At 45.4% G+C, this 144,179-nt stretch overlaps 1 protein-coding gene across 1 annotated transcript; it reads left to right on the top strand.

Moving 5' to 3' along the window:
• The first annotated feature begins 83,951 nt into the window (after positions 1-83,951).
• On the top strand, positions 83,952-136,462 carry LOC147693282 (vomeronasal type-2 receptor 26-like). The gene is made up of 3 exons (XM_086935890.1): positions 83,952-84,482; positions 124,529-124,649; positions 135,540-136,462. The coding sequence occupies exons 1-3, from the start codon at positions 83,952-83,954 to the stop codon at positions 136,460-136,462; spliced, it is 1,575 nt and encodes a 524-aa protein (XP_086792016.1).
• Positions 136,463-144,179: the final 7,717 nt, after the last annotated feature.

The raw sequence follows: 144,179 nt of genomic DNA, 5'->3' as shown, positions 1-144,179 counted from the left end.
GTGTCTCTATTTACTCACGTTGTAGACTGGTCTGAGAATAACAAACGAAAGAGTGTTCTTGATTCCCACCATTCCGGAGAGTAACCTAAGTCTCATGTTCTGGGTTGTCTAATCATTGGTAACTTTGCTATAGGATGAAGAGCTAATGAGACACTGATGCTAGTCGGTTAGGGGTTCTAGATACTGAGGTGAGTTTTGGTCCACCACAATTCACTGAGGCCCTGGGTCTCTGTGCTTAGTTCTGTGTAAGAGCAGAATCCCTGCAACACCTTCTGTGAAACCAAAATGAGTAAGTGCCTTCTGTGAATACCAAAATGAGTAAGTGCCTAAGGTGAATTACAAAATCGTAGTAAGTTTAGGATGTTGTCTTAAGTTAGTTTTGTGAATCGGGCCCACTGACACTGATCAGGCTGTTTAATTTTATCATGATCATGCAAATTATAACAGTTCCTGGAATACTCTGGTTTAGGACATCCAGTCTTTGTTTTAGTTCTAGCATTTTCTTTATTTTTTTCTCAGTGTTTTTTTGACTACTCAGGTGACTGCTTGGTAGTATCAGCTTTTACCTACCTTTATTTTGTGGCTTATTAGACCTGAATCCCACACTATATTCACCAATAAAAGTGTAGGTTTCATAGATTATTTTATGTAGCTCTCGTAACTGATCCACAGCAGGAACCAATTCAAGCCGTTGGCGTATTGCCAGTGATGCTGCCTCCCCCTGAATATTACTTAAAATGATTCATCACGCAGCAGCTGGTCACCTGCACCCGCGGAGCCCTTGCACCTCGTTGCTGTCGTCACCTTCACCCGCCCAGCTGCCCCAGTGCCCGGTAGTCCTCCCGCCGCCGCAAATCCAACGGAGCGGCCGCCGAGTGGAGGACTGCCATCCCCAGGAGGCAGTGCGGCGCCACGGCATCTTGCGTGCCAGGAGGCGCCATAAATCCATTGGTACACCAGGGAGCGAGTGTGCTCATTGTTTGTAACAGCCGCGGAGCCCTGCATCACGCAGCAGCTGGTCACCTGCACCCGCGGAGCCCTTGCACCTCGTTGCTGTCATCACCTTCACCCGCCCAGCTGCCCCAGTGTCCGGTAGTCCTCCCGCCGCCGCAAATCCAACGGAGCGGCCGCCGAGTGGAGGACTGCCATCCCCAGGAGGCAGTGCGGCACCACGGCATCTTGCGCGCCAGGAGGCGCCATAAATCCATTGGTGCACCGGGGAGCGAGTGTGCTCATTGTTTGTAACAGCCGCGGAGCCCTGCATCACGCAGCAGCTGGTCACCTGCACCCGCGGAGCCCTTGCACCTCGTTGCTGTCGTCACCTTCACCCGCCCAGCTGCCCCAGTGTCCGGTAGTCCTCCCGCCGCCGCAAATCCAACGGAGCGGCGCCACGGCATCTTGCGCGCCAGGAGGCGCCATAAATCCATTGGTACAACCGCGTCGCGTGAGCGCGCGGGAGCGCCCGGGGCAAAGCCCGGGCAAAGGGCGGGTCCTCTGTGGCCCTCAGAGGCCCGAGGAGACTGGACTGGGCCACCCCCCTGGAACTGACAGCAGCCCTCCAGAAGGTAATTACCCCTTCATTCGAATACAGCCAACAGAGACTAGTGTAAATGGAGTCAAAAACTAAAAGCAAGACCCTGGTCATAAAAACGCCCATGCATACACGCTCGACGACCAGGAAAGTTGCTACTGCACAAACCCCACTTCCCTCGTTGATTGCCATTGACAAAATGCTGCAACAGACAATTGGTGTTGTTGCTAACGCAATCGAAAATACCGAGAGGCGTTTATCCTTACCACCCAGTGTGTGCCGTGTATTTCTGTCACCACAAATCGAAGACCCCCCTGTAAACACCATTAATGTGACAACATTGTCAAATGATTCTATACTATTACAATCATACACGGGTCTTCCAGGGGCCGAGTTAAAACAGGGGGCTGAACGATCTTTAGAATCTAATGTGTTTCCAGAAAGGGAAAGTAGGATGTCCCTAACCCCCAATCTAATAATAAGTGACACACATGTAATGACGAATGAGATGGATGAGGTGTCTAACGTTACCATGGGGCCGGATGCTTGTGATATTAATGATCCTACATCTATTGTTGACTCATCTAATCCCAGCTACAAAGATAGCGTGACTTGTCATGGTTCTGTCCGCTCTAGGCCTAGACTGGCACACAGCAGGAAACTACTGATATCAAGTAGGTTGGGCAAGAAATATAAGTGCAGGAGAAAGAAGGCAACTTTGTTGCCATCAGTTCATGAAAATGGTGGAGAGACATTGTCAGATGGCACAAATATACTATCAAGGGAAAATTCGAACATAATTAATGCAGAGGTACTAGTGTCCCACCTTGAAAACATTATAAAATTACACATCGTACCAATTACCAAAAAGTTAGAACTGATCAGTAAAAAAGTGGAAAGCCTGGAAAAACTGGGTATTGCCAAGCTAGACATTTTAGAACATCTGGGTACTCAGGATAAGTCATCTCTAACTTGTGTACCCACTGGGAAAGTGAGTAGCTCAGCACCAAGTAACATAACAAAAATACAAAGCATTCCCACTAGGGTGATGGACTCAGTAGAAACGACAGGTAGGTCAGAAAAATCATATACCCCCAGTCAAGACACAGTAACGAGTGGGAATACTGATGAGAGACGAAGAGATATAGGAGGCCATGTCTCCAACAATAAGAACCAACCAGCACCCAGTCGATATAATAATATCATACCTGCAAAGATCAACGTTCCCCCAGAAAGTAGACCGTTTGTGGCAATACTTGCTAATGTCCCCAAATTGAAGCCTACCCAATTTGAAAACAACGAAACCCTAAAAAACAAAACTTTGTACTGGCTTGTCAATAATTGTGGATTTCCACTAAGAGGGGCAAGCCAGATTATATCTACACAAAGGGTAGGGTGGGTGGGTCCAAGCAATAAGGAAATAAGTGGAGACTGCATAGTCATAAACTACAGGACCACTGAATGGGCAAGAGATTCGATCCTGAATGCACCAATACCATCTAACAACGATTTTAACAGCACCCTGTTTCCCCTTGACTACTTTTATAGGAACCTGGCAGGAACTAAATTTCCTGTGCAGAACTTTAAACATCCCAGAGCTGCTTATATAACACACCCAACTGCCCAACACGTACCAGTACAAACAATGGAATACCCAAGGGCTACTTATGACTCTAATGCTCACTATGCACCATTGCAGTCATTTAATCAATTCAGAACAGTACATTCTAACCATCCTGATACTCCCTATGTATCAGGTCCACTATACAATCCATATGATTACACAATTCGAACTTCCAATAGATTTCAGCTATTTAATTCATTAGATGAAAATGATTGACTGAAGGCAACACCTGCTGCTACGCCAGTAGAAATTGGCGCACCTGGTGGGGCAGATACAAATGTACGGGGGGCCAGTGTGTCAAATTTGAACGGAAGATGAAATTATGTTCAACACTGTCATACCCAAATTTAATGATATAATCTTGCCAGATGTAATCACTTTAATTGACATAAACCAGTCTGTGACCTCAAAAACACCACCATTTGCCACCACCATCGATCCTTCACAAGTAAAACCAGCTGATTATTTAAAGGCCACTACCTGGAATATAGCAGGGATAGCCGCCAAATTAACCACCCCATTTTGGGAAGATTTTATCACACAGGGCTATGACATTATATGTCTGCAGGAAACATGGCATAGGGCCCAAATACAGGTTGAAGGATACACTTCCTACAGTGTGAACGCTGTAGCATCCCAAGCAGGTAGAGCTAAAGGGGGTTTATTGACCTTGGTGTCTACTGCTCTGACGGAATTTAGTGCTGGTGGTTATGTGGAAGTGGGACAGTACGCCTCTGTTCTGCGCCTGGTTCATGGCAGATGTAGGGACTTAGTTGTAGTGAATTTTTACAACAATATAGTGGGGCCCAAACGAGGAGCTATTACTTCAGACATAGAGCGAGCAATTGAGGAGATCCTAGCATTATCAAGCAAATACACCGCAATCCTCTGGGTAGGTGATTTTAATATCAAAGTATGTAGTAATGCACACAAAGGGGCTTGTGGACATCGGGAGGAGTATCCAGGGGGAGATATCAGTATCTTCAACCATTTCCCACACAATAATTATGGTAGCGCCCTGAACAATCTGGCAGCCAAATACGATCTGGAACTGCTAGAGTGTAATAAGAATAAAAATAACGAGAATTGCCCAACATTTAGGGGGAGAGATATTCAATCAAACATCGATCACATCATGTTATCTAGTTGTATAGCCTATACCAATGTCTGGGTAATAGAACAGCCAGTGAGTGACCATAATAATATATCAGTGGAACTAATGGGATGGGGCGCTAAAACAAATGTATACGGAAGACCGATCCAAGGCATCCTGGCTGAGAGACCTAATGGAATGAGGGAGAAATGGATTAAAATTGACCCAACTCAAGGAGCTAAGCTGCGAACCAAGATGGCCGCATAAGCTCCCGGCTCCGTCGACCTCCGCTGGCGGCTCGTCTATCCTGTTGTTTATCCTCTACCCACGCCCTGTGCCTGGATGTTTGAAGGTTGCCTGATGCCAATAGTGCTGTCCCGGACTTCCTACCTTATTCTGCGACGAAGTAATGTTGTGTCCCATTTTCGGCCTACTCCCGGGCTGACGCCGGGACCTCGATTTTTGAACTACCCAAGCTGGAACTGATCAACATCGGCTGTGGGACTGCGACTGTGGCCGGTCTTCCAGGTTTGAATAATTCTTTCCGCTTTCTGCTTTTGACCTCGTCGATGGATGGTGCCGGAGAAGACACATTGTGACGTGCTGCGATCCTCCTGCACCGTGGCTGGGGGCTGTGTGCCCGACCCTCGTTTCCCGGTCCGGGGGCTGACGGGCTGCACCCACGGCCGGTGACTGTGTCGAGTGTGCCAGTTCGGGGCGCCCCTGTTGTTGGGATCGCTAATTGTGTGCTCGGAGCCCGGCGATGTGGGCTGGAGATTGTGTCCCCCTCCATCCCATGGGCCCCGGGATGGAGGGGATGGATAACACATATTCATTGAGTTCCGCAATGGCAGCGATTGGGGCGCTCCGCTCGCAATTCACCGTCGCATGTGTCTCCCTGGCGGCAAAGCTGGATGATGTCTGCTCGCGACCGGCCATTGACGCCGCAACACCTGAACGGCAGTTTGTGGTCCAGTCGAGCGGTTTGACCCGCCATCTTACGGTGCCCGGGCGGCAGCCTGACTTCGCTCCATGGGGAGTCGGCCTCACTTCTCCTTCATCTACTACCGTGCCTGGTCTTCCCTTCAAGTTTCCCATCCGATGGTGTATCGTCGCTGGAGGTCCTGTTCGTCAATGCCGAGTCTCGGGGTCCTGTCGATGGGGACTGCCATTTTTCTTTGTTCCGGCCCGTCTGTTTAACGGAGGCCGCCATTTTGTGTCCGAACTTTGTTCCACCTTCAATGCCTCGGATTGCCATGGACGCTTTGTCTGCCTTTGGATGGATGTGGCTTGGTCGAAATGTGCTCCGGTATGGACTCGCACTGGTCAGGGCTGACTTTGACTTTGAGTTGATCTCGTTCCTCGCCACTGCTTCGGACCACCCGAGACGCTCCCTTTGATTGCATTTGTTCTGACTTTGGCGATAGATCTCCTCGTGAAGCTTGCAGGGTTGCCTTTTACCTTTCTGTGATTGCTTAGTTCACTTTTGCCGGGACAGCACAGAGTATCTCACCGGGCCAGGGGTGCGTGGGGGGGGGGGTTTATTGGTGACTGTCCTCCCCGTGATCATGTCGACTGTTTGCTCTGATTGATGATGAAGGTGTCTTGGGGGGGTCACTGCCGGCGGGGGGTACCGGGTGTCCGGGAGTGTGTCTGTTTCTCTCCTCCTCCACTTCTTGTATCTTTTTCCCTTCTGTGGGGCAGTTCTGGGGCGACAGGCACTCTGTTAGTGGGTTAGGCCGTAGCCATTACAGGGGTGCAGGGTGGCGGGTGCGGGGGGGGTTTGTTATTTTAGTTTGTTTTGTTCTATGGTCCCTATCGCTCTTTTCCGGCTTTGGGAGGGTTCTTTCCTCTTTAGTAGGGTTGGCTGTCTCTTGGTCTTTCACCTTTTTTTCATTTTCCGACATCCCAACATGCCTCTGTTTCTCTGTTCTTGGGGGTGGGCTCTCTGGGGTGATATTTAGGAATGTTGTTTACTGTAATATTGCCTATTGTCCAGTATTACCACCGCGGCTGTCTAGATTATATAGTTGCTGTAGCCATAAACTATCTCCGACTGTACTTGGGGTACGTCCCCCTCGTCTCTTCTGTGTATCTCTCATGTAAGGTGTTATGTCCTTGTTGTTGCAGCCCCTAATCTTCCTTTAAAATTTAAAAATGAAAACCTCACATCCTGTGTTGCGAGCCTCACAACCATGTCTGGTGTACCTTAACATATCCTGATTGCTGATTGGCCTAAATTTCTCGTGTATTGACTGTCTTTGCGGCCGGCCATGATGGTTGTGGGCCTGCGCATGTATCTCCTTACTTTTTTGAATAAAGGTTTAAAAAAAAAAAAAAAAAAATTGACCCAACTCAATTCATGGCCAATGTGATTTTAAAATGCAGTAGCGAGATAGAGTACTGTCTCTCTACCTGTGTATGTCCGCCCACTTTATTATCTAATTTCTTACAGATAACAAATACAATTGAGAATTCCTTGACATGTAGAAATAGGAGACCAAGGAAAGACAAGGCCGTGTGGTTCGATAAGCACTGTGCCCAGTCATTAAAAAAGTTAAAAACAGCGCTCGATGTCAAGCCAAGAGACGCTGGAAAAATCAGGGAAGAGCGGCTTAATTACAAAACTGCACTTTTAGCCAGGAAAACGGAGCTGCAGAATGAGGCATGGGCAAAACTAGACCAGGCTGCAGAAACAAAAGACCACAAACTTTTCTGGGAAACTGTAAACAGCCCTTTTCTAAAGAATGACAATATCCCTGAACTCAGTTCACATGTCAGTTGCCGCGCATGGATAGCGCATTTTACTGGGATTTTTTATTCTGATTTTAACATAGATGTTTTAAATACAAATAATGAGGTGACACCTTGTTTTAAATGGGAGAAAATACTGTTCTCTGTGACTTTGTGCGAGGTAATTGAAGCAATTAATAACAGTAAGGGAGGGAAAGCCCCTGGGCCAGATGGGGTGTCCATGGATTTTTACAAATATGAAGTGACTTTATGGGCCCCCATTCTGACACGCTATTTTAATGCTGCAATAGAAGATAATTTACCAATTACATGGGGTCAGTCAATCATTGAGCCGCTTTTTAAAAAGGGCTCCAGGTCAGAAGCACAAAATTACCGCCCAATCTCACTTTTGGACTCGTCAGTCAAAATCTTGAGTCGAGTTCTTCTGGTGCGATTGGAAGCCTGGGTCGAGGAAAACAACATTTTATCCCCAGTGCAGTACGGGTTCCGCAAGGGACTAGGAACCTTGGAGCAGTGCGTGAACCTGGAACTCATTATCGGCAAGTACACTAAAGCTAAGGAAGGCAATTTATTTATGTGTTTTGCCGATTTGAGTTCAGCGTTTGATCTGGTGGAACACGCACTGCTCTGGCCAACCCTCCTTGCCATGGGTGCTCCAATTGAAATTATTCACCTTCTGGCCAGGCTGTATAACAACCTCTCAAGCAAAGTCAGATTCGGAGCAGATGGTGAGTGCACTCCCTTTTTTAAAGTTAAGCGAGGTATCCGCCAAGGATGCGTACTTGCTCCACTTTTGTTTTTCCTTTTTATAAACCAAGTCGATCAAATCTTAAGAGAAACCAACGCAGATGCACCGACTATTAATGGTAACCGAATACCGATCCTTTTATACGCGGATGACGCGGTCCTGATTTCTAGGACCCAAAACGGATTGCAAGAATTAATCGATAGGTTCCATACTTTTATTGTAGGCAGAAAATTGAAAATCAACAAGGGTAAGACAATGACCATGACATGTGGCAAGAAACCAAAAAAGTGCAGGTCATTTTTCTTAGATGGGGACAAACTGGAAGCTGTTACAAGATTTTGCTACCTAGGCATCACCTTTTCTGGTGATGGGAGATGGGTTAACGAACAAGCAAGTGTTGATTTTAAAATGGTCAGGAATGTAAATTTTATATTTAGATTTGCTGCCAAATTAGGGGGCCGTAGAATTTGTGAGATGCTCTCAATTTTTAACTCAAGATGCATGACATCAGCATTATACGGAGCTGGGATATGGGGTTACAACTCCCAGAGTGCTAAGTCAATCCAGAGTGAGGAGAATTTGTTTTTAAAACGTTTGCTCTGTCTCCCAGCTGCAGCCTCAAATGAGATTGGACACAGAGAGCTTGGAATAAATTATGTTACTGATTTAATAGCCCTACGACCCCTGTCCCTATGGCACTCAATATGGGCAAGTTCACCCAGGATGTGATTGTTGACTGTATAAAGCTTGACCATCATTCAAATATACCATGGTTAAGCCATATACAACTTTGGTATAAGACTTTTTATGGTCAGGATATTTTCAAAGATGTTTTATCTGAGACAGTTTTATCAAAGCGTGAGCTCAAAATCACATACCTTGATTATGCAAATGGGACTAGAACTGATAAATACGCGAGACAAAGTACGTTCAACTTATACATGGAATACAACTCCAATGCAGGTTTTCCAACTTATCTTACTATTGTTAGCATTAACTCCCATCGCTTCGTTTTAACTCGTTTGCGGTTGGGAATAGTGCATCATTTAGTGGCATTCCCCACAATTAAAAAACCCGGGACATGCCTGTGCCCATGCGATGGCAAGTCTAAACAGAGCTGTTGTCATTTTTTACTCTTTTGTAACTTTTATACTTCACTCAGGAAGTTTTATCTTAAACAATTGTTCCTAAAATATAACATGCGCAGTACAAAAACAGCGATGCAACTGATGTTTAACTTAGAGACCCCAGATGTGTGTTTTTATGTGGCTACATATATTTTAAAATGTATTTCTGTAAGGAAATCAATCATTGTATGATCTTCTTTCCCTTTAAGGCACTTTACTGATTGCCCCAACCTCTTTTTAGATGAGCAATATGTCATGTTAGCTAAATGTTTACATACGTGTAGTAACTGTGTACCTACTATTACTATTACTTATATTGCCTTTTTGCACTTTATATTGCGAATTTGCACATGTTACTCACTTATATAGTGAAATAAGCTGCTAACCATATTCTACGGACATGACAGAGTGTCAATTATTTTGCACTTTATATTGTTAATTTGCGAATTTGCACATGGCAATTTTATGATGAATAGCTGCAAAAAAATGTACACTATGGTCATGATCGTCACTTGGCACTTTATTATGCCAATTTTGCACATCTACTGACCTAAGCATGTGACATGTTGTAATGAGTATAGTAAACATTTACTTTTTTTAGCTAATCAAAAGGTACAAAAATGCGTAGTGTATTCGCATTCATGTTGTTGCTATATGGTTGTATTCAAACAAACCGAATAAAGCATTTTGAAATGAAATGAAATACTTAAAAAGATTATAGACACTGTGGTAAAATTGCCAATGAGTTTCATTCCCAAATCTAGGGCAGAGGCTGCTCCATGTGCAATTCAACAATGTTAATTGTTCCTAAAGTTACTCCTATTTCTCACTAACACCCCTACTCTAGTGAGAGCATTGTGGAAGTACCCTTCTGCCACACCCGGTTGGAATATTTTTAACCCCATGACTCGGTATACTGTCTCTGGAAATCGGCCTTAGTACATTAAATCCATCTCAGTGTGCAAACCTGCACACATCTTTGCTTGCGTGGCTATCTTACATCTTAGGATGAATGGTGGGGCCTGTAAAACTGCACTCATTCACAACTCTCTGCATCATTCATAATTCCGATGTGAAGTGCCCCTCCCAGATTTCAAAACAGATGTTTAAATGATAAAACCCCACCCTCATCTTATTCTGCCAGTGAAACAGAAAAACATATTTACTTAGTCTGGAGAAGAAGAGACGTCTCCTATGAGCACATAATAAAGCAAGGGCATAGGGTTCTAGTATGTTTGTCCCTGGAAATAACATTGCACACTACAGAATAACAATGTTTACCAAATGTGTATGTCATTCTCACATGTTAGTGAAAAACATGTGCAAACCGCCTTCCTATGAAGCAGCTAAGTTAATAAGGAAAACTAAAATGGAGACTAAATATAATCTCTGTAACAATGAGACACTGGTGTTTACTGCCCAGGAGAGTGCGGGAGGGAAAATAAATCTAATTCCCTGCCCACACTCTCCCAGACTGGGAACACAACTTTGCTTCTACTCTTCATGAAAACAGAGAAAAGTTGTTCCCGCCTAATTGGGCACCAACAATATTTTTTTTATGTTGTAGAGGTCTGCAGGGAGCACAGCAGGCCACCGGCAACATTAAAGAAACATACAGTAAATGTGTTCTGAAAACATTCCAAACTGGAGTTGTACGTTCTTCAACTGGTGATCAAGGACCCCTTGTGGACAGTTCTATGAATGCACTTTGTGGCCTGAATATGTTTAAAAAAAAAGACGCAAGGACATGTTTAATGTTATTATTTAAAAATGTTTTATTAAAAATATTGTGAGACAATCACTATCATTAAATTCTGCACTATGTGAATCTATAAAATATATATTTGATTATAGTTAGTGGGCACTTTTTGACTAAACCAATAGGTCTGCTTTGTATATGTTGATGTGCTGACCACTTGATAAACCAAGTAGGCCAGCTACTTTTTAATGTTTTGGTGTTTTGCTCCTTGACAATGGCAGCTGGTCCACCTTACCTAAAATGACACCCTATATATTGTTACATGACATAGTCAGAAGTATACGCCTGCGTTGTGTCCTCCAACCAACCCCGCACCACCTGAAGACCGAAAATATCTCATAGTAGCACGGGGATTGACATTTCATTAAAAAAACACAGAACATCACTGAAAAAAACAAAGGTTATAGGGACATTATAGTTAGACATTGTAAGAAATCCTTAGAAATTTGTTGAAAAAGACAAAGATTGAAGGGACGTTATAGTTAGGTCAAAATATCAATTAAAACATGCAGTTTTAAATGAAAAAAACACTGAAATTCACCAGTTAGTTCAAGTAACTATAACTCATGCCCTAAAGTAACTATAACACACACCCGGCTATGCACTGCTAATTATCTCACATATTACATCACTCTTGACATGTTCTATGACATCATTTATCATGTCACTACAACATCTGATGTGCCATCATTGATGAAAACACAGCGCAGGGCTGAGGTGCGAGTTATAGCTACTGTTGGAAACAAGTTGTAATTTTATTGATATAGCACTGACACCTCCTGAAGAGGCATTGAAGCACTTTACGGAGTGTAGTACACTTCTCCGGAATCCACGGTTAGTGGTTAACCCAGTGGTTAAATATTGGTTATTTGAGAAAAATAAGTATGGGCGGAAAATCCGTTCCGCTCGTGGATTTTGCGGATTTTCGGTAAATTTGCAATCCGCGAGATTCGCGAATTTCCCGCAAAATCCGCGAGCGGAACGGATTGGGTCAAAAGTTCAAGCTGACTTTTGTAACTCTTTAAGAATGGGGCCGGCAAGCTGCCAGAGCCATTCTAAAATAGTTACAAAAGTCAGCTTCAACAGGAAGCTCTAATAGATAAAGTAAAGCAGGTGCTGCTCAAATTCAGTTGCACAATCATTAATCACCCCAAACTTGGGGTGATTAATGATTGTGTAACTTAATTTGACCTTCAACTCGAGCACCTGCTTTACTTTATCTTTTAGTGCTTCCTGTTGAAGCTATTTGTAGCTATTTAGAATGGCGCTGGCAGCTTGCCGGCGCCATTCTAAGTGGGGCTGAGGGCAGAAGGGCACAAAAGTGGGACAGAGGGCAGAAGGGGACAACAAATGAGTGGGGCAGAGGGCAGAAGGGCACAGAAACGAGTGGTACAGAGGGCAGATGGGCATAAAAAACAATAGGGTGGCAGTGATTAACCAGGCAAAAAAAAAACCCGCGAAAATGCAAAGCGCCTCGCGAATACGCAAAGCGCCCCGCGAACACCAGCGAACACGCAAAAATAAAAAAATCCGCAAATTCGCAGGAATTCGTGAATTTTGCGGATTGCGAATTCGCAAATCCGCAAATTCGCGGATTGCGAATTCGCAAAATTCGCCCATGCTTAGAGAAAAATATAACCGGTGAAATTCAGTGGTTCGTTTAAAATGGGATGTTCTAACTAAAGTGTTCCTTTACCTTTATTTCGGTGATTATATGTGTGTTGGTGGTCACTCGGTGGTTATATTTTTGAATTGTGTTTCCATAGGGAATGCAGTTGTTGTTTTGCTTATATCTTTAGCGCCATTTGGAAAATCTTCACAAATTAAAAATAAAGTCACCACAGCTCCTTCCTGAAATGTTTTGGGGTAATCCGTCAAGCGAGGACCAAGTCAAAGAGAGTGGTCACAAAATGTGTATTCCACATTGATTTTTCCATGGGAACTTTAGACAAACTACAGCCTTGTCTCACTGAACAAATATACACCACATTTACCATGAAGCTAGATCTTTGTCCAGAAAGAAAGCTTTTTGTGATTCTTTGTAAATCTGTTCAGTAGTTTTTGCAATTAATGCTCACAAACTTTGCGTATTTCATGCCATGGATGATCCGCAGGGCTGGCAAATCCCATGGAGAGATCTGATTGGCCGCTGCCACACCTCCTCCCTGTGCCCTAAAAGCCCCCTGGGATCCAATCCAGCGGGCCGAACACAACTTTAAAGGGAAGAGCCCATCTCCCGAACTCAGCTCACAGATTGTGTCCGGGTGAGCCTGGACCTGGGACACATTAGTTTCACTGCCTGCATCAGCACGGGAGAGAAACATATGTTGTATTCCACATGGTGAGAGCATTTTTAAATCACCCCATGGTTAGGAGCAATTATGCATTCCCTGTCTGCAGGAGTGTGGTTAGGGAAGGCTCCGCTACCAACTGATGGGAGATTTTAAAATGGTCTCAACAGGTGCGCTATATAAAAAATGTAATTAACGTAACATAACAGTGAGGCGGTTAGCCAAAGGCATGTGGGATTGGTTTGGGGTCAGTTTGTCAGCCTGCGTGGGGATGACAGCAGGGCCCGGCCACAGGCCAGGCCCTGTGGAAAACCTCCCACCACACATGACTGGAGACCTATGTTACGCCTAGTTGGATTGACATAGTTTGATAACATATTGCTTTATGTTAAAAAATCTTCAAAATTCACTTAAAAAACAAAAGTTGAAGTGAGACTATAGTTAGGAATTGTAATTATATCCTATATAAAAAAAATTAAATGAGAAATTTATGAAAAAAACAATGGTTAAAGGAATGTGTCATAATGATGACCATGTAGCCGAAGTGTAGTTTTATCCTATTTATTTAGTCTCAGTTGCAGGCATGTAATTCCATATAGAGCAGGCCCACCAGGAGCAGCCTGCCTGCTGCTCAGCCCATAAACCATCTGTCCCACCTCAGCTCACCTCACCTCACAGGCTCCTAAACATTCCATTCATCACCACCACACCAACATTCCACTCAGCACATTCACATTGTCTGAACAGCTGAGGCCAAAACAACAGGGGATAAGCATAAATATATATACAAGATGCTACAGAATGTTAGAGCAAGGTGAAAATGTCAGTTAGAATGTGCTGTTGTAAACAAACACAACTACCGAAGTTCACCAGCTTCAGTTATCTCACTGAACTATAACTGGTGCGCTAAGGTAACTGTACCTTGCACCCTCGCCACATAGTAAAAACAGAAGCATACTGAAAAAAATAGTCAAAGTGATACTAGAATTATATGGGTGTTGAAATGAGATGAGAGCTAACATTTTAAAAAATGAAAACCCTGAAATTTAGTGAACTAACTCTGAATTGGGCCCCCATTGTACACTACATATTACCTTACATATTTAATTACTAATGACGTGATAAATGAATTAACTGACGACATCACCAAAAATTACTACATCCTTGGTACTCTTATTGACATTACTCCATTTGTCCTTAAATCATGTTAAAAATAAAATTGTTAGTAAAGGTCCTAATAGTCAGATACAACATACAGTTACTGTGTGTACTTGTGTGGGTGCATAGAATGGAAATAGTGTAAGCCCGGAAGCAGGTGATGCTCTCAATGTTGAAAGTTATATTGCACACCATTTTGAAATCAGTAAAGTTTTAGGTGCAAGCAGTGCTCAATTTAAACGTAGTAAAGCCGGAACAAACCTGATGTAGTTGCAGAGTCATGTTTTACAGTAGGTTGTGGCTTAAAACCGAAGCATGTGTTGAATAAACGGTGAGATAACACAAAGCATCCGTTCACAATATATTATGCACCAGTTGAAGTATGGGCATGCGCCCATGTTAAATAGTTGTTAGACAGTGCAATAGACAAAATCCATACTAATATAATAAAGAGAGAGCTCAAACCTTTGAGGCGGGTAATGTCAGGAACCACAGCACCAATCACAACACCCAATACAGCGTTGGAAAGGGCAGTTGCTGCAGAAGGACATAGGCTACGCAGACGCCCACCATATACATTTAAAAGGTAAAAGAACCGTGCCAGCAAAGTTGTCCCTTGTGGGCGTGTCTGCGTTGTGCTGTGGGCGTGACAAACGCTGGGGGCGTGTGGTACGTTCCGCCCTTCATGCCATGTCTGATATCGTGTGCTAATCCCACCCTGCTCCCTTTAAATACCCCTGCACCCCATAATCATAACCCACCCTTACTCCTTAAAATACCCCAACACCCATAAACACTAACCCATCTTAACCCTATAAATATACCCTCTACCCCAATACCCAAACCTATTTCTAAACCCTATAAATACCCCTGTACCCCAAAACCCAAACCTAGCCCTGAACCCTAAAAATACCACTGTACCCCAAAACCCAAATCTACCCCTGAACCCTAAAATACCCCTGTACCCCAAAACCCAAACCTAGCCCTGAACCCTTAAAATACCCCTGTACCCCAAAACCCAAACCTACCCCTGAACCCTAAAAATACCCCTGAACCCCAAAACCCAAACCTAGCCCTGAACCCTAAAAATAACCCTCTACCCCAAAACCCAAACCTACCCCTGAACCCTAAAATACCACTGTACCCCAAAACCCAAACCTATCCCTGAACCCTAAAAATACCCCTGTACCCCAAAACCCAAACCTAGCCCTGAACCCTTAAAATACCCCTGTACCCCAAAACCCAAACCTACCCCTGAACCCTAAAACCAACCCTATACCCCAAAACCCAAACCTAGCCCTGAACCCTAAAAATACCCCTGTACCCTAAAACCCATATCTATCCCTAAACCCTAAAACTACCCCTGTACCCCATAACCCAAAACTATATCTGAATCCTTAAAATACCCAAACACCCCAAAACATAAACCTCAGTACACCAAAACATATACCCCTATACCCATACTTTCCTTATCCAAACATTTTTTTAAAAACTTGCTTTTACCATTCATGCAATTTCAACGAATTTTGTTGTAAATGTATGTGTGGTAAAAGCATATGAAATGTAATGCCATGCGTTATAATGGCATTGCGGAGTCATGGTACTTTCGTAATGAAAGTATGTGGAGTGATGGTATGCGGAAAAAAGTTGCGGAATAATGGGTGTTTACCCTCCCCCGGTAAGTACTTTGGTGGTACGGCAGCCCACATCTCCAGCAACATACTCATATTTTTTCACCACCCATTTGAAAAATGCACAGGTCTCTCTCATTGATGGCCAGCACTGACATTCACTTTTAGACACACCTTCCGCCACAAGTTCTAGAATTGCGAACTTTAGAGCTGGGGAAGTACGTTAGAATCTCAGCATCAGCTTCACATCCTGTGATTCCAGGCAAATCGCTTTGTCCCCCCGTGCCTACCACAAATCAATGTGTTCTTCTGTAATGTAAATTGTGCTCATGCCATGTTGTCGAGTTCATGCTATATAATATTGCAAGGAAAAATAAAGTAGGGAAACTTGAGTTCACACACTACTGAACGCGCACTCTTAAGTGCATCAGCAGTGCACTGTGAATCGGAGCGTTTCACAGGCCTGTCACAGATAAGAAATGTTATCTAAACGAAACCCTACAAAACAATATACTACTGGCCGGCAGCAATTCATACCCGGACAACGTCGGGACGGGCTGCTAGTCTATACATAAAATATGTTTATAAGATGTAGATATTTATTTGCATAATTTTGCTTAAGTTTTTGAGGCATTGCAGGTTGTTGAATGTAAGAGTGACCTACTTATAAATAACTTGACTCATACAGTGGCCGTATGCCATTATGCTCTTCTCAGGAATGTTTGTAAAGCACTTTAGAAAACTATGGAGTGTTGCCCATAGTGCTGGCACAAGGTGTCTTATCAGTGGCAAATGCAAACTCTTCACTTAATATTGCAGGTTATGTGAAGTCTTTAAGAGGATGATCTTTTATTAAGGTGAATACAGTATGAACATTTTTTGGAGGGTGTCCAATGTTTAAAAAAGGCTAACATCATAAAAGTGTTTAGAAGCAACTTGTTTGTTAGGTGGGTGGATACCAGTAAAAATAGGGTAACATCCAATAAATGGGGCGAGGGAACAGATAAGCTAAGTGTCCTGCATGTGGCTAAGTATCATGTTCGGGGCATGGCCAAGCCCAAGATGGTCTTGGACGACTAAGCCCAAAACTCTGGCCTCAGTTGTGGCCAAGCTAGTGCTCCACAGGGCTACCTGCTGCAATCCCGTGAATGTGGGTGGAAAATCTTCACCTGAATTCAGCTGTTATATGGGGTTACGCTAAGGAATGCAGGTGCAGTGACAACAAGCGAGAGGGAGAGTTGTTCCATATGGCAACTGAGCAGTGAGTCCTTCAGGGACCCTAAGCAGAGATGACAGGTGAACCCTATGGGGCAGCAGAGGCTCAAGCAGAGATAGTGCACCTCTGTCCCCGCACACTGTGCATGCTGACTCCCTATGTGGCAGCTGTGGAGGCCTGCCAAGGGACGTGGTCAAGAGAGACGAGCTCTAGCACTGACCTTTCTGGATGCCCACCTCAAAAACTGTGAAATAAGTTGCTTCCTGCGAGGACCCCACGGTCACAATAAGGAATATTGTTTACTTAAGGAGGTGTACTACCTCTACCCTGTAACTGGTAAAATGTGTCCTTGTCCAGTATGTGACTTTGCAGGGGATTGGGGAACTTTGTTAAAGGGGTACCTGCTGCTAATTGCTGCTAACTGCATACATACCACACTAAAAGAGGGACGACCACATAACCAAATCGCCCTGCGCACTTATGGAAAATGATACATTGACTGTATCCATATATATTTTTCGTAGTTTTAATAACCCATTTACAAGCTGCTCTATTCTTCATTATTGTGAGACCTATCACCCTTAGGGTGGTCTTCCCATGCCCTTTTTTCCTTCTTACCTCCACTTTTTGTTTTTGTTGGCCATAGGACTTTTAGGATTTTACCACTGCTGACCAGTGTCATGGTACATGTGCTTCTCCACTAAATATGGTGACATTGCTGTAAACCTGATTGGCATTTCCATTCCATTCCAAAAATCTTTATTTCGATCACAAGATCATAAAAGATATACATAGTAAGACAATTTCTGTTAAAAAATACAGAATATTTCATTATATAATAAAAGCGCATTAAACAAGAATAGTGATCAAAATAAGTGGTAGTGTGCTGAAAATTCATGTCTGACGAGAGTCGCCAAGTCTCTTGATGTAGCGATTGGCATTTCTATTTTACCTGTAAGTCCCTTGTAAAGTTGCATACCATATACCGAGTGTATGCAATCTAAATATGGAGCACAACTTTTGCCACCCATACAAGTAGCCTTTCAAACCTGTCTCAGCCCTGCCTTTCAGGGGCTGTGTGTGCAGTTTACTGCCACTTCTACGTGGCATTTAGAACCACTTGCCAAGTCTTAAATTATCCTTTTATTAAACATAAGTCACACCTAAGGTGGCCCTAGGTAGCCTTAAGGGCAGGGTGCTGTGCAAATAAAAGGTAGGGCATGTCCTTTTGAGTTATACATTTCCTGGCATTGACAAACAGCTAAATTCATGTTTTACTATTTATAGTATTGGGAATGCCTTAAAAAACCTTATGCTGTAATTCTTGATTAGGAAGGAGTGGCTGCATCATGACCATATGTTTAGAATGGTAATGATAAAACCTCTTTACTGGTAAAGTTGAATTGAGCATTACTATTTTAGAAATGGCACTTTTAGAAAGTGGACATTCCTCTGCTGTTACTGCTCTGTGTGCCTTGCATCCTGTCTCAAATACATGCCGGGGCTGGGTGACAGCTACACTTTGTGCAGTCACTCTCGATAACCACAAACACAGCAAGGATGAGCATGATTGAGGACTCATCTGCATTCTGATAGCCTTACTGGACAGGGAGTAAGAGTGGGAGCTGATTCTTGGATGTGACTCAGCAGTGTCCTGTGTCCCATACAAAGGGTTGGTAAACCTCCATAGTTAGCCTGGCAGACAGGGCTGGGAGGAAAGGGGACTTGTGAACTTCACACAGCTGTTTTGAAGTCACCCCTACTTAAAAGCCACATTTGGGGATAATTACTGGGGCTCTGACCTTACCGAGACAGTACACTGCTGGACCTGTGAAGAACTGTGCCAAGAGTAAGGACTGCTGTGTTACCAGGACTGCCACTCTGCTTGACTAAGGAATCACTTCACTGCTGTGCTGAGTGGCTCTACTGCTTGCTGATCTCTGCCCTGCTGAGGACAAGTAGTGGTGCCAACTCACTTGAACCCACAGTGACTATAAGGACTTGCTGGCTGTCACCTGTTTTCTAAAGACTCAGGGTCATCAAATACTTCCTACGACTCTCCTGGTGCTGCTGGACTCTGTCATCTATGAATCTGACCTCTTCCTGAGGGGCCCATTTTAGTCCGGGCCTCAGAAGTTGGTTTTTTGCAGCTTTTCTGACATTGACGCCGAGGCAATGGCAACTTTGCACTAATCAAAACAAATGCATCACCTTCATAGCCGACTCAGCAGTCACTGGGCAAGAGCAATTCTACAGCGATCTCGTCTCACCGACAATAGACAACATGGTTCAACGATGATGTAGTGTCTGCATCCTACAGGGTTTGGTTTACGAAGCTTCCATCAACAGCGTTGATTGGCACAGACGTTTGCCTCTACACACTGCAACAACGTAGTACCTAGTAAGGCCCAAGAATGCTCTGACCTCAGTCTGGGTTTTGGAGGCTCTCATAACATGATATTCTCTATCTTGGCCTGGAGAGGCAGCACCTTACCCCTGCCCACCAGATGTCCCAAGTACACCAAATACCCCTGAGCTATCTGGCACTTTCTGGCTTTGACAGTAATCTCTGGCTGTTGTGGAGCCTGAAGTACTACCTGGAGGTAAAAAATGTGGTCCTTCCAACTACTACTGTAGACAGCTATGTCATCCAGATAGGCATCCGAAAAGCCTAAATACCATAAAGTACATGGTTCACCAACCTCTGGAAGATGGTAGGGGCATTTTTGGATCCAAAGGGCATCACATGAGATTGTTAGTGGTGCTCTGGAGTGGATATGGCTGACCTCTCCTTGGCACCTTCGATGATCTGCCAGTACCCTGATGTAAGATTAAAGGTACTTAAGTGCTGGTCAGACCCTAACCTGTAAATTAGCTCATCAGCCCGAGGGATGGAATGAAAATCAGTTTTTGTCACAGAATTTAGCCCTCTATAACCTAAACACAACCTCAGTTCAGGTGTGGTGTCTGGTGGGGCAGCTTTTGGTACCAGGACCACAAAACTGGACCAGGGGCTATTGGAGAGCTCTATCACCCCCAACTCCAACATCTTAGAGACTTCACTCTTGATGCTAGCACTTACCTTAGCCAACAAACTGTATTCTTAAGAGTGAGGTTGTCTCCTGTGCTCATGGCCCCTGACTTCTCCAAAGAGTTTATTGTTCAAACAGAAACCTTAGAACATAGCATAGGGGCAGAGTTATCACAGCTAAATGTGGAAGCCCTGGACCAACCTGCAGCCTTCATCTCCAGAATGTTACTACCCTGGGGAAAGAGGTAAAATGCAATAGAGGGAAAGACTTTTGCTGTGGTCTGGACACTGAAGACGTTTAGGCCATACCTGTTTGGCACACATTTCCTGATTCAGACTGACCACAGGCCCCTCAGGTGGCTCATGCAAACGAGTGGCCAGAATCCAAAATTGCTAAGGTGGTCTATTTCCTTACAACATATGGAGTTCAGGACCGAACACAGACCAAGGGTAGGCCACATCAATGCTGACAGTCTGCTAGGTTTTTCCACCTTAGTGATGAGAAATCTCTAGAGTTTGGGTAGATATCCCCTCTTTCAGCTGTAGCGGAAACATGTTAAACTATTTCACTCAACTTGCAAGCTCCTTATTATCATTTACAAAGCTTTCAATTGCAGCAACTTCAACAAACAATAATATGTTTGACCACTGTGCCTTTCTAAGGAAAGATCAGCATTGGTCTTGTTTCAATAAGGAAAGTCCTGCTCGTGCTACTGGCCCAGGATGACTCTGAAAGGGAGCACAAGCAATACCAAACTGATTTGGCCTACTTAGGTCCCATAGGTGAAGTAAAGCTTGGGTCTTATGGTCCACGCTGCACTTTTGATGTCCACATGTGATCACAACAGGACGCTGAGGCACTGTTAATTTACTGGATAAAGCAAAGCAACCAATTCCACATATGACTTCCAAATCTTGTATTTTGTTTGTGAACAAGGATGAGTTGGTTTAAGACTTTAGTCTATGTTACACATCTTTCTGCATTGAAGTTTCTTTTACTGTTCACCTTTTGTTTGCCTCTCAAACCCCAGGTATTCTATTATGTGAAAAAGAATACATTTCATATTAACAATGGAGAAAGAATATTTTTTGAAGCGAATGGGTATGCACCTGGTGCCTATGACATCCGCACTGCTCGGATGGACACCGTTGAGGACCTGCGATTGGTGAAGGTTGGATACTTCGATCCTCGACAAGGAGAAGAGGTCACTATCAATATGAGCGCTGTCTTGTGGAGCGAAGGCTCCCAGGTGAGAGAGAAATACCTGTCACTTGTCAATAATACATAACCCTTGTGTCTTTACCGGATCAATGCCCAGATGGAATGTATCATTATTGTATACATTAGCTCTTTTTAGTAACCTAGGAGACATATTTACTATACTAAACCTCCAGACATGTTGTAATATGAATGGGGCGGGTGGTGAACCTCTTTAGTTCTACTACTAGATTCACAGCTCTGTGTGGCATATTAGCAAGGGCGATATCGACGCTTTAGCTGGACTTTTTCCCGCTAAAGCGGCAATATTTTTATCGCCCTATTAGCAAGCTGTTGCTAACAGCAGTTAGCGACAGCTTATAGGCGATAACTACAGGTTGGGGCCCGCTTTGCATGTCAGCGATATTTATCGCTAATGACATGCAAAGTGGGCGTGCCCAACCTGTTAGTGACTGAAAGCAGTTGCTAACACAGCTATCGCCTATTAGCAAGGCAGGCGAAGCGATAAAAAAAATTGTGCTAAGCGTGAATATTGCCAGAACCTAATTCCTGCTAAGACCATGACTCAACCTGTATATCCAATGGGAGGTGGATATTCAGGTTAAGTCCCCAATAGCGTTAATGCCTGAATATCGCTGGATTTCCAGCGATATTCACGCATTGAGCCGCTATCGCCGGATATTTTATAGCTTTAGAGATAAACGTTGCAAATAGCACGTTATCTCTGGAATAATATCCGGCGATGGGCGGCGAAAAAAACACAATGCGCGAAGAGCATTTAGCAATAATTATCGCTATTTGTTGCTAATATGCCCCTCTGTTTTTGTAGAAAGATGACATTTTATCACAACTCCAGTTAGCTACATTTGAAAAATGATGAAGCAGGTAAAGGCAAGAGTTGACTTTTAGGTCAACCATTAAAGGAAATCCTAAATCTGGAGGTGAAAATAAGTAAACAGATTTCTCAATTCCTGAAATATTGGTCCTGGCTAAAATATGAGCCAGGGAGAAAAATATTAAGCGAAGATAAAACAAAGAGAAGAAGGAGAATGAGGAAAAATAACAAAGAACAAGTACTCGCACAATTGTTATAGCCTTTTTTGGGGGGTGAAACTGCTTGTTAATAGAGTGTTGAGTTTTTGGGGCATATTTACAAGCCCCTATTGCCACAGGAATGTCGCCTTGTTAATAAGGCTCCAAAGGAGTGTGCAATGGGTGTTGTGGTTGGCGTTTCACCACAACACCCATTGATTTTGCAGTCACCCCTATTTACAGAGGTCGCTTAAATAGGAGGCCCTGCCAAAATTAAGACCTGGGAAAACCTGATCTTATTCCATAAACAATCATTCCCTCTATGGTGCAAGGGTGCCTGCATTGAGTTCAGCGCCAGCGCTAGGGAAAATGCAGGGATGCACAGTATTGTTGTAAAAAAGGCAGAGTGCGGTGTTAGCCATTTTGGCTTAGCACTGTGCTCCACCATTCTTTTGTAAATATGCCCCTCTGTGTCGTTGTGGAGGGTTGTAAGAAAAAAGCAACGGAGGGATTGTTAGACGTGGCATCTTTTGGCTTGTTTCCCCTATCTTTTTGCTTTCTGGCCTCCTGTATTCAATGGTACGTTGGACTTCATTTTGCTGGGTTAGGGCCTCTAGACACTTTCTCACTGCTGTTTAGTGTTAAAGTGCAGGTGCTCCTACTGATCAAAAATCAAAAATGTATTATTTGCACAGTTACTTACAACCATTTGCAATATAGCAAGATAAGAAAGGAGGGGATTTAATGACAAGTATGACTCTTTTCTTTCCATAGAAGAACATAAAACAATATAGACATAGTATAAAAGTTAAAAAGTTAATTAGGTTTAAAAAGACATTATCACCATATTGTCACTTCGTTTGGGTACATCGAGACTATTTTTGTTTAATTGTCTGATTCATTGTCTTTGTCGAGATTGGATTGAACGTCCTGCATGTATCTCCCATTTCCGGCCAGATCAGTTGTTAATGTGCAAGAGAATATGGCTGTAACTGCTTATTTTCTTGTTCGAACACCTTTGCGTAGCCATATTGGCTTTAGTAGCTTCCAACGAGAGCCCCGTGCAGCAGCACATCAGGTGTAGCAAATATTCTGCAGCAGATTTTATTTTCCAAGGTTTTCCAGCCCGGATTTACTTCTTTTAATTTGGAGAAATTCAAGTCTAGCCCACTGAATGTTTTTAGGGCCTTTCTCCCCAGTGCTTGATCAAGATAACCCTGGGATTTGTGGTCCTTGTAAGTTGCTATCACCCCAGATTGACCTCTTCCTTTTTAAAGAGATGTTAAATCGAATTCGCTTGACAATCAACAGCATTGTTTGTTTATTGCCTTTTTAATAATCGGGTAGGTTATGCCTTCCTGGCTCCAGTTTTGTGTTACCAAGTGCAAAACTTCTACTGCTTCCTGCGGATAAGCCTGCCATGGGTTGGGTAAGCCATCATAAATGGGTTTCAACCTCCTCTTCAAGCTCCCGGCCAGCGCATTGAGTACTGAATAGTAGTATTTTGCATGCACACCTAGGCATTCTCTGCTCTGGGGCACCAAGTCGAACTCCACGCGAATCCCACTGTTGCGGGTGTATTTCGGTAGTTTGAAAATACGTTTGTACGCCCGACACTGTGCTTTGTCCATCATTGTGCTCATTTTGCCGGACAAAACCTGCTGGTCGTATCCCACGACTGCCCTTATTCTTGATTGTAGCACCTTTCTGATTGGGATGGTGGTGGGGCACTGCAATTTCTCTTGTAGCTTGCACAAAGCATTTATTGTGGACGTCACCTTAGATTTCATTTTATGTAAATGCATAGTAGATTTTTCTGTGTCGCTCAGCCAGCACCCAAGGTAGTTGTAAAACTTTAAGACGGTTATTGTCTATTTTCCCACATGCCATTGTAGGAGTTTTTTTTTAAAGTTCCCAGAGATCAATACTTTGGTCTTTTCCGGATTCATCATTAATTCATTATTCAGGTTGTAATCATTTAGAGCATTGAGGCCCCTTTGTAAACCTGTTTTTGTGTGATCCATCCGCATATTGTAAAATTTGAATTTTGATGACACCAATTTTTGGAACTGCTAGGTTAGCATTTTGGATCGTCTTACCCAGGTCCGCTGTATATAAGTTAAAAGGTTTTGGGGCAAGTACGCATCCCTGTTTTAAGCCCCGGTTTGTAAAACACTTTTTTGTTGTAATGTTGTTCACCAGTTTGACTCTGATCCAGGTATTGCTATATAGTGAGATAATGGCATTGAGGAGGCCCGATGGAATTTGCCATTTGCGCAATTTGGACCAAAGCTTGCAACGTGGCACTCCGTCAAACACTACTGAATAATCTATCAAGCAGGCATAGACTGGTTTCTTATCCTTGCAATTGCTTGCTGACCTAGATATGATACTGCTGTGATGTTGTCGATTGTCGAGCAGCCTTTGCGGAACCCTGTTTGATAGAAGGGAAGAATTTTGTTTTCTTCGACCCATCTGGTTAATTCTGTCAGCAGGTTTTCCATTCGATGTCCAGTAGTGCTATTAATCTGTAGTTCCGGGTTCTGTGTTATCGCCCTTCTTGGATATGGGTTGTAGGATTGACCCGCGCCACGAGTCTGGCACCTTGCCCTGTAATCGGCATTTGGTGAATAAGCCGGATAGGACTCTCCTCCAATAAGTTGGATCTTCCCTGAACATCGCAGCCTGCAGTCGGTTAGGTCCTGGTGCCCTATCTTTCCTTATCTTTTTGATCACTTTTTCAACGACTCTTTGTCCTGGTCTTTAAACATATCTAGGTTTGTGGGGTTTGTGGGTTCCGCATCATTGTTTGTGCTCTCTATGTACACCATGGAACTTCCACATTTAATGAACTCTTCCTTATCCATGTATATTGCGTCCACATATCTCACCTATGCGTCGGCGTGTACGGCATTACTCCGGACTACTTTATTATTATCCAATTCCGCTATATAGTGCCAGAGTTGTCTTTGTTTGTGAGGGTTTGTTAATTCGTGGATTTTAATCCACTCTTCTTCAAGCCTATTTTGCTTGATTGTCCAGAGCAGTGGTTTCTGTTCTTTGTGCAATTCATTGTACTTGTTCTGTGTATTTTTCCAGCCTGTGTTCTTATATGCTCTTTTTGCCCTTTTTAAGTTGCGAGTTATATCAATCAATTTTTTATAATTGTCTGTGGATTGTGTTATGGTCATCTCCTTAGAATTGGGCCCAGCTGTCTTCAGGCATGTTTTCAGGTCATTTGTCCACTCTGACCAATTTTCCCTATTGGGCGCAACACCAGGTTTGTTCCCTGTGTGTTCTTGTTTTTCTTTCCAATGTTGTAGAGCCGTCACCTGGTTAATGTTCCATTTTATTCTTCTCACCAGGGCGTGTTCTTTGTTGCCTGTTGATTGGGAGGCCGTTACAATTCTTTTTCTTTCTTTGGTAGTGACATTGAGTTCTACCTGGAGTAATGAATGATCACTTGTGTCGTCTGTTTTGATTTAAAAATGTTCAACTTTGCAAGCAAGCTGATTGCATAAACAAATATAATCAATTGTGGAGCAGTTCTATAAATGTGGTTCTCCCTTGATTGATTGGGTCTGAGCTTTTTTGTAAGTACTCAGCTGAATTAGGTTCGTAATCTAGTAGAAAATTATTAAATATTCTTTTGGCGCAAGTCAGGTTATTCCTTTTGCAATTTTTGTTCCTAAATGATGCAAATTGAAATTGCCCACAAGCCTTTTCGCCGGTATGTACATAGGATTTCCGGTATTGTTGTAATCATCGATTTTGTGACCTTTAATATCCATTGGGCTGATGTCTTTAAATATACATTAATTACAAGCAACGAGACAATGTTTTCCTTGGCGCTTTTTCCTTCCATTAGCAGTGCTTGTAACATGTTTGAGTTGGTATTTATATTCCTAATAGTTCCTAATAGTCACTTGTGTAAGGGCTTCTTGTAAGCCAGCCACATTCCAGGAGACGAGTTTGAGACTTTGGTATGGTTTTTGCGTTTGACCTGGTATGCCAGTGTTTTCCTCTATTGACAAATGTGTTCTGGACTTTGCTCGAAGGTCTCCCGAAAAGTCTGCAGTGCACTCTTTTGCGTCAGGTATGGTGAATGCAACTCTGTGTATCACTGTAGTTCCCCTTAAAATTCCCCCTCCATTGGGTTCTTTGGGGTGTGTTAGACGGACCTGGAGGGTCGGCCGAGGACAAGGGGAGAGGTCTCCGGGGAGAGCCGTCTCCAGCGATCGTACAGACGAGTAACTTCCCCCCCACAGATGTACACCACACAAAGATAAGGTTTAACGTTCTTTATAAGCAATCTTTAAGTACGGTAGAATGGTACAAGGAGGTCTGGACTCAGGGGTCCCCTCGGTTCTAGTCTCTTGGATGGGAAAAGGGGGTAGCGGGACAGTCTTGTTACCAATCTGGTAGATGCGATGATAAGATGGATAGCTCACAATCCTCGAGCTCGGCGCTCTAGATGGTCGGGCCGCGGCGGAGCCAGCAGGTCCCGAGATGATCGAAGGTAGCGACGGTCCGCGGCGGCGCCAGCAGGTCCCGGTGAAGGTGGTGGTTACAACGGTCCACGGCAGCGCCAGCAGGTCCCGACGAGGATGAAGGTTTCAGAAGGTTGCGGCAGCGCCAGCAGGCAAGACAATAGTTCACAAGGCAGGACTACGGCAGCGCCAGTAGTCCGTCAAGGATGAGTTCTTCACTGCGTCTCTCGACTCCAGGATACAACTGCCTTCCTGCTCTGGAGCTGCCCCAGTTATAGGTCTGGCGCCCTTTGATGTCCGGACCCTCGCACTTGGAGGTCGGGAGGTCCGGGATGAGGGAGTCCAGACACCCAGCAGGGGGGTGGAGCCAGCGCCCGGGGGAGCTGGGGGGTGATCGGCACCTGGCGGGGGAGAGCCATCAACACTTCTTTCTCCCATTGACCTGCCAAGTGGGCCGTTCACCTCCTGGGTGGATAGTGGTGCCGGGATGTCGGGGCCTGGCCAGGCCCAGGGTTAGGGTCGATCTGAGGCCACGCGGCCTCGTGGTGCAGTGTCCAAGATGGCGGCCGGGCCGGGCGAGGGAGCCGGTAGTGATTCGGCCCCATGATGCAGAGATGTCCGGGGGCAGGAGTCCCGTATGAGACGGGGTGCGGGTTGCTTCTGTGGGTAACACCTGGAGGGCCGGGGCTCGGGCCCTGTCATGCGGGGAGGGAGCAAGCCCTTCACGTGGCCTGTCCAACATGCGTCCCCCCCAGCTGAAGGCGGGGAGAGTCACCCATCCTCTTGGGGACTCTCCTCGTTGAGGCGGAAAAAGCGTGACAGGCCATCTGCGTTGGCGTGGTCTTGCCCAGGTCGATGTTCCACAGTGAAGTCCATCCCCTGTAGGGACATGGACCAACGCAATAGTTTGGGGTTTTCCCCCCGCATCTGCATTAGCCACTGCAGGGGCCGATGATCTGTCTGCACCCGGAAGTGGGTACCGAAGAGATAAGGCCGGAGCTTTTTGAGGGCCCACACCACTGCGAAGGCCTCCCTCTCGATGGTGCTCCAGCGTTGTTCTCGGGCCAGGAGACGTCTGCTGATGAAGGCCACTGGTTGGTCAAGTCCTTTGGGGTTCAACTGGGAAAGGACTGCCCAAATGCCATGGTCGGAGGCATCCGTTTGGACGATGAATTCCCGACTGTAGTCGGGGGCCTGGAGCACAGGGGCCGAGCACATGGCGGCCTTCAGCTTCTCGAAGGCCGCTTGACAGTCTGGGGTCCAGTTGACCTTCTTTGGGTGGTTTTTGGATGTGAGTTCCGTGAGGGGCCCCACAATGCTGCCATAGTCCCTCACGAACCGCCGGTAGTAGCCTGTGAGCCCCAAGAAGGCGCGGACCTCGGTCTGTGTGATGGGGGGCTGCCAGGACTGGATGGCAGCGATCTTGAGTTGAAGAGGGGCCACCAGACCGCTTCCCACCTGGTGCCCGAGATAGGTCACGGACCCCCGACCAATTTGGCATTTGCTGGCCTTGATCGTGAGGCCGACCCGTTGGAGGGCCTGCAGGACCTCTCGGAGGTGGTGGAGGTGGTCGGACCAGTGGCGGCTGTACACCGCGATATCGTCCAGGTAGGCGGTGCTGAATTCCTCGAGTCCCGCCAAGACCTGGTTCACTAGTCGCTGAAAAGTAGCTGGGGCATTCTTCATGCCGAATGGCATGACCTTGAAGTGGTAGTGGCCATCAGGGGTGGAAAAGGCGGATCGTTCTTGGGCCCGGGGTGTGAGACCGATCTGCCAGTAGCCCGCTGTCAGGTCGAAGATGCTGAGGTAGCGGGCAGCTCCCATGCGGTCGACCAGTTCATCCGCTCAGGGGATGGGATGAGCGTCGGTTCTGGTGACAGCGTTCAAGCCCCGGTAGTCGACGCAGAATCGGAGCTCGGGAGTGGTGCCGGGGGCGGCAGCTTTGGGGACCAGTACCACTGGGCTGGCCCAGGGGCTGTCTGAGGGCTCGATGACCCAGAGCGTGAGCATCTTGGACACCTCCTCTTGGAGGCAGGCCCGTACCCGATCTGGTACGCGGTAGGGCCGATGTCGGATAGGGGGACTGTCCCCAGTGTCCACGTCGTGCAAGCACCAGGGGGTGACCCCTGGAGTGAGGGAAAACAGAGTTGCAAACTGCAGCAGGAGGTCCCGGCACCTTGGCGCTGTTCCGGGGTGAAGGACCCCGTCCCCGGAACCATCTTTCTCCCGGGTCCTTAGGAGATCAGGGAGGGGCTCGGAGTCTTCTTCGGCTCCGCTGTCTGTAGCCATGAGGAGGCTGAGCTCCGAGCGCACAAAGTGGGGTTTGAGTCTATTGGCGTGGAGGACCCGGAGGGGGTTCCGTGAAGATTCCATATCGATGAGATAGGTGACGGGGCTCTTGCACTCGACCACTTTGAAGGGCCCCGTCCACTTGTCCTGTAAGGCGCATGGTTCGGTGGGGGACATCACCCACACTTGTTGGCCAGGTTCGAAATCGATGGAGGAGGCATTTTGATCGTACCACTTCTTCATGTCCTCCTGACTGGCCTCAAGGTTCGCTTTTGCCATTTCTCTGAATCGCCTGGTCTGATTGCGTAGGGTCAGGAGGTACTTGAAGACATCTGGAGGGGTCTTTAGGGGGGGCATCTCCCAACCTTCTTTGACTAGGCTGAGGGGCCCTCGCACAGGGTGTCCGTATAAGAGTTCGAACGGGCTGAAGCCGAGGGACTTCTGGGGGACTTCTCGATATGCAAAGAGGAGGCACGGCAGTAGCACATCCCACTGGCGACGGAGGGGCTCTTCCAACCCCCCAATCATCCCTTTGAGCGTGCGGTTGAACCGCTCGACTAGTCCGTTTCCTTGAGGGTGATAGGGGGTCGTGAATCGGTAGGTGACCCCGCACTGTTGCCAGAGGGATTTCATATATTTTGAAATAAAGTTTGTGCCTCAGTCGCTGACGACTTCTCGGGGAAAGCCCACCCGGGAGAAGATCCCCATCAAGGCCCGGCCGACCACCGGGGCTGTCACAGTTCGCAGGGGAACAGCCTCGGGGTAGCAGGTGGCGTGGTCCACCAGTACCAGGATAAACCGATGTCCCTGTGCTGTACGGGGGTCCAGGGGCCCCACAATGTCTATTCCCACCCTCTCGAACAGGGTGGTGACAACTGGGAAAGGTTGCAGAGGTGCTTTAAGTTTGCGGCCGCTCTTCCCGCTGGCCTGGCATGTGTGGCAGGACCGGCAGTTGTTGAGTACGTCGTTTCTCATCTTGGGCCAGAAAAAGTGGGTCACCAGGCGACTGTAGGTTTTGTCTTGACCCAGGTGACCAGCCAGGGGGACATTGTGGGCCAAGTTTAGCAAGAAGTCTCTAAAGCGGAGGGGCACCACTAGCACTCGACTTGCCCCTAACTCCGTGATTCTCTGTTCACTGTACAACAGGTCGTTGTCCCAATAGATCCAATGGGCTCCGGAGGTATCCCCTGCGCTCTGGGCGAGGGCTTGCTGGCGGAGTCCCTCGAGGGAGGGATAGGTCTTCTGCTCTTGACGGAACTGTTCCTGGGTGGGCCCCCTTCCTGACGCCACTGAGCCAGGTCGGGAAGGTCCTGGAGCTGAGCAACCCCTCCGGGGGTTTGCTCTGGGGGGTCGGCACGGTCGATGTCTTCTACTGGAGCGACCGGGGGAGGAGGTGCTGGCCATTCAGGTTCTTCGGGTCGGGGGATGGTACGGGCAGCCATGGACCGGGTGGTTACGCACGCCCAGTCCGGGAGGCCCAACATCCCCAGGTGCTCTCTTCTCTCTACGGCGGCCCACGGGGAACTCTCAAGATCATTCCCCAGGAGACAGTCCACGGGGGCATCATCTTGGACCGTCACCTTCAACATGCCGGAGACTCCTCCCCATTCGAAGGGGACGCAGGCCATCCGACATAGACTCTCCGAATTGTCGGCTGAACGGACAGGGCAGAGAATGTTCGGCGGGATCTGTTCTGGGGTCACCAGGTGACAGCGGACGGCTGTCACACTGGCCCCTGTGTCACGTAGGGCTTCGGCCCTGCGCCCATTAATGTTCACCCACTGACTATATTTTCTGGTGTTGGCGGGTAGGGGAGCCCGCGGGACCAGGTCTCTTCCCCCTAGGCACGCTAGAACCATGGCGGCCGGTTCCCACTCCTGGTGTTCTTGCTCGCATTCCCCTTGTTCTGCGGAGATTTGTTCTTCCCCCAGGGCGGCGGCAGCCATCTGGCGGGGTCTCGGAGTCTGGTTCTGTGGACAGTTCAGGTCATTTGCGTAGTGGCCGACTCGCTGGCATCGGTGACATGTGACATTGGCTCTGTACCCCGGGCGCGCCGGGGGGTTGCCCCGGTTGGCCGGGGGCGGGGTGCTGGCAGCGGGAGCGGCCGGGGCGGTGTCTCTTCCTCGTCCCTGGCCTCCTCCTCCTCCTCGGGGACGGTGCTGACCTTGGTTGTTCCGGTTCTGTTTGTGCGGCCCATTCCGGCCTACTCGGGTAATCTCCCACCGGTCAGCCTCGGCGGCGAGCTGCCGTGGATCAGTCAATTTACTGTCGAGGAGGTGCTGCCTGAGCTCGACGAAGCAGTTGTTAGAGAGGTGCTCCCACACCATGAGATTAAAAAGTTGCTCGTAGGTCGTTACATGGCTTCCCTTGATCCAACCCTCGAAGGCTCGGCTGAAATAGTTTACATACTCCACCCAAGTTGTACCCGGGATCCGGGTGCGGTCTCGGAACCTCTGGCGGTACATTTCGGGTGTGAGCCCATATCGGGTGAGGAGGGCAGCCTTCATGTGGTCATACGAGGTCATCAGGTGGTCTGGGAGCTGTAACAGGGCATCGCGGCCCTCATTGACGAACCTCCCCCATAGACCGGCTCCCCAGTCACATCGATCGATCCGGTGGGAGGTCATGGCGATCTCGTAGGCCTTGAACCACTGTTGTATGTCGTCATCTCGGAAATACTCTCGAACGACATCCTTCGGGATGTGTACTTTCTTTTCTGTCGCTCCTGCGGTGCGCGGTTGCTCGGGCACCCCCAGTTCTTTGTTCTGCTTACGTAAGTCTATTTCTGCTAGCTTGCGTTCGTGTTCATACGGTAGTCTCTTTTCTTCGAGTTCTCTTTGTCTCTGTTTTTCTTCCCGTTCTTCTCGGAGCCGCAGATGTTCTAGGTTCAGTTTTTGTTCGGCTAATTTGAGTTCACCGTCCATTTTGAGCCGGGCCATTTCTGTTTTTTTCTCTCTCTTGGATCTCTTCCTGCGAGAGACCCATTCTTCGCTCCTCGGGAGCCGTGGTGTTCCTCTCTGATGCTGCAACATTTTGGTCCGAGGGTCTGACGGCCCCGGTTTCTGCCCACGACTCAATGGCGTGCTTGAAATCGTCTTTAGTACTCAGACCGGTGGTAGCAATGTCTAGTTCAATGCAGAATTGTTTCAACTCACGATGGCTGTATTCTTCCAATTTCTCCATCTGGAATTTCTCGGTGGATCCGCTTTCTTTGGTTGTCATTGTGTTTTCGTCGTGGGGTGAGCTACTCTCTGTACGATTACGCGTTGATTCGGATCGCGCCGCTGGCCACCAATGTTAGATGGACCTGGAGGGTCGGCCGAGGACAAGGGGAGAGGTCTCCGGGGAGAGCCGTCTCCAGCGATCGTACAGATGAGTAACTTCCCCCCCACAGATGTACACCACACAAAGATAAGGTTTAACGTTCTTTATAAGCAATCTTTAAGTACGGTAGAATGGTACAAGGAGGTCTGGACTCAGGGGTCCCCTCGGTTCTAGTCTCTTGGATGGGAAAAGGGGGTAGCGGGACAGTCTTGTTACCAATCTGGTAGATGCGATGATAAGATGGATAGCTCACAGTCCTCGAGCTCGGCGTTCTAGATGGTCGGGCCGCGGCGGAGCCAGCAGGTCCCGAGATGATCGAAGGTAGCGACGGTCCGCGGCGGCGCCAGCAGGTCCCGGTGAAGGTGGTGGTTACAACGGTCCGCGGCAGCGCCAGCAGGTCCCGATGAGGATGAAGGTTTCAGAAGGTTGCGGCAGCGCCAGCAGGCAAGACAATAGTTCGCAAGGCAGGACTACGGCAGCGCCAGTAGTCCGTCAAGGATGAGTTCTTCACTGCGTCTCTCGACTCCAGGATACAACTGCCTTCCTGCTCTGGAGCTGCCCCAGTTATAGGTCTGGCGCCCTTTGATGTCCGGACCCTCGCACTTGGAGGTCGGGAGGTCCGGGATGAGGGAGTCCAGACACCCAGCAGGGGGGTGGAGCCAGCGCCCGGGGGAGCTGGGGGGCGATCGGCACCTGGCGGGGGAGAGCCATCAACACTTCTTTCTCCCATTGACCTGCCAAGTGGGCCGTTCACCTCCTGGGTGGATAGTGGTGCCGGGATGTCAGGCCTGGCCAGGCCCAGGGTTAGGGTCGATCTAAGGCCACGCGGCCTCGTGGTGCAGTGTCCAAGATGGCGGCCGGGCCGGGCGAGGGAGCCGGTAGTGATTCGGCCCCATGATGCAGAGATGTCCGGGGGCAGGAGTCCCGTATGAGACGGGGTGCGGGTTGCTTCTGTGGGTAACACCTGGAGGGCCGGGGCTCGGGCCCTGTCATGCGGGGAGGGAGCAAGCCCTTCACATGGCCTGTCCAACATGGTGCCTCTGCTTTTATTATTCTATATGCGGTTGCTTCCTCCTGGGTGCTTACAATGATACTTAGAGTATTATAGGTCTGATCTGGTTGTTTATTCGAGGTACCTTTCAATATGCTAAGAGGGTGTTGCTTTACTTTTCTTATATCATTGACAGTGTTTGATAGTTCAAGTAATTTTGTAATTTGTGGATATTTTTCTTGCTTAGGTGTCATGACTGCTATACCCCAATTTTTGAAAGTTTCCGTTTCCAAGAGCACAGCTTCTGCGATGTAATGATTTATCCAGGTCACTACCGTGTTTTCCTGGTTGGGGTATTCATCCCTTGGTTCGAAGTGAACTCTCTCCATGTCTGCACTTTTTATGTTAGACAAAGATGGAATATGTTGGAGGAGCCTTAATAGGTTGCCCCTACTTATGATGTCATGATTGCGGCCTGGCGGGGGCAATTGGCCTGACATCCTCTCCTGAATGCCCCCCCGCCATATTAGTATGGCGGGGGGACTGCCGCGGACGGAAAGACCGTCCGACGCTTTTCCGCTCCGGTCGTATTGTGGCCGGGGCGGAAAAGGTTTAATATGGTGTCGGTGTCTATTAGACACTGCCAGCCATATTGAGATGGGCCAGGATAGGTGCCTTTCTGTGGCGGCGATGCCGCCATGGAAAGGCATGCGATCTTCACTTTGGGGGCCCCCTGCGGGCCCCCAAAGTGAAGTAGGGGTGTGGGGTGCACACGAGGGTACCTGGGGTACCCCCCGTATTTGCATAAACAAAGCGGCAGGCACCGAGCGGTGCCTGCTGCTTTGCTTATGCAAATGCGTCACAAGCATGTTTAGCATTGTGGCGGGTGGGGCAGAGTGCACTGCCCGCCACAATGCTAAACATGAAGGATGCGCCCGCCACAGTGGCGGGGGCATCCTAATGCCCCCCACGGGACCCCCGCCCTCATGGCGGGCAGTCCCATTCACCGATGGGATGGCGGGCGGTCTAAGTCCGCCGCCATCCTAATGACCCCCTTAGTCTTGCCTCTCTTCTATCAGCCAGATAGCAATTGTTGTAAATTGCGTTGTGCTGGGATTAAGTTGTATCGGACATTGGCTCACCTGGAAACTTAGATGTATCCCCATTAGGTTGGGTCTTTCCTTCCCCCATTTTATTTTTGGGGTGTTAATTTAGTATTTTGTCCAAGCAAATGGTTATTGTGTCCATTGAATCCCTATTTGGTACCTTCTCTTGCTCAGATTTCTTCAGAGTTTCTCTGATGGCCAATTGTTCAACTTTCTTCTGCTTTTGTCTGGTAGCTCATTCAAGTGGACTTTTCACTGTCACAGTACCATTTCTTAATTGTTTATTTGCTTTTATCTGTTTGGAAAAAATTGGATATGGTTTTTTATTTGATTGCTGGTCCTGTGTCTGGTTTAATGTTGTTACTGGTTTATTAGAGCTGTGTGTTGGCTGTCCCCAGCTTCTTCTAAGTTGTGTTGTCTTTTTAGCCTTTTTTTGTTTTTGTAATTTTTTCTTCATACCTCTAGTTATGTTCGGTTGTGTTGGTTGGGTTAAAGGTCCTTGCTTTTTCCCCAAATTTGAATTTTCTATGGTAACTATCGATTGATTGGCCAGTGCTGAGTCTGAGTCTAGCCTTGGCTTATTTGGTTCCACTTTTTTATTGGTGTTCTGGGGCCGTGCTAACATAATATTGAGCTTGCTATCGATAATTACCCTGGTCTTTAAGTCCTCAATGAGGGTAGTCAGGACTTCCCGAATTGTTGCCAGTTTATCATTTGTTGGGCAACACGCACAATCCGTATTTAATGTGGTCACGTAGGCCTGTGCTGATTAGAGAGTTGAGGTCAGCCAATTTTTGGTTAATCCCTGTAATTGCATTTGCCATGATGTTTAGCAGGTCTACTTGAAAATCCATCTTGTTTGAATGGTAATTTAGTGCCTCCAGAGTGAGTTGTGATGTTTTGAGAAGATGCCCCATATTGTCCCTGAGTCGGTTGCTGGACCTGTTTGGGTTGTTAGTGCTGGAGTGTGGGTCTCAAAGCTTTGACTCAGATTCTCGCCTTTAGGCAATTTTTTAAATGGTGATGATATTACAGATTGTATGTTTTTTTCTAGTACCTTGATATTCTGATCTGCTTCCTCGTGATATCCTTCCTCTGGTGTTTGATTGAGAATTTTTACCTGGACCTCTATTGGTTGTTGAGCCTCAGTGCTCCTACTGTAAATTGTATTGTATTTATGGATTGGTGTTTTCATGTTTGGTTTATTTAATTTACTGCTAAGTCCTAACAGGTACATGCATCAAAGGATTTTGCGATCGCAAACGGTGCGAACCGCAAAAATCGGCCGTTTGCGATCGCAAAATCCTCTCAATGGAATGCATGAAGGTTCAAGGCCCTCGCAATTTAAGAATTCGCAAATATTTGCGAATTCTCAAATTGCGATTGCGATTGCAAAGGACCCCCCCTGCACCCATGGAATGCATCAACATTTTGCGAATTATAATTTGCGAATTCGCAAATCCCATTGATTCCTATGGGCCTTTTGGCCCATAGGAAACAATGAGAATTGCGAAATCACAAATTGGAATTCGCATAATATTCGCGATTCGGTAAAAATTGCGATTTTTACCGAATCGCAAATTTTATGCACTTTCAATCATGCATCCCGTTTTGGGATTCCTTATTTGCGATTCGGTAAAAATCAAAAATTAGGAATCGCAAAACCGGACTTTGATGCATGTGGCTGTTAGTATAGTGCACTGTGTGTGCCCAGAGCCTGGACATCAAATTCAGCTGTGAGCCTGCAGCACAGATTGTGACTCCCACACAAGCAGCCTTTCAAAGGTGTCTCAGACATGCCACTTCAGTGTCTGCGTGCAGTTCTTACTACCATGTCGACCTGGCAAGTGCCCCCACTTGCCAGGCCCTAACCTTCACTTTTCTTACATGTAAGGCACTCCTCAGGCAGGCCCCAGGTTCCCCCCTGGGCAGGGTGCAGAGTATGTGAAAGGTGGGATATGTCCTGGTGTGTGTTACATTACCTGATAGTAAAATACTACCAATTTAGGTTTTCACTATTGAAAGGCTATCTGTCCAATAGGCTAACATAGGGGTTATTTTGTAACATCTTACACGTATACTTTCCAGTAGATAGAGAAATGGAGTGTAGGCTCTCTGAACTCAGAATATTAATAACACATCATTTTAGGGAGATGGTTTTTACACTGTGTGTTTGAAATTGCCACTTTTAGAAAGTTTAACAAAAATGGGGTGACCCTGTGTCCCTCAGAACCTGGGAATAAATGAGTAAACAGAGTGGTTCTGTCGGTTTTATGTAAATTACTTTTCAGCACACTTAATTTCACATGCATATTCGAATTTTACCTTTCACATCAGTATCTCAACCGCCTGAATAAAGAATCTTTGCAAACAATAAAAGCTATGACTCGATAACAGTGGGTACTGTCTATGTTTTATCAGAATTAAATCATTCATATATATTCACATATGCAGTAGATCAAGGATGTCAACATATGGTGCAATATTTACATACATGGTGATCATGTGACATATGTGGTCAGTGCTCAAAAAGTGTGCAATATATACAGAGTGGTCAGAACTTGTGTAAATGGGTGGGGGGAATAGGACAGACAGGTGTGTCGAACCAATTGCACTGTTAGCTGATAATGCTCCTTTGGGTATGCAGAGCCTTGGTCAATCAATGCCTTGTGTAGTCATTGACGTTTCAACCCATACTGTGCTCCATTGGGTAGTTACGTTGGGTCTTCATCAGGACAAAATGGGGGAAGGACAATGACAGCCCAATGTAGACCAGACAGAGTCCTGGATACGTGAGCAGCAAATTATGCCTGGCGGTGGTATTAGGGTGGACCCGGGCGTTGAATTTCTTCAGAGGTACAGGAGAATTCAGTACTGCGAAGAACAAGCAGGCATCCATCCTGCGTTATCGGTGACTGACCAAATGCAAGTGTATTTGAAAGTATCTTTATTGTCAGCCAACGCATTTTGTTCCACAGCTGAAATTTCATCAGGGCTTAACTATTTGGATCAAGGCATGGTTTGCCTATGTTATCGAACCAAAGAACTCGTAATGCACAAAAATAGAATATATCTTGAGATCTCAAGTAATTATTATGATGAATTGGTAAATTACGCGACTTCGATCAATACCCCACAATGGAACCTAGGTAGTGGCCCAAATCCTCGACATCAATTGTGATGCCGTTGTGTGTTAAACAACATCATTCAACACCCCAGTATCTTTAGTTAGGTACAGAAACAGCAGCAGCACCTCTTCCTCCGCGTTTTGGAAAACGCGGAGGAAGAGGTGCTGTTGCTCTTTCTCTATTTTTTTGCAACTTCGCAGAGTTCCACGTACCAAAACTCTGTGACCTGTTTCTTGAAAAGGGTTTTGAAAGGATTGGCTCGGATCTTGGTCGGAAGAGCGTCCCAAATTCTAGGAGCGAGACCGGAAAAGGGACAATTGTAAGTATTTTTCTTTCTGAATTTGGGAGGTTTCAAAAGTAGGGTGGCAGTACTTCTGAAGTTCCGACGAGAGCCAGAAAGTGCATGCTTGTTCGCCAAATAAACCAAAGTGTTGTGATGTAACGCTTTATGCGTTATGCAAGCTATCTTAAAACTTATCCTAGCTTCAATAGACAGACAATTAAGTTGCATAAGGTCAGGTGCAATGTGATCGTGTTTCTTGAAGCCTGTGATGAGCCTGGCCAATGCGTTGGGAACTGCTCTGAGTGGGGCCATGCTCGCTTTAGGAAGTCCCACTATCGTTGCCAAACCATATTCCAGTCATGAGATAACCAGGAATTGTATTGCAGGCCTTATGTCTTCAGGTGGAAGTAAGGGCTTGATTTTCTTAAGGGTGTTAAGTTGAAGGTTAGCTCCCCTGATAGCAGCAGTGATGCAGGATTGCATATTTAGGTATTTGTCCAAGGTAATGCCTAATGATTTAGCAGAGTCAACGACTTGAGGGGTGCAGTTATTAGATGTGAGTTGTTTATCCCAGTCCAGGGTAGGTGCAGAGTGGTTGTTGGGGGCAATCAGCAGGAATTCAGTTTTGAGAATATTTAGCAAGAGATGGTTCTGGGCTAACCATTGTTGAGTTTGTGAGAGAAGCCTCATTTAGAGTTTTAATGTCATCCGGAGAGGAGATCTTCAAGTATAGTTGCGTGCCATCCGCGTACAGGTGGTAATGAATGTTAGAATGGTTCAGAATAACGGTAAGTGGTCCCATAAAGAGGCTGAAGAGAGTAGGCGAGAGTGCAGATCCTTGAGGCACTCCAATCCTGACAGGGGTACTCGTTTCAAGGGAATGGTTAACTTTGATCATTTGTGTGCGGTTATGTAAGAAAGAGGCAAACCACTTTAGGGCTGGGCCCGATAGACCCATTCTATGTTGAAGAAGAGTAAGCAAGTTTTCATGTTTGATTTTATCAAATGCTGAGGACAGGTCAAGAAGGATCAAGAGACACGGGCATTTTGATCAAGGGATCACAAGGTGTCATCCACAATTTGAGTTACTACTGTTTCAGTACTGTGCCCAGCTCTGAAACCCGACTGGTAGAAATCAAGGAGCTGAAATTTCTCTATATGGTTGCAAAGCTGCTTGTGGATGCATTTCTCGAGCAATTTGGCTAAAGTCATAATGCTGGTGATAGGCCTGAAGTTATTAGGATTAGATAAATCAGAGTTGGCCTTCTTAGGGATGGGAGTGACTTGCCCTATTTTGAGGCAATCACGGTTCCTCCCCTGCATAAGAGATTCATGAATAACTCTGGACCAAAGATGTAGAATGGCCGAATTAGGCTCTTTAAAAATTTAGCAGGAGGTGGATCACTGGAATGATTGGAAGGTTTTAGTGATGCCAAATCGTGGAGTAGCTCCATGAAATTTGGCAGGGTAAAGGAATTCCATGAAGCATTGTTTTTTGGAAGAACAACCAAAGAGTAAGGACATTGACGACTGATCCGCAAGCTCCGCTGATGATGCAGTGTAGTTTTCAGGCCGCCCCATGGGAGTGTCAGGTTGCAGCTCCAGTTCAATTTTCCTAGTTCTTTTCAGGGAAGTGCACTGAAAAGTCCTCACCGCTTGGAAGCAGAGTCATGGGAGTCAGGGTAGGGTTGGAAGAGCAGTTTTCTTGATGTTTGATTATTCCAAAGAGCTTCTTGGGTCTATTTTTAGTGCTGTCCAGCTGAGCCATAATATGGTCAGTTTTAGCAATGCAGATGTGTTTGTTGTAGGTACTTCTCATTTTCCTTAGCTGCGTGAGGCTTTGTGGTGGAAGGGGCATTTCTCCAGAGCCTCTCTGAGAGCCTAAGTTTAAATATTCATCATTTAGGGCATCTTTAAACTAAGGTTTGGAATGTTTGAATGGAATCCTTTTGAGTTGCTTCGGTGCAATAGTGCAAAAAATATTAGCCACCGTGATAATGTAGTGTTCAGAAAGAACATCGAGGTTGGTCATGTTGGGGGGAGGTTGAAGTCTATTCTTGTTGATGGAATTTAGAGCATTGATGTTGATGTCTCTCAAGTTGTGAGACAGTTGTTTAACTTTGAGCGGTTGGCCCTGTCTGCACGTGACCTTTTCCAGGATGTGGAAGGAAATTTGATGATGATAGGACCAGTCACATGGTAGTATGTCACCCAGTTGTATGATATTGTCTTTGGCAATAATGAGGTCGAGGGTGGCCCCTTTGTTGTGGGTAGGTCCCTTACAGACCGGAGAGAAGTTGAGATCAGAAAGGAAAGCTTTAAAGGAGCTGATTACAAGATCATTGGTGTCATTCTAATGGAGGTTAAAGTCTCTGAGGAAGATATGGTATAGTTGATCTGAACACAAACTCATGACCTCAATGATTTGCTCTATGAAGAGCAGATTATCACACAGACAATTGTGCCCTTATTCCAGATTTTCTGAACTATTTTCTCATAAGAAGATAGCATAGCAAATAATAATGCCCCCTGAGCACTCAAATGTTTAGTAATGTCTTATAAATCCGTAAAATCATATAATTCTCAAAATGCAGGAAGACAATAAATTGAAATCCTTGTTGGGATGTAAATAAATGGTCCTTGTTTTTCAGTCAGATTTTATTCATTCACTTGAAATCTTAAAAACGTGTTTCGTCGTGCTCTTAACCTCTTCGCCGCTAATGACAAGGGTAACTCGTCATGCTCTTTTCATTGATTTCAATGGAAATTCAATGAAAAGAAAAATATTGCCTTAGCAGCCAAGTGGTTAATGCACTTATGACTTCCTCAGGGCTACAACCCAAAGAAATAGTGTATAAGTATTATACACTTGCCATGAGGGTACCACATAATATTTCATTGCACCATACAAATACCATAACACACTGTGTTCTTGGAATCCCGTGCTCAGAAAGAACAAAATAAAGGATAGGACCAATTCCCACAGTCACCCAAATGTGTAAGGTAATCATACTGTGTATAATCAAACACCACTAGAAATATTAAAGTGTATGTATTGTAAGGGTAAAACGAGAAGTGTGAAAAAAGAAGTATAGGAGAATTCTAAAATCACATGTTCTACACACTCGTCTCACTACTCCGTATATACATGAGTGTAAACGCTTTATTCCATCTGTAAGTTACAATATACTAATGTTACATCGGTACTCCCAACAGCTCTTGATAAGCTTCATCTAGTAAAGATCAAATCTATACATCCATACCGTAATTCTGGTTCCATCACCATCACTCCTTATCCATGTCTAATCTTAGTCAATATTCACCAATATTCTACTGTCTCCGCCTATCACGACGTTTCTAAAAAAAACATTTTAAATTTCAATTTATATTATAACCAGTACGTGTTTACAACAGTACCTGCTCAAAAAACATAAGGTAACTACTCACCCCTACGAAAACAATCCCGAATCAGAAATTGTTCCAATATCCCACGTCTGTATTAAATCTCTCCGACCGCTATTCATCTAAGGAGTAAATGGATAATATTCTACTCGTTTACTCCACAATTTAAATCCTGATTTAAAAAATTATACATAGGACATCTCCAATACCCATATAACATCATTATTAAATCCGGTACTCGGTCTGTACACCGAAACCCAACCATATCCCATACGAGCAAATTCACAATATCGCATGATATGTTATAATACTCATACTACTCGTACTCAAAAAATCAAATCAGAATCCCCATAGTTACCTAATACGGAACAGGGGAACTCACCATTAATCGAGTACTTCAACAGAAACATCCCATATCTGCAACCGGCGTTCTGCACCAGTGCCATCTTAGTGTAACCTTAAATACCCAGATAAACGCAGGCACCATCTTGGAATAGGTTCAGTTTTGGTAACATTCCCTTTTACTAAAGCAGAGCGCCCTGACATACTGATTACCATTCTAGGAGAAGATAGCATAGCAATATGAGATTGCTTTATAGTTCAGTTGGAATGATAAATGCAAGCAATGCCCCTCTCCCTTTAACAGGACAATTGCATCTGATAATGACATAATCAGGTGAGATTAAGATGTCAAGAACAGGGGAGGAGGCATTGTTGAGCCAGGTTTCAGTGACAATCAGTAAGTCCAAATCTTGTGAAATGATCAGTGCAGAAATGTCAGCTGCATGTTTCACAGCCGATCTGGTAATGAGCAGCATCAATTTGATGTTATGGTGGCTGTTGACCACTTCATGATGGGCTGTAGTTATTTGCAGCAGGTTTTCCTTATTAACCGATCTGAGGATGACCCTTGGTTCCCTGTCAGGGTCGGAGGAAATAGCAGGGATATTGATAGAGTAGTTAGAGGAGGTGAAAACCCCCATGCCACTGTATGAGAGTAAATGAGTGAGGGTGTCCTCAGCCGACAACTGAGGATGAAACCTACAATGCCTGGTGTGGTTAGGGAGAGGCCTAGAACTCCAACTGGACCTAATTAGATTGTGGCTGATAGTGGCTGAGGACAGTTTGTCCCCACCACCAAAGACTCTTGGTGGATTGTTTTGATCATTTGCCGGTGAGGTAGGTGGGAATGTGTTATGGGCCCACGAGCTAGGTCCAGAGCCCTTGATGTGGTAGTTCCTGAACCTAGTTTAAGATTAACAGGGTAGTCATGGGTAGTAGAGCTGGGGGTGAGATGCTCATCTCTCAAATTATTGGAGCTAACAGAATGGCAAGTAGGAAAAGAGGGTGGCACGAAATTAGTTGTTGTAGTGGGAAGAGTTGGGAGTTACTGGGGCAGCCACTAGGTGGCGGACCATCGTATCAGTACTACCAAGGCCCAAGGGAGGAAGAACCGGTAAGTCTGTGAAAGGAGTGTGTGAGAGATATACATTGCCTCAGAGTTGCTGGAGAGAGCAGAGCACTTCATATGTAAATATGTGGACGTGGAATTGGGGGAAGAAGAGTCGTAAGGTACATTGCGGTCAGTTATTTTGGGTAGACACCTAGGTAGGGATTGGGACACAGGATTGGGGGAGGAAGGGGCAAAAGGCATGGGGGTGAAGAAATAGGGTGGAGACTGTTATGGTGGATAGTAGCCGAGATCGAGTCGTTTCAAAACTTTTATTCGATTAGCATTTAGCAAAATCATAAAAAGTACATCATAAAATTACAGTACATGTTTGAATCACAGTGTATGATACAGATAAGAACTGATTGGCTTAAAAACTATGGTTAGAAGGGGGATAATCCAGCGCTTGCGGGGTTGCTCATAGTAACGGCAAAACAAAGTTACATGTAATGTGGACTGAGGTGAAATTCCGTCATATGGACATTTAATCAATTCATGAGACCAGTTATGCACAGTGGGGAAAGTAACAAGACGAAAGAAACAATTAAAACGAAACCTAGTTAGAACAAATTTTTCATAATTAGATAAGAAAAAAGTTATGTATGGCTGGATACAAGGGGAGGTCTGGACCATTAAGATCTGCACATTAGTTGGCTTAATTACTTCTGGAGAAAGTCGCAAATCTCTGAGGTGGTTTAAACAGAGATTTTTCAGGGCACTCCTTGAAGTGTCTGATGTTGAGGTGGGCTCAGAGAAGTAAGATGTGCAGTTCAAGTCCTTTAAAAAATTCGAGACATAAAGGAGCCAAGGGATTTTGCTCCAACAGGCCAAGTATAAACAGTTGGTTATTAATGAACGGGTTAAATGGCATTGCAGTTTATTCCAAATACGGTGCCATAAGAGGATCGGTTGACATCTGATGTTATCGATTAAATGGTCGATGCCGAGCTCGATATGGCAACCGTAATTTGGGGCACTTTGTGGGAGTGCCAAGATGTATTTTAAAAACCCGTTTTGGACCTTTTGTAGGTCGTCTACAGGAGCATAGCCCCAGACACCTGCGCCGTAAGTTGCTACGCTATGACATTTAGCGTGATAAATTTTAAGCAACTCGGCTTGGGCTGGTTTACCCAATTTGCTTGAAAAGGAAACAAGAGCAGAAGTTGCTCTCTGATAGAGTAACTTTTTACTAGACACTGCTTGTTTCCAGGATAATTAGTCATCCATTAGAATACCTAAATAGGGATATTCCCTGGCACCGTCCAATCTTACTTATTCGATAAAAACAGGTTTGGGGTTCCTCGCCTTGGGCCCAATATGCATAACAAATGTTTTGCTTTTGTTTACTTTCAGCCCCAGGGAAAGCATAAACTGGCAATATTTGTCTAGTTGTCTTTGTAACTGTATTAGGGTTCTTGCTAAGATGACTCAATCATCCGCATATAGTAGAGCAGGAATAGGGCGGTGTTTAATAGACGGAGGGTCCTGGCTCCCTACTAACATGGCCAATTCCAGCCCGTTGGTATACAGATTGAATAAAAAGGGGGCCAGGACACAGCCCTGTCTGACTCCTTTAGTTACTGGGAATGAGGGAGATAGTTCGCCACCGATCCCATATCTCACGCAAGCGGTAGCATCAGAATAAAGCTTGCGGAGAACTTTTATAAGTGGGGGGTCTACCCCTAGTTCACTAAGAATGAGCCACAGCCTAGAATGAATCACGCAGTCGAATGCTGCGGTGAGATCGACATAAACTCGGTACAGATTACCTCCTTTTGCCCCGACGTACTTGCCTATTAAGAGGGTGAGATTCAGTGCCTGTTCAACAGTACCAAGTCCCTCCTGGAATCCATACTGGAGATCGGTTAAGATGTTATTCCCCAACGCCCAATCCTGAAGACGTTCCAGGATCAAGCGTCCTGCGACTTTCCCCAAGGAGTCCAGGAGGGAGATAGGCCTGTAACAGGCTGGATTGTTGCGGTCACCTTTTTTAAAGATAGGAAGCAGAATAGAGGAAGACCAGGAATCTATTAGGCCTATCTTTGACACTGCTGCCATTACCTGGGTGACGAGGGGTACCCAGGGTTCTAAGTTACTTACAAAGATATCGAGTGGGACTCCGTCGGGGCCGGGGGCCTTACCTAATTTGGAGGATGTTAGTGCATTAATAACTTCGTTTAGGTCGAAGTAGAGGTCAATGGGAAATGCTGGATCGTTGACACTGTCCTTGCCCATCTGGGCCACAGTTGTAGCGTCGGTGGGTGAACCACCAAATATCTTTGAGAAATGAGCCACCCACTCGTCAGCCGACACAGCCACGTTTAAATGTTGAGAGGCTGTGGTATCAACCAAAAAGGGAGATTTAACTATTCGCCAGAACAGGGAGCTGTCTTTACGTAGACAGCTCTCATGTAATTGGGCCCAAAGATTTTTCTTTATTTCTTTTTTCGGTTGCATTGTGCCAATTTGTAAGCCTTTCTGAGATTGGCAATCGCAACTCGATCTCTATTTCGATTGTGGAGGGCTTTTTTTAGGGCAGTTTGTGCTTTACGGCAGGTAGAATTAAACCATCCTATGGAATCTTGTTCAAGGGGATTATGATGACGGAATAATTCTGCCCGTATGACTTTTAAGATCTCCGAAAAGCTGGATATAATCCACTGAGGGGTGGAATCCTCTGGCAGGCAGTTGTTCAACCATGGGAGGGCTTTGGAAATAACTTTTCCAGTGATTGTTTCAGGGTCGACTTTGGACCATTTTACTGAGAAGCCGTTTACCTTATCCATGGTCAAAGATTGTTGATTTAATAAACTGATCTTGGTGGGTTGAGGTAAAGGGATGTTAATTGATAGGGTGATACTGTTTGGGAAGTGGTCGCTGGAGATATCAGAACCTGTAGTGGATAGTTGCACTTGCCCCTTCAGTATTTGGGAGCATAGAATATAGTCAATGAGACTTGACAGACCCCTGCAGTGAAATGTGGGCTTAAATTCAACAGGTGGGTCCGCAAGGTCATTGGCGTATTCCAGCTCCAGCGAGAAAAGACAGTCATTCAGGGTATTGCCTAAGTGTGAATGTGTGAAATGGGTCAAGGGGCAGCCGTATTCGTCTTGGAGACCACAAATGCCTTTCTTGTATTTGTAACACAAAGGAACATTGAAATCCCCCCCCCAAATCACATAGCAAACACGAGGGGGGTACTTATTTCGTTGCTCCTTTATAAAAGAAGTAATTTCAGTTAAAATCTTAACACAATCAACAGGGTGGAGGTTATTGTAAAAATTTATAACAGATGTGACATGTACTTGTTGAATGAAACCATTATAATTTGGAAACTCACATTGATAAGCAAGACTGTTATGTTCATTGAGGGTAAGTTATTTGAAAAATATGCTACTAGGCCTCCCTTTTATCTACCATGTGTTGCAGTGCTAGCTGGGACGTGATATGTTTTGTAACCCTGAATGTGCATGGGCTCTAAAGAAGGTTGACCCCAGAGAGAATAAAAGCAATTACACAGATGAATGTTCCTAGCACACAGAGAGAAGTACGTGCGTTTTTAGGTATTACTTCATACTGCAGGCAATGGATCCCAAATTTTTCTCTCTTGGCAAAACCATTGGTGGCCTTGACTGGAAAAGATTTTCCGAATCCAGTGCCATGGACTGACGAATGTCAGCAGAGCTTCTCTGAGTTACGAAATGCACTGTGTTCAGCTCCGGTGTTGGGTACACCTGACTACAGTAAGCCATTTACACTCTATGTTCACGAGAGAGAAGGTTGTGCATTGAGTGTTTTGACGCAGCGATTTGGTAATAAACAATGTCCTTGTGCGTATTTTTCATAAACATTAGACCCGGTAGCCAGAGCGTTGCCAAGTTGCTTAAGAGCTACAGCAGCAGCTGCAGTGTCCATTCGACAATCTGCTGGTTTGGTCATGAACAATATGCTAGTAGTCATGGTTCCACATGCTGTGGATACACTCATGAACCGAACGAAGACGCAGCACCTCACCAGTGCTAGATTATCAGGCTACGAGCTAACACTGCTAGCGAGTCATATTCAGATTAAAAGATGCAATGTACTGAATCCAGCAACACTGTTGCCGACTAACCAGGAGTCGAGTGATTCTGAACCCCATGACTGTTGTTTTAGAACCGAGGAAGAGACAAAAGGACGGATTGATCTTAAGGACACTCCGTTACCAGATCCAGATGGCACGTTATATGTTGACGGATCTTGTTTAAAATTGGAGAATGGTGATGTAACAGCTGCCTACGCAGTAACGACTTTGAGTACGAATGTGGAGACTGCAAGAGTGAGTCAGAATTCTGCCCAAGCTGCAGAATTAATTGCATTGACTAGAGCGTGTGTCTTAGCAAAGGGAAAGAGAGTGAATGTGTTCACAGATAGTCAGTACGCGTTCGGCGTAGCGCATAGTTTTGGTCGACTGTGGAAGGAAAGAGGTTTTATTACGTCCCATGGGACTAAGATACAGCATGGTCAGCTAGTCAATGACCTGTTGGAATCTCTACCCTTACCGACTGAAGTTGCGATTGTGAAGTGCAGTGCTCATCGAGCAGTTACGGATGATGTTGGTCGTGGAAATGCTTTTGCTGATGAGATAGCTAAACAGACAGCTAGGAATACGATGAGTGGAATGTATGTTGCTAAGTCTGCGAGATGGGTGGCTGACTCGGGAATGTGTGAGGATATAGTGGAAAGTGTGAAAGCAATTCAGGAAGAAGCGACTGAAGAGGAAAAGATTGCATGGAAAGAGAAAACGGGTAGATTGGACTCGAGTGGATGTTGGATTGACTTGTCAGAGCATCAGCGTTGGCTTTTGCCTGATGCGTATGTGCTTGCGGTGGTAACGATGGCGCACGGGGTAGCGCACATCAGTTCTAAAGGGATTTGTAAAATGTTGGCCCCAGTCTGGAAGAATGATGGAATCAGTAAGTGTGCAGAAAGAGTGGTTAAAAACTGTATGATATGCCTGATGCATAATCCTGGCAAGGGAACCCCCACACCCACTGGACACTTCGCTCCTCCTTCTTACCCCTTCGAAGTGATTCAGTTGGATTTCCTCCACATGGATCGATGTAACAACCTTAAATATATCCTAGTGGTAGTCTGTGCTTTTTCAAGATGGATTGAAGCATATCCACTAAAGGATAACACTGCCTTGTCCACTGCAAACATCCTCCTCAAGGAATATTTTCCACGATATGGCATGCCACGGATTGTATGGTCAGACAATGGGAGTGAGTTCGTAGGGAAAGTTATGCAGAGTGTATGTGCAGGCTTAGGGATTAAGCAAAAATTTCACAGTGCGAACCACCCCCAGTCAGCAGGTTTAGTTGAAGGGTACAATGGTACACTTAAACTGAAACTCGCTAAGATCCAAGCCTCCACGGGTTTGTCCTGGCCAGATGCACTACCACTGGCCTTGTTATCCACAAGAGCAACTGTGCATTCTCGAGTAGGGCTTAGCCCCTATGAGATTGTGTTCGGTCGCCCTGCAAATGTCTGGGGAGGTACCAAGACCACGAGAGTTCAAACAGCTAGAGTACCCAATGTTGATTGATTACCTTTTTGACTTGACTGCTAAATTGAGTCTCATTTACCAACAGGTTTTCGATGCATTGCCAAAGCCTCCGGAGAGTTCAGGTCACCAGCTGAAACCCGGTGACTTTGTAGTCATCAGGAACTTCGGACGAACTAGGAATCTCCAACCAAAGTTTGTGGGACCTTTCCAAGTACTTTTGGCAACGAGGACTGCTGTACGTGTGGCTGGGAGGAAGAATTGGGTTCACGCTACCCACACTAAGCGTGTACCCCTTCCACTCCCTTATGATAACTGGGTTAGACAAGGAATTGGTGCCTCTGATACAGAACCTGTCCCTAGATATGTTCCTTTCAGTGATGCAGAACTGACAACTGATTCACCGAACTCTGACTCTCCCCCTGAAGCTGTTTCTTTGATCACTGACCAGAACACTGCATCGAACGAACATTTGACATCTGAAAATTCGAACATTGTTGTCCCTGCTGGAAACAGATTATTCCCGGATCAAACAACGCCAGGAAAACTGAGATACAACCTCCGATCTCATTCTAAGGACTAATAAAGCAGGAAACTGCCTATTTTTCATACTTGATCCATTACATTGCCTTCAGCCAGGAAGTTTGCTGAATATTTTGTATTTCACTGTTTATTTCTGTTGTTTACCTTGCCGTCTGGGTCGCCGTAGGGTCGTGGCTTTGTGCCTAGTTGAATCTGCGGGGGCCAGACACAAGGTCGGTCTTTCTGTTAGTTTTGGGAACTCCCAGGACTGATAGAGGCATTTTCAACTACGTACATATCATCAGTGGTCGCGAGCGGTTGTAGAAGATGGAGCTACCTGGGCTGCACCGAGAGAATGTATTTTATGTTCGCAGAAACAGATTATACAAAATTCTTCATAACAAATGTTTTCTGATGCAATGTGCAATTATGTTTTTGATTATTTTAATAACGTTGGTGGGTGGAATTGCCTTTGGTATACATTTAATTTTTGCACCGATCACAACTACAGTACCTCCCCCTGTTCTTGTTTCTCCTACTATTGATTCTCCCCATTCCTTTCATTCGTTTCCTGAACATGAGCAAGCTCGACGCTCAGAGTTCATAAATAACACTTTCGTACAGCTCTTGCACCAACACCAACTGGTAGTTAACACAACAGACTGCTGGGTGTGCGGTTTGATACCACACACTATGGATAAAGGCATCCCCTACCTGGTCTTGCCTTTTAGCTATAATGGATCATGTCGGGCCTTCCAGACTGTATTTGTCTATGCCCTTGAGACCTATCCCCCGCGTCCTCCACGTTCCACCAAGTATAACTCCGTTAATAAAGCTTTGCTAAAGGGAATAACTGACATGATTAAAGACATCAATAACTCCCCGTTCATACCTAAGGATGAGCTACGAGTTTATTTGAGTTGGAATGCTACGGAGTATAGCATTAGTTTGGGTGAAAGCAAGCGTAAGAGCTCCACTCCAGTTTGGGTCGTACCTCACCGAGGTCAATTCTGCTTGCAAGGTAATGGGAGAAATCCAAGAGCTCGGCTAGGGAAGAGTGATTGTGTTGAAACTTACGTGTATCCATCAAACTCTTCCCCTGCCTTCCTAACTGCTAAGGGTACCTACTTCATCTGTCGGGATAGGGCATATACATGGTTGCCTGCTGACTTTTCAGGTTCATGCTATATTGCTCGACTGTTGCCTCCGACATACACAGCTGCCTCAAATTATCACAAAACCAGAGTAGTAAGAGGTGTTTTCAGCAAGGAAGACACCGCTGGTCAGGAAGCCGGAGACTTCTTCAAAGGTTTCCTTCCGTTTTGGGGGCCTATGGCCAATAGTAGAAATCTACATCAGCTAACACGGGTAGTTAAATCTACTATTACAGAAACTGCTGGTGCCCTTAGTAACTTAACAGCTGAGCTCCAGGCGGATCGTCTCATGACATTACAGAACCGTATGGTTCTTGATGTAATACTTGCAGATCGAGGTGGGGTATGCAGAATGATCCAATCGAGCTGCTGTGTTTACATCCCCAATAATGCTCCGACAGTGTACGAAGCGATCTCTAAGCTACACAAGATTTCCGACTCTATTCATGTAGACAAGGGAAATTGGTCGCTTATGGAATGGCTTGGGGCTCTATTATCAGCGTGGGGATGGAAGGTTCTGATGGTTATTGGTATTGTCTTAGTATTCCTATTCTCGTGCTGTCTTATTATCCAGTGTGGTCCCGCCTTGTGTAGCCTCTGTGCTGCAACCTGCCTAAGGAAACCGCCTGTGTTGGGAGACAAGCTACGAGAAAGAATAATGCTACAACAACATATCACTGACCTGATGAACATCGAGATAGACTCTGACATAGAGTGAGTAATTGCCTATGTAAGGGCAAAAGGAGGGTCTGAGGTTCCATGACGATTCGAACCCATGTTTTCGACATCGTCGTAAACCCATAATTTCGGTACCAGTGAACCGTAAATGATCCATATAGTATATCCTGGTGTTTTCGCTATGCTACGAGCAAGAGCACTCCTGTTATGAGCACATTTCCGGTACACCGATGGCATCCATTTTAGATTATGGCATCCATCTTGTATTCTTGCCCTCACATAGTCAATGGACAAACAGTGACCTTCTGATCAATTCATTTCGCTAAAGGACACGTAGGCTTTAGCCGGCGATTCACCTTGCTAAATGACACGTACACCTTAAGGGTCAGAAACGCTGTGGCCGCATGACTCGACAGAAACTGCCTCCTCTGCCTGAGGCCAGTCCTGCTATACTGGTTCTCGTGCTCGCTGGCCTGATCATGATTAGGCGGCCGAAGTTGGTAGCCTTGCCCGTTTACGACCCACAAACATCTCTTATCCTGTTTTTCTATCTTCTACACCTGATCTGCTCCTTTCCTTCTGGGCCTTTATTAGGGGGAGGTAACGAAATTTATGATGAGGCGGTCCGGCTCCTGAATGAAAAGATGACATGGGATTGTGATTGAACAAGTGGGAATCCCTCATTCGTAATGTTTAGCATCAGATATTCGTTGACAATTCCTGTTTGACGCCAAATATTTATTGTTTAGGATACAACGTTTTAGAAATGTATTAGCATGTGAAGAATGTTGCCCACAGCTAAAAAACGTGTATTTAAGGAGCAACCCACTTAGTGCAAATCGAACAGGCTACTAGAATCTGCCCGTGTGTAGCTTCTGTGACTTCTGTATCCCTGCAGTAATAAACCTTTGGTCTCTGACGCCACCATCGAGAAGCCTGTGTTTCTGTTTATTTGTGCACCGAGACAGGTAGAACTCAGGGGTCTTCGGGTGTTATCCCTGACACCTCTGGACCGTAATAAAGTCCAGAACTCCATTGGCGCCTGTAATGGCAGAGTTTTTGGCTTTATTTAGCAGTGATATAGATCATTAGTCTTGCTCGCATCTAGTATAGGTATTCTTAGCCTGTGTTGGCCCTTTTAAGCCCTTTTTCCAGACCTAGAAGAGGATAGCTGCTTAATATGCCTTTATTCTTGACTTTAACCTGTCTATTGCCTATTGGCTTTGACATATTAGACATATTGGTATGGTTTATGTAGGTATTCTGACAGAGCTAAGGAGCATTTCACCCCTTTCAGGCCTACAGGCCTAGAGCTAGAGGGACTCCATTTTGATGAAAGCTGGGAGGCTTTTCAGGGCAAAGGCAAATGTTTATAGTTAAGGCTGTTTTTTGCTAGAGGAAAATCCAGTTAGGACTGCTTCTTATCCGAGAAATGTGTTTTTCTCTTGGGCCCAGACGTAACAAGCAGATGGCCACTGCGGTTGCGTGGAAGCCTGGGAGCTGGCACAGGAATTCGGTAGGAGACAGCCCTCCGGTGGAAATTTCCATGAGGGGAGAGGAATCCATAATAGCGAGCTACAGGAGAGGAGGAGTGGTCAGTTCAGTTTTGGAAGTCAGTGCAGCGTGGTGTGCAGTTCAGCGTGGTGCTCAGAACAGCTTGGAGCACAGAACTGCTGGGAGCTGCAGAATAGAGTGCAGTTCTTGAATGGAGAAAGAAGGCAGACGATTGCTGAAGATGAGGAGAGAGAAAGCAGTGCAGAGAGCATCAAAGAAGGCTGTCAGCTGGAGCAACTGAACCAGAGGCGTGGTGATGTGGTGAAGGAGGGAGAGACAGAGAGAGCCCTAATCCCACCAGAGGCAGAGAGAGAGCCCTAATCCCACCAGAGGCAGAGAGAGAAATCTTCCTTCTAATAGGTGAGGTAGTCTGAATTAGTTACACTTACACTTTATGTCCAATCTTTTCCCTTTCAGCGGAGTGTTCCTGTTATGTGTAATCCTTCTCTTTCAAGCGGTGTGTTCTACCTATAGGCTTTGTCAGATATGTGTAAATGTTTATATTGTTGTAATAAAATAACCCCAGTTTATAACAAACTGGTGTGTAGCCCCTATTCTTGTTCACTGAAGGTAAATGTACCTCCTAGGTGAGTACTAGGTATGTGAATGGATGAGTAATCCCAATCAGGTAAGTAGTGGTCACATAAATAGGGAGTGAGTGGACCTTTGATGCCAAGAGCAGGGAGTACACTATATAATCTGGAACTATATTCAAAGTCATTATTGTAGTTTCATCCCGAGTAGACAACTGAGATATTAATATTATTGTAGTAGCAGACTCTTAGTGAAGAGACTTCCCAATATATATATATATGTGTATAGGTGTTCATAGGAATGTGGTCGTCGTTGATATGCGGCGTTAATGAGAGCACTGGGGGGTCGAACCAGTGTGGATACCCACAGGATTGTGGCTTGAGTAAATGAGAGCACTAGGTAGTTGAACTAGTGTGTAGTTTCGCAGGATTGCGAACACTTTGGAAAAGGGAGCATTGGGTTCTGCAGGCCCGTGTGTAGACGCACCAGATTGTATGTCAGATCTGCCCTAGGGTAGAACGGTCTGGGTCAGGGTGGCCGCGAGACCAACTGATGTGAATAAGTGTGGTGTAGGGTATGGATATCCCTAGTAATCAGTGAGTATTCTTAGTATCCCTATAGATTTAGTGGTGTTCTTAATAATATGAGCTTGTATATTGCGAGTTCCCCATCCTCAGGTAGGTACCAGGTGCCTGGATAGAGGAGTCCTGAGGAGGGAAGGTGAGTACGTTCTGGCTGGGTTGGAGGGGCCCCTGGGGGCTGATCCCACCTACTCAGAAAATCCAGACATAACAGCGCCCAACGTCGGGCGACGTCATTCGGTACCGGTCCAAAAGCCTGAAGAGTTCGAGAAGCTTTGTGTGAAGATTCCAGAGGGAGGCGCCCCACTTCATCGATCCCGGCATATCGCAAAAGTGGCCCGACGTTCTCTTCCACGAGGGTTTCCGTTCAGACGGCTGCAGTGGTCCGCTGCCTTGACTGTCGCCCTGTCTTGGACCCGAGGTGCAGACCTTAGTACGGCAAGACGTAGACGGGTTTCTCCTTGGTGACGTCTTCAGTGCCTCAGTTAAGTATTAAGTGGTTGCTAGTTGTTCTTGGTTATTTCGTAAGGATTTATCCTTCTAGTTCTTTGGTTTGACTTGGTTTTGTAGATTATCATTAGTTGTTCTCCTCAAGATAATCTTTGGTTTAGTTTGGGTATCGATACATTTGTTCATTTGGTAGGCCTAAGTTCTAGTTCGAGTGCACATCTTTGTTTGTGTTTGTTCTGTGTTCCGGTTTGTAAAATGGTAAGTCGGAAAAATTGTATGTTTTCATGTTTAGGTTGCAACAGGGATTCCCGGTTGGAGGATTCATGTCTGGTTCCTCCGATTGGAACTCCTATTTACGAACTGTACTGCAAGCATGGTGTGGGTCCTATATCTTATAATGAGGTGTGGGTTTGTTACTCGAAAGAGGATGGTGTCCTTAGTTGGCCACTACATGGTAGTTTTGAACCTGAAATTCTTGACAATTTGGAAGCGAAACTGTTTAAGAAGAAAGCCCGGCCGGCAATGTTTGATTCTTTTCGTTTTTGGCGGAAAGAATCCAAACAAAGAGAAATTAAAAAGTTGAAGAGAGAGCAAAAAGAGCAAGAGTTGACCTTAGAACAGTCTGCTAAGCAGCTGCAACTCAATGAAACTGAGAAAGCAATAGAGATAGCTGATAGAGAACGTAGTTTAGCGATGGACAAGTGCTACCCTGCCTTGCCCTTGAGTGTTGCTAAGCCAGTAGAGGACCCTGAAAAGAATCCCCTGTTGTCTTACTTGTTGAGATCACCTCCACCGTATGCACAGGGTGCTACAGCTCCACGTTTACCAAATGTGCTACCGGCTGCTGGACAGCCTGGGATGCCTGCTCCTGCTCCTTTGAATCTAGCTCCTGCACTTCCCGTGGTTAACAATATTCCTCCGGCACCCCCTCTTCCAGGGTTGACCGTTCCTCTGCCTATGCCTGCTTCGCTTCTACCTGTTGTTTCACAAATTACTCTGCCTGCTACCCCTACTCTTGCTGCTTCATCTGTTCCGACTACTACTTTACTCAAAACTTCTGCAAGCTATATGACTCCGCTTTCTGTTCGTCGGAGAATCACTGAATCTGTCTCTAATATTCTATCTCCTTTTTATAAAACTCTAATTAGAAGTCCTGCTTCTGAATCTACTCAGAGACGTAGTCAGCTTCCTAGTGTCGAAGAACGAGGAATATTAGATTCTACAGCCCTTAGGTGGATTTCGAAAGTTGGAAGATATGATGTACGAGATGTACTAGATACCTTTATGCAATGGAATGAACCGACTCAGCGTTATGTGTTCGATGTAATGTGTTCCCTTTTGCGGGAGGAGGAGGAGGAGGATGACTCTGAATCAGCTCTGGATGAATTAATTCATGTTCAGCAAAAATTTGCTGCAGGTATGATAGTAGGCAAGGATATAAAAGAAGCAATGGAACTGATCTTAAGCTATAGGGTTGATCCTTCCCTCAGTTCACCAAGGGACTTAGAGAAACGTAGCACAAATAAAGGTCGTCAATATCCTATGAGGGAGGTTCCGCCAATATGGCGCGAAGCCGTTCAAGCTGATGCAGTGAATAATATTGCGGCCGCTCCAGCACAGTTCCAGAGAGTGTGGATATATATTCCGTGGAAACGAGCTGAAGTTAAGCGCAGAGATATCCTTTCGGGGATCTAGTCAGGCGCTATAGAAGCACATAAAATAAATAAATAAAATAAAATGAGTGTGAGCAGTAAAACAGGCCTTGCCAGATCCGCGTAAAAATCCCGCCGGATATTATAAAGAGTTAACTCAAACAGTTCAAGCTTGCGTAATGAATTTGGCAGACATTGACATGCTGTTTGGCAATGTAGTGCCACAACCTATTTGGGCTAAAATTCGTACCGAAAATCATCCAGTTGCCCTTGGTGGTGATTGGCCAGCCATAGTAGCAGCAGATGGTCAACAAATTGGTGGTTCTAAGCCCGAACCTCTAATTGCTAATTTACCTGGTAGGATAATTGATTTGATGAAAACTTTGATGCCAGCATTGCGCGTTAATTGGGACAAACTGTCCGCATGCAAGCAGAAGAAAGACGAAAGCGTCTCCGACTTCTTCACTAGATTTAAAGAAACTTTCATAGATCACAGTGGTCAGGATATGAGCACGGAGGGAGGTCAGAGATTATTCGTCGATAAATTTGTGCACAATTTGTTACCAGAGCTTAGTAATAAATTAAAAGATTCTGAAAGTGCGTGGGCTGTCTCTACGACTGCGCAAATACTTGCGACTGCTCAGTACTATGAGAATAGGGATAAAGAAGAGAAAGAAAAGTCAGAAAAGAAAACAAAAGATTTAAAAACTAAAGTCCTTTTGCAACAGGCATATCCGCCTCGTACGAATCAGACAAACTCACAGCAAGGGCCATATCAGAGGACCGATTACGGTTCCCAGAGACCGCAATATCAATGGAATCAGTGTGCCTACTGCAAAACGGAGATCCATTATAAGAATGAGTGTCCAGTTTTAGCACAAAATAATAATGCTCAAGCTCAGAGAGGTCGTGGTAACTTTACAAAAGCCTCTAGAGGTAGAGGACGAGGTACTTTGCCTCCGCAGACTAATGATCGTCCTTCTAATTATTTTGATCAGCGAAACGGACAATCTGCACAGCCAGGTAGATCTCAACAGTACCCTGTTGAAGACTACTGTGAGGTTAGTACAGCCATGGACAAAGAGAGGAAGTAGTATCAGTTCCAGTAGATTAGAGTGGGCCTTATGTCGCAGTAGCTACATCAGGTGTAGTCGAACCGTTTCTGTTGGATACTGGTGCAGTGAAAAGTTCTATCATGCATGCTAAACTCCCTGGCGCACCTTTGTCTGGCTTAACAAATGTTTCAGTAGGTTTTTCAGGCGCCCCTGTTCACAACCCTGTTTCTGGTCCTTTGTCTATTTCTGTGGGGCCTCGTCAATTGAAAGCACCCCTGATTTTGACAACTGGTTGCAATGAAAATCTGCTTGGTTTAGACTTATTAAAACGCCTGTATGCGACATTGTACTGTTCTCCGTCTGGAGTACAGCTTACGTTGGGTAAGAGAGTCATCTCCCCGATGTACTTGTCAATGGATGCGCTCCCACTGGAGCTGCGTTCTCTCCCTGATACTCTTTGGGCGACTGGTCCTAACGATGTAGGTCTTTTAAAAATTCCTCCTTATGTAGTAAGTCTGAAAGCAAATGTTCAATTCCCACGAATCCCACAATATAGGATTTCTAGTGAAGGTGAACGTGCGCTTCTATTGATAGTGCAAGATTTGATTCAGAAAGACGTAATAGAAGAAACTAGAGGGAATGTCTGTAACAGTCCTGTCCTGCCGATTCTAAAACGTACTGATCCTACAAAATCTCCAGTTTACAGATTTGTAATCGATCTTAGAGAGGTTAACAAAATTGTGGTTCCGCAGTTTCCTGTGGTCCCAGACATTACTGCATTGTTGACGTTGATTCCTGCTACAGCCACATGGTTTTCAGTGATTGACCTGAAAAATGCCTTTTTCAGCATTCCGATAGCAGAGGAAAGCAGAGATATTTTCGGCTTCTCCCTAGGAGGCCGAAGTTTCAGGTTTAAACGCGCTCCACAGGGCTATTGTGAAAGCCCATCCATCTACAGCCAGGCATTAAAAAGTCAGCTAGATTCCTTCGTGCTTCCTACTGGTTCTGCTTTAGTGCAATATGTGGATGACCTTCTAGTGGCTGCTGATGACAAGGAAACTTGAAAACAGCTACAATTTCCCTACTACATCATTTGTCTGATTTACATCACAAGGTGTCACCTTCCAAACTGCAATATTGTTGCCAAGAAGTGACCTACTTAGGTCATCTCTTGTCAAAGGAGGGAAGAAGGTTGACCCCAGAGAGAATAAAAGCAATTACACAGATGAATGTTCCTAGCACACAGAGAGAAGTACGTGCGTTTTTAGGTATTACTTCATACTGCAGGCAATGGATCCCAAATTTTTCTCTCTTGGCAAAACCATTGGTGGCCTTGACTGGAAAAGGTGTTCCGAATCCAGTGCCATGGACTGACGAATGTCAGCAGAGCTTCTCTGAGTTACGAAATGCACTGTGTTCAGCTCCGGTGTTGGGTACACCTGACTACAGTAAGCCATTTACACTCTATGTTCACGAGAGAGAAGGTTGTGCATTGAGTGTTTTGACGCAGCGATTTGGTGATAAACAACGTCCTTGTGCGTATTTTTCATCAACATTAGACCCGGTAGCCAGAGCGTTGCCAAGTTGCTTAAGAGCTACAGCAGCAGCTGCAGTGTCCATTCGACAATCTGCTGGTTTGGTCATGAACAATATGCTAGTAGTCATGGTTCCACATGCTGTGGATACACTCATGAACCAAACGAAGACGCAGCACCTCACCAATGCTAGATTATCAGGCTACGAGCTAACACTGCTAGCGAGTCATATTCAGATTAAAACATGCAATGTACTGAATCCAGCAACACTGTTGCCGACTAACCATGAGTCGAGTGATTCTGAACCCCATGACTGTTGTTTTAGAACCGAGGAAGAGACAAAAGGACGGATTGATCTTAAGGACACTCCGTTACCAGATCCAGATGGCACGTTATATGTTGACGGATCTTGTTTTAAATTGGAGAATGGTGATGTAACAGCTGCCTACGCAGTAACGACTTTGAGTACGATTGTGGAGACTGCAAGAGTGAGTCAGAATTCTGCCCAAGCTGCAGAATTAATTGCATTGACTAGAGCGTGTGTCTTAGCAAAGGGAAAGAGAGTGAATGTGTTCACAGATAGTCAGTACGCGTTCGGCGTAGTGCATAGTTTTGGTCGACTGTGGAAGGAAAGAGGTTTTATTACGTCCCATGGGACTAAGATACAGCATGGTCAGCTAGTCAATGACCTGTTGGAATCTCTAACCTTACCGACTGAAGTTGCGATTGTGAAGTGCAGTGCTCATCGAGCGGTTACGGATGATGTTGGTCGTGGAAATGCTTTTGCTGATAAGATAGCTAAACAGACAGCTAGGAATACGATGAGTGGAATGTATGTTGCTAAGTCTGCGAGATGGGTGGCTGACTCGGGAATGTGTGAGGATACAGTGGGAAGTGTGAAAGCAATTCAGGAAGAAGCGACTGAAGAGGAAAAGATTGCATGGAAAGAGAAAACGGGTAGATTGGACTCGAGTGGATGTTGGATTGACTTGTCAGAGCATCAGCGTTGGATGTTGCCTGATGCGTATGTGCTTGTGGTGGTAACGATGGCGCATGGGGTAGCGCACATCAGTTCTAAAGGGATTTGTAAAATGTTGGCCCCAGTCTGGAAGAATGATGGAATCAGTAAGTGTGCAGAAAGAGTGGTTAAAAACTGTATGATATGCCTGATGCATAATCCTGGCAAGGGAACCCCCACACCCACTGGACACTTCGCTCCTCCTTCTTACCCCTTCGAAGTGATTCAGTTGGATTTCATCCACATGAATCGATGTAACAACCTTAAATATGTCCTAGTGGTAGTCTGTGCTTTTTCAAGATGGATTGAAGCATATCCGCTAAAGGATAACATTGCCTTGTCCACTGCAAAAATCCTCCTCAAGGAATATTTTCCCCGATATGGCATGCCACGGATTGTATGGTCAGACAATGGGAGTGAGTTCGTAAGGAAAGTTATGCAGAGTGTATGTGCAGGCTTAGGGATTAAGCACAAATTTCACAGTGCGAACCACCCCCAGTCAGCAGGTTTAGTTGAAGGGTACAATGGTACACTTAAACTGAAACTCGCTAAGATCCAAGCCTCCACGGGTTTGTCCTGGCCAGATGCACTACCACTGGCCTTGTTATCCACTAGAGCAACTGTGCATTCTCGAGTAGGGCTTAGCCCCTATGAGATTGTGTTCGGTCGCCCTGCAAATGTCTGGGGGGTACCAAGACCACAAGAGTTCAAACAGCTAGAGTACCCAATGTTAATTTATTACCTTTTTGACTTGACTGCTAAATTGAGTCTCATTCACCAACAGGTTTTCGATGCATTGCCAAAGCCTCCGGAGAGTCCAGGTCACCAGCTGAAACCTGGTGACTTTGCAGTCATCAGGAACTTTGGACCAATCAGGAATCTCCAACCGAAGTTTGTGGGACCTTTCCAAGTACTTTTGGCAACGAGGACTGCTGTACGTGTGGCTGGGAGGAAGAATTTTGTTCACGCTACCCACACTAAGCGTGTACCCCTTCCACTCCCTTATGATAACTGGGTTAGACAAGGAATTGGTGCCTCTGATACAGAACCTGTCCCTAGATATGTTCCTTTCAGTGATGCAGAACTGACAACTGATTCACCGAACTCTGACTCTCCCCCTGAAGCTGTTTCTTTGATCACTGACCAGAACACGGCATCGAACGAACATTTGACATCTGAAAATTCGAACATTGTTGTCCCTGCTGGAAACAGATTATTCCCGGATCAAACAACGCCAGGAAAACTGAGATACAACCTCCGATCTCATTCTAAGGACTAATAAAGCAGGAAACTGCCTATTTTTCATACTTGATCCATTACATTGCCTCCAGCCAGGAAGTTTGCTGAATATTTTGTATTTCACTGTTTATTTCTGTTGTTTACCTTGCCGTCTGGGTCGCCGTAGGGTCGTGGCTTTGTGCCTAGTTGAATCTGCGGGGGCCAGACACAAGGTCGGTCTTTCTGTTAGTTTTGGGAACTCCCAGGACTGATGGAGGCATTTTCAACTACGTACATATCATCAGTGGTCGCGAGCGGTTGTAGAAGATGGAGCTTCCTGGGCTGCACCGAGAGAATGTATTTTATTTTCGCAGAAACAGATTATACAAAATTCTTCATAACAAATGTTTTCTGATGCAATGTGCAATTATGTTTTTGATTATTTTAATAACGTTGGTGGGTGGAATTGCCTTTGGTATACATTTAATTTTTGCACCGATCACAACTACAGTACCTCCCCCTGTTCTTGTTTCTCCTACTATTGATTCTCCCCATTCCTTTCATTCGTTTCCTGAACATGAGCAAGCTTGACGCTCAGAGTTCATAAATAACACTTCCGTACAGCTCTTGCACCAACACCAACTGGTAGTTAACACAACAGACTGCTGGGTGTGCGGTTTGATACCACACACTATGGATAAAGGCATCCCCTACCTGGTCTTGCCTTTTAGCTATAATGGATCATGTCTGGCCTTCCAGACTGTATTTGTCTATGCCCTTGAGACCTATCCCCCGCGTCCTCCACGTTCCACCAAGTATAGCTCCGTTAATAAAGCTTTGCTAAAAGGAATAACTGACATGATTAAAGATGTCAATAACTCCCCGTTCATACCTAAGGATGAGCTACGAGTTTATTTGAGTTGGAATGCTACGGAGTATAGCATTAGTTTGGGTGAAAGCAAGCGTAAGAGCTCCACTCCAGTTTGGGTCGTACCTCACCGAGGTCAATTCTGCTTGCAAGGTAATGGGAGAAATCCAAGAGCTCGGCTAGGGAAGAGTGATTGTGTTGAAACTTACGTGTATCCATCAAACTCTTCCCCTGCCTTCCCAACTGCTAAGGGTACCTACTTCTTCTGTCGGGATAGGGCATATACATGGTTGCCTGCTGACTTTTCAGGGGTGTACACCTGTTACAACGCATTTTTTACAACGCACTACTGTTACAACGCATCCATTACAACGCAGATACTGTTACAACTCATGTTTTTACAACGCATTTTTTTACAACGCAGGTACCTTTACAACGCATACCATTACAACTTAAGTATTGGTAAGTATATAGTTATATTTTAATTGTTATATGTTTGGGGTAAAGGGGTATTTTTAGGGTTCAGGGTTAGTTTTGGGTTTTTGGGTAAAGGGGTATTTTTAGGGTTCAGGGTCAGTTTTCAGTTTTTGGGTAAAGGGGTATTTTTAGGGTTTAGGGTCAGTTTTCAATTTTTGGGTAAAGGGGTATTTTTAGGGTTCAGGGTCAGTTTTCAGTTTTTGGGTAAAGGGGTATTTTTAGGGTTTAGGGTCAGTTTTCAGTTTTTGGGTAAAGGGGTATTTTTAGGGTTCAGGGTCAGTTTTCAGTTTTTGGGTAAAGGGGTATTTTTAGGGTTTAGGGTCAGTTTTCAGTTTTTGGGTAAAGGGGTATTTTTAGGGTTCAGGGTCAGTTTTCAGTTTTTGGGTAAAGGGGTATTTTTAGGGTTCAGGGTCAGTTTTCAGTTTTTGGGTAAAGGGGTATTTTTAGGGTTCAGGGTCAGTTTTCAGTTTTTGGGTAAAGGGGTATTTTTAGGGTTTAGGGTCAGTTTTCAGTTTTTGGGTAAAGGGGTATTTTTAGGGTTCAGGGTCAGTTTTCAGTTTTTGGGTAAAGGGGTATTTTTAGGGTTTAGGGTCAGTTTTCAGTTTTTGGGTAAAGGGGTATTTTTAGGGTTCAGGGTCAGTTTTCAGTTTTTGGGTAAAGGGGTATTTTTAGGGTTCAGGGTCAGTTTTCAGTTTTTGGGGTACAGGGTAAATTTTAATTGTAAATATATTACATTAAATTCCATTACATTATTTTAGGGGTTGTGGGTCAGTTTTAATTTTTTGGGGTACAGGGGTACAGGGTAAAAATAAAGTAAAATTAATTTAAATTAAATTAATTATTTGGAATTAAATTAAATTAAATCAGTTTAATTTATTATAGGTGTTGAGGGTCAGTTTTGAGTTTCTGGGGTGCAGGGGTACAGGGTAAAAATAAAGTAATATTATTTTATAATTAAATTAATTAATTGAAATTAAATTAAATAAAATTACATTAAATCATATTTTTTACAATTAATTTACCATTATAATATTAATATAACTATATACTTACCAATACTTACGTTGTAATGGTCTGCGTTGTAAATGTACCTGCGTTGTAAAAAAATGCGTTGTAAATACATGCGTTGTTACAGTATCCGCGTTGTAAATACCGCGTTGTTACGGTATGCGTTGTAAAAGTCCGCGTTGTAACATCATATATCTCTTTTCAGGTTCATGCTATATTTGCTCGACTGTTGCCTCTGACATACACAGCTGCCTCAAATTATCACAAAACCAGAGTAGTAAGAGGTGTTTTCAGCAAGGAAGACACCGCTGGTCAGGAAGCCGGAGACTTCTTCAAAGGCTTCCTTCCGTTTTGGGGGCCTATGGCCAATAGTAGAAATCTACGTCAGCTAACACGGGTAGTTGAATCTACTATTACAGAAACTGCTGGTGCCCTTAGTAACTTAACAGCTGAGCTCCAGGCGGATCGTCTCATGACATTACAGAACCGTATGGTTCTTGATGTAATACTTGCAGATTGAGGTGGGGTATGCAGAATGATCCAATCGAGCTGCTGTGTTTATATCCCCAATAATGCTCCGACAGTGTACGAAGCGATCTCTAAGCTACACAAGATTTCCGACTCTATTCATGTAGACAAGGGAAATTGGTCGCTTATGGAATTTATTTATTTATTTATATTCTTGTATAGCGCAAGAATCGACCCCTTCCGAGGTATCTCCGCGCTTTGCTCGCAGGATGGAATAGCAGGTGTTACCAGATGTTGTGGTTGTCGACTAATGGTAGATTGTTTATTCTTCCTGGAATAGGACGGTTTTTAGTTTCTTCCTGAAGGAGGAATGATTGGAGGTTTGTCTTATGCCGATGGGTAGGTTATTCCAAAGTTTAGGCCCTACCAGAGAAAAGGCTCTGCCACCTTGTCTGTTTTTTTTTTACCAGTGGAGTTTTTATTAGCAGTTGGTTGCTTGACCGTAAGGCTCTGTCAGGTTTATAGAGGGGTAGCTTTTGGGTCAGATAGTTGGGGCCTTTCCCGAACAGGCATTTGTGGACAATGCAACAGATCTTGAACTTGATGCGTTGTCGTATTGGCAACCAATGCAGTTCTCGCAGCAGGGGCTTGGAGGGGGTTCTGGGAATGGCTTGGGACTCTATTATCAGCGTGGGGATGGAAGGTTCTGATGGTTATTGGCATTGTCTTAGTATTCCTATTCTCGTGCTGTCTTATTATCCAGTGTGGTCCCGCCTTGTGTAGCCTCTGTGCTGCAACCTGCCTAAGGAAACCGCCTGTGTTGGGAGACAAGGTACGAGAAAGAATAATGCTACAACAACATATCACTGACCTGATGAACATCGAGATAGACTCTGACATAGAGTGAGTAATTGCCTATATAAGGGCAAAAGGAGGGTCTGAGGTTCCATGACGATTCGAACCCGTGTTTTCGACATCGTCATAAACCCATAATTTCGGTACCAGTGAACCGTAAATGATCCATATAGTATATCCTGGTGTTTTCGCTATGCTACGAGCAAGAGCACTCTTGTTATGAGCACATTTCCGGTACACCGATGGCATCCATTTTAGATTATGGCATCCATCTTGTATTCTTGCCCTCACATAGTCAATGGACAAACAGTGACTTCTGATCTATTCATTTCGCTAAAGGACACGTAGGCTTTAGCCGGCGATTCACCTTGCTAAATGCCACGTACACCTTAAGGGTCAGAAACGCCTGGGCCGCATGACTCGACAGAAACTGCCTCCTCTGCCTGAGGCCAGTCCTGCTATACTGGTTCTCGTGCTCGCTGGCCTGATCATGATTAGGTGGCCGAAGTTGGTAGCCTTACCCGTTTACGACCCCCAAACATCTCTTATCCTGTTTTTCTATCTTCTACACCTGGCTCTGCTCCTTTCCTTCTGGGCCTTTATTAGGGGGAGGTAACGAAATTTACGATGAGGCGGTCCGGCTCCTGAATGAAAAGATGACATGGGATTGTGATTGAACAAGTGGGAACCCCTCATTCGTAATGTTTAGCATCAGATATTCGTTGACAATTCCTGTATGACGCCAAATATTTATTGTTTAGGATACAAAGTTTTAGAAATGTATTAGCATGTGAAGAATCTTGCCCACAGCTAAAAAACGTGTATTTAAGGAGCGACCCACTTAGTGCAAATCGAACAGGCTCCTAGAATCTGCCCGTGTGTAGCTTCTGTGACTTCTGTATCCCTGCAGTAATAAACCTTTGGTCTCTGACGCCACCATCGAGAAGCCCGTGTTTCTGTTTATTTGTGCACCGAGACAGGTAGAACTCAGGGGTCTTCGGGTGTTATCCCTGACACCTCTGGACCGTAATAAAGTCACGAACTCCATTGGCGCCCAACGTGGGGCGACGTCATTCGGTACCGGTCCAAAAGCCTGAAGAGTTCGAGAAGCTTCGTGTGAAGATTCCAGAGGGAGGCGCCCCACTTTATCGATCCCGGCATATCGCAAAAGTGGCCCGACGTTCTCTTCCACGAGGGTTCCCGTTCAGACGGCTGCAGTGGTCCGCTGCCTTGACTGTCGCCCTGTCTTGGACCCGAGGTGCAGACCTTAGTACGGCAAGACGTAGACGGGTTTCTCCTTGGTGACGTCTTCAGTGCCTCAGTTAAGTATTAAGTGGTTGCTAGTTGTTCTTGGTTATTTCGTAAGGATTTATCCTTCTAGTTCTTTGGTTTGACTTGGTTTTGTAGATTATCATTGGTTGTTCTCCTCAAGATAATCTTTGGTTTAGTTTGGGTATCGATACATTTGTTCATTTGGTAGGCCTAAGTTCTAGTTCGAGTGCACATCTTTGTTTGTGTTTGTTCTGTGTTCCGGTTTGTAAAATGGTAAGTCGGAAAAATTGTATGTTTTCATGTTTCGGTTGCAACAGGGATTCCCGGTTGGAGGATTCATGTCTGGTTCCTCCGATTGGAACTCCCATTTACGAACTGTACTGCAAGCATGGTGTGGGTCCTATATCTTATAATGAGGTGTGGGTTCGTTACACGAAAGAGGATGGTGTCCTTAGTTGGCCACTACATGGTAGTTTTGAACCTGAAATTCTTGACAATTTGGAAGCGAAACTGTTTAAGAAGAAAGCCCGGCCGGCAATGTTTGATTCTTTTCGTTTTTGGCGGAAAGAATCCAAACAAAGAGAAATTAAAAAGTTGAAGAGAGAGCAAAAAGAGCAAGAGTTGACCTTAGAACAGTCTGCTAAGCAGCTGCAACTCAATGAAACTGAGAAAGCAATAAAGATAGCTGATAGAGAACGTAGTTTAGCGATAGACAAGTGCTACCCTGCCTTGCCCTCGAGTGTTGCTAAGTCAGTAGAGGACCCTGAAAAGGATCCCCTGTTGTCTTACTTGTTGAGATCACCTCCACCGTATGCACAGGGTGCTACAGCTCCACGTTTACCAAATGTTGTGTTACCGGCTGCTGGACAGCCTGGGATGCCTGCTCCTGCTCCTTTGAATCTAGCTCCTGCACTTCCCGTGGTTAACAATATTCCTCCGGCACCCCCTCTTCCAGGGTTGACCGTTCCTCTGCCTATGCCTGCTTCGCTTCTACCTGTTGTTTCACAAATTACTCTGCCTGCTACCCCTACTCTTGCTGCTTCATCTGTTCCGACTACTACTTTACTCAAAACTTCTGCAAGCTATATGACTCCGCTTTCTGTTCGTCGGAGAATCACTGAATCTGTCTCTAATATTCTATCTCCTTTTTATAAAACTCTAATTAGAAGTCCTGCTTCTGAATCTACTCAGAGACGTAGTCAGCTTCCTAGTGTCGAAGAACGAGGAATATTAGATTCTACAGCCCTTAGGTGGATTTCGAAAGTTGGAAGATATGATGTACGAGATGTACTAGATACCTTTATGCAATGGAATGAACCGACTCAGCGTTATGTGTTCGATGTAATGTGTTCCCTTTTGCAGGAGGAGGAGGAGGAGGATGACTCTGAATTAGCTCTGGATGAATTAATTCATGTTCAACAAAAATTTGCTGCAGGTATGATAGTAGGCAAGGATATAAAAGAAGCAATGGAACTGATCTTAAGCTATAGGGTTGATCCTTCCCTCAGTTCACCAAGGGACTTAGAGAAACGTAGCACAAATAAAGGTCGTCAATATCCTATGAGGGAGGTTCCGCCGATATGGCGCGAAGCCGTTCAAGCTGATGCAGTGAATAATATTGCGGCCGCTCCAGCACAGTTCCAGAGAGTGTGGATACACATTCCGTGGAAACGAGCTGAAGTGTGAGCAGTAAAACAGGCCTTGCCAGATCCGCGTAAAAATCCTGCCGGATATTATAAAGAGTTAACTCAAACAGTTCAAGCTTGCGTAATGAATTTGGCAGACATTGACATGCTGTTTGGCAATGTAGTGCCACAACCTATTTGGGCTAAAATTCGTACCGAAAATCATCCAGTTGCCCTTGGTGGTGATTGGCCAGCCATAGTAGCAGCAGATGGTCAACAAATTGGTGGTTCTAAGCCCGAACCTCTAATTGCTAATTTACCTCGTAGGATAATTGATTTTATGAAAACTTTGATGCCAGCATTGCGCGTTAATTGGGACAAACTGTCCGCATGCAAGCAGAAGAAAGACGAAAGCGTCTCCGACTTCTTCACTAGATTTAAAGAAACTTTCATAGATCACAGTGGTCAGGATATGAGCACGGAGGGAGGTCAGAGATTATTCGTCGATAAATTTGTGCACAATTTGTTACCAGAGCTTAGTAATAAATTGAAAGATTCTGAAAGTGCGTGGGCTGTCTCTACGACTGCGCAAATACTTGCGACTGCTCAGTACTATGAGAATAGGGATAAAGAAGAGAAAGAAAAGTCAGAAAAGAAAACAAAAGATTTAAAAACTAAAGTCCTTTTGCAACAGGCATATCCGCCTCGTACGAATCAGACAAACTCACAGCAAGGGCCATATCAGAGGACCGATTACGGTTCCCAGAGACCGCAATATCAATGGAATCAGTGTGCCTACTGCAAAAAGGAGATCCATTATAAGAATGAGTGTCCAGTTTTAGCACAAAATAATAATGCTCAAGCTCAGAGAGGTCGTGGTAACTTTACACAAGCCTCTAGAGGTAGAGGACGAGGTACTTTGCCTCCGCAGACTAATGATCGTCCTTCTAATTATTTTGATCAGCGAAACGGACAATCTGCACAGCCAGGTAGATCTCAACAGTACCCTGTTGAAGACCCCTGTGAGGTTAGTACAGCCATGGACAAAGAGAGGAAGTAGTATCAGTTCCAGTAGATCAGAGTGGGCCTTATGTCGCAGTAGCTACATCAGGTGTAGTCGAACCGTTTCTGTTGGATACTGGTGCAGCGAAAAGTTCTATCATGCATGCTAAACTCCCTGGCGCACCTTTGTCTGGCTTAACACATGTTTCAGTAGGTTTTTCAGGCGCCCCTGTTCACAACCCTGTTTCTGGTCCTTTGTCTATTTCTGTGGGGCCTCGTCAATTGAAAGTACCCCTGATTTTGACAACTGGTTGCAATGAAAATCTGCTTGGTTTAGACTTATTAAAACGCCTGTATGCAACATTGTACTGTTCTCCGTCTGGAGTACAGCTTACGTTGGGTAAGAGAGTCATCTCCCCGATGTACTTGTCAATGGATGCGCTCCCACTGGAGCTGCGTTCTCTCCCTGATACTCTTTGGGCGACTGATCCTAACGATGTAGGTCTTTTAAAAATTCCTCCTTATGTAGTAAGTCTGAAAGCAAATGTTCAATTCCCACGAATCCCACAATATAGGATTTCTAGTGAAGGTGAACGTGCGCTTCTATTGATAGTGCAAGATTTGATTCAGAAAGACGTAATAGAAGAAACTAGAGGGAATGTCTGTAACAGTCCTGTCCTGCCGATTCTAAAACGTACTGATCCTACAAAACCTCCAGTTTACAGATTTGTAATCGATCTTAGAGAGGTTAACAAAATTGTGGTTCCGCAGTTTCCTGTGGTCCCAGACATTACTGCATTGTTGACGTTGATTCCTGCTACAGCCACATGGTTTTCAGTGATTGACCTGAAAAATGCCTTTTTCAGCATTCCGATAGCAGAGGAAAGCAGAGATATTTTCGGCTTCTCCCTAGGAGGCCGAAGTTTCAGGTTTAAACGCGCTCCACAGGGCTATTGTGAAAGCCCATCCATCTACAGCCAGGCATTAAAAAGTCAGCTAGATTCCTTCGTGCTTCCTACTGGTTCTGCTTTAGTGCAATATGTGGATGACCTTCTAGTGGCTGCTGATGACAAGGAAACTTGCAAAACAGCTACAATTTCCCTACTACATCATTTTGTCTGATTTACATCACAAGGTGTCACCTTCCAAACTGCAATATTGTTGCCAAGAAGTGACCTACTTAGGTCATCTCTTGTCAAAGGAGGGAAGAAGGTTGACCCCAGAGAGAATAAAAGCAATTACACAGATGAATGTTCCTAGCACACAGAGAGAAGTACGTGCGTTTTTAGGTATTACTTCATACTGCAGGCAATGGATCCCAAATTTTTCTCTCTTGGCAAAACCATTGGTGGCCTTGACTGGAAAAGGTGTTCCGAATCCAGTGCCATGGACTGACGAATGTCAGCAGAGCTTCTCTGAGTTACGAAATGCACTGTGTTCAGCTCCGGTGTTGGGTACACCTGACTACAGTAAGCCATTTACACTCTATGTTCACGAGAGAGAAGGTTGTGCATTGAGTGTTTTGACGCAGCGATTTGGTGATAAACAACGTCCTTGTGCGTATTTTTCATCAACATTAAACCCGGTAGCCAGAGCGTTGCCAAGTTGCTTAAGAGCTACAGCAGCAGCTGCAGTGTCCATTCGACAATCTGCTGGTTTGGTCATGAACAATATGCTAGTAGTCATGGTTCCACATGCTGTGGATACACTCATGAAACGAACGAAGACGCAGCACCTCACCAGTGCTAGATTATCAGGCTACGAGCTAACACTGCTAGCGAGTCATATTCAGATTACAAGATGCAATGTACTGAATCCAGCAACACTGTTGCCGACTAACCATGAGTCGAGTGATTCTGAACCCCATGACTGTTGTTTTAGAACCGAGGAAGAGACAAAAGGACGGATTGATCTTAAGGACACTCCGTTACCAGATCCAGATGGCACGTTATATGTTGACGGATCTTGTTTTAAATTGGAGAATGGTGATGTAACAGCTGCCTACGCAGTAACGACTTTGAGTACGATTGTGGAGACTGCAAGAGTGAGTCAGAATTCTGCCCAAGCTGCAGAATTAATTGCATTGACTAGAGCGTGTGTCTTAGCAAAGGGAAAGAGAGTGAATGTGTTCACAGATAGTCAGTACGCGTTCGGCGTAGCGCATAGTTTTGGTCGACTGTGGAAGGAAAGAGCTTTTATTACGTCCCATGGGACTAAGATACAGCATGGTCAGCTAGTCAATGACCTGTTGGAATCTCTAACCTTACCGACTGAAGTTGCGATTGTGAAGTGCAGTGCTCATTGAGCGGTTACGGATGATGTTGGTCGTGGAAATGCTTTTGCTGATGAGATAGCTAAACAGACAGCTAGGAATACGATGAGTGGAATGTATGTTGCTAAGTCTGCGAGATGAGTGGCTGACTCGGGAATGTGTGAGAATACAGTGGAAAGTGTGAAAGCAATTCAGGAAGAAGCGACTGAAGAGGAAAAGATTGCATGGAAAGAGAAAACGGGTAGATTTGACTCGAGTGGATGTTGGATTGACTTGTCAGAGCATCAGCATTGGATGTTGCCTGATGCGTATGTGCTTGCGGTGGTAACGATGGCGCATGGGGTAGCGCACATCAGTTCTAAAGGGATTTGTAAAATGTTGGCCCCAGTCTGGAAGAATGATGGAATCAGTAAGTGTGCAGAAAGAGTGGTTAAAAACTGTATGATATGCCTGATGCATAATCCTGGCAAGGGAACCCCCACACCCACTGGACACTTCGCTCCTACTTCTTACACCTTTGAAGTGATTCAGTTGGATTTCATCCACATGGATCGATGTAACAACCTTAAATATGTCCTAGTGGTAGTCTGTGCTTTTTCAAGATGGATTGAAGCATATCCGCTTAAGGATAACATTGCCTTGTCCACTGCAAAAATCCTCCTCAAGGAATATTTTCCCCGATATGGCATGCCACGGATTGTATGGTCAGACAATGGGAGTGAGTTCGTAGGGAAAGTTATGCAGAGTGTATGTGCAGGCTTAGGGATTAAGCAAAAATTTCACAGTGCGAACCACCCCCAGTCAGCAGGTTTAGTTGAAGGGTACAATGGTACACTTAAACTGAAACTCGCTAAGATCCAAGCCTCCACGGGTTTGTCCTGGCCAGATGCACTACCACTGGCCTTGTTATCCACTAGAGCAACTGTGCATTCTCGAGTAGGGCTTAGCCCCTATGAGATTGTGTTCGGTCGCCCTACAAATGTCTGGGGGGTACCAAGACCACGAGAGTTCAAACAGCTAGAGTACCCAATGTTAATTGATTACCTTTTTGACTTGACTGCTAAATTGAGTCTCATTCACCAACAGGTTTTCGATGCATTGCCAAAGCTTCCGGAGAGTCCAGGTCACCAGCTGAAACCCGGTGACTTTGTAGTCATCAGGAACTTCGGACGAATCAGGAATCTCCAACCGAAGTTTGTGGGACCTTTCCAAGTACTTTTGGCAACGAGGACTGCTGTACGTGTGGCTGGGAGGAAGAATTTTGTTCACGCTACCCACACTAAGCGTGTACACCTTCCACTCCCTTATGATAACTGGGTTAGACAAGGAATTGGTGCCTCTGATACAGAACCTGTCCCTAGATATGTTCCTTTCAGTGATGCAGAACTGACAACTGATTCACCGAACTCTGACTCTCCCCCTGAAGCTGTTTCTTTGATCACTGACCAGAACACTGCATCGAACGAACATTTGACATCTGAAAATTCGAACATTGTTGTCCCTGCTGGAAACAGATTATTCCCGGATCAAACAACGCCAGGAAAACTGAGATACAACCTCCGATCTCATTCTAAGGACTAATAAAACAGGAAACTGCCTATTTTTCATACTTGATCCATTACATTGCCTCCAGCCAGGAAGTTTGCTGAATATTTTGTATTTCACTGTTTATTTCTGTTGTTTACCTTGCCGTCTGGGTCGCCGTAGGGTCGTGGCTTTGTGCCTAGTTGAATCTGCGGGGGCCAGACACAAGGTCGGTCTTTCTGTTAGTTTTGGGAACTCCCAGGACTGATAGAGGCATTTTCAACTACGTACATATCATCAGTGGTCGCGAGCGGTTGTAGAAGATGGAGCTTCCTGGGCTGCGAACAGTGTCTAGCTCTCCTGACGAATGAAACTTTTTACAAACAACTCGACTCTGACCCCACCGAGAGATTGACCAATACGATCGCAATAATGGTGCATGAGGCAGAAGCGAATAGTTGGATATCGAAAAAAGAGGCAGAATACCTCACACCCAAGAATCCCAAAATACCATTCTTTTACTCGCTGCCAAAAACTCATAAAAATAGACTCCCTCCTCCAGGACGCCCGATAGTTTCGGGTATTGGGTCCTTATTGGAGCCTTTGTCGAAATTTGCAGACGAATATCTGAAACCTCTGGTCCAAAAAACGCCCACATATCTCAAGGACACGAGAGACCTCCTGGGCCAGATAACGAATGTGGAATACGATCACGACAGCATGATGCTAGTGGGACTGGATGTGGAATCCCTTTACACCAGTCTACCACAAGAAGACACCCTTAAGATGTTGGAGGACCTTCTTTTCATGCAAGATTGGACATACAAGACCCCCCGCCACTTCATTCTGGAATGTTGCAGACTGGCGTTGCAAGAGAATTACTTTGAGTACAACGGCCAACTATTTCTCCAATGCCATGGGACCTCCATGGGGAGTGCGTTTGAGCCATCTGTAGCGGGACTCTATGTGAGCCGCTTAGAAGAGGAATGCATCCTGAATAACACCAACCCCTACGTTTCCAGTATCAAATATTGGAAACGCTATATTGACGATGTCATACTCATATGGGACACACAATCTGATCTTACCATCTTCATAGACTGGCTTAATGGCAGAGACCCTTGGCTGAAATTCACCTTTACATCCAACAGAACAACAATCGATTTCTTGGACCTTACCATTTTTTCTGAGAATGGAAGACTAGAAACTAAGACCTACACGAAGCCCACGGCCAAGAACTGCTTACTGTCATACTACAGTTACCACCCCCGGCCGTTACGAGACAACCTGCCGTACAGCCAATTTCTCAGACACAAACGTAACTGCAGCAAAACAGCGGATTACAAAAAACAAGCTGAAGAACTCAGTCGCAAATTGAAGAAAAGAAACTACACACCGGCAATAATAAGGAAGTGCGAGAAACGAGCAAAATACCAGCCGAGAGAGTGCCTTCTACAAAGCACCTATAAAGAACCAGTGAAAGATCTCGTGACCTGTGTGACAACTTTCTGCCCAGCCACCTATGAAGTCCAAAAACTTATAAAGAAGAAATGGCAAATACTCACCTCTGGAAACTTAAATTGGCCAAAACCAAGGTTTGCAAACAGAAGAACTAAAAACATAAAAGACGTTCTTGTCCACACCAGACCGAAAAAACCGCTATCCAGGTCGAACATCAGAGACATAAATATGATGCCAGTTACTGGACATTACCCTTGTGGTACATGCGGGGTCTGTAAATTTACCTCCAGCACTAAAACCCTTCAATTGAATGACAACCTACTCTGGACCCAAAGGAGTCACACAAATTGTAATTCCACACATGTGATTTACTTAATCACATGCCCCTGTCAAAAACAATACATCGGCATGACCTGCCGCAAAGTCAAACTCCGTATAGGAGAGCACCGGAGCAATGTTAGGTTGAAAAAGAACACAACCAAACTGTGCGCCCACTTTGTAGAAGCTGGCCACACATGCGATGAACTAAAATGGACAGTTCTGGAAATGCTAGACTTCAAAGACCAAAATGCTGAGCAAGTCCTGTTTAACAAAGAGCAGAGATGGGTCGATCGCTTGAGAACCGACATAGTAGGTATGAATGACCACATTCCATGGCATCAGTTCTGTTAATCCTTCCAGCCGTAGGAAAGATCATCATACGGACCCAATCAATATACCCATAGGATACCGTAATACTTCACCAGTGAGTCCACCATCTTACGGTGCCTGTTGATTAACCAGACATTAGTCCTTTTTCAGTGTCTGTGATCAGTATAGAAGCACAGAGAGTTAAGACCCACCCATAACCAGGGGCAGAGTCAGCACTAGGCACGAAATCTGCGCCGCATGGGTAAGAATGGCGTTTCCTGATGTTTCCTGCAGTGATCAGGTAAGAACGCCTCTGCTAATAACCATAGACGCTCTGTTGTCTCCCACTCAGTAATACTCCAGAAGCGACTCCCAGTCCCTGTTGATGCCACAAAACTCAACTAACAAGGTAAAACATTAATGAATGCATGGGTATCCTTTGGATACGTTCTTCTCGGCAGGTAAAAACAGTCACTGATTGCCTGAGGTATGGTGTGGTTACAGAACAGCGACTATGTGTAAAAAAACTTTGATCATGATCACTACCCAATGTTCTGTTCCCAACTCTGTCATCATATAAAGACTTCTGCATGACAACCGTCTTTAAGACATTGATCATTTGACGGCCATTTGGCTGTATCCCACTCCCTTTAGACCTTCCGTTTCTCCATTTTTCTCCTTTTCCCTAGATTACCTCTACAATAAGGGTAGTCTTGTCTAGTGTTAATTATGCTTTGTACATAATGTGTGCATCAGAATGCCTTACCTCACATACAAACCAACTTATACATTGTTTGTTGGTTTCTTTCTCTTGAATACAGCTTGGAAATTCCAATTCATCAATTGTTCGAACCACACAACAATTGTGTGTGCTCTCTTTTTTGTATGTCTGTTACTTGTCCTTGTCCTGACGAAAGCTCCCCTGACCCTGTAGGGCCCCGAGAGCTGAAACATGTCGACACTTTTTTGAAAACGATATGGTAGTCCAATAACTCGACTACCTTCATATCACAACGGTTTTTAATTATAGTGACTAGTCTCCTGTTTGATATTAAAGTGTATAGTTTTGACCTAGTCATTATTTTTTAATTTTTTCAAACCCACTTTTTATTTCTGGACACTTCTGTAAATACCAGAAGTAACCTCCGGTGAGGCAGGCATCCTGCACGTTAATCGTTGACCCAATGACTATGCCATGACTCCTGATGGGGCGGAAAAAAGATATACCGCTACGATAAAATTCCAGGAAGTCTATGAGGGTTCTCGATAAAAAACTATTTGGTTTTTTGCAGAAACTAGTGTCCATTCTCTTTTGATTACCAGTTGCTTCCTGGGCTGCACCGAGAGAATGTATTTTATGTTCGCAGAAACAGATTATACAAAATTATTCATAACAAATGTTTTCTGATGCAATGTGCAATTATGTTTTTGATTATTTTAATAACGTTGGTGGGTGGAATTGCCTTTGGTATACATTTAATTTTTGCACCGATCACAACTGCAGTACCTCCCCCTGTTCTTGTTTCTCCTACTATTGATTCTCCCCATTCCTTTCATTCGTTTCCTGAACATGAGCAAGCTCGACGCTCAGAGTTCATAAATAACACTTTCGTACAGCTCTTGCACCAACACCAACTGGTAGTTAACACAACAGACTGCTGGGTGTGCGGTTTGATACCACACACTATGGATAAAGGCATCCCCTACCTGGTCTTGCCTTTTAGCTATAATGGATCATGTCGGGCCTTCCAGACTGTATTTGTCTATGCCCTTGAGACCTATCCCCCGCGTCCTCCACGTTCCACCAAGTATAACTCCGTTAATAAAGCTTTGCTAAAGGGAATAACTGACATGATTAAAGACGTCAATAACTCCCCGTTCATACCTAAGGATGAGCTACGAGTTTATTTGAGTTGGAATGCTACGGAGTATAGCATTAGTTTGGGTGAAAGCAAGCGTAAGAGCTCCACTCCAGTTTGGGTCGTACCTCACCGAGGTCCATTCTGCTTGCAAGGTAATGGGAGAAATCCAAGAGCTCGGCTAGGGAAGAGTGATTGTGTTGAAACTTACGTGTATCCATCAAACTCTTCCCCTGCCTTCCTAACTGCTAAGGGTACCTACTTCATCTGTCGGGATAGGGCATATACATGGTTACCTGCTGACTTTTCAGGTTCATGCTATATTGCTCGACTGTTGCCTCCGACATACACAGCTGCCTCAAATTATCACAAAACCAGAGTAGTAAGAGGTGTTTTCAGCAAGGAAGACACCGCTGGTCAGGAAGCCGGAGACTTCTTCAAAGGTTTCCTTCCGTTTTGGGGGCCTATGGCCAATAGTAGAAATCTACGTCAGCTAACACGGGTAGTTGAATCTACTATTACAGAAACTGCTGGTGCCCTTAGTAACTTAACAGCTGAGCTCCAGGCGGATCGTCTCATGACATTACAGAACCGTATGGTTCTTGATGTAATACTTGCAGATCGAGGTGGGGTATGCAGAATGATCCAATCGAGCTGCTGTGTTTATATCCCCAATAATGCTCCGACAGTGTACGAAGCGATCTCTAAGCTACACAAGGTTTCCGACTCTATTCATGTAGACAAGGGAAATTGGTCGCTTATGGAATGGCTTGGGACTCTATTATCAGCGTGGGGATGGAAGGTTCTGATGGTTATTGGTATTGTCTTAGTATTCCTATTCTCGTGCTGTCTTATTATCCAGTGTGGTCCCGCCTTGTGTAGCCTCTGTGCTGCAACCTGCCTAAGGAAACCGCCTGTGTTGGGAGACAAGGTACGAGAAAGAATAATGCTACAACAACATATCACTGACCTGATGAACATCGAGATAGACTCTGACATAGAGTGAGTAATTGCCTATGTAAGGGCAAAAGGAGGGACTGAGGATCCATGACGATTCGAACCCGTGTTTTCGACATCGTCGTAAACCCATAATTTCGGTACCAGTGAACCGTAAATGATCCATACAGTATATCCTGGTGTTTTTGCTATGCTACGAGCAAGAGCACTCTTGTTATGAGCACATTTCCGGTACACCGATGGCATCCATTTTAGACTATGGCATCCATCTTGTATTCTTGCCCTCACATAGTCAATGGACAAACAGTGACCTCTGATCAATTCATTTCACTAAAGGACACGTAGGCTTTAGCCGGCGATTCACCTTGCTAAATGACACGTACACCTTAAGGGTCAGAAACGCTGTGGCCGCATGACTCGACAGAAACTGCCTCCTCTGCCTGAGGCCAGTCCTGCTATACTGGTTCTCGTGCTCGCTGGCCTGATCATGATTAGGCGGCCGAAGTTGGTAGCCTTGCCCGTTTACGACCCCCAAACATCTCTTATCCTGTTTTTCTATCTTCTACACCTGGCTCTGCTCCTTTCCTTCTGGGCCTTTATTAGGGGGAGGTAACGAAATTTACGATGAGGCGGTCCGGCTCCTGAATGAAAAGATGACATGGGATTGTGATTGAACAAGTGGGAACCCCTCATTCGTAATGTTTAGCATCAGATATTCGTTGACAATTCCTGTTTGATGCCAAATATTTATTGTTTAGGATGCAATGTTTTAGAAATGTATTAGCATGTGAAGAATGTTGCCCACAGCTAAAAAACGTGTATTTAAGGAGCAACCCACTTAGTGCAAATCGAACAGGCTCCTAGAATCTGCCCGTGTGTAGCTTCTGTGACTTCTGTATCCCTACAGTAATAAACCTTTGGTCTCTGACGCCACCATCGAGAAGCCCGTGTTTCTGTTTATTTGTGCACCGAGACAGGTAGAACTCAGGGGTCTTCGGGTGTTATCCCTGACACCTCTGAACCGTAATAAAGTCCAGAACTCCAGATGGCCCAAATTTCCTGTAGACATACTATTTGGTGAGCGTTCACAATATCCAACCATGGTTTAAGGTTTATCATAGAACGGAGGCCTGCTACGTTCCAAAATAAAACAGATAGCTAGCGGTTAGAGGTAACTGTGTTACATGTACTCAAAGGGACGTCATGAGATGAGGTTCCTGAACGTAAGAATGTGTGTGTTGTTGGAACAGGAGAATAAGGTACCAACTGTTCATTGGGTCCAGAGGGATTATCTAGTACTAAGTCTAGGTCTATTAAACTTAGGGAGGGTACTTGCCTGGTAACACTAGGGGGCACCGTCAATGCTATTACTTTACGGGGAGCTGATGGTTCGAGGGCCAATTCTACAATAGATGGTGGTATTATTGGTCTAAAGTTTGCTGTTGAGACTACGCTACCATCCGTACATTGTGGGGTCGAAGAGAAATAGGCTGGATGCAATATTTTTGCCTCGTGAAAGGTAAGACCTGTGCTATCCTGATTAATGGCGGCTGGTGGTCAATCCACCATTTCCAAGCAATCATATCTGTTTGTTAGTGGAACACCTCTTCATCCAAAGGAAGGAGCAGCGTCTCTACCTCCATGTCCTGGCCAGTCAACCCAATCTCGTCTTCTATCCCAGTTTCCATCTTGGGTCCAGTTCCCATCTGGACCGTCGTTGTATCTGGGTGTCGGAGGGTAGAAGTAAGAAAGTCTTTTGGTATCTATCCCGTCGTTGGTTAATTGCGTACCCCAGGAGCAAATATGCTCAACTCTGATCGGATCCTCAAAATTTACGATGACCCAGTCTCCCTGGGTTCTTTTGGGCTCTTTGCCTATCCATGGGACCCTGCGGACTGATGTGACTCTGGTAACTGAATACGGTGGAAGAGGCCTGGTAATAGATCGAGTCATTAAGGGCACTTTTAATCATCAGGAAGATACTGTCAAAGCGTTTGAGGTTCCGGTGAGAGGCGTGAATAAGTATGATCCCATTATTGCATAAGGAAATGATCAAATCTGCCTTGAGGGCAAGGGAGGGTAGAGTGATTAAGCAGAAGCTGTGAGGTGTTTTGTGCAGTTGTTTAGTTTGTAGACTGAAATTAAAGTCTTTCTCCACTGGGCTCTTCTGTTAGTGTAAAAAACATAAGGTGTGTCACCACAGAGCCCTTAGTAGAAATAAATGTGTCCGAGATAAGTGTTTCCAGACATCATTTGAGGAGATTGTGTTTGTAGGTCTTTTTCACTTTCAAAAATAGGTTGGCGGGGTAGATGATCTTACAAGAATTCAGTCCTAACTGAGCAAGGAGGTCAGAGGAGCGAGAGGTACATTGAGCCATGATGAGGGAAGTGACTCGAAAGAGGTGAACTAGTCCAAGTAGAGGAGAGCACTAGAAATAAAGGGAGTAAAGTAGTCTAGAAGGGGAGCAATTGCCACTAGAGGAGGTAAAGTAGTCAGATTAAAGGAGAGCACTCAGGGATGACACAGGAGGCCGGAATCAAGGATCTCACTTCCCTCCAAAGTTTTGTATTAGAAATAGTGGGGGAATAGCCTTCAAGAAGAGAGCACTAGTAAATAGAAGAGGTAAAGAAGTCAGATTAAAGGAGAGCAATAAGTGGTGTATAAGGGGACGGAATCTCAGTTCTCACTCCCCTCCCTCGCTGTTAGTCAGAAGTGGAGGACGACAAGTAGTCCAAATAAGAGGAGAATACAAAGTTCCGGCAGGTCTCACTCCCCTCCCTAGCTATGTGTTGGGCAAGAGAACTCACTCCCCTCCCTATCCATGTGTTAGGCAGGATATCCAACCCTCAGAAGTGAAGGCTGCTTTAGACCAACCCACTGTAGTGAGGTACCTTGACCAGTATAGATTTTTCTCCTGCCCAGTGCCCCAATCTCTCCACTACAACTCTACCCACAAGCTTTGCATATGAGTCTCAGAGTGTTATAAGCCTACCCTAAGGTCACTCTTACCACCCTTCTTGAAGATTGGGAAAGTAACTGTCTCAGACCACAATGAGGGAAGATATCCTACTCCAGACTCGTTTAATACCTGGTGAGAAGAAGGGCCCAAAACCAAGGTAAATGCTTACAAGTGTCCACCAGGACACTGTCAGGTACTGAAACCTTCCTCCTGATGCTCTTATCTAATACCAAAATGAACCCTTCCAAGGTAAATGTAACAGAGTCAAAGAAGGATACCCATTTATTGTTAGGGAAAGTACAAAGTACCACAAACATCTGAAGGATTGAATGTGACAGCAAAATGGTAAACACAGTAATTTACGAAAATGTGTTTTCATGTCTAGGCTAAGGCAATGTTATCTCTGAGGAAGGGTGTATTTATGGTTCTCCAAAAAATAGGACATGTCTTTATTAGACCTGGGCTGAATTTTACTCTACGAAATTACTCAGAATTGTATTTATTTTTGCAAGATTCTGTCTGCCGAGTTCCGCCAGCGAGAAGAAAATGCACATTGTGCTACTGGTACTCCGAACAACACACAAGAAAATGGAGAAAAGTAGTTGAAACCCAGGCCCCCAGCCCTCCCAAAAATGTGCAAAACATTTCTCTTAGAAAAAACTAAAAAAGCTAATACAAAATATGCCCCTACTCCTACTCCAGGGTACTCAGATTCACATTTAAAAAATTTAAGAAAATAAGTAAATAAAATACTAGTGCATGTAATCCATCAAATAAGAAACATATCCAAATGTTCTTTAATTTACTTGATTTTCACAACCAACCTTAACATCCAATGGTATATTTATGTATTAGGGATTGCAGAAAAAGGTGATCTTTTCCCTCCAAATCCAAATGAGAAGTGACCAAGGGTCGGGCAAAGCAGTTGGAGGTCCCTTCTAGACAGGAAGAGGAAATTGGAGTCTCTGTGGCACTTCCTTCCTATTAAAAAAGAAAGTGAAATAAAGAAAATGCATTTCAAGCTAAATAAAAACGACCTGAGCCATCCATTCATATATCTACTCCGAAAAAGTATTTTCAAGCGGATTTTGCTGCTGCTCAAGTAGAAAACAACTCGGGGACCAGCCCTCTGACTGCGACCACCCTTGTTCATAAATCCCACTGGAAGTCCTACTAGTGACTGGGAATCACTTTAGAGGACACCAAACTCTAGCTTGCCAGCTTGTATTCTGAAGCCCGCATTGTTACCATTGTCATCACTTTGCTCAAATAGGAAAGAAATACCACCACAAGGCGATTGTTGGATTTTGGCATGAACTCTGTGTTACAAAAGTAACATGCAGTCGCCAACATTCTGTGATTCCGCTGGCAAAATAAAAATTCTGCCAAGTGTTAGACTTTAGTCTCAGATACTCAAATCAAATTGGCTTAAAGCCTCTTCTTATAGTTTTCTGTTCTTCAAAGCTAGAACATTTTCATACACCCTATTGGGACATCTGGTCACGCTAGACCAGGACAATGTCAACATTTCAGGCTGACCGCGATGGAGCCCTGCGTGGCTACCCCTTGCCGGTCAAAGTTTTTAACTGCTGACTTTTCTGTAGCTTTTCTTCCTGGGGGTCCCTAGAAGCTCTCAGCCAGTCCGGATTCGGTGAGGGTTCACCAGATTTCCTTGTGATAAGCTCCCCATCAAACTCATGGAAGTCACACCTCCTGAGCTTTCCAGCAGGTCGAACCAAGGATAAGCCGGCTCCCAGTTGAAGGTGGGTGACTTGGCTCGTGTGGTTGGTCCCGGTCACCATTTCTGCATTCAGACTAATTAACTTTTATAGAGCTAATTCTCCTGGGGTCCTTCGATGCTCTTCACCAGGCCAGATTCGGTGAGGGTTCGCCAGGTTGGGTTTTGACCAACTCCCAGTCAAACTCTAGCAGTTAGACCTCCGGAGATTTTCACTGAGATGAAACTTAAGGGCAGGCCGGCTCACAGTTGAGGGTCTCTGACTTGATTGGCCAGATTGAGTCAGTCCATGTATGGAGCTTTTTTCAAAAGGTGCTCAAAACTTCTTCAAACTTCTGGAACTTCTTCCCGAATTGCCTTTGAGGGTCCCAAAGTGTCCAAAACTTACGCCAAGGGTTTGGAAGCTACAAGATCATCCTTCAAAGTTTGGGACTGCAATTCACACAATTCACTTGGACAAATCTCTTACAAATCCACTGGTATCCTGGGGACTCTTGGTGGTGATGGTCCAGGTTAGTTCTGTAAACCTGTAGCTTGCATGGAGTACACTCTTTAGTCCTTTTGAAGCAGGTTTGATCCACAGGGCTGTAGTTCTTTTTTTCTTTTTTTGTAGTTTCAAGCAGCAGATTTGAGAGGCACTGCCCCTCTCAGATACGTATTCAGTGTTCTCTGGGGTCACACAGGAGGGCACTCCTGTCCAATGAGGTGCAGGATGCCACCCCAGAGCATGACAGTGACTGTGAACCATAGCACAATGATTTCCCAGAAAGTACTATTTCTCCAAAATTCAATACGGCTGAAATTCGGAGAGCAAAACAGAGATGAAGAGAAAGAGAGAGAGTAGGAGAAAGAAAAAGAGAAAGTCATTGAGGGATTAAGGGGGGTTCTGCTGAAGGCACATTAAGGCCTTCCATAAACATCTTCAGTTGGTATGAGGGAGGAGGTGGAGACAGGAAGTTGCAGACAGATATAGTTCTGGGACTGCAGATGGCATACATGGAGCATTAAATGTACACATCGGCCAAAACCGTGAGACAAATATCCAAATGTCACTGCTATGGGCCTTTTTAGCTGCCTGAGAAATAAAGAGGAGTTAATATCATCAATAATTGAATTTACAGTGCAGCCCGTTTGGCTATGCAGTGAGGACCCAAAGTAGATAATTGGGATCAAATGTAGGTTTATTACAAATTGATGTATACATGTCTCAAGAAAATATTGTACAAATGAAGAATCAATCCTGGCAGTCTAAATTGTCTAACAAAGTTAAGTGCCAAAATCATAAATCATACAAGGAATTCAGTTATAGCAATGCAGAAAATAAGAAAATAAATATGGTGATAAGTGTATGATTTCCGGTACTCTTGCCTATTCGTGAGTACATTTAAATGATCTAAACTAAGCTTGAGCTAGGCATTAATTAAGGAAACCCAAATTAGATCGAGTTAAGCAAAAAGGTGTCAGCATTGGAGACTTCTGTAGAAGTTCTCCATAATCAGGAGTATTGCATAGCATAAAGCTGCACAACAGAAATATAGCAAAGACAACTGTTACCCTCTGAATCTAAAAGGAATCTGACTACAACAAAAGTGTGACCACCAATAAAAACTCGACAGAACAATCGAGAATCCCACCTAGGGGGAATATGGCGGCCGGCTAGGTAGTCCGGTCAGGAGCTCCGTGCTCTCCAAAAAGATTATCGCCGTAAAGAATGGCCGACTCAACTCAACCCACAAAATAATTATTCCCCATAAGTACTCCAGAATTGATTCATTTTTGACCCACTTTTGAAAAAGAAAAGGGAAATGCAATTTCGGAATGTTATTTCTATTGCAATCGCGAGAGACAGACTTACTTCGCCAGGAGCACCAGACGAACCACGGACGAGTGGAAAGACGAGGTCGACCTTGAAAGAGCGCACGGCACGTATGATGGATTGTGGGCGTCTGCGTCGGAAGTGCGGAAGAACTGCCGGAGGGCAGCCAGCAGGATTCTCTTCCTCTTTCCGGGGGAATGAGAGCAGCGCGAGTGGCACTCAGAGAGTGACGGTCGAGAGAGCTTCACCTGCAGGAGGGCACAACAAGGTTGGAGCGCTGCAAGCGGGCCCCGTGCGGCATCACCAGGAGCACTTTCAGGAGCTTTTCCAGCGCTCCAAGTGCTCCCAACACTCCCAACATCCCCAGTATTCCCAGCATTTTGTTCAGGCACCAGAACACCCAAAGATGTGGAGAAAGCCAGGAAAGCCAGGGATACTGAAGCAACACAACATATAATCAGGGTAAGAAGGGTGGAGGGGGGTCTGAGGGGTTCAAGGGCATAAGGGGAGATAGTACTCCCAGAAGAGCAGAGCAGTCATATAATAAGGAGGGGCCCAGTTCTGCAGCATCTGGAGAGGAGTGGGGGGGGTCCTCATATACCTCCAGTTCCCCCGAGATAGCAAAAACTGCGGCAGACAGGGGGGAGAGCAGAACAGGCGCTCGAGCTATTGCCTAAGGAATAGGCCGTTCTTTAAGCACACCCAGCCAGCAGCCCTCAAGCAGAGTATTGCCCCCCGCAGTACCAAAAGAAAGGCCAAGAGACAGGCAAAGGCAGACACACCAATGCCCAGAGCCAAAAGAAAGCTTGTGAGCAAGAAGGAAGCTGCTGGGGGGTCCAGAACAAAAAGTTAAAGTTAACCCTTCCCTCAGATCATTCTTTAAGGTACAGACACAGGTGCAACAGGCCAAACCACAATCTACCCGAGACCTTACTCTCACAGCAGTCAACACTAACACTGACACGAGAAAGGGATAAAAGGAAAGTATGGATAATCCCACAGAGCTAGCGTCACAACGACCACCAAACAGCTCAGTTGAGGGGCAACCCACTGTACAAGCAATAATACCACTAGACAATGATAGCCTGGGCAGTGCTGAACACGTCACACATCCAATAATTTCCGCCCAGAACTCAACAGACCAGATCCTAGAAGAAATGAGGGCAAAATTTGCTGTCTCAGAAGTTAATCAGAGCAAGATTCAAGAGGCTTGCGATATGCTAGACTTTAAGTTGAATGCACTGGGGGAAAGAGTCACAGTAGTGGAGGCAGTGGTAGGGGTTCTGAGTAAAAAAGTGGAGTCAAAGCAAAAGGAGATTAGGGTTCTGAGAGAAAATGATAAAAGCATTAATGAAAAACTGGAGTCACTGGAAAACCAGGCAAGAAGGAATAATTTGAGAATCCTGAATGTACCAGAGGGCCAAGAAGGGGGGGACATTAAAAAGTTCATAGTACTACTCCTCGAGGAGCACTTCCCCAGGATAAAAGCAGCAGGATTGGAAGAAGACATACAGAGGGTAAACTGAGACCCGTTTGGCAAAAATAAAGAGAGGAGGAACCCGAGAAAAATACTAATACATTTTAAAACTTACACCCTTAAGGAAAAGATCCTGAGTGAGGCTCTAAAGAAGGGATCTTACAACAAGGGAGAATTGTAATTTAGAATCCGGTCGGATATCTCCAAGGCAACCCGAGATAGACAATGGGAGCTAGGACAACAGATGCAAGAACTAAAATCCCTCGAGGCTTCCGTACAGATGAAGTTTCCAGCAGCCCTCAGGATTATGTGGAGAAATAAAATGTATAACATAGGGGAACCAAAAGAGATCGAGCATTTCTTGGAACAAATGAAGGACCAAATGTGAGATCAGCAGTAGTAGCAATAGAAGCAATAGAAGATGTCACACACCCAGAAGGCGAGCCCAGAGATCAAAGTGGGCTAGCAATACAGCCCAAAGAAGAGAAAAGGGAGGCTTCTCCAGGGAGGGATGTTTTAATATGCACAAAAGAAAAAACAAAACAAAACAAAAATATAATCACAGGGGTGGGGAGCAAACTGGGAAAAAAACAAAAAATTCCTCAAGGAGTAAAAAAGGGGAGAACAGAACTGTCAAATCTTATCAGGAGATCCCCAAGAAAATACGGAAAAATTGAAGAAGGACCAGAAAACAGTTAATATACCCGTGGAACGTCAATGGCCTCAGAACCCTAAGCAGGAGAAGGCGAATACTTGAGTACTTAAAAACAATAGATAGCAAAATCCTAATACTGCAAGAAAGGTATCTTTTAAAAAAGGAATGGGAAGAAATTATAAAGAGGATGAGCTGGGTGGACGCATAAGTAGATAAAAAAGAAAGACGGGCAGTCACCAGAGTAAGAATATACAACAAACTGTACACCATCGTGGGTTACTACAGCCCTAATACGGACGACCCAACTCCTTTACAAAAGCTGTACACACAACTATTATCGGCAACCTCCCCGGTAATACTAGGGGGTGACTTCAATATATTCATAGACCCTAAGGTGGACCAATTTAGCCAGAGGAAACAAGTAAACCTGCCAAAAATGAGGGAGTGGTTGGTGCTTTGTATAAAAGACCTGGACCTTGCGGATATTTGGAAAGAGAAAGGTGATAAAAAGCAAGCCTTCACATTTCAAAACAAAAAACTAGGAACTCCAGTCCAGAATTGACTACTTCTTAGTGGATATAAGCCTAGTAGAAAACACGTAGAAGGTAGAACACTTGCCAGCCCAGCTATCAGATCACTCAGCGATTCAATTAAAAATACAAATGGAAAAAACAACACCCTCCCAAGATGGACTATCGACCGCACTATCCTATCAGACCCGTAAATTATAGCTTTACTTAAACTAGAGACAGAATTTTTGTTCAAAAATAACAAAACTGCCAACTCGATACAAGTCGCCTGGGACTACTAGGCCTAGCAGTACATAAATCAAAGATAACAAAACAAGAGATAGGTCATCTCGAAAGTACCATTAAATCATTGGACATACAAAAAGCAGCAGAAAATGTACCGGCTGAAAAGGAGAAAATGGAGGCTGACAGGCTAAAACAAAAAGATTTGCTCACAGGAATCCTAGAGAGCAATTTGAGAGAAAAATGGGAGGACAGTAAACTGTCCCACTACGAATACGGAGAGAGGGGTGCGGCAAGATGCTTTCATGGAAAACAAAAACTGACCAAACAAAAAACAAAATAGTTAGCATCCAGCCACAGAATTCTTCAGAACCAAGCTCAGAAGGTTCAGTGATTATGCAGGAATTCACAACTTTCTTTGCAGACCTATACACCGAGGACATTATTCCAACAGATGAACAATTTAAGGATTGTCTAGACGGTCAGGCCCTCCCGGCACTATTAACTGAGGGAAAAGAAGAACTAAATGCCAAAATTACGAATAAAGACGTAGAAGAAGCCATAAGGGGTCTAAAGACAGCGAAAGCAGCAGGCCCTGACGCCCTACCAAACAAGTTCTTCATTAAGCTAAGAGAAGTCCTGGTTTTTCCCCTAACAGATCTGCTAAACACAGTCTTTGAAGAAAAAGGCGATCTTCAGACTACTTATAAGCAGGGAAAAATCAGTTGAAATGTGAGTCATATCGGCCCATTTCCCTATTGAACTGCGACTATAAGATATTTACGCAGATCATGGCAAAAAGGATAGGGAGAATAGCCGGAACTCTGATCAACACTGATCAGAAAGGATTTGTGAAAGGCAGACAGATACAAGACTTAACCCACAAACATTTTGGAGCAATAGACATAGCCACTAATGAAAAAACGCCCTTATCCACAATTACCTTCGATGCAGCAAAAGTATTAGATAGAGTGAATTGGGCATATTTAAATAAGGTATTAGATAAATATAATTTGGGAGAGAATTTCCAAGGAATGATTAAGGGGCTTTATAGAATACCAAGGGCCAAGGTTCTAATTAATGGAAACCTCATGGAAAACATAGAGATCAAGAGAGCAACAAGACAAGGGTGACCGCAGTCTCCATTAACTTTTAACCTATATATTGAACCCCTGGCAAATAGCCTCAGAAACTATCCCAATATATCTCCCTTCACATAATTAGGATGGGAATAAGGTTGTTTTGAATGCAGACGATCTAATGATTTTCACAAGCAATTTTAAAGGTTCCATTAGATCAATAGAAGAAACTCTGACTAACTTTGGGAGGGTATCAGGATATCAGACTAACCAGGCAAAAACGGAAATTATGAGCTGGAACATCCAACTTAACAACCCCTACACAAAAGATAAAACAAGATATCTAGGTATCAAAGTGACACAGATAAACCTCAACAGAGTTGCTGGTGAGGTCAGAAAACTATTAAAGGTATGGGGAGGCCTCCCTCTGAGCTTTCTTGGAAAATCAAACATAATTAAAATGTCTATCCTCCCACAGTTTATGTACATTTTCAGCACTATTCCGTAAGAATTTAAGAGTGAGTCGATAAAGAAACTCAAAGGGGAACTAGCAAGTTTTATTTGGTCATCAAAAGGAACAAGAATAGCATGGAGCAAACTAAGGAGGAAAAACGAACAAGGGGGGATAGCGAGTCCAGACTTACTAGAATATTATAGAGCCTTCCAATTCAAAAGCACAAGGTCCTTACTTAAAAGTTATGAGCAAGAGTAGGACACTTCCTATACAAATTCGGCAACCCTAAATACTTTTAAAAAGGTGAACTTAAAGGTCTCCAAATCTGCAGCAAAATTATGGTACCACGTAAGGAGCACTCTGAATATACCATATTACAGCGAGTTTGCCCCATATGGGAATCTCCAAGTACACCAGATTGCCTCAAAGACAGCCTGGCCATCCCGTTAAAAACAGAAGGTATTCTGGAGTGGGGCCAATTGATGACGGAGAACATCATAGTCGACTGAGACCAATTGACAACAATAACAAACGCTTTCCTGGCAAAATTCAAATTCTATCAACTCACCAGCTGGGCAGAAACATTAAAAGAAAACAAAAAGGGCAGCACTGCTCTAGAGACAGAGATGATCAGGAATGCTCCCATAAATAAAGAAATCTCCTGTTGGTACTGGGCCCTTGTTAGACCTGTCTGGCTTTTTGGCGAAGTCCCTCCTAATAATTATTTATTTTGTCCCCTTTTTGCCCCTCATACCCTTACTAATTTTTGTGTCTACTGACTTTTTGTAGGTGTTGGCCAGGGGGATAGGTGTTCTTTTCCCCCCTCATAATCTTTTACCTCAGGCCCAGAGGCCTGTTCTGACAGGAAAGTTGGCACCACCTAAAATGGTGGTCACCAACTGCCCCAACTGTCACCAACAGAACTTGGCCATAGCCTAACATAGGGCACTCCAGAACCTTCTGGTCCATTCTGGACCACTGAGAGGGCAGCCTATATAAGGCGGAATGCTGGACAGCCATTTTGTCTGTCAGTGAGGAGCAGCTAGAGTGAAGGCTGAGGTCCAGTGGGGGTAGGATTCTGAAGGGTGGTTTCCTCTACAAGAGTAGCCCTCTGTCAAGGTTTTCCCACCTCCTTTGTCCTGTTGTCCTAGCCAAGTTAGCTCATCCTGCTGATCCTGGACAGATAGGTGAAGGGGTTAACTCTAGTAGTCCTGGGAGCTGAGCTGAGAGTTCCCCTGTGCCCCTAGTCTGCCCAGTAAGGAGGAATAGGGGGTTGGTGCTAAGAAAGTACAACCTGGCTTTATCCTGAAGGAGCCCCCCTCCCCTCCTCTTCGTTTTGGTGAAGAAAGGGAATAAATTCATTGAACAACTGACAGCATTCCCTACCATTGACTGGTCCTGTGGCGTGTGACCAACCCCTCTGCCTGCTGAGTAGAAGGTGTGAGGTGAACTGTGACCTTGTTAACACAGATCGCGCTCTGGGCCAGCACCCTCCCGGGATCCACTGAGCCTGGGAAGCCTGGCGAGGCTTCCCTCTGTGAGCGGGACCCCAGGGGCGCTGATCGCGTTGGAGTCGCGTTGCCGGTAGCGACCTTGTCCTGAAGGAACTGGAGGAGTTACTGCGCACGCCCCGTCTGTGCAGCTATCCCCGGAAGGAGGGGCCATGAGGTGAGCAGGCCCGAGCGTGTAGCGTCTCTCCCTGGAGCAGGACCCGTGGGAGGCGGCCTCGGCGAGAGCGCGTCCGCGCATGCCCGCCGGAGAAGCGGCTGCGGAGACCAGCGCTGAGAAGAGGCGCCGGAGTGTTATGTGGCTGACTGAGGAGTCGGCGAGCTCCTTTCTGCCCGAGCGCCGCGTTGAGGAGCCGGCCTGGGCAGGGAGGAAGAGGTAGAAAGGTACCGGCAGGGATCTGGGGGTTTGTGGTGCCGCCCTGTCCATTTCCAGCGCGAGTGCAGCGCAAAGGAGTCGGCCTGAGGCGAGGGAGAGCCTCTTCAGCCTTGGTTCCCCGGGCCCTCGCGCCTGTTAACCCTCTGCAGCTGGTGCAGAACTATCCAACAGTCACAAGTAAGGAGAAAGCGTGGGGGATTGGCTTCCAGAGGTTATTGGATAAATTAAGACTCTGACTCTGGGAGTACGGCGTCTATGAGGAATCCTTGTCAGGGTTCATTCTAATTACAACAGTCCTATAGAAAGGTGTCTGAAGTGGTGCTTAAACGATTTCTTCATGAACAGGAATAGAGTGAGGACTGTAATGTTATCCCTTTAAAAGAAAATGTGTTCAAATCTGTTTTGAGTGCTGATTTGACCAAAAATACGAAATAATACAGTGATAAGAAATGTTATACATTAAACAGAGTACAGTAGAAGCCTAACTGAGCCAAAACAAGTGTCAGAGTTACCTACCAGTCTTGGGTTAAGAGATCTATCTATTCTATAAATGCTGGTGGTCATTAGGATTTAGAATTGGGAAGTACTTCTGCTTTATTCCACACAATCTGCAGTGTAATTGAATTGTGTATCCTAGAGTAAAATGTGTAAGAGTACTGACAAGTTGATTGATTAATTGCTTAGCAGCTTAGTAATATAATTGCTGATACTAAAGTGTCTGGAAATGTTCTGAGCTATTTATGTTTGAGAACAGAGAGTATATTATTTTTATATAAAGCAGTACGTATTTTCACACAATTTTGGTGTAGTGTTTTCTTTTTGAGTGCTATTGCGTGGAATTACTTTTGGGTGGTCTGCAACCTTTACACTGTGCCTCTGTTATGCTAGTCTTGCCCTAGGCCAGGCTACCCCAATTCCAACATATTGGTGCCTAGCGGTGGGATTACGGACTTGGTTGCAGCTACTTACTAGTAATTTGACGTAATACACCCAACCTACACCAGGAGTTTTCTCCTTGCGGCCCTCCCAATTAGTCTTTTTGTTTTTTCTAAATTTATTCCTGGTAGTGGGTGGAGTTGGCTTTAGGTTGCCCTTGCCACTCTGAAATTTCTGGTGTGTATCCAGGTTTGCCTGACTCACAATGGAGTTCGCTGTGGAAAACCTGGAAGTCTATTCCGTGTCCCAATTGAAAATGTTCTGCCAACAGATGGGGGTCTTTTTCAAACATGGTGCCAGGAAGGGGGAGCTCCAGACCAGTCTTAGGGCTTGGGTGGAGGCACACCAAGAGAAGAAGGAGGAGGATGAAGGGGTCGACCAGGACACGGTGGGGGGGGTAGAAGAGTTATTCCACACTGAAGGGGAAAACGTACTCACCGGACCAGTGTCCTACTCCAGAAGGGGCAGTAGCATCTCTGGGGGAAGCCTAACGGAAGCCGAGCTCACCGATAGGAGGGAGAAAAGACAGTTAAGGTGGGAGTTGGCTAAGTTGGAGCAGGAGAAAGAGGAGAGGAGGATGGTCCACGAGTTTAGACTGAAGGAACTGGAGCTCCAAAGTCTGCGACGGGGGTCCTCTCCTGATAGGAATGGTGGCAGCCAACCAAAGGAGTCAGCCAGGGAGACCAAACCCTATATACCAAAGGACCTGATAGCGAGCTTCAGTCAGGGGGACGATGTAGCTAAGTGGCTGGCCGCTTATGAGGTTTCTCTGAAGGTTCATGGAGTGCAGGAGAAGCACTGGGGGGGTAGTTTGTACAAGTACATGCCTCCTGCTGGTCGGGACACCTTGCTGGTCCTGGATCCAGAGGAACAGACAAACTACCCCACCATGAAGCTGGCGTTGTTGAGGAAGTTCGGGCTCACCCCAGAAAGGTACCGACAGAAGTTCAGGGGGAGCCACAAGTTGAGCACTCAGAACTGGGTGGACTTCCTTGATTACGCCAGAAAGGCCTTAGAGGGTTGGATCAAGGGCAGTGAGGTAAAAGATTATGAGGGGCTGTACAATCTGTTTTTGAGAGAACACCTCCTCGAGAAATGTTTTCCCGAGCTGCGCCAACACCTGGTAGACAGCAAGCTGACCAATCCCCGGAAGCTTGCAGAGGAGGCGGACATCTGGACAAGTACCCGGGTGTCCTCCAAGGGGACTGGAGGGGAATCTCAAAAAGCCGGACAGGGCGCCCCCCAGAAGAAGGAGGGGGGGGAGAAAAAGAAAGAGTTCTCTAAAGGTCCCCAAAATAATTTCCAAGGGAAGGGAGCAGGTTTCACCCCTAGGGCAAACCCGCCCCGGAACCCTCATCCTGGCCAAAGCCAGCAGCCCAGGGTTCTCCACTGTTTTGAATGCGGTGGCGTTGGACATTATAAGGGAGATGTCAGATGCCCAAAGAGACAACCCCCACCCACCGGAGGAAAGTCACCGGGAGTAGCTAGTGTAGCGCTCGGGGAGGAGTTGCCCTTAGATAAGGGGGGTGAGTGGGCGGGTGTCACCTTAGTGTCCCTGGGAGAGCGGGAGATGGTGCCAAAGATCCAGGTGCCCCCAAATACTACAAAGTATGGGCAATGGGTTACCATCAATGGCCAGAGAGGGGAGGCTCTGAGGGATACAGGAGCCAGTATGACTATGGTGAGAAGTCAGCTGGTGTCCCCAGAGCAGGTTGTTCCTAATGTACTCCACCCCGCCGCGATGGCTGACGGCAGAATTGGCCACTATCCAGTGGCTGAGGTTCCCTTTGAGTGGGAGGGGGTTGCAGGTTCACTTCGAGTTGCCGTAAGCCCTGCCGTGCCAGTCGATTGTCTGTTGGGGAATGACATGGAACACAACACTTGGAGAGAGGTGGAATACCGGACGCATTCTGCGATGCTGGGTACACCTGACTGGGCCTGTGTCAGCACACGGTCTGCGACTGCCCGGAGAGGGAGTTCGCCTGGGTTGGAGCCTGGAACAATGGCCCAACCCGCTGCTAAGAAGGGACAGACCCGGAGACAGAGAAAGCCTGCTCCGGCTTCCACACCCCATGAGACAGATCGGCCACCTGCGGTGGTGGACCAGGAGTCCGTGGAGGGGGAAGTAGACTCACTGGAGGATTTACCCATCCCTGCGGAGTGGCATGTGGAGGGAGGTCCTACCAGAGAGGAATTCTGTAAGGGGCAGAGGGAGTGCCCCACCCTTGAGGGACTGAGGCGACAGGCTGAAGCCCAAGCAGCAGGTGATGTTACGGGACATTACCATATTTACTGGGAGGATGGACTCCTCTACAGTGAACCCAAGGTACCCTCGCCTGGTTCATCGAGGGCCTTGGTAGTCCCGCAACAGTACCGAGCCTTTCTTTTGGAATTGGCTCATGCCATACCCCTGGCAGGACACTTAGGCCAGGATAAGACCTTTGCACGGCTTGTCCTCCACTTTTACTGGCCTCAGATGAAAGTGGCGTCCAACACATACTGTAGGACATGTGTAACCTGCCAGGCCAGTGGGAAAACAGGGGTGAAGCTAAAAGCTCCCCTGGAACCACTTCCAGTCGTTAGCACCCCTTTGAGAGGGTGGGCATCGACATTGTAGGGCCTTTGGATCCACCAACAGCAGCTGGTCACAGGTTTATCCTGGTACTGGTGGATCATGCCACACGGTACCCAGAGGCCATACCTCTGAGGACAGTCACTGCACCTGTAGTGGCAAGAGCCCTAATGGGAATCTTTACCCGAGTGGGATTTCCCAAGGAAGTTGTGTCCGACAGGGGGACCAACTTCCTGTCAGCTTACATGCGGGCAATGTGGAAGGAGTGTGGAGTGACCTACCGGTTCACCACTCCTTATCACCCCCAGTCGAATGGACTGGTTGAGAGGTTTAATAAGACCTTGAAGGGCATGATCAGAAGTCTGCCCGAGAGCCTGCGGAGGAAATGGGATGTCCTCCTACCCTGTTTACTCTTTTCCTACAGGGAAGTGCCCCAGAAGGGAGTGGGCTTCAGCCCCTTTGAGCTTCTGTATGGGCACCCTGTACGCGGTCCTCTCAGCCTGGTGAATGAATGAATGAATGAAACATTATTTATATTGCGCAGCTATGCCCAATGGGCGTCAAGGCGTGAAGGATGGTTGGGAGAAATCTCCCAGGAAACCCCCCCAGGATGTGGTGAGCTACATGCTGGCCTTCAGGAGCCAAATGGCGAAGTTGTGGAAGCAAGCTTCTGACAACTTGGAGGCCAGCCAGGCAGTCATGAAGGAGTGGTATGACCACAATGCTCACCAGGTGGAACTGGAGCCTGGACAGAAAGTGTGGGTGATGGAGCCTGGAGAGCTTAGCGCCCTCCAGGATCGCTGGACAGGCCCCTTTGAGGTGTTGGAGAAGAAGGGTAAGGCCACATACCTGGTGGACCTAAAGACCCCTCGACAGCCCCTACGGGTGCTGCATGCCAACCGACTCAAGCCCCACCATGAGAGGCCCGAAGTCATGCTGATGATGGTGACTGACGGGGAAGAGGAAGCGGAAAGTGAACCTCTCCCAGATCTCTTTTCGTCCCAAGAGAAGGATGGGTCAGTGGAGGGAGTGATTCTCTCTCCTACTCTAACTCCTGAGCAACGGGAGGACTGCCGCCAGATCCTGGAGCAGTACTCTTCGTTGTTCTCCCTTGTCCCGGGAAGGACCCACCTGTGTACCCATGATGTGGACACAGGAGACAGCCCACCAGTGAAGTCCAAGACCTACCGGCTGTCTGACAAGGTGAAGGCTAGCATCCATGGAGAAGTTGCCAAGATGCTAGAGTTGGGAGTAATTGAACCTTCCAACAGCCCTTGGTCCAGTCCGGTGGTGCTCGTGCCAAAAGCCGCACCCCCAGGCACCACACCTGAACTGAGGTCCTGTGTGGATTACCGAGGACTGAATTCAGTGACAAGGACTGATGCTCATCCGATCCCTAGGGCGGATGAATTGATTGACCGGCTATGAGCTGCCCAATATCTGAGTACCTTTGACCTCACTTCAGGGTACTGGCAGATCTCCTTGACAGATGGAGCAAGGGAAAGGTCAGCCTTCTCCACGCCTGAGGGACACTACCAGTTCTGTGTGATGCCCTTTGGGCTCAAGAACGCCCCTGCCACATTTCAGCGGCTGGTGAACCAGGTCCTCTCTGGAATGGAGAGTTTCTCTGCTGCTTACTTGGATGACATTGCTGTCTTCAGTAGCAGTTGGGAGGACCATCTGCAGCATTTGCAGGCCGTTCTCCAGGCCCTGAGACAAGCTGGATTGACCATCAAAGCCAGCAAATGCCAGATTGGGCAGGGGTCGGTTGTGTACCTTGGACACGTGGTGGGTAGGGGGACTGTGCAGCCCCTGCAGGCGAATATTGAGGCAATCATGGCCTGGGAACCCCCCAAGACACAGACTGAGGTCTGAGCTTTCCTGGGCCTCACAGGATACTACCGTCGCTTTGTGAAGGGGTATGGCACTATTGTAGCGCCCCTCACAGAGCTCACCTCCAAGAAACAACCTCGACGGGTAGTTTGGACAAAGGCTTGTCAGCAAGCCTTTGAAAAGTTGAAACAGGCAATGTGTGCGGCACCGGTCCTGAGGGCCCCAGACTTCTCCAAGGAGTTCATTGTCCAAACAGATGCATCAGAACATGGCATTGGGGCAGTGTTATCGCAACTGAATGAAGAGGGCCTGGATCAACCCGTAGTCTTCTTATCCAGGAGATTGCTTCCCCGGGAACAGAAGTGGAGTGCCATTGAGAGGGAAGCTTTTGCGGTGGTGTGGGCTCTGAAGAAGCTGTGGCCATACCTCTTTGGCTCGCACTTCCTGGTTCAGACGGACCACCGACCCCTTCGTTGGCTGATGCAAATGAAGGTGGAAAATCCCAAGTTGTTGAGGTGGTCCATCTCCCTACAGGGAATGGACTTCCGGGTGGAACATTGGCCTGGAGTTGACCACGCCAATGCAGACGGTCTCTCCAGGTATTTCCGCCTTAGTGATGAGGACTCCCAAGGGGTTGGGTAGTTCTCCCCACTTTCAGCTGGGGGGGACGCGTGTTAGACCTGTCTGGCTTTTTGGCGAAGACCCTCCTAATAATTATTTATTTTGTCCCCTTTTTGCCCCTCATACCCTTATTAATTTTTGTGTCTACTGACTTTATGTAGGTGTTGGCCAGGGGGATAGGTGTTCTTTTCCCCCCTCGTAATCTTTTACCTCAGGCCCAGAGGCCTGTTCTGACAGGAAAGTTGGCACCACCTAAAATGGTGGCCACCAACTGCCCCAACTGTCACCAACAGAACTTGGCCGTAGCCTAACATAGGGCACTCCAGAACCTTCTGGTCCATTCTGGACCACTGAGAGGGCAGCCTATATAAGGCGGAATGCTGGACAGCCATTTTGTCTGTCAGTGAGGAGCAGCTAGAGTGAAGGCTGAGGTCCAGTGGGGGTAGGATTCTGAAGGGTGGTTTCCTCTACAAGAGTAGCCCTCTGTCAAGGTTTTCCCACCTCCTTTGTCCTGTTGTCCTAGCCAAGTTAGCTCATCCTGCTGATCCTGGACAGATAGGTGAAGGGGTTAACTCTAGTAGTCCTGGGAGCTGAGCTGAGAGTTCCCCTGTGCCCCTAGTCTGCCCAGTAAGGAGGAATAGGGGGTTGGTGCTAAGAAAGTACAACCTGGCTTTATCCTGAAGGAGCCCCCCTCCCCTCCTCTTCGTTTTGGTGAAGAAAGGGAATAAATTCATTGAACAACTGACAGCATTCCCTACCATTGACTGGTCCTGTGGCGTGTGACCAACCCCTCTGCCTGCTGAGTAGAAGGTGTGAGGTGAACTGTGACCTTGTTAACACCGATCGCGCTCTGGGCCAGCACCCTCCCGGGATCCACTGAGCCTGGGAAGCCTGGCGAGGCTTCCCTCTGTGAGCGGGACCCCAGGGGCGCTGATCGCGTTGGAGTCGCGTTGCCGGTAGCGACCTTGTCCTGAAGGAACTGGAGGAGTTACTGCGCACGCCCCGTCTGTGCAGCTATCCCCGGAAGGAGGGGCCATGAGGTGAGTAGGCCCGAGCGTGTAGCGTCTCTCCCTGGAGCAGGACCCGTGGGAGGCGGCCTCGGCGAGAGCGCTTCCGCGCATGCCCGCCGGAGAAGCGGCTGCGGAGACCAGCGCTGAGAAGAGGCGCCGGAGTGTTCTGTGGCTGACTGAGGAGTCGGCGCGCTCCTTTCTGCCCGAGCGCCGCGTTGAGGAGCCAGCCTGGGCAGGGAGGAAGAGGTAGAAAGGTACCGGCAGGGATCTGGGGGTTTGTGGTGCCGCCCTGTCCATTTCCAGCGCGAGTGCAGCGCAAAGGAGTCGGCCTGAGGCGAGGGAGAGCCTCTTCAGCCTTGGTTCCCCGGGCCCTCACGCCTGTTAACCCTCTGCAGCTGGTGCAGAACTATCCAACAGTCACAAGTAAGGAGAAAGCGTGGGGGATTGGCTTCCACAGGTTATTGGATAAATTAAGACTCTGACTCTGGGAGTACGGCGTCTATGAGGAATCCTTGTCAGGGTTCATTCTAATTACAACAGTCCTATAGAAAGGTGTCTGAAGTGGTGCTTAAACGATTTCTTCCTGAACAGGAATAGAGTGAGGACTGTAATGTTATCCCTGTAAAAGAAAATGTGTTCTAATCTGTTTTGAGTGCTGATTTGACCAAAAATACGAAATAATACAGTGATAAGAAATGTTATACATTAAACAGAGTACAGTAGAAGCCTAACTGAGCCAAAACAAGTGTCAGAGTTACCTACCAGTCTTGGGTTAAGAGATCTATCTATTCTATAAATGCTGGTGGTCATTAGGATTTAGAATTGGGAAGTACTTCTGCTTTATTCCACACAATCTGCAGTGTAATTGAATTGTGTATCCTAGAGTAAAATGTGTAAGAGTACTGACAAGTTGATTGATTAATTGCTTAGCAGCTTAGTAATATAATTGCTGAAACTAAAGTGTCTGGAAATGTTCTGAGCTATTTATATTTGAGAACAGAGAGTATATTATTTTTATATAAAGCAGTACGTATTTTCACACAATTTTGGTGTAGTGTTTTCTTTTTGAGTGCTATTGCATGGAATTACTTTTGGGTGGTCTGCAACCTTTACACTGTGCCTCTGTTATGCTAGTCTTGCCCTAGGCCAGGCTACCCCAATTCCAACAGCCCTCATATTAGCAGGGGAGGAGGATTTCCTGATCCCGGAAGCGGGAGAAAGATCTGCCGACGCTGGATGCACAAAACATATGGAAAGTATCTATGGAAAACTGTTGGTCCATTTTAAAATCTGCTGCCTTAAGGAGAAACCTCTTGTTTACAACCCACAGACCCTACTGGACTCTGAAGAGGCTATCAAAGATTAATGGGTCATAATAAAGAACTGCCCCAAATGTAGTTTGGAGAAAGCCAACAACCTGCATATGTTTCGGCAGCGCCCCAAGCTCGACATATTCGGGCAGGAAGTGGGTAAGACACAAAGGGCCCGATGTAGGTGGCCGTTTCAGGCCATTTACCGACCGGTAACGGCCGATTTCGGCCGTTACCGACCGGTAAATGGCCAATCGGTATGTAGGGGCCTAAATCCAAGGCCACATGTAGGTAAATCTACATTTACAGAATCGGTAAAATTACCGATTCGGTAAAATACCGAATCGGTAATTTTACCGATTCTGTAAATTCCATATGTAGGTGGGACTCTTCTGAGTCCCAAAGGCCTTAATGAATCGGTATTTTACCATGAAATCCAACTTCATGGTAAAATACTGATTCCGGTGTGCATGCACATGTGTGCATGCACACCTATGTCATGTGGCAGGCAGACCTGCCCCTAGGGCTTGTATGCCTGCCACATGGCACCCAATCCTGTTTAGGGGGTGCCAGGGGGTGTCAAAGTGACACCCCCTGCACCCTTGTGAAATTCGGTATTTACCGATTCTGTAAATACCGAATCGGTAAAGCCAATTGATTCCTATGGGCTTTGAAGCCCATAGGAATCAATAGACTTTACCGATTCTGTATTTACCGAATCGGTAAATACCGACTTTTACCGATTCGGTAAAAGAGAACATCTGGATTCCCTACATACCCACCCCTCACATTTACCGATTCCTAATTACCGAATCGGTAAAAATTCGGTAATTTTCGGTAATTAAGAATCGGTAAATGTTACTTACCTACATCTGGCCCTAAGCACCTTACTGAGAAGACCACCTGATTTAAGTATAGATCTTGTTATATTTGGGGTGGCCAGATCAGACTGTTTAGATAAACTAACCAAAAATCAAGAGAATCTACTCTGTTTGGTAATCCTATTGGCAAGGAGGGAAATATTTATCAAATGGGTAAGTCCCGTACCACCTACTCACAGGGAATGGCTGGCCTTGATTCTTAGAATAAATAAACTGGACAGGAAGGGGAAACCCAGTAGGAAATACAACTTTTGGGAAATATGGGAGGACTTCCACCAATCTAATTAGTATCTGTAGCTTTCTTGTAAATTTGCTCCATTCTGCTCAAAGTCCAATGATTATGCGATAGCTATATATAAACAGGCAGAATGCCCGTTTGAGTAGCCAGGATGGCTAGCTCCTCCCCACCGGAAACATTAATGGAAACAAAGGGACCCCCTCCAAAACAAACTCAAAGGGAGACTCCCCAGCCAAGTTCTGAAAAAATGGGTAGTGAAGGACTAGAAGAAGGAGACGCGGGTCCCTGACAACTCCTTACACATACTATTGCAGAATGAGGACAAAAATTAAAATTTAAAAAAAATTAAAATCCCACATCGTGTGTCCCGGTACTTTTCTACCTTCTCACAGTAAAACTTGGCAATCTTATTCGATACTCCCATTTCATGGTCTGAGCAACAGGATGTCCTTGGATTCCTCCTGTCTATAGATATAGAATGAATAGATTTCCTCCCTTTGTTAGTTAGTGCCTCTCATCCTTGCCAAGGGTTATCCTTCCGAGACTCACTGTCTCTCATGCACAATGTGCCTTTTACTAACTATTGTATCAAATGAATGCACCTGCAAAGAAGCAATCAATAAATCAGGGGTTTGTAGAGCGCACTACTCACCCAAAAAGGTCTCAAGGCGCTGGGCTTGCGAGTGCGCAACACTAGGTATTGAGTCCCTTCAGGAACTTGGCGAGTGAGCGTGTCTGTCGGAGGTGGAGAGGGAGGGTGTTCTATGCCTTGGCCCCGAGGAAGGAGAAGGAGCGTCCTCATGTTTTAGTCTTCTTGATGCGGGTTCTGTCACAAGAGAGAGCTAGGCCACGCAGAGGTATCTTTGGGGTCCGTGGTACAAGAGGTGGTGGTTCATGTAGGCTTGTCCAGTGTTATGGAGGGCGTTGTTGTCGTGGGTGAGGAGCATGAATGTGATTCAGTGTAGTTTCCGTAGGTGCTGGCTGCTGTGGCAGCGGTGCGGTAGGTTGAGTTCTGGTTTGGCGGCGGAGTTCTGGACATTCTGGAGTTTGCGGGTGAGGTTCTTGTTGATCCCAGCATAGAGTGCATTGCTGTAGTCCAGTCTGCTGCTGATGAGGGCATGGCTGACTGTTTTCCTATATTTGAGGGGACTCCAGTTGAAGGTCTTTCAGAGGCGGCGGAGGGAGTGATAGCAGGAAGAGGTGACAGCGTTGATCTGGCGGTCCATTTTGAGTTTGGAGTACAGAATGATTCCATAGTTGCATGTGCGGTCCATGAGGGAGGGTGAGTTCCAGAGGGTGTGGGCAACCAGGTATTGTTTCAGGCATCCGGGTCTGGGCCCATGATGCGTTCTTTAGTTTTGTCCATGTTTAGTTATAGACAGCTGTTCTTCATCCACCTGGTGACTGCTTCCATTCCTTTTTGGAAGTTGTGTATGTAGATGTTGGGTTTATTGGATAGGGAGGGGATGAGTTGGGTGTCATCAGCGTACAATACGATGTTGAGTCCATGTGATCTGATGATGGATGCAAGCGGTGCAATGTAGACGTTGAACAGGGTCGGGCTGATGGAGGATGCTTGGGGAACTCTGCAGGTGGTCTGTGTGGGTCCAGAGAGGAAAGGGGGGAATCTTACTCAATACATTCTGTCATTGAAGAATGAGCGGAACCAGTCGAGGGCCTTGTTTCGGATTCCCGCGTTATGGTGTTTTTTTCTGGGCTAGTGTACGATGAGAGACCGTATAGAAGGCCGTGGAGAGGTTACAGGAAGATGAGGGCTTCAGCCTCTCCTCGATCGAGGAAGGAGTAGATGTCGTCTGTTGCGGCGAGAAGGTTGGTTTCGGTGTTGTGATTCTTCCTGAAGCCTGATTGGGAGGAGTCAAGGATGTTGTTTTCATCTATGATGGAAGCGAGTTGACTGTTGACAGTTTTTCCATGACTTTCGCCGGGTAAGGGAGAAAGGAGATCTGTCTGTAGTTCTTGAGGTCAGTGGGGTCCGCCAGAATTCTTTTCAGTAGAGGGTTGATCTCCGCATGTTTCCAGTCATCGGGGAAGGAGGTAGTCTCGAAGGAGGGGTTGATGATATGTCACAGCTCAGGGCAAATGATGTCTGCTGCTCTGTGGTAGGTTTGGTGGGAGAGGGGTCCATGGGGGCCCCGGAGCGAGTTGACTTTATAGTCTTCAGGGTGTCTCCAATGCGGAGGGCGGTCCAGCTGTCAAGTGCAGAGTGTGTGTTGCAGGGGGAGGTGGGTGTGGGTTGTTGTCAATGAAGTTGTCATAGATGGTCTTGATCTTGAGATGGAAAAAGGTCTGAGTCTGTCGCAGTGGTCCTGGGAGGGTGGGATGTTGGTAGTCTTGCTGTTGGGTTGGGCAAACTATTTGATGATGCCGAAAAGTTCCTTGATGTTGTGTACGTGGGTAGAAATTCTGTCCAGGACTGCTTCCTTCTGATGAGTTTGTGGTGGATGGTGGTGGCTTCTTTGAATCTGTCGAAGACTGCTGTGGTTTTGGAGTTCCTCCATAGCTTTTCGAGGTGCCTTCAGGTTCGGATAGATTGTCTGAGTTCTATGGAGAACAGCAGGCTTTCTTGGCATGCCGGTTGGAGGTTTTCTTGAGGGGGGCAATGGTGTATGGTGTTGGCACAATCGGTGATCTATTTGTGTAGTGTACAGGTGGCAGCGGTTGGGTCGTCGTCTGTAGTGGTGGGTGCAGAGCTGCTGAGAGAGGCGGTGAGCTGGTCTTCAGAGATCTTGTTCCAATTCCTGCGGTGGAGCTGGTGAGTACATTTGCGGTTAATGTTAATTTTTAAGGTGAAGTGGATGCAACAATGGCTGAAGGCAATTGAGTTTCCTGCGGTGAAGATGAGGTTGAGGGTGTGGCCTGCTGAGTGCGTTGGTTCTGGTATGATCTGTTTGAGTCCGATGTTGTGTGGGTTGTCCAGTAGGGAGGTGGAGTTGGAGTCTAGGAGGTTGTCAAGGTGGAAGTGAGGTCCCCCAGCAGGGAGAAAAGAAAAACATTGAAAACGAACAAACTTTCACATTGGAGGTTAAACATTAGAGTCCCAATGTTTAAGGCCTTTGATCAAGCTAATGTAACAAAACACTTCAATACACATTCAAAGGCCTGGCTATGGATAAATATACAGTTATTATATAAATGCAGGATACTATTCAAATGAATAAGTGAGCATAAAAGAGTTGACAAAATGACTCAAACCACACAAATGCAGATATATATAAAAACTGCAAGTTTGTTCCCTATAATTAAAACATTCGAATACACACACGTAAATGTCTGGATTTACAGCAAATGACCTTCAGTATTTTTATTAAGTGCACCACTTTACCTTAATGATATTAAATTTCACAAATATACGGTACTACAGGAACGTATAGATGGCATAGTCAAGACATGAATGGGTGGAGACAAAATTACAAGCTCAATATCACAGACAGTACTCAACACCCACCAGGAAGTACAGAGAAAATTCTAATGGCACAAAAGACCGAGTGGTGACAATGCATAAGCGACTAACAAAGCACCCACGATTAGATAAGAAGATGAGACCAGCAGGAGATATAGATGGAACTTAAATGAAATAGGGAGTTTTTCAGGAGTGCTGAAACTATTTTATGACTAGGGTGTTGCTATTAATGTTACATCACTGAACTCAGAGGGGTTGTGAAATGTCCATGGGCCATACAAAGAGCAAGTGTAGAGAATAAGCCAAGCTCATTGATTAAGCAGAAATTGGTATTTTTTCGCTGGGCATAGACAGACCCTTCATGCTTCTTAACAGATACCAACAATCGCATAAAGAATTGAATATATGCAGGGCACAAATCCTAAAAAAAGAAGTGGAGGAACTAACGGAGTTAGGCAGTATGCAAGTGACATCATGGCGTGTGTCATCACAGTGTGTGACATCACGTCACGTGCCATCGCACTTGACATCACATGAAGTGATATCACAACCCATGGCCTCACATGAACCAACATCAGTTCTTAACACCTCACATATGTTTAGAAGGTCTATCATGAGTGCATTTGAGTGCATTACAAAAATTTACAAATGAGATTTGGCTTTGGGGTTGTGGCAAAAAATTGATGCAACCCCGACGTAAAATCTGGGCCTCAGCTTATACCTTTTTTTTAAAAAAACATGCCACAAAGAAATTGACAAAAAGGAGAAATGTGGCAGTAGATCTGTTCTGTTTAATTGGTAGCAAATTCTGGATTTTAAACTATTTTATGGGGTTAAGGCACCTGCTGCAAAGATATTTGTGTGCCAGCTCAATCTCAGGTAATAATAATAATAATAATGGTAACACACCTCTGCAGGTTAACGTATTTGCTGGAGAGATCTGTGTTTTGTCTAGTCCTAGATTTGAATGAAAGTAGTTTAGAGGGTTAATATGTCTCCTGCAAAGCACAATAGGCAAGACACGGATGACACATTTTTCTTGCATGTAAATGGGTAAGTGGTTTACTACTTTTAACAAAGAGATCCTTTTGTTACTTGCAGTTCATAAATGTTAATCCTTCTAATATATCACAGTGAGCTATGAAGAACATATGACCCTCACAGTCCTATGTAACACAACCTCCCGTACATTGTTTACACACATATCATTTATTGTCAATGTATAATGTGTATGTGTGATGTAAAGCACTATGACATCCTGCATTGGGATGAGTAGTGCTAACACGCTCTGAAAAGAATAAAACAAAATAGTTCTATTTAAATTTTATTTGTGTAAATACCAGTGCAGACCAACACATCTGACATTCTTACAGTGCATGCATATACATCTCTTAGATACAGGGACTGAAGAAAGTCAAAGGCATGCCTTTCTCAAGTACCTGTGAAGTGATAAGATGTGAGCCTTTGGTTCCCCTCCTTTGCGTGCAAATGTGAGGCTCCTGATAGCTCCCAGCTAGGTACCCATTAAAAGGAGGCCTGATATCCCCCTAACATGGGCCTTTTTTATGGGTGCTGCTGGAATCTGAGAAGCCCCCTCCCTGCCTGCTCGATGCTGCTCAGAACAAATTGCAGACAACCTACAGGCAATGCTGAAAGTGTGTCGGTGTCTGAAAATTACAAGAGGAGGAGTTTAAAATATGTTTGTTGGGCCCAACCTCTTGACATGGTAGACGGTGTCCAGCCTACTGAAATAGTTAGGAAATACCATCCGTCTTCCAGCTCGTGACCTCAGCTTGTGCCCTGATTATATGTTGCAGTTGGATAAATTATGTGCACTAAATGCTTTGTGTGCACTCTCTCGTGGATTCCAGCGTCCCGTGTGCTCAGGGCGGCTCCTCCAGTAGGGCAGAGGAGCGTCACCCCTCTGCTTCTCACAGTGCAAGAAGCAGAAACATAAAATGGTAAAACTACCAAGACGGCCTTGTGAAGGGAAGTTTGGCCCCCATATGGTCAATAATGATAGGCACACACGATCAAGAGATGTTTCTCCACTAGCACTGGACCTTCCTTTTAATCAATAATTAGTAGGATGTCAGGCTAAACTAATCCCTGTAAGCTTGCCGGGTTCATAACTTTAAACACATTCCCTCCCTCGTGTCCTTAATAAAGCGGGTAAGCCCACCTCGACTGACAACTCTATAGGCCTGTGAGACCCATCCGAGGTTGACCGAGGCTGGGTTGGGAATGGCCGGTCGGGGCTGAGCTGGGCTGTGCCACCCCACTATCTGGCCCTCTCTAACATCTTCCCAGCCTTGAGACAATTATCATCACAAGCATAACTCTCAGGAAAGAGGCAATCTGTATAATGGGCAAATGGTAAGGAAAGAGCTACTTCAAGCTCAATTATAAAAGATCTTACTGGAGCCGTGGGCTTGGTTAATAACAAATGATTAATGTTGAAGACCGACTTGGAGACGCTCAATGAACAGTGAAGGAGGCTTGTAAAAACATTATGGGTATCCACCCACGGTTAACTCAGAAGTTTCATCGTTGGGTGCTCTGTCGGGTGGCATGATTTCTTCAAACAATAGAAATGTGTGTTTTGAATGTCTCTTTAAGTATTACTTCTAATTCTCCCACTTGCTTCTCCCCAATCTAAAAAAGAAAAGGACACAAGTTAGAGTTACCCGATGAAAGCAAGCCCACACTTTCGCCAAGCATGCATCCCTATGTAAAAAGAGCTGAGAGGGAAACATCCTTTACAACACAGTCATTACATTGCAAAATCCTTTACAACGCATGTCACTACAACGCAGGCATTACAACGCAACACACTACATCGCATGACACTACATCGCATGTCACTACAACGCAGGCATAACAACGCATTCCATTACAATGCATAGTACCCCTACACTATCCAAAACTTACCCTACTGTTGCACCCCCTGGAGTTAGAATAGTAATTTGTTACCCCTACACTATCCAACACTTACCCTGCTGTTGCACCCCCTGGAGTTAGAATAGTAATTTTAACCACTACACTATCCAACACTTACCCTACTGTTGCACCCCCTGGAGTTAGAATAGTAATTTCTACCCCTACACTATCCAACACTTACCCTACTGTTGCACCCCCTGGAGTTAGAATAGTAATTTCTACCCCTACACTATCCAACACTTACCCTACTGTTGCACCCCCTGGAGTTAGAATAGTAATTTAACCACTACACTATCCAACACTTACCCTACTGTTGCACCCCCTGGAGTTAGAATAGTAATTTTTACCCCTATACTATCAAATACTTACCTTAAATGCAATGTAATGGTATGCGTTGCAAAGGTATAATGCGATGTATTGGAATGTGTTGGAAAGGTAGTTTTGTAAAAATGTGTTGTAGTGAATGCGATGTAACTGTGTATGTTGTAAAGGATGTTGCAATGTAAAAACTGCGTTGTGAAGGCATGCGTTGTAACGTCATACATTTGAGCTGAGCCCCTTAGAGAGAAATAGGGAAAAGACCAAATAAACTCATCCATTGATAAAAAGCAGGAGAACAAGGATAGTCTGTCTGGAGAACTAGGAGGGTGCAAAATTTAAACTTGCGCTCCTCGAGTCTGCTGTTTAGTAAAGATACCACTAGTTTCACTAGCCACAGTGTGTTAATTTCCAACAATGGCCACCTTTACTGCGGTCCAGTAGGACAGGCCCCAGCATTGGAGAGCTGTATGCGGTGAGGTGAATGTCCATCAATAATCTCAAATTCTGTGCAGATCATGATGGTCCAAATCAGAGGAAATATTTCGCTCAGGAGGAAGTGGAATCCTACTCATGACATCCTGAGAGGTGCTAAAAATAATGCCCATGATTTACTCCAGGCCCCTGGCCCTTATCCCCAAGATATCCTGCACCTTCTGCCGGGGGCAAATCCTTGTGTCTTTATTCTGAAGGGCGTTCCCTCATCAAATGTCACCTTTTCTGCGACTTGGAGGGGTCCTAAAGATAAAGTGGCCCATTGGTTTCCAAAATAGGGTTAGCAATGTTCAGCATTTAGAAAATGAAATCTTAACTGTGAGAAGTATAAGAGTGTTGGCAAATCCAGGAAGAGTAGCGGGGGATTGTATTGTTATAAAGCTTTGCTGCCCCCGCAATGACAGATTTATACTTTTAACATTGACTATCATCCAAATATGGACCCCTCCCATAAGAGAAAGAAAACTGGTGCTTTGGCCTTGGGTTATTATTATTAGCCCAAATTATTAGTAACTAATAAAGCATCTCCTCATTTGAAGGAAGCGCGCGTCCATTGAACAAGGAGATACTGTTGCTATAAGCCACAGGGTGCTCCTCCTCTTGACACGTCAGAGAAAGTAGATTGATTCCTTGACTCTGAAAGGACATATCCCACACCTTCCCCAGGTCTGTGAATAATTTGGAGAAGGCTAGTCGCGCTATGATCTGTCCAGCTCTCTGTGGCGCTACTTCAAACCTGGGCCAAGGCGCTGAGGTCCTAGAGCGCTCATGGAACATTGTGGGCCCAGCCAATGAGCTCCCAATGTGGGCAGGGCTAAGCGAGGTCTTCTTACTCTAATTTCATTTTTTTTGCATCTAAAGTGAGAAACATGTTTGTAGATAACCACAATATCAGTCTGTCTTATTGCCTTTTGAGGATAACCCTGATATTTTAATGATAAATTATTGCAAAAATACATTTGATGCCACCTAAGCATGAAGAATGATTGAGATCTCTTACTTCAGGCCAGGTTCCATGAAACCTTTATGAGTGAGGCTGGGGAGTTTTAATATCACTAGATGCCCTTTTCTCCCTGAAGAGGTCTGTGGATTAGCAAAACTGCAAGGGGAGGGTTTGCGGCACTTTTTGCATAATTCATATAGCAGTGCATTAAATAAAATGATGATCAGGTATCATTTCTCAATGGATGATGTACAATTAAATGTAGTGATATGTGTTGCAAATTCATCCTGTGCCCTGGGCACCCCCAAGTTATTTGCTGGCTGGTACTAGTGTTAACTGACTCTGAATGACCCTGGGCTCTGCCTGACCAGGCCCAGGGCCAGTGCTATGTTGAAAACACACAGTGAAGACACCACACAAGCGTACACTAAGGGTTAGAGTACCCCTATGATTGGCATGACCTCCCCTATAAGACCTTAGTACATATTAGGGGAGAGGGGTCATAAAAACCTTTAAGTCCCAAGTATATAATAGGCAGGGTAGTTTAGATGCCAGCAGCCCTTTCTGCACTTTTATCTGTGCACTAATTGTGCCACAACTTGATGTTGGTGTTTAAACTACAATATAATGGCATATTCAAAACCCCTGGGGTCTCCCCTAGTTGTTCCAGTGGTGGGGGGTCAGGTATTTATAAGGAGTACTGTGGTATTCTATGGTTAGGTCGTTTAGAATCTATGTGGTCATTGTGGAATGTCGGGGCGGCAGAGCGAAGGAGAGTTACTGAGGGAAGGTCCCCATAAGACAAGTATGGGGAATATGTTGTGTCTTATGCATCAAGAACTCTACGTGATGCAGAATTGAATTATTCTACAATAGAAAAAGAGCTACTTGCTTGTACTTGGGCGACTTAACATTTTTGCCAATTTCTCTGGGGAACAAAATTTTCATTAAGGACAGATCATAAACCTCTTGTTAGTATGTTGTCGGCTGGTGGTGGTAGGACTCTCACTGCTCGTTTAGCGAGGCTTGCTGCAAAGTTGCAGGAATATCATTGCGAGGTTGTTTATGTCCCGGGACGTCTTAATGTTCATGCGGATTGCATGTCACGATTTCCCAGTAGTGATAGTTCTGAAGTAAAACACCCTGAAGAATGTGATGCTGCCTTTACAATGTGTGATGTAAATTTAATCAATGGGAATGATCAATCCAAATTGATTTCTGAAACTTTATGGACACAAGCTATGCAACAGCATGAAGTTCTAAAGAAGGTGATAGTTTTTCTAAGTAGAGGTTGGCCAGAAGAGAGGAAATTGAGTTGTGAGTTGGCCTCTTTCTTTAAGGTTAGGGATGAATTGATGAAAAATGTTGGTATAGTGTTCAGAGCTGATAAAATTGTTCCTCCTAAGGATATTAGAGAGTCTATTTGCAATCTGGCACATGAAGGCCATATGGGAATGTCCACAACTAAAAGAATGTTATTGGTGGCCTACTATGGATTGTATGATTGACAGGTGGGTTAGGAATTGTACCCCTTGTTCCTTGAGTGATAAATCTGTGAAACCAATTTCTGTGGGTGTTACCGCTATTGAGTTTGTCCAGAGTTCGTGGAGAAAATTGGGAATCAACATTATTGGTCCTTTTAATTACCAATCAGGGGAAAGATATGTTTGCTTTAGTTCTGGTCGATTATTTTTCGAAGTGGCCTGAACTGAAAATTGTTGAAAAGGTCAATTCTGATGTTATTATAGAGTTTTTAAACAAAGTTTTCTGTAGAGAAGGTCTGCCTGAAGAAATTATTTCTGATAATGGACCGCAGTTTGTTAGTGATGTTTTTATATCTTTTCTATCCAGCTGTGGTATTGTGCACAAAAGAGTTTCCAACTACTTTCCACAAGCTAACGGTCAAGTGGAACGTTTTAACAGAGTAATCAAGGAATCTTGTCAATTAGCCTTAAGGAGTGGTTTAAAATGGAAAAAAGCTTTGCTGGCAACTCTATTAACTTATCGCATGTCTCCCAACTCTGTGACTGGGTTATCTCCTTTCGAGATGTTGCGTTGTAGGAAGCCGGGTTCAAAACTCATGCCTTGGTGGTTAAAAGCAAAGAATGGTGATTATTTGGAATTGGTTCTGAAAAGTGTTAGAGATCGTGTTGGTAAATACCAAGCAAAAATGTCACAGAATTCTAAACAGAAAACTAATACTTCTAAGTTGAGTGTAGGGGATCTTGTTAGAGTGAAGTTTGGTGGACAAATTCGGAAGGGAGCTTCTAGATGGTCTAGTCTGGTAAGCGTTACTGAGGTTTTTAGTAAGGCTGTTAGAGTTGAGGGTGGTAAAATCTGGAATCTTAGATGCATTTCAATATGTAAATCCAATGGTTTAAAGCCTATGCAACAGCATTCTAGTCTGGAGTCCCCTGGGAATTTGCGAGTTGTGAATAATGACTCTGGTTTTTCAGGTACACATGACGTTTTTGATAATCTTACTTCTCAGTGTGAGAATAACATTCAAGAAAATGTAACCAATGATAATATAACTGACAATACTGTTCATGATGATATTTCTGACAATGTTTCTACTAATTGTGATCAGGATTCTGTTTTTGCACGAAGAAGTTCACGTGTGAAACATACTCCTGTGAAATTGAAGGATTTTGTTCGTTTTTAATGGGGTTTTTTTCGGGTGATTTTGTTATCTTCTCTTTAGGAATTATTTTTTTGGTTTTTTTTATAAAGGGGAGAGATGTGTGGTATTCTATGGTTAGGTCATTTAGAATCTATGTGGTCATGGTGGAATATCGGGGTCGGCAGAGCGAAGGAGAGTTACTGAGGGAAGGTTGTCGTTATTGCTGTTGTCTGCTGTGGTTGTTAAGTTGTTCTTCTACTTGAATAAATCAAACTTGGAACTACATTTCATCGTGGACCTATTTACTACATATCTCCCCTATGAAATAGATGTATATGCTGTGGTTTAGTGAAAGTGCATAATTCACTTTGCCTATTGTCGTGAGAGAGCGCAATTTGAATAAAACGTATATCCGAGTCATATTTACAAGCATATCGTATAAACGTAGGAATGAAATGTATATGGTAACATGAAGTTGACACTTGTAGCATAAAGATAACCGATGTAACCTGAATAATATAGGAAATGTATTTTGTATTTACTCTACAATATGCATTAGAATTAGGAAGCCCGTATACACGGTGGGCTAATGTAGAAATGTGTAGAAATGCTTACGAACAGAAGAACGTGCAAAGTAGAATTCATATACGTGTGTAACTTTAAGTGGAGAAACAGCGAGAAATGTAACATGGAGGAATGTGCAGAGAGCATACATAACGATGTAACAAATGAGAATATAAAGTTGTACTCTACGTAATTTATATTCTATGTAAAATGTATTCACTTATAAGCAAAGGATTTGCTAAATGCGATTATATATAAATGTGTGTTAAAGGTTGTACTGTGTAGAAGTTTGTAGGAATGTTAGAAGAGTTAGGTCATGTGTGATTTTAACCTAACTGACCAAGGGTTCGCAGGAGTGTAGTCTGCTGTATGTAATTTAGTGGGCTCACAGGAGTCGTGAATAGCCTTGTTCTGAATGTGCGAGCCAAAGAGTCTAGGTTCTTGTTAGATTTAAGGTGACAATGCCGGACGAAGTTTATGGCCTAAACGTGAGAGGAGACGCTTGGAATTTGAGTCTTGTTTTGAAATGACCATTCACAGGACCAAGAAAGGTTACGCATATAGTCGTAAAGAGTAAAGTTCTGATGAGGTGATAGACTTTTGCTCCGAAAGTGTCAAATGAAATGTCAAGTGAAGTCACCAGCAAGAAGACGAAGATGGCGTCTAAGAAGAAGGGTCAACTTAACGGAAGACGTGAAGAGATGAAGTTATGGAAAGAGCCAGAAATGACATCATGGGGAAAGTCCGTGGTGGGCGTCGAAGGGGGCGTTCCACCCATACTGTGATTGTGTATTTTAGGGACAGCACCCCGGGGAGAAGACAGCGAACAGCTCCGAGCAGATGCCATCATAGAGAGCTCAAGGGAGAAGTTAGGAGCGAGCGCAGAGAGATCAGAGCGCAAGAGAGCAGTAGGCCGAGGACCCTTAGAGAGCGGATGGGTAGGCAGAGAGGGTACTGCTTTCTAAACTTAAGATTACCATTAGAGGCTAAGAGAGTTTGAACTTCTTTGGAAGTCAAACTGCTGACACCTTTTTTAGGTAAGGAATTTGCGAAATAGGGATGTCACCTAGCATAGAGTAGGGACAGATTTAACTTGTTTATTCTCTTCTGTAGATGACGCAACGGAACCACATTGTATCTATGCTTTTTAATTTGTTGATTCTCGAACTGACTTTAATTGTATTCGTTTGTAGACTGAGGTTCTTTAGGGAATATATGTTCCTTCTAGTTCCTGTATACTTATTGAATCTTATCCTGAGAGGATTGTATTTGCAACTTTTCTTAATTTTATATTAAACCTTTTAAACTTTACCAGTTGTAAGTGGTTCTTCAGAGTTGCGTCAGTTTATGGGGTTTATCTAACCTATGCGGGGTTTGTCTTTTACTCAATGACAGAAAATAACCGATCCAAATTCGACGAATGAGATAAGTTATCAAATTGATCATAAAAGATATTAAAATCTCATTCCCCGCAGTTGGTAGCAGAGGATGGTTTTCTTCTTGAGGAAGACAACCTAGGTCAGGTTTAGATTACCCCAAGGTCCCTAGTCATCGACGACCAGAAGAAGAATCCCTGCCGAAGAAGGTGCTGACGGTGCGTTGAGAGAAAAGCAGCAGAATCGGTCGAGAGTGAGTATAAGGGTCATGCGTTGTAAGATTGCGGTGTTTTATGTTGTACTTGTGTTGTAATGTCAAGCGGAGTTGAATGCCTGTAGTGTGATTGAGGGAAGGTTGTGAGCGCGCGCAACCGGATAAAATCTTAAGATCCAGAGAAGGACTTAAGTGGTTCGGGTGTATCGAACACCCAGAGTAATTTGTCTACCATTGAAAGGGGATCATGAGGTACCATTGATCGCCCGACAGACCGATGATAGGGGGAGCGTAAGAGTGAGTGTATGAGTAACGGACGCTGGTCGTACGTTTACTGTGTGTAAGTAACCTATCAGTTAAGGCGAGCGTCTGACCGTAAGAGGAAGACGTCTCGCCAGTTGAGGTGACAATTACAGTTAGACTGTGGCCGTACAGTCAGAGAAAAGTGATCGCTTGGACGGAAGTAGTCATTTTTCGGTGTATGAATGACACGCATGCAAGACCGCGAGACGAGCTGAGAAAGGAGGGGAACTGCTGCAGAGGGGACGAGTGACGTCAGCGTAGAGTCGCGCTGAGATTGGTCGGTTGGTGTAGAACCGCGCTGAGATAGGCCGATTAGCGAGAGTCGCACAGGGATTGGTGGTTTGACACTGGGACGTAAACAAGGAAGAGAATAAGAGAAAATCGTACATCTTGAAAATGAAGTGTTTTAAGCGTTTAAGGGCGATTTTTAGGAGAGATAGAAGAAACTTATATGCTGGAGAAGAAGCTCCACCAGAAGGCACACCAGCTTATAATATGGCAGTAAAAGTAGGCTTACACTCGATACTATGGATCTCCGAGTGGAATAAGCTAACTGAAGGGAATAAGGAACTGACGTTTCCGAGATATGGAACGTTTAAGCTAGAAGTATTAAATCAACTAAAAGCGGTAATGCTCGCAACGAGACCTCTACCGAGGCCAACACAGTTCGAAGCCCTTAGTGCATGGTTTAGAGCAGCACACGAAAAGAGCGTGAGTAGACGCCAAGAAAGAGTGAGACGATCGGTAAAGGCAATGCAGGATGCAAAATGGGACGAAGAAGCTAAAAAGTGGAGGGTGCAAAAGATAGAAGCAGACAAACTGTTCACAATGATAGAAGCTACGGGAGAAAAGAAACCTCTAGAAGAGGATGAGGATAGCGAGCCAGACGAGGATCTGATAGAGAGACTATTAACAGATAGACCACCTCCGTACAACAGTGAAGCCGAAAGTCCCGTACTACAGCAAGGGGACGGAGCTAGATGGGGGGAATATAAACCGCTCCCAGTATCAGAGTGGGATACCAAGAAAGGTGAGGAAGTACCTCAATCTAGTCCCGAACAGAGAGTAGTAGGAAGATTCGTGGTCCAGAAGGGGCCAGAAACACAGCATGCAAGGTCGTATCAAATGCCAGATGCTTTACAAGTACCTGTCACCATAGGCCCTATAGTGTCAATCTACAACCCAGAGGGGGTCCAGCAGGAGGAACAGGCACGATGGGACAGGGAAAGGGCAGAGATGGAGAATAGGAATAATATGATCAATTCCCAGAGGCAGTTGCTAGGACCACTGAGTCGGAGTACCCCATTAGATTCCGCAACGGGTCCCTGGATAGAACAAGGGGGTCAAAGAGGACAGATGGATTTGAGGGGACCGAAACCGAAATCCTATAAGGAATTAAGGGAATATTTGAGAGAATGGGATGCTGCCGAAGAGACTCAGAATAAAAGATTAGAAACAGGAGCAGAATGGAGAGACCAGGATAACAGGATCCTCTCTCATTGTGGAGCTGGCGAAAGCAGCCCGGAGTGGGAGAGAGGGAGTCAAGGAAGCAGAGGAGATACTTGCCCTACTACCAGTGGCAATAGGCAAATGTGCGACGACAGGAGTGCAGGGTGTGGGGAAGTGCCTCGCGTCACCTTTAGTGAGGGAGAACGAAGGACGCAGGAGTACCGAAATACTTTCAGATGCACTCACCATACCCCGGACGAAAATGTGCAACATTGGAATCACGGGAACATGGAGAGTCGCGAAGGGTCTCGCCATGCATCCGGTGATCACGGACGAAGTCAGGGAAATATAGGGAGTCGCGAAACGTCTCGCCATGCATCCGGTGATCACGAACGAGATCGCGGGAGCATGGATGGCCATGAAGGACCTTATCGGTTGTTGAGCGACACCAGACAGCAAGGGAGTTGCAGTGATACAGAACAGCATGGAGGATCCTATATTGTATCTAGAGAAACCGAGCCGAAAAGACGGAATGTAATGATGGGGAATGGATTAACGTTCCACCACACCCCAAGGGAAGATGGAAAAGCTTGGGATCTAGAGAGGTGGGAACAAAGAGATGGAAGAAAAACTCCTCATAACTCACCTGTGCTTAGGCGTAGGGCGCATAGTGGAGGTGAGAGGGATGTAAGAGATCAACCTAGGACTGACGTACTGAGAGCTGAAATAAAAGCGAGACGGATTGATGTAATGAGTTTAAAATCAGACTTGGATGAAATAATTGACGGCACAGTGGCAATAGAGAGGTTAGAGCTGTACGAACCAGATGAAATACTGTTTTTATCTAAGGATGTTACTCGAAAAGCAAGGGCAGCTCATGAAAAATTATCTGAATTAGCAGAAAAGTATATGATAGACATGTCACGAACTAAAGCTTTGCAGGCCAACCATAGGCTGAATTGCACGGATCGAGATCTAGATGAGCGTAGGACGATTGGGCTAAGAGTACACATAAGGGAACTAATCATGTGTATCAGAATATGGAGAGATCTGGATAGATGGGAGGAAAAATGGTCCAAGAGGGGATCTGTCAGAAGGAGTGCACTTGTGAAGTCCCAGGATGGAGACCTAATGCGAATGGAAGCTTTCCCTTTGCGAGAAATCGCGAACGGAAACTACGTTCATGTACCCTGGAGTAGGGGGGATTTAGCGGCATTCACTAATTCTTTCCCAAAGCTTAGAGAGAACCCCGTGGAGTGGTACAAGCAGGTAGAGAGATTCGTGAAGATCTCTAAGGTGCTGTGGGTCGATTTGAACACCTTGTTCGATATCGTAGTACCCGGAGATTTGTGGACGGCATGCAAGCTCAGTGTTGAATGGCCCGCTTGCGAGCCTCCGAGAGATACCCGGACAAACGGTCCATCAGATAGAGTCATGGAAAAATACGAGAGAGTAATAACATGGCTAAAAGAGAAAGTGCCGGTGCAAGACATAGACTGGGTTAAGATAGATCGAACAACTCAGGAGCCTAAAGAGACCGTTCACGAGTTCTATGAGAGATTACTGAAAGCATTCAAACAGTACAGTGGGTTAGACGTAATGGATCCCAAAGACATAGGACAGTTTGTGTCGAAGTTTGTTCTAAGATTGAGAGCAGACATAAGCATGATGATTCGACAGCATTTGATTTGTTGGCAAAACAAACCTCTAGATGAGATTCTGAGGTATGCGAGGTACTGTAGCGATGAAATAGACTCAAAGGCAAAGAAACTTAAGGAAAAGCTGATGCTGGTACAGATGCAATCAGCTGGAAAGGGTGGACAGCGGCAACAGGGAACAGGAACGCCAGGAAAGAAACAGAATAATCAAAGCAGAGATGAGGAAGAAAGACCGAGACCGAGAGTAGATATCGCGACACTGAAAAAGACAACGAGGTGCCATCAGTGTAACGAGGTGGGACATTGGAGACGCGAATGTCCTTACAATGTTGAGACAGGGGAATTAGAACAGGAGGAGGAAGAGGTACAGAACAATGTGGTAAAGGGAGCAGCAGTCCCGAAGGGAAAGTTTGTCAAAGGGGGGACTCAGACTCCTCGAGCCCCGTTTCCTCAACCCCCTCGCATTACAAATGGAGGGAAAACCTATAGACAAATGCCATTGTTCGTAGGAGGGGAAGAATGCTACTACGTTGATCCTCTTACAGGGCAACGAGTGAATAGGGAGGAAGCCTGTACTCTAGGAGCAGCCCTGGAAGTAGATCAGAGAGGACCATACGTAGAGGCTGAAGTGGCTGGATGTCCTACGACCTTTTTGGTGGATACGGGGGCCACTAGATCCACGTTGAGATCAGCGGTAGTCCCAGGTCTGCCAATATCGGGAGAGACGATTCAGGTGGTAGGAGTCGCAAACAAGAGGATGACGAATCCTCTGACAGAACCAGTGTCGGTGAAGATAGGGAATTACAGTGACGAACATCAGTTTGTGATCTGTGATTCTAGCCCTGTGTGTTTGCTAGGAAGTGATCTGTTGTGTAAACTGAATTGCACAATATATTGCACACCTGAAGGAGTAGAAGTGCAGACTAATGATGATGATGCCGATTTTAAGGTTGTAAACTCGCAGGAATGCGTGGAACTATATCCTACCTTAACAGTGGAGGAGCTTCCACAGGACTTGAGAGAGAAAGTGTCAGCTGAGGTGTGGGATTTTACTGGAGAAGAAATAGGATTGATCAAAGGGGTAGAACCAGTAAAGATCATGGTAAGACCCAATGCCGAGTATCCAAGAACACCACAATATAAGTTGACACCGGAGACAATTGCAGGAATAAAGCCTGTGATCGAGTCCATGATTAAACAGGGAATACTGAAAGAGATCGTGGGTAGTCCATGTAACTCCCCGATTATGGGTTTGCAGAAGCCTAGTGGAAAATACAGAATAGTGCAGGACCTTCGAAAGATTAATAATATCGTTGTTTCATGTTGTCCAGTGGTACCGAATCCATCAGTGATATTGTTTCAGATACCGTTCCAAGCTGAATGGTTCACAGTGATAGATTAGTGCCAGGCTTTCTTTTCGATTCCTTTAGATGAAGAGAGCCAGTATCTTTTCGCTTTTAAGCTGGAAGATCGCGTTTTAACATGGTGTCGTATCCCTCAGGGGTATACAGAAAGCCCATCGATTTTAACCAGCTACTGAAGAAGAATCTTGAAAGTCTAGTACTGCCCAAGAATTCGGTTCTGGTCCAGTACATAGACGACCTCCTAGTTGCGTCAGAAACTGAGGAAGCTTGCAAGGTAGACACCATCACCTTGTTAAATCATTTGGCCGAGAACGGACACAAGGTGTCTCCAAGTAAATTGCAGTATTGTATGACTGAAGTGCAATACTTGGGCCATAGGATTGAAAGGGGAAAACGGAAGGTGTCTCCAGACAGAATAGAGGCGATCATGAAAATGAACGCGCCTAAAACACAAAGAGAAGTCAGGATGTTTCTAGGCATGGTCGGTTATTGTCGACAGTGGATAGCCAACTTCTCACTGAAGGCAAAACCGTTATTACAGCTGACGCACAAAGGAGTGAGTGATCCGGTACCATGGGACAAAGATTGTTTGATGGCATTTTTGCAGCTGAGGGAGGACTTATGTCGCGTCCCGGCTTTGGGAATGCCGGATTACACGAAACCATTCTTGCTTTACTGCTGCGAAAGAGAGGGTTGCGCTTTAGCAGTTTTGGCCCAGATACACGGAGATGCGCGTAGGCCAGTTGCGTATTTTTCGGCTACATTAGACCCAGTAGCCGCAGCGTTGCCCGGATGCCTCCAATCCGTAGCTGCAACGGGTGTCAGCATTGAACGTTGTGAGAGTGTGGTAATGGGACATCAGTTAGTGGTGTACGTACCGCATTCTGTGGAATTGTTAATGACCAGGACTAAGACTCAGCATCTGACGAATAGCAGGCTCACACGCTACGAGCAAGTCATATTGGCTGCCGAGAATGTGACCCTAAAGAGATGCTCCGTCTTAAATCCTGCTACGTTGATGCCACTTCCAAATGATATTGATGATGAAATTTGTACAGATCATGACTGCCTTGATGTGACTGAACTATGCACCAAACCGAGACCTGATATCGTAGATGAGCCATTGACTGACCCCGATGAAATATTCTTTGTTGATGGTTCATGCGTAAGAGACGATATCGGTCAGCTGAGAGCAGCATATGCAGTTTGTACAATTACCAGAGTTGTGGAAGCCGCCTGCCTGGAAGGAGTACATTCCGCTCAGGTAGCTGAAATTATTGCTTTGACCCGTGCCTGTTAAGCAGGTAACAAAATTCGAGTCACCATATACACCGATAGCCAGTATGGTTTCGGGGTAGTTCACGATTACGGGCAGTTATGGTCTCAAAGAGGTTACATGACCTCCTCGGGTTCTCCCATTAGGAATGGAGAATTCGTGAGACTATTGTTAGAAGCATTGCAAGGCCCGACAGCCATAGCGGTTGTCAAATGTGCCGCGCACACGAAGAATGTAGATTTTGTATCGCAAGGCAATCGCTATGCCGATGAAGTCGCGCGTTACTGCGCAGAACAGGGATATTCTCACACTAATGTAGAAGTGGGGGGAATACAAGAAAGAACTGAGTTAACAATGTTGTTAGACACTGTAGATACGTGGGACGAGCTAAAATGTGTTCAGGAAAATGCACCAGATGATGAGAAAAAGAGCTGGGAAACAGCGGGTTGTACTAGAAGTGAAATGAACTTTTGGATCTCTGCAGATGGGAGAGCAGTTTTACCAAACGAACTTGTTAGTCCAATGGCAAGGAAATTGCATGGATCAGCACACATAGGTAGAGATGCTATGGTGAGAGTATTCAGACAAACATGGTTTAATCCGAAATTTAGAGTAGCGGCAGAAGCAGTGTGTCAGCGATGTGCGATCTGTCAGCAACTAAACGTAGGAAAGAGAACACCAGTCACATTGAGTCACATTGGGAGGTCTGGGGGGCCTTTCAATAGGATGCAGCTTGACTTTATCGAAATGCCTAAATGCAATAGACTCAGATACGTTTTAGTGATTGTCTGCATATTTTCTAGGTGGGTTGAAGCTTACCCTACACGTAGGTGCGATACACTTACAGTAGCGAAATTGTTACTTAGAGAATTGATACCGAGGTTTGGGGTGCCATCCTCTTTGGAATCGGACAGAGGAACTAATTTTAATAGCGAAATAGTGAAGATGTTGTGCTCAGCTTTGAGTATCGATCAGAAGCTCCATTGCAGTTATCGACCAGAAGCTTCAGGGATTGTAGAGCAAATCAACAGCACAATCAAATCCAGACTTGCCAAAGTTTGTTCATCAACATCCCTGAGTTGGCCAGACGCACTTCCATTGGTTCTTATGAGCATACGTAGCACACCAGATAGAAAAACAGGTCTCTCTCCACATGAAGTGCTAATGGGGAGAGCTATGAGATTGCCATCGGTTCCGACTGCAGCGTTATTGAACATCACAGACGATTTGATCTTGGACTACTGCAAGGGACTATCTGATGCCATTAATTCTGTATCCCTCCAGGTCCAGGCTGCAGAGGTTCCATCAGCACAAGACTTGTGCCATGACCTGTGTCCTGGTAAAGAAGCACGTCAGGAAGAACTGCTTAGACGTGCGCTGGCGAGGACCATTTCAAGTCATACTAGTTACGAACACTGCAGTAAAGTGTGGAGGCTTGCCCAACTGGATACATGCCTCACACACCCGAAGAGTGCCAACACCTCTGGAAGAAACAGCTCCTCTCTCGGATGAGAATCCAGCGGAAAGCGGAGAAGCCACAGAGGGGGAAAGCTAAGCTGTAGAGGTGATCGAAGAGGCTGAGCCTGTGTCGAAACAGGTCGACGACGGTCAGGACACCAGTGAGATCGAAGTCGCCTCAGGAGAAGAAAGTAACTGGGAGATCGAATCAGATACCGAACAAGCTGAGAGTGACCTAGAAACAAGTCCAAGAACAAGGAGCGGGAGGACAAAGAGTGACGAAGCCAGTTGGCCGGAGAGAAGGAGAAGGCCAAGCTTGAAAGAACATCAGGAGAGAACTCTTGTCCCGATCGCTGAAGAGTCGGGTCAGGAAGAAGAAACTACAGACTCAGGCACAGAAAGTCGGAGAAGATCAAGAAGGGTACGTGTGCCCTGCAGAAGGTACGCCACCCCAGAGTGGACTTATTTAGCAGATGTCTGGGGGACAGAAATCTGGGAGAGTGAGAGAAGTGAAAGTAATCGATCTCGATCCATTTGTGGCGGTGGAGATATGGATGTTGACGCCTGGACTCGAGACTGAGGGGTTACTGACTTTCACACTTCCCATACCCCCTTACCTGAGTCGGATTAAAGATCTAGTGCTAAATCGATTACAGTTTCCAACTTTTGGTCATCAAATACCAGAAGAAGAAGAAAAAGTTGTTCGTTTTGAATTATTGGAACTTGTTATTAAAGCTGCAGGTACGAGAATAATTGTAGATGCATAAAGACTTTTGTGTTAAGCTATAAAGAAGAAGATAACCTAGCGCCGAGTGGAAAGAAGAATAAAATTAGGGATTACATTTAGAGGACGGAGAAGGGTTAGGGTTGATTAAGAGCACTTTACAGATTGAGAAAGCAAACAAAGCAAACAGAGTCTGAAAAAGAAAAACTTTTCTTCGAAAAAGAACGAGCTACACTGTTTGATAACATGGAGAACGGCAACCCAAAACGAAAAGCCAAATGCATAATAGGTACACTAATAGCATTAGTAATTTTTCTCATAATTACAGTAGTGACCATATCATACATAGTAGGACATGAAGGTGATAAAGAAATAGCAGATGTAAAGCCTGTAACGACTTTGAAACCTGCTCTTGTTGGGAAGAAGGAGGAGAGCAATGTTATCCGTGAAAAGGCGTTACTGGCAGATGAAGCTCGTAGGTTACATGTAGACGAGTCACAGGGAAATTTTAGGTCAAATGCATATGCCAAACTATTGTACGAGTATATCGATGCCATGGAGGCCAAAGATTGCTATGTTTGTAGGCAATTGCCGGCTTCAGTAGACGAAGGCATCAGATATCATCATCTCCCACTGACTTATGGGATAACATGTAGTTTACTGCTTAGTATATTTTATGGTAGAGAAGGGTTTGAGTACTACTTTTCAAATTATGATTCGGTACTGCCTGAAGTTCCGAATTATAAACAAATGAATAAGTGGGACTATTATAAAAAGGAGGATAGACTAGCCAAATTCTTTCTTCCTTGGGATACATTAGATACATCATACGCACGCAGAAATAATCTGACTTGCAAAGTGTCAGAGGTAGAGAAAAAATTCATAGGACAAGTAGATGACCGATACAGAAGGCAGAAGATTCTAAAAATGTCAGGACAGTGAAAGACTGATTGGACCGAAGAAGAAAAGGCACATAAAAAGAAAGGTAGCAATGGTCCAATAGCTTTGGATAGAACGCAGAAAGGAAAGTTATGTTTAACTCGAAGCAAGACATATTATGAGAGTGTATTTGTAGGTGAAGTTAATTGCGAACATGCTTTTAGGTTAGAATACTATACGAAAGATTTCATGAAAGGGATGCAAGCTATTCCTAATGTGTATTTTGTATGTGGAAGAAATGCCTATGTAAAACTGCCTGACAATTGGTATGGTTCGTGTTACTTGGCAATTGTCTTCCCCAAAATATATCATGCAAAAGATTTAGCGATCATAGAAGGAAAGGCTTCGACAAGAGCGAAAAGAGAAGTAGGAGATGCTGAAGTAGTTGGAGACATATTTGGAGCGATGTTTCCTATGTTAGGTTTAATACTTAACGATGTTAAGATCAGGAGACTAGCTACAGTTGTAGATAGATTATCTGCAAGTACTGCAAGGTCATTAATGCTAGTAGAAGGCGAGATGCAATCGATTAGAGCAATGGTTCTTCAGAACCGACTTGCTTTAGATGTTCTGCTAGCAAAAGAGGGCGGAGTTTGCAAGGCTTTGAAGGTCCAGGAATGTTGTACTTATATTCCTGATAATTCAAAACCACTTGAGAAGGTCATACAAAACATTACAGAGATACATCAAGAAATCGAAGATTTGACAAAAATAAATGTTTGGGAAAAAGTAGGTCATGGAGTAGGAAAGGTTGGAAGTTGGTTTGCCAACCTTGGTAAAAGCATTGTATGGTACATATTAAAACCTGTATTAATAGTATTAATTTGTATAATCACATTGTTAGGATTAGTGAAGCTAAATAAATGGTATAGGTCGAACCGGTTACAAAGATCCATGAGAGAACAAGAAAGGAGATTAGCTGCTTTACAAGATCAACAGTATAAAAGTTTAAGAGCTCTCGAAACGATAAAAAGAGGGAATGTTGTAACTAGTTCTGTGTAAAGGTGCTATTCAAATTGCATTTAGTGATGACCCCTAAAGGTCATCAAAGGGGGGAACTGAGAGAGCGCAATTTGAATAAAACGTATATCCGAGTCATATTTACAAGCATATCGTATAAACGTAGGAATGAAATGTATACGGTAACATGAAGTTGACACTTGTAGCATAAAGATAACCGATGTAACCTGAATAATATAGGAAATGTATTTTGTATTTACTCTACAATATGCATTAGAATTAGGAAGCCCGTATACACGGTGGGCTAATGTAGAAATGTGTAGAAATGCTTACGAACAGAAGAACGTGCAAAGTAGAATTCATATACGTGTGTAACTTTAAGTGGAGAAACGGCGAGAAATGTAACATGGAGGAATGTGCAGAGAGCATACATACCGATGTAACAAATGAGAATATAAAGTTGTACTCTACGTAATTTATATTCTATGTAAAATGTATTCACTTATAAGCAAAGGATTTGCTAAATGCGATTATATATAAATGTGTGTTAAAGGTTGTACTGTGTAGAAGTTGTAGGAATGTTAGAAGAGTTAGGTCATGTGTGATTTTAACCTAACTGACCAAGGGTTCGCAGGAGTGTAGTCTGCTGTATGTAATTTAGTGGGCTCACAGGAGTCGTGAATAGCCTTGTTCTGAATGTGCGAGCCAAAGAGTCTAGGTTCTTGTTAGATTTAAGGTGACAATGCCGGACGAAGTTTATGGCCTAAACGTGAGAGGAGACGCTTGGAATTTGAGTCTTGTTTTGAAATGACCATTCACAGGACCAAGAAAGGTTACGCATATAGTCGTAAAGAGTAAAGTTCTGATGAGGTGATAGACTTTTGCTCCGAAAGTGTCAAATGAAATGTCAAGTGAAGTCACCAGCAAGAAGACGAAGATGGCGTCTAAGAAGAAGGGTCAACTTAACGGAAGACGTAAAGAGATGAAGTTATGGAAAGAGCCAGAAATGACATCATGGGGAAAGTCCGTGGTGGGCGTCGAAGGGGGCGTTCCACCCATACTGTGATTGTGTATTTTAGGGACAGCACCCCGGGGAGAAGACAGCGAACAGCTCCGAGCAGATGCCATCATAGAGAGCTCAAGGGAGAAGTTAGGAGCGAGCGCAGAGAGATCAGAGCGCAAGAGAGCAGTAGGCCGAGGACCCTTAGAGAGCAGATGGGTAGGCAGAGAGGGTACTGCTTTCTAAACTTAAGATTACCATTAGAGGCTAAGAGAGTTTGAACTTCTTTGGAAGTCAAACTGCTGACACCTTTTTTAGGTAAGGAATTTGCGAAATAGGGATGTCACCTAGCATAGAGTAGGGACAGATTTAACTTGTTTATTCTCTTCTGTAGATGACGCAACGGAACCACATTGTATCTATGCTTTTTAATTTGTTGATTCTCGAACTGACTTTAATTGTATTCGTTTGTAGACTGAGGTTCTTTAGGGAATATATGTTCCTTCTAGTTCCTGTATACTTATTGAATCTTATCCTGAGAGGATTGTATTTGCAACTTTTCTTAATTTTATATTAAACCTTTTAAACTTTACCAGTTGTAAGTGGTTCTTCAGAGTTGCGTCAGTTTATGGGGTTTATCTAACCTATGCGGGGTTTGACTTTTACTCAATAACAGAAAATAACCGATCCAAATTCGACGAATGAGATAAGTTATCAAATTGATCATAAAAGATATTAAAATCTCATTCCCCGCAGTAGTAAAGTGCTTCCCAAAATCGACTTTTATGCTAGGGGCACTGTGGAGTAAGGATCTGCAATAGTTTTACATATTCAGAACCAAGTCCATCCTAGGTGTTCCAGGGGTCGGGGGTCCTGTAGATATAGGCTGGGTCCTAATAAAAGATGTTTTATAAGCCCTGGTGTTGGATAGATAGTCCAGTTCATTTTCCCCATTGCAGATCCCCAGCCACATAGGTTAACATTGCAAGAAGTTATCTAATGATTCCTGGCAGGAGAATCATAAAAATATAATTCAAGGACTTACTAGAATGGTATTCATAGATCCAACAATATTCTATTGTCCAATAGATCCTAAAATGTACAGGCAAGAAGTTATGAGACTTTTTTGTCTGTAAGCCAAAATACAGCCTTCCAGTACTCTCTCCTGATAGGTCAGTTAATTGAATTAGCCAGGCTGCTTTCATTAGTCAATAAATAGCCCCTGGCTTGAAGGAGCAATTCTGGGAGGACAGTGGTATGCTACATAGGAATTCCAGAGCCAGGGGGAGGGGGCCCCCTACCGCCAGGAAGTAATAAATCTCTCCATTTACCAGGACTAGGCCGACCCGAATGATGGTATTGATAGATCCAACAATAAGCTATTGTTGAATTTATCCTAAAGTGTGCAGACAAGATGTTATATGACTTTCTTGTCTGTAAGCCAACATTCAGCCTTCCAATGCTCTGTCGTGATTGGTCAAAGTTCAGTGTATTAGCCAGGCTGCATTGAACAGGTGTTAAGTAATCCAGTGTTGAAGGAGCGATTCTGGGAGGTCAGGGGTCTGCTACATAGGAATGACAGAGCCAGGGGGAGGGATCCTAAAAAATAATCTTTAATAGAAGGAGACAAGCAGGAGAAACCAGTTTCATGTATACCCCTACTATTTTAAACCAGCCAGATGGCAGGCTAATGAAAGGAATGTGCAGATGCCAGGGTGAGGGAGAATATGAAAATGAGCCATCCTGGAGGTTGATATGGTTAGCTCTTACCTCTCTGCTGACTCTCTCTGAGGTCTCTGGTATCTTTTACATTAATGGCCACTGTTAATCCTCCAGGTACCACGGTCTGTCTGCAGTGAGAGCTGTCCTCCGGGGCACAGAAAGGCGGCCAGAGAGGGGGAGCCCCCCTGCTGCTTCGACTGTGTCCTTTGTTCCCAAGGGGAGATCGCCTCCAATGGTAGGTCTGGACAGGAAGAGTTCATGCAGGAGTTTAGAAGGTAAAGGAAAACAAGGATTACTTTAAATGTTGTTTTTATGTTTAAACATATGCAGTGCATACAAGAACATATGTGGGGTGATGTCTGGCTTCAAATTACTGCTTATTTTGTATCATGGAGACTATTTTCCTTTTCTCTGACATAAAAGTGTGTGCATTTTGTGTACAGAATGATGTGACAATCCGCTGGGGTTTAGCACGTGTGAAAGGAAGCCTCTAGGATGTAAATTTTTTAATACACAACAAATTAAATACCTGTAAATGAACTGTACAAATTATTATACTTACATCAGCAGTTACAAAGTACAAATCAGGCAATTTTTGTAATTCTGAATTTGATGGAAATTTAGAATTTAGTATGATTAAAACAAATCAAGGCACTTTACTCGGTGAGGCGCACATGAAAAATATTCATGAACTCTATTTTCACTGATTATGTGAACTTAGTGCAGCATGTGGAAAATTGATACGGTTTGGTGAACATTATCTACGCCATCTTCCCTTTTGCCCCGATGCCGCACTCTTCGTCACACACACCCACCACTTTAGCTGCCTTGACCAGAACCACCCTCTGCACACCCCTGACCCCCAACACGGTTCCTCACCTACACAAGCACCTCCACGCACTGATCACTCCCGCTTTCACATGCCTTGCGCGTAAGCGGCAGCCATTTTTAGCACCATGGCCCCTCTGCCCCTCGCTGATGGCCAGCGCGTCTCTCTCTCTCTCTCTCTCTCTCTCTCTCAACCTCACAGGCATCCCCCGCACGCTGATAACCCCCTCGCTCTCAAATGCCTTGGGTCATAAACCCCTCTTCAGCGCAGATCTGCCGCAGAATCCCATCCTGTTCCCAGCGCGACACCTCCCTTCATTCCTTTCATAGTCTCAGGCCCTTTGATGCAAACCCCCCCCCCCTCTTTCCTGTGTGCCCGTCTGTCTTCCTTGTTCCCAAGCCACCACCTGGCACTGCGGATACTGTTTATTACCCCGTACAGTAGGAAGCCTCCCCTTATCAAAGGACCCTCAAGTCGATCGAACACCCTTCACCCCATGAGATCCGACCAACCCCACCCATTCCGCGAATCGGCGGAATGTCCAGCTGCACGATAACCATCCCCTGTTGTGACCGGGGCGGGGGCTTCAACTGTAAATGTGTGGGAACGGGCTTGAAGCGGGGATTCCTAGGATGCTTTTCCAAACATCAAAGTATTGACGACTATGTGTTTTATGTAATAAAGCAGTAAACCTGAGTATAAGAGGCCAGGCCTCAGAGATGCAGTTAGAGCACCTCGTGACGATACTTGCTGTCTGAATTGATGTGTTCTCCTCCGGATAGAATAAACCCTCGTTTCCTGCCTTTCAGTCTCCAGCGCCTGCTTCTTCATGGATTAATACTTTGTGGGTAATAGAGGCGACACCGCCGGGCAACACAAAAGGGTCTTTGGTCACTGGTTGTCTTTGCACCCTTTTACAATTGGCGTCCCAAGCGTGGGGCCCATCAGCGACTCGTGGATCCAGTGGGAGAGGTCCTGACGACAGAGTGAACGACTGCAACGATCGGAAGGTACCCTGTCCGATAGACCCTCGTCTGACAGCCGATCATCCGAACTTCACTGGTTCCGAACGGACCTCTCTCGAGTGATCTACGGTCCTGACTGGGAACCATCAGGAGTGCCACGAGGAGTACGAAGAGAAGAGGACGATCGGGCGCTGGATTCGGAAGACAAGAAACTGTCCATGCGGTCCGGGTAAGGTCGTGTAAACACGACAAATCGCGAAATGATTGATAATTGATGGAAAATACTAGTATTACTTTTTGTTAATTTATTTGGAGTTTCGCTGTCGGCAAACGGAGAAACAACCGGCTCTCTCTTTGCAAGCAGTGAAGGATAGGTAACGCACCCGTCGTGCCTATCTTTCTCCCCCACTGATCAATTGCCCCTCCCCATTGATTAACTGTTACGGATTGTTTTCTGGAGATTCTCTGTCTGCAAACAGGAAAAGAATAGGTCCCCCTCTTTGCAGATAGTGAAAGGGTAGGTGACGCAGACCTTTGCGGGCCTACTTATTCTCCCCATTGACCATTTTTATTTTGTATTTATTGACCAAACACTGATTGCCCGATATTGGTTCTTGAGGTATTCACTGCGTGCAAACAACGTAGAATAGAAATATTCTGTCTAGTCTTTGCACGCAGTGATAAGATAGGTAGTGCTGACTATTATCCCCATTGTGATCCGTCATGCCTGTCTTCTCCCCACTGATGGATAGCTGGTTCAGCCCGGACCGTTTATTAGAGGTGGACCATCTAGCTCCGCTGGAAGGCACCCCTAATAAAGAAATGTTCACAAAGTATGGATTAATTACCATAGCCTATAGTAAGCTATGGCACAAGTATACCAAAGCGAACCAAGAGAAACAATGGCCACTGATAGGATCCTTCGATTTAGACAAAATAGAAACGGTAGAAATAGCCCTTTGTAATAATAAGACAACGCCTATTATGCTCGATAGTCTCGGTATGTGGCGCAAAGAAGCTACGCAACGAAAGGAAAGAGACGAAGTCAGAGTAGGTAAAGAAACGCGGCAGACAACCCTCCAAACGCCTGGTAGGCGAAAGGAAGGGCCAACGACGACACAGTTCCGAGGATTAGACACAAAAAGAGAACGGTGTAATGGGATGTGTCGACAGGACAAACCCGAGGCACAACGACCCAAAAGTAATCCCCCGACACTATGCACAGGACGAACAGATTTAAGGCAAAACCAATGTGCTTTTTGTAAATGTCTCGGGCACTGGAAAGCCCAATGCCCGACTCTACAGAACATAGGTAAGAGCGGAGGGTCGACAGAAATAACAGGTCGGCAGAAAGGGAGAAGGCGCGAGATAAAAACAAATCAGACTAACACGGACAGGACGGATAGAACCACCACGTTTGATTATGCTCGATGGCACAGATTTCGTCAGACCAATTTCAACGACATGTCTGAGTTCTGGGACTGATTGCTCCCTGTTGCCCCCCCACCCCCACTCTGAAAAACAGAAGCAATTACAGGCCTGCGTAGACAATCCCCCGTAGAAAAGGACTCAAGGAAACCAAGCATCTGTTATATAATTTAGGATTTAATTACGATAAAGATAACACACAACCAACGATAAATAGAAAAACTAGTAAAACATTCTTTGAAGTAAACTGTACTAATAGGAACAATACAAAACATATTACGCTCACTCCGGAAGTTCTCAAAATGTAACAAGTCAACGGTCCCGCCCATCCGGAAGGTGAAACACACAGCACGTGTGGGGCGGGGCCAGCCATCAGCCATAGACCAAAAGAAATCGCTGACGAGAAGGTACAGGAGGCTCCATGGGCCGACATGAAATGGTCTTCCCATACTCTCCTTCCTGGGGTGACGTCCCCTGGGCCACGAGTAGGGAGGGGGCGGATGCAGATGACCCCCTCCCTCGTATCTCCTGGTCCGGCCATCACAAATTCCTCCATCGAACTGGCGCAGGGGGACTGGGAGGGAGAGGCGACGCGGACGAGCCTCTCCCACCTCCACAGGTAGGAGGTTTCCCAGCCCCGGCCCGGCGCCGAAATCCTCCAGCCGGGCCACAGATCTATTTGCGTAGCACAGGACGTACAATGCCTGACGGATCTATTTCCGCAGCACAGAGCGTACAATGTTCAACGGGACTATTTTCGCAGCACAGAACATACAATGTCCGACGGGCATACTTGTGCAGCACCGGACATACAATGGTCCCCCAAGAGTCGGAGTCAGGGGTGTAGGGTGGTCATCATGTGCACCCCTGATTCAAAGGGACGGCGTGGGATGCGCCGGGAGAGGGAGGCGGCACGGACGAGCCTCCCTCACCTCCCCAGGTGAAGGCTCCACAGCTGCACCCTGGCGCCCCGAACCAAATGTCCTGCTCCAACAGCATGATGTTCTGTCTTTGTCGCCACAAGAAGTTTTTTTTCCACTCCTGAAAGACACGACGAAGGGCGGCGGCTGCAGGGTCTCAAAATGGCGTCTGGGCCCTCTGGAAGGCGGGTCTAGGCCGCTGGAGTAACTTTGTCCGGAATTGCAACTCGGGCACTTGCCCACCTGGGCACGAGCCCCCACCTCCGACATCATCCCCACAGCTTTGAAGATTCTACCAGAGTCCCAGAAGCCCTCGGCCCCTACAGGCTTCCGGTAAGGAACAACTGGAACGACCACGACATAGCCACAAGATGGTGGTGCTCTCGTGTCTGCACCAGCTTCAGTCTGAACCACCCAGGAACATTATGGGCTAACGAACTCAAGTAAGTTCCGGCTGAACATCAACGTGACCCGGTAAGAAAGATTCTACCTCCCTCCCCCCCTTTTTGATTGACGGTCCACACCACCAGCCCCTCTGTTAGCACAGGTTTTTGAACTGCCGAAAGGGACTCTGGTCCAACCGCCAATCGTCAGAGACATTTTTTTCCCCTGATGCTACTTCCGGACTAAACCGGCCTCGCCCAAAATGGCGCCGGTATCAAATAGGAACTAACGGACACCTCGTGGTGCTCTTTAGCTAATGAGACTTGATGTACTAAGATATATATATGTGAACCTTTGCACACTTGACGAAAAGGAGAGGAGGGTTCGCTTGGCGAACATTTAAAAGGGGTCCCGTCAAAATGTTGATTTCAATGAACGATTTATTTTGGTATTTATTGTAACTGGTACATAATGTCGCTTATGATGCACACCCACGGTATACATCTAGGAAATGTGATTACAATGAGCTTGACTGTGTTCCCATTTATGAACTAAAATGCCCCTGATCCCTCATCACTTAACGAGACGTTTTTAGTTACTTGCAAATAATTAATTAGGCCTTTTTAACATGTTCTTATGCGACAAACCCCCCCTACTGTATGTGCTTCCACCATCGCCACGTCCAGCCAAAATATGATTGCACTCTCACATTTTACGTACTGAACGATTATGCAAATAAAGGTTTTCCAAACTATGAATGGGTATCACATACTTTTGTAAATGTGGGAATCGGCGGTAGGGCTATTTTGTGCACAACCATTTTGATCTCTTTTTAAGGTTATTAGAAAAATGGCTGTTCGGCCCCGGATTTATGATCGAATCTAAGGTATGATACGCTGCCTCCAAATATGCGACTAAGCTCAGGAACTAACGCATGAAGAAGGACCCCGACTTCGGAGAATGGGTAAAAGCAAAACGGTATGAATGTTAGAATGTCATAAGGGTATGATGATCGAAGGTACTAAGGGACAGGGTTAGCCGAAGAACTGATATGCCCTAGAACATCACATTTACAAACCAGATACCTCGCGCTAGGCACCTCTGATTTCTTTTTAGCGTTCTCCCCACACACACGACCTATACTGCCACCCTCGGACCGTCCCCCCCATGAACAACCTATCGCTCACCACCCTTGCCACACTGCCCACCCCTTTGACTTCGGAAACCGAGACCCCAGGGATTATATCCTGAGGGGATAAGACGGGTATGTGGTAAGTAAAGGACTTTCGTGCCCGTACATTTGATATGCTCGAATGTTGTTCCCCCTCCCTTTCCCTCTTTTTCTCCCTCTGCAGGTTACAATGGAATCACGATTAGGGTATCGTAACAGATCTGGAGCCACGTCACGCCCGATACATGAAACGGACTAACGCTGCGAGATGACACCAAAGGGCGCCCAACTCAATGCACGTCCTTCTTGTACCTGACCTAATGCTCTTCCGTCCCAAACTGCATGCTTTCTACATCCTAACACAGACCCGAAACGTCTCATATTGGGTAATGCACTGAATAGCCTAAATGGTACACAGTCACTCTCCCAGGACACATGTGTATCATTTAGCCTATCGTTGCACATCTCCCTATCTATCTCTCTATCTTTCTCTCCCTCACTTTCTCTCTGTCTCTCCCTAAACGACTGGCACCTAATTGGCGAACCTGGTGTACCACCCAATTGGCTCCAAATACCACAAGTATTTGCACAAACTTCGTTTTTAATAAAATTGCATTGATGCCATGTTAATACCTCTCCTTTTCTGCTAAATATTGATGAAACCTAGATTGACCGAAAAGAAAGGGACAGGTAAGACGACTAAGGTTCTCTAATCTAACCCATTTTAAGGGAACTACTTGTCAGTGGCATCCATGATAAAATGTTTCTGGTAACGCGACCTTCCCCGTCCCAAAATTGTATCCATGCCCCAATCAGCAAAGGCAATCGAGATATACCCGCCTTCCCAGGACACCATCAGTTTTGTATCGGCTGCCCCAGACGAGAATTTGAAAAATGTCCCTTGCTCCAATTCACTGTGTTCCTAGTTGTTTTCCATAAGACCCCACTCGCCCCAAAGATGAGTTTAATGGTTATCGCAAGCCCCCCCCGAGTTTTTAATGAAGTAGCCAGGTTGTAAGAAACGATGTAGAGATTAGAATGTTTACAAAGTTAAAATTAGATCGAAAAATGAAAGAACTTGTTGCAGTAAACCTTGTTGAAAATGAGATGTTTAGCTAAAAGATAGGACGCATTGATGTAATGGAGAATCGTTTAGCCTATGTTCATTCCTCAGAAGGATGCCTATCAGACTATGGTGAATAACACGTTACACTTTTCCGTAAAATACAAAGCCCTGAAGACCGGTCTAGCCTTGCAAGACTCGTACTAGGGAAATGGGTCTCTACCAGGAGAACTGACATGACTGTAATAAACAAATGCAATGAATGGGTATCAGACCTCGTACCACGACAAATGAATGTAATAAACCGACGAAACGCCAAAGAAATAGCCACGAAGGGAAGTTGTTGGGAACCCAGCAAACCCATCATCAATTGTTTATACGTTGGCTGTAGACCTCAATGTAGCGGATGTTTACCCCAGTTGCTTGGTGTTGGGAGAGAAATAGATTTACGTAATTACCTTCCTCTGCAAAACCTCTAAAGACTGTCTTTTCAAACTCATTTAAGGGTACCACTGTCGGAGGAGAAAAGAGACCGGATGTGGGAGCATGCGGCCTGACTGCCGATCGTGGAACACCGGCAACGGAGGCCAAGGCGAGACCACAACAGTAAGGAGTCGCAGGACGAGGCACTGTTTCCGCCAAAACTAAAGGAAAGGGCTGATCTGAGGCCCCTGCTCTATGATCGACGTGTGCCGAAAAGTCCCCGCTCTCTGAACGTGATTATGGACCCGCCTGTCTAAAATTTTCCGTCTCCCTGGTCTGTTCCCGATCTGGCCCTGCTCCATCCCCTCCTCCTCCGACCTACCATAAGGACTATTCGCACACACCCCCCCCCCCACCTGAACTTTCAAAATCCTCTAAATCCTACTGTGCCATCCGGAGAAGGGTATTTCCTGCGTCAAAAAGGAGGGAGCCCTGACTAAGTAGACCACGAACTGTGTTAAATCTCAGAACGGTGACCTAAAAACACCACCAAGGGTCACCCCAAAAAGAAGCTAAACGAAGTATGTGGTTCTGCCCGATACCGAACACCTTGAAGATGATGGAAGCAACAGGAAATACCCACCACAGAAACCCAGGAACAGACAGACTCCACAACTCAAAGACAATTGCACCCTTCACCACAATCCTTTTCTGTCTCCTTCTAATGACCACACTCTGGATTATGGAAGAAAATGCATCTGCTCCAAAACCATAACGCATTTCTCCCATGAGGTCTGGCGAAACAAAACAAAGACGCTCTCCTGCCCGCAGACCTCCAACGGCTCAACCCACATGGACATTCCTGCTAAAGAACGAATCGTAGTACAGGTGCTCAACAGTGCCAACAGAAAGCGACAAAGAATGCTGAGAACTCACTAGTAATGGTCCACGACCATAAGACACTGGGAACCCTGATTATTGTTTTTACTATGTCTCATTTCTCTCCCAACCACCATTGAATTGACTATGCTCCAACCGAGTACAAAAAGAACTTACTTACGTGGTAACCTATCGGCTCCTATTCCGAATGACTACAAACATCTATGATCTGTACCCAACGCTCTCACTGCATAATTTTTGTCTGATATTGCATCCAACAAAGCTCAACGATGAGCCCGCCCAGCAGATGAAAAGATTTTAAAATGTAATGTTTATGTACAGTTCCTTCACCTGGGTTATCACTTCCTTACTTATGACCATAACAGTAGACATAGATAGGAATTAGGCCAGCAAGATGTCTTAGAAATGTTAAAGGGAGGACTGTGGAAAATTGATACGGTTTGGTGAACATTATCTACGCCATCTTCCCTTTTGCCCCGATGCCGCACTCTTCGTCACACAACCCACCACTTTAGCTGCCTTGACCAGAACCACCCTCTGCTCACCCCTGACCCCCAGCACGGCTCTCCACCTACACAAACACCTCCACGCACTGATCACTCCCGCTTTCACATGCCTTGCGCGTAAGCGGCAGCCATTTTTAGCACCATGGCCCCTCTGCCCCTCGCTGATGGCCAGCGCGTCTCTCTCTCTCTCTCTCTCTCTCTCTCTCTCTCTCTCTCTCTCTCTCAACCTCACAGGCATCCCCCGCACGCTGATAACCCCCTCGCTCTCACATGCCTTGGGTCATAAACCCCTCTTCAGCGCAGATCTGCCGCAGAATCCCATCCTGTTCCCAGCGCGACACCTCCCTTCATTCCTTTCATAGTCTCAGGCCCTTTGATGCAAACCCCCCCCCCCTCTTTCCTGTGTGCCCGTCTGTCTTCCTTGTTCCCAAGCCACCACCTGGCCCTGCGGATACTGTTTATTACCCCGTACAGTAGGAAGCCTCCCCTTATCAAAGGACCCTCAAGTCGATCGAACACCCTTCACCCCATGAGATCCGACCAACCCCACCCATTCCGCGAATCGGCGGAATGTCCAGCTGCACGATAACCATCCCCTGTTGTGACCGGGGCGGGGGCTTCAACTGTAAATGTGTGGGAACGGGCTTGAAGCGGGGATTCCTAGGATGCTTTTCCAAACATCAAAGTATTGACGACTATGTGTTTTATGTAATAAAGCAGTAAACCTGAGTATAAGAGGCCAGGCCTCAGAGATGCGGTTAGAGCACCTCGTGACGATACTTGCTGTCTGAATTGATGTGTTCTCCTCCGGAGAGAATAAACCCTCGTTTCCTGCCTTTCAGTCTCCAGCGCCTGCTTCTTCATAGATTAATACTTTGTGGGTAATAGAGGCGACACCGCCGGGCAACACAAAAGGGTCTTTGGTCACTGGTTGTCTTTGCACCCTTTTACAAGCACACATAGAAGTTGCAGCTCGTCGTTTTTTAAATTGATTGTTTTTGTGCCGGAAGGGGCACCTGCCTGCGCATATCCAATCATGCATGGAGATTTGCTGTGTCTATGTGTGCTGCACAATGCTGCACACATTGAAACAGAAAAAACGAGGAGAAATAAAGCATTTCTCCTCCTTTCGTCATGTTAAGACCAGGTTTTTTTTGTCTCAATTTTAGCACAGTCTCATACTTATGCCACCCTTACAAATAGGTAGCAGTGGCAAAATCAATGGGTATTGCTGTGGAACGCCCACCGCAACACCCATTGCCCACCCCTTTCAAGCCAAGTATAGCGTGAAAGGGTACCTTATTTAAAAGGCAGCGGTAAGCCACGTTACGTGGCTTAATACCACCTAGTCAATAAGCAAAGCCCGTATCGCCACAGGAACATCGAAAAAAGTGACACCACAGTAGCAATAGGGGCTTGTAAATATGCCCCATAATTGTATCAGTAATACTGCATGTCTGGCCAAATCTAGTGGCCATTTCAATGGAATGTGCTGCCTGTATTTAACTGTGCGCTATCACACCAGGCTGTACTAAAGTATATGGACAGTGTGCTCCACCAGCTGTGCACCAAGGTCTGACTCCTTTCTGCTGAAGCGTGTCTCCACTACTTAGCAAGAGTACAGAGCTCTATGGGCAACTAAAATGGGTTTAGCTAACAAAGTTACAAATCGGGGGGAATGCCACACAAAAGATTGTCATTTTCAATATTCTGTTTATTGAACATTGAGGCATATTTATGAGCCTCATTGGGACACTCTTGGAGCACACAACATGGTGCATTCGTGAAGCAACTCAGAAATGTGATTTCTGAAGCCACGCAAGGCCACCTTGCTTGGCCCGGAGGGGCTTCATAAATCTTGAGTAAAGTAACGGCAAGTACATCGCTGTGTTGCCTTACTCTGTGCCAGGGAGCCATTCCATGGGCATTGCACGGGTGTACCCACGCAACTCCCATGGCTTTTGGTGCATTCCAAGATGCACCTGAACTAGTAAACCTGTGAAAGTACCAAACAGATGTGCCTTCCCTGGAGAGGTGTAACAAGGAGAAATATCTTTATTACTCTATGTCTCTTCCATTCGGCATTCATCAGCACACACAGATAGAAGAATATCCCTCCCAGGATTGTTTTGTGCAGGCAGATGTACCTTCCTGCACAAAAACAATCCTGCATGCACCCCTGCACCATGGTGAAAGGGGGCCTGCATTGGTGCTACACAGCAAAAAAGGCGCCGAGGAAATGGCAGGAATGCTCCATATTCTTTTAAATACTGCTCACTCCTGCCATTTCCTTGTCACACAGTGCAGCAAGGAGACTTGGGCACTGCGCGACAATATCATAAATGTCCCCAAAGCTTTTTTATCAATCCATGTCTTATTGGCTGATCTCTACTTGAGACTGGCACACTGATTACAGGAAATGATAACATTTGTGTCAGGCACAAAGATATTTAATAAATCATTGTACATGTTAAAAGTTTATTGTAAATTACATGACATTATAACCATAACATGTGTGACAACCCAATGCTTTCAGATTCCTTACAGTGCCAACCGTGTCCTGATGACCAGTGGTCCAATGAGAGGCATGATCGATGCATTCCAAAGGTGATGGAACTCCTGTCCTATGAAGAGATGTTGGGTTTAGTGCTTACAATCTCTGCAATCTTCCTGACTATCTTCACTGCTTCTGTCTTGGGTGTCTTCGTAAGGCACAGGGACACGGCTATCGTCAAAGCCAACAACCGCGGGCTCAGTTACCTGCTCCTTGTGTCTCTCATGCTCTGCTTCCTCTGCTCCTTGATATTCATTGGTCATCCAAAGAAGCTCACCTGCATGCTGCGGCAGACATTTTTTGGGATAATCTTTTCCATCAGTGTGTCCTCTGTTCTAGCTAAAACTATCATAGTTGTCATTGCCTTCAAGGCGACCAATCCATACAGTCCTGCCAGGAAATGGCTGGGATCAAGGACACCATGGTCTATAGTTTTCTCCTGCTCACTGCTACAAGTCCTTATCTGTGCTGTCTGGTTAGTGAAGGCTCCCCCCTTTCCAGAACTAAACATGAAGTCATATAATGAGAAGATAATATTTGCATGCAATGAAGGAAACACCATCTTCTTCTATTGCATGCTGGGATACATGGGACTCCTGGCCACAGTCAGCTTTATTGTGGCCTTTCTCTCAAGGAATCTGCCTGGAAGCTTCAACGAGGCCAAGCTGATCACCTTCAGTATGCTGGTGTTTGTCAGTGTGTGGATCTCCTTCATCCCAGCGTATATGAGCACGCGGGGGAAGTACATGGTGGCTGTTGAGGTGTTTGCCATCCTGTGCTCCAGTGCTGGACTTCTGGGGTGTATATTCTTCCCCAAGTGCTATATCATTCTGTTCAGGCCTGAGAACAACACAAAAGGATATCTAGTTGGTAAAGTACCTTTAGCGAGAGAAAATAGGAAATGAAATGAGGTTGACATTACAATAAATGATGAATGTGTCAAAAAATAGAGGGAGTCTTTCGATGAGAAGTCTAAATCTTAGATGCGCAGTTTTTGAAGAAATTAATAACATAGGTTGATGCATCTCTGGAGATCTCTGCACACTTATTAAGCCATATCTTCAGCACATAACGTGCATATTTGTAGTGCTAAATTTGTTTTTAGTATGCATATTTGTTGAATTCACCAAGCTATCCTCTCTGTCACTGTAAACCTGGGAGCCACCATCTATTATTGTAACCTTGTTCACCATTTTACATGGGCACCTTTAAAGAAATGGTACTAGGCTTTTTGCAAAATCATAATATGCTGCCCATTGCTGCACAGTAACCAAGTCAACGCAAAACCCAGATCAGACAATTATTATTGTCATTTCTTTTAGACTTTCTGTGTGCCTCCAATTTCAGATCACTCCTGTATACATGTAACCCTTCCAAACTAGACTGTTGCTAGGAGTTAATTATATTGTAAATCAGACATCTCTGAATCAATACTGCAGTTTTATGTGCACCTAGATGGCCACTGTCTGCCAGGTAGAATCATAAACACAATGGGGTAGATTCTGATTCGGGAAACAAATTCGTACAACGATTCGTATTTGTAGCCGTTTCCGTACGAATCGTACAAATCCGTCCGAATCGCGTAGTACGATCCGTAGGTCAAAAATACGTCCGAATCCGTGCGAACCGTACGAAAAACAAGGCTAAATCCGTACAACATATACTCTCACAGTAAACCGTACGATTTGTAAACATGCCGTACGACCCGCCAAGTACGATCCGGAACGGGTAATGAGTACACCATTCGTACGTAACACGTTGTGTATGGGCAATTAGTATGGAGAGCCACACATTCACATACGCACCGTGCCCCTAAACCCAAGGGGTCTATGCATGGGGTGTACGCACCGTATACCAACGGACTTGGGGGGTACGAACCGTACCCCTATGCACGGTACGCCAACATTCATGGGGTGTACGCACGGGGACATACGCACCATACCCCTGAAATCGAGGGGTGTATGCACCGTACACCGACGCACCAAACCCCTGCAATCATGGGGTGTATGCACCGTACCCGGGGGGTCCGTTCTGTACGCATTACCAGGCAAAATCTGCTTTTCTGGACGTTTTCAGCTCCTGTAACAAAAGAGTTGTACGGAGTGTTGTCGATACGAATCTTACTTGCTGGGTTGTGCAAAGCTGCTTCGATCCGTACGGACATCGCGTACTGTGTGTTCCAAGTCAAGTCATAAAATTTGTATAGCGCACTACATACCCAGAGGGTTTCAAGGCGCTTAGGAAGGGGAGGAGGATTATTTGTCAAATATCCACGTTTTAAGCTGCTTTCTGAACGCTAGGTGGTTCTGGGTGAGGCGAAGGTAAGCGGGGAGTGAGTTCCATGTTTTAGCAGCCAGATATGAAAAGGATCTGCCTCCCATGGTGGTCTTGTTGATGCGAGGTACAGTGGCAAAGGCTTGGCTGGAAGAACGTAGTTGGCGGGAGGGGGTGTAGAAGGACAGTCGAGAGTTGAGGCAAGCTGGTCCGATGTCGTAGAGTGACTTGTGTGCGTGGGTAAGCAGTCGGAAAGTGATCCTCTTATTGACAGGTAGCCAGTGGAGGTCTTTAAGGTGACCAGAGATGTGTTCGTTGCGTGGGATGTCTAATATGAGCCTGGCTGAGGCGTTTTGGATTCGTTGGAGTTTCTTCTGGAGTTTAGCGGTGGTACCTGCGTAGAGGGTGTTTCCGTAGTCCAGTCGGCTCGTGACCAGAGCGTGGGTGACTGTTTTCCTTGTTTTGGAGGGGATCCAGCGAAATGTTTTTCTGAGCATGCGAAGAATGTTGAAGCAGGAAGAGGATACGGCGCTGACTTGTCTGTTCATTGAGAGTGAAGAATCCAGGATGACGCCAAGGTTCCGTGCGTGGTCTGTCGGGATGGGTGCTTTTCCGAGGGCTTCCGGCCACCAGGAGTCGTCCCAAGCAGAGGGGGATGTACCTAAGATGAGGACTTCTGTTTTGTCTGAGTTCAGTTTCAGACGGCTTTGTTTCATCCATTCTGCGACTTCTTTCATTCCTTCGTGTAGGTTAGTTTTGGCGGTGCTGGGGTCCTTGGTGAGAGAAAGGATCAGTTGAGTGTCATCCGCGTAAGAGATGATGTTGAGGTTGTGTTGGCGGGCGATGGCCGCGAGGGGGCTCATGTATACGTTGAAGAGGGTGGGACTGAGTGAGGATCCTTGAGGTACGCCGCAGATGACTTCCGAGGCCTCGGACTTGAATGGAGGAAGGCGGACCGAGTGCCAACCATACGGATTATTGAGTCGTACGGTCCTTGGTGCGATTCCTACGGAGAACTGCATTGGGTGCACATTGTACTACATCGTACGTACAGGGATGGTCTGGGAAACGATTCATACAGGAAAAATGATCTGTACGGCGATTCGGACTAAATTTTCCCGAATCGGAATCGACATCTATGTGGCAAAAGTCTCATTGCAGATAAAACACCAAGTCATTGAACCCTCTCTCCATCACACCTGTCTGTTAAGATGCAATGACACCTCACAGCTGTTAATAACATTAGTTTGAGAAATCAGACTGGTAAGTAAACATAAATAAATAAAACTAATTTCATCGCGTGCACTGTATTGCATTTGGTGATGCAGTGCACACAAAGAAATTTGTTTTATTTATTTATATGTTTACTTACCTGTTAAACTCCATAATCCATATATTACTACCCCCCACCCTGCCACTCCCCCTCCCCACGTCACGGCCCTGCAGGAACTCCTACTGCCAACCGCGGCTGTTTGACAACATTTTTTAAAAGCTTTCCAAGTTCAATGCTGGCCATCCACAAAATGTTTTCTACCTTGACGGGAATCGCTGTGATGGCGGATCCTTTCAACGTACAGCAATGGCCAGCAATCTTCTGTAATTAGGATGAACTTAGATGCAGAGAAGAAGTACTGGCATTGACTAAAATAACTGAAACTGGAGACATGCCCCAGGGGCGATGGGCACTCGGTGGAGTGCTACCAAAAATTTGCCCTGCAGTTGGCCGACCGCCTGCTTGATGTATTTAATGATACCCTTACCCATAGAGAGCTGCCCAAAATCATGCTGGAGGTGATGGTGTCCATGATCCCCAAACCGGACAGCGACCCCCTTCTCCCTGAGCTCCTACAGGCGGATCTCCCTTAAACATAGATGCAAAAATCTTAAGCGGCATATTGGCACCTCGTCTATTGCCTTAAATGCCCCGATGGGTCCACCCAGACCAAGCTGGATTCATTCTTGGATGAAACACCGCACACAATCTATGCAGGCTGTCACACGTGTGGCACACACTGACTCTGGAAAAAGGAAATTGGGCATTGAGTCTCCTTGATATACAGCAGGCTTTTGACTCAGTGGAATAGATCTATGTGTGGGCGGTACTCAAGAAGCCGGGACCAGGTGAAAAATATATAACCTGGATGGAATTACTATACACTAGTCCGATGGCGAGAGTATGCCTCCGAGACCAGATGTCAGAAAGTTTTGTATTACAGAGGGGTACCCAACAGGGATGTCCCCTGTCTCCACTTTTTTCCACCATCACGATGGAGCCTTTAGCGATCACCCTAAGAAATAAAATCTAGAGTTGGTGAGTCCGACTGGGAGCCGCTAACCATGTGATGTCTATGTACGCCGAAGACACACTTGTGTACTTGCGACACCCTGAAGAAGCTGTGCAGTGCGTATCACGGAGCTGACGAAATTTGGGGAATTGTGAGTACTGTGCCTTAACCCGGGAAATCCAAGCTTTTCCCCATGGGGCATCTGCCTGGGAAAAGAGAAGCTGAGTTGCCTAGGGTGGGGATAGAATCGATCAGGGTCGAAGTACGTTATTTGGGGATTAAAAAAAAATTGAAATAGGATGGACTACCGCCCATCAGGATCGCAGATGTTAAGTCCCCACCAGCAGATGGGTGACAATCCTACCTCCTGCACATGTTTGGACACTTTAAATACTCAAACCTTTAAACCACTTGCTCTCTCATCACAAGTTATTTCCTTCCAGATCATAATCTTCAAGTGTCCCTTAATGCTCCAATTCAGCAACTGCATCTACTGCAAAGCCTTTAAGCCCCAGCCAGATGTACAATCAAATAAATCATGAGGAAGCACATGCACAGTGAAAACACAATTTTATGAAAGAGGGTCTGGGGGATAATATTTACCGACCAGATAATCTCCACACCCCAGTCAGGTATAGAAAAAACAGAATAAGGGATTACCAGTCAATGTATCAAATCTAATACATATGTTCAGGAGGAGAAGAACATCAATCACAGATCATTTAGGTAGCATCTGGATTTGAAACAAATCCCATCAGCCTACCACTTCGGCGGAGCATCTTCATCTGGAGAAGTGTGGCTCAATGGTTAGAGCGGCAGACCCTGATGCAGAGGTCTGGCCCGGGACCAGGGTTAAATTCCCCGCCTCGGCGGGTCTTGGGCTCAAAATTCCACGGACCTGATAATTCTCGCCTCGGTGCGTATTCCAATCATGGAGACCCACTCTGCAACTCTGGGCAATAGCTTGCTTAATCTCCACAACGGCCCCACAACGCTAAGGATGCCTGGCCTCCACCTTGGGGGTGCCCAGGAGAGGACGCCTCACAGGGAAAGCCAGGATGGGTTCCACAGCAGTATTCGTACAAGCGCCTTGAGACCCTTGCGGGTGAGTAGTGCGCTATACAAGTATCAATTTACATTTACATCTGGGAGATGAAGGAGTAAAATCTGTGTTGCCACAGTACCTGTAGGATGGCTGTACAACACTAGACTTATGTCCAATAGTTGGCTCAGCCAGAAGTGCTCTCAAAATACTGGTGCTGATGGTGTGCAGTGCAAAGTGAAAGTGGTAAATATAAATGACTATGAGGGTGAAAAATATGTTTATTCAGGATCGTCCAATTGTCATGATCAAAAACAACCTGATAGCGTGAAAGAATTCAGCCATAAAGGTAACAATGACCGGCTTTCGTCAGGACCTAAAAAGAATGGTATGCTACTGCAATATTATATACAATATACAACAAAATTCTTCTAAAAAGACCTGCAGGCATGGATACCACTAAATTATCCCAGACGTCTCCTCCACAAAAGAAAAATGCAGGCACACAACCTTAGTTAAAAGTTAGAACCTATCTTGTATCTATGAAGTACAGCACCCATGGCTTCTGGATCTTAGGGCACAATTCACAAAACTAACAAACTTACTACCATTTTGGTATTCACAGAAGGCACTTACTCATTTTGGTATTCACAGAAGGCACTTACTCATTTTGGCATTCACAGAAGGCACTTACTCATCAATGAATAAGTTGCTCATCAATGAGTAAGTTACTCATCAAAGAGTAAGTGCCTTCTGTGAATACCAAAATGAGTAAGTGCACTTACTCATCAATTAGTAAGTTTCTCATCAAAGAGTATGTGCCTTCTGTGAATACCATAATACTGTATGGCCGGTGTGTCAAAAGAAGTGACACACTGGCGATGCAATCAGGGGTTATGTATAGTGCAGCTACTCACCCGTGAGGCTCCCAAGGCGCTAGAGTGGGGGGTGGCTCCTGAGGGTGCTGTGGTCATCGAAAGAGACAGGTCTTGAGGTCCTTCCTGAACTGCAGCAGTGTAGGGCTTTGCCGAAGGTGGAGGGGGAGATTGTTCCAGGTCTTGGCTGTTAGGTAGGATAAGGACTTTCTACCCATCCTGGTCTTGTAGTTGTGTGGCATGGTGGCCAGAGCGAGGTTGCTTGAAGGTTTCTTTGGGTGAGATAAAGGAGAGGCAGTTGTTAAGGTATGCTGGTCTGATGTTGTGGAGGGCCTTGTATAAGTACGTAAGGAGCTTGAAGTGTATTCTTTTTTTGATGGGGAGCCAGTAGAAGACGCAGAGGTGTTGAGTGATGTGGTTGGGGAGGGGGGTGTTTAGGATCAGTCTGGCTGCAATGTTCTGGACGATCTGGAGCTTGCAAAGGAGTTTTTTGTTTATTCTGGCACAGAGGGCATTGCCATAGTCCAATCTGCTAGTGATGAGGGTGTATGTGACCGTTTTTCTGGATTCGGATGGGATCCATCTGAAAGTTTCCGGAGTATGCTTAGTGTGTTGAAGCAGGCCAAGGATACAGTGTTGATCTGGTGGTTCAACGCAATGGCCTTGGTAATGAGGCCCAGTTTTTGAGAAAGAAAATGTAGAAGGAAATCTGGCACATTAAGACTCAGAGTTCTACAGTCATGCAGCCAGAAATGTTTAAGAGAGTTATTTTATCTTCAGAAAAGTACCGTAGGAAAATATTGTATTGATTTTTGTGTATTCCATCCTGAAGAAATGGACTTCAATTGTTGGGCATCCCTGTTTTATTGATTCTGAGCTCCATCTTTGCACAGGTTGAGTATCAAATGCTGCATCGTATAGGATGATTGAACAGCATCAGCCAGTCGGATTAAATGAATCTATTAATTCTTCTTTCGTCTCACTCGCTTATGCACCTGGGGCATTCTCAAGGCTTGTTTACAAACAATAACAGCTTGAGGTTTTTTGGGGTAGATAATCTTGTGCGACAAAGCTTTCAGTAAAAGAATAGTTGTCCCTGGTGCGGTCAATGAGATCTTTTCCTAAACGTTCTGTATGGTCTGGTCCACCGGGAAGTCTGTAATTTCAAGTTTGAAATATTCATACCATTATATATTTCACCTCAGGAAATCCCAGCAATGTGTCTTCAGTGGTGCCTAGAGTAGTACATGATGATGATAAGAGTTATGGGTAGCTCACCTAACAACAACCAAAGAAAGTTAATGCTTTTGTAAGTATAACTTTGTTCAGCTGTGGTTTTTTGAGTAAATATCTAAGGTTTTTTAATTATATGTTAGAATAATTCCCTTAAGCTCCACCCATCACCTTTTGCTAACTGTGTTTTTTTCAGTGAATATCTATTACATTGAAAATTAACTTATTGAACTGTTAGTTATATTGTCACTGTATGCTGAGTCAGCACAAAATGTTTTGTTTGCGCATGACATATGTCACACAGAGGCGTGCAAGGGAAATAATGTTAAAAGCGGAATAAACAAACAACATGCAGGCTCCAATTGTGCCCAAAACCTCTGAACAGAATTACATGAAACTTTGCATCAAAATAGAACAGTATATAAATCCTAATCTTTGCATAATTTGGTATAAATGTGTTCAACAGTTTTTGTGGCCTCAGCATTTGAAAAATGTGTGGGGCGGGCATTGAAATGGTAAAATGTCGAAGTATTTTTAAATCATTCAAATCTGTCAAGGGTGGGAACAGTTAAATGGAGAGGAGGGTCATGATTGTTCAAATTCTAATAATTATGACGTGTTGATGAATCTAAATAAAATTTGGATTTTTTTCACAAGATTAGTTTTCTTTCCACTTATCACATTTCATATACATTTCACATGGGTCCACTAAATGCGATACGTAAATGTGGAGGGGAAAACAAATGTTGGATATGTTTAATGAGTCTGCATGAAATTTGTCAGGCAGTTAGATAGCTGAACCCAGTGCAGAAATCTCAGGTTTCATGCATATTGGACAAAATGGGCAAAGTTCAAGAGGACAGAAAATTAAAACATCTTTGATGAGGTCATTACTTTGGGACACTCAAAAGGA

This window comes from Lissotriton vulgaris, chromosome 8 (genome assembly GCF_964263255.1).
Source record: "Lissotriton vulgaris chromosome 8, aLisVul1.2, whole genome shotgun sequence".
NCBI lineage: Eukaryota > Metazoa > Chordata > Amphibia > Caudata > Salamandridae > Lissotriton > Lissotriton vulgaris.
The sequence above is the reverse complement of the archived record's forward strand: the minus strand, read 5'-3'. Positions and strand labels throughout refer to the sequence as shown.

Excerpts from the sequence above, each read along its gene's own strand:
- LOC147693282 (XM_086935890.1), top strand. The coding sequence starts at position 83,952 with ATGGATAATCCCACAGAGCTAGCGTCACAACGACCACCAAACAGCTCA. Across the intron at positions 84,483-124,528 it reads TGGAAGAAGACATACAGAGG|GTACCACGGTCTGTCTGCAG; the intron begins GTAAACTGAGAC and ends TTAATCCTCCAG. Across the intron at positions 124,650-135,539 it reads AGGGGAGATCGCCTCCAATG|ATTCCTTACAGTGCCAACCG; the intron begins GTAGGTCTGGAC and ends CAATGCTTTCAG.